Consider the following 144,179-nt stretch of genomic DNA (forward strand, 5'->3'; position numbering starts at 1 on the left):
TGTTTCTTACCCACTAACCATCTCAGTTGTACAGTTTACCACCTTATTTCCCATTTAACTCATTCATTAGTTCCCCAAATAGAAGGCTGCCCAAAACCTGGATAACAATCAGATGTATTATATAAAATTTAATAAAACTCATCTTATAATCACTGTCTGGGCATAGGGCCTAGGGACTACGAAAAGATTAAACGAACTATCCCTGGACTGCTATTTCATTCTTGTAATAGTCCATCTTGATAATGTCACACATGTTTCTGATTTAGCTCTTTGGTCACCTTGAAAAAATAAAAAAAAATAAGAATTAGACAAAAAGGCATCTGTTTAGCAGTTACTTTCCTGCTTTGCAGTTAACTTCTTGCAACTTTTAAATAATGGATTTTTGACAGCTTTTTACAGTAAAGTGCACCTCTTGAACTTCTATCTGTGCGGTTATTTTCAAGTTTATTTCATTATAGGTCAGGGTAAATTAATACAAATTTAGTATACCAACAAGGTGACAAGGTACATGCATACAGACTAGTTGCTATATGATTTTGTAACATTTGCTTAGCATGTATATAATTAAGATTATCAACCTAGTGTTTCTGCTTTCTCTTCTACACTTATCAATCTTAGATCAGCCAGAAAAGTTATGAGTGCATCAGTGTGTTAATTTCACATTGAAAAACATGCTGCATGCCTGTCTGTATGCACATATAAATAAATGGGTCTACTTTAGATGATCGAAGTTTTAAAGCATCGAACATCATATGGTCAAAGACCAAATGTTCGAAGTTTTAAAACAGTGAATGTTCTGAATGGAGATCACAGTATATCGTGGAATGGGAAATTTACCAGTTTCCTTGCTGTAGTGCCACCTCGGAGTTGGTATTTAAGTAGCAGGGGGTGTGGAGTGTGCAGGGGGGCTTGCTTCCTGCAAAAATGTAAAAGAAGACTTTTTTTTATTTTTAGATTTTTTTTTAATTTGATGTTCAATGTTTTAAAACTTTGATCATCTCATCTTTGACCATATAATGTCCAATGTTTTAAAACTTCGATCATCTGGTCTTCGACCATATAATATTCTATGTTTTAAAACTTCGATCATCTGGTCTTCAACCATATAATGCTCAATGTTTTAAAACTTCGATCATCTTAAGTAGACCCAAATAAATAATGAGTAAATAAACGCTGCCCCTTTTTCCTCTAGCTAAAGTGGATAGGTTAATAAAAAGGGCATTAGAAATCACTTGAACCACAAACTCTAAAAGATCTATGGCAGATGCAAAGCCCCTGTCACCTCTTTGTTTATTTGGGTATGAAAAGACTTTTTTGGAGGAGCACTAGCCATTTTAATACAAGGGATTTTTGTGCATCTGAGGTTAAGAAATAAAAGGAAGATGGACCTTAAAAATGTGATAGCAAATTTGTTTATGTTACATGACATGATGACAACCACTCAAAAGCAGACACTATCAATAAATTCTATGCACATAAAAGTCAATAATGTGGCTCCTGAATTTGTACTGAAGACGCCAGAAAAAATGATACAATAAGGAAGGATGTTAAGGACTAAGTCTACATACGTGTGACTTAATGACTTGAGATTAGATAAGTGGTGTGGGGGTGGAGAGTAAAGATTTGGGTCAATGGTATTTCTTCAGGCTAACATTTGATCTATTACCCAGTTTAAACGGATCTACCTTAGTAGATCGACATGTTAAAAGAGCGAACACGAATTAACCGATGCCAGAAGATCGCAAGTCACTTCACCGACACCAGAAGATCGACAAGGCAGAAGACCGACGGATGAAGACACCGACGCGGAGAACACTGCGATGGGGAAAGGATGTGTAAGTATGCGGTAGTGACGGACAATAGGGTGCGAGTAAGGTAAGTGTGCGATGTTGGTGGTCTGTAGGGGTAGGGGTGGGATAAGTGAGTTAGGGTTAGGGCGCGGGTTAGGTAAGGGTGCGAGTAAGGTAAGTGTGCGATGTTGGTGGTCTGTAGGGGTAGGGGTGGGATAAGTGAGTTAGGGTTAGGGCGCGGGTTAGGTAAGGGTGCGAGTAAGGTAAGTGTGCGATGTTGGTGGTCTGTAGGGGTAGGGGTGGGATAAGTGAGTTAGGGTTAGGGCGCGGGTTAGGTGAGTGTGCGATAGTGATGGACCTTAGGGTAAGGGTTTGGGTTAGGGTTGTAGATAGTTGTGTATGTATGGGTTAGTGTTCATTTGTAAGGATTTTGGTGTGCTTGTGTTGTGTGTGTGGGTTTTGGATAGGGGATTTGTTTTGTTTGTTGGTATGATGTGTCGGGTGTGTGCGATGTCGTGTTTGTGCACTGTCGATCTTCTGGCGTCGGTGAAGTGACTTGCGATCTTCTGGCGTCGGTTAATTCATGTTCGCTCTTTTAACATGTCGATCTACTAAGGTAGATCCGTTTAAACACAACCTAAACAAGAGGATGGGGGATAGGAAATTTACACTGGCCTGGCACCCACGTCCTTTATGGACAGAGGTAACTTATAAATGCCTGGCCCTCAATGTCCTGTTTGGATGCATGACATCATTATTCTTTCTGTAAACTTGGCTAGGCTTAGAAAGTCCCCCCCCGGTTGTTAGCCTAGTAACAGTCTATGGATTTAGGAATCTGGACCTGATTCATTACATGTAAACAATCACCCCAATCCATCGAAAGATCAACAAAATGACAAAAAAAGTAATGCTCATGCCTCCCCCTCCCCCACATCCCTACGTAAACAGTCTCCAAGATTGCACACTGGTGGGGAAATGAAGACATCTCAGCATGATTATCAAGATGTTTCACAATCTCAATTCACTGAAGTGTATCAAATTAAACAGAAAAAAACAAGTGAGTTCTTTTGCAAGAGGTAAGCCCCCTGTAGCCTTACATCATCACATTTCCAAATATACTAATTATAAGATTACATGAAATTGGACAAAGGAAGAAAATTATAACCCATACTATACTGCATTCTTTGTCTGTTAAAAGGCATATTTCAATGAAACAGTGATCCATTGAAATAAGCCATCTTATCACCACTTCAGTGAAACAAACAATCAACCCAAGGCAGGAAATTCAGAGACTTACATATACAGAATTAGAATGTTCAAGGAAATTTGGTGTAGGGACGGAGACCAGAGATAATAAACTAACAACAATGGAGAGTAGGTCTTGAAAAGATTTATAAAGAAAAAAGATCTGTGAATGATCACCTCACCTAAAACAGTAATTTACAATGCAGTATTACCAGGCTATGTTGAAGACAACAGGAAATGTGAGTGCTTTTTATTTATTATGATGCACTATATTACAGCTTATTATATCAAGCCCAGCACATCACAATATATAAAAGAACAGACACACACACACACACACACACACACACACACACACACACACACACACACACACACACACACACACACACACACACACACACCATATTCAAGTACCTCCATAGAGTACTGTGTTGCATAGTGCAGAACTGGAGGGAAGCCAATGCAATTGTTACAATGTACATCATTGGAAAGGCTAAAGCTGAAAGTGGTTCACATTTCTCCAAAACTTGTAGATACAACATTAACCAAGATGGTTATGTAGTGCACAGAGAAACTATGAAAACATTCAGGGCTATAAGAGTATGGCAGAAGGCCGAAGACATTGCATGTGTACAGTGTAAACTTTGGAAAGAAGAAGGCAGTGTATAGGATGTGCTGTATACTCCGTGTATTTTCAGAAGTCAGATAGGATGGATTTAAGAAGGGATACTAAAAGGAGAATGAAAGCAAGTATATTGCAGCTGAAATATAAACTATTGGTCTGAATTAATTATTTTATAGTAAGAAAACGAGACCATGGAATGACATATTGGAGGGAAATGGTGGTGGGATGCAGTTCTACAGAGGAATTCAGGGTGAGCTTGGGCTGAGTGAAATACGGGGAAGGGAAAGGGGAATGCTACAAAAATTAGATAATTCTGATAGACAGCTAGCCTTCTTTCTTCAGCTTATTTGCTGTTTATAAGTAAGATTTTGAAAAGAATATACAAATAAATTGTAAAAATATACATAAAACATTGAACCTGCCATATTTTCAATTTACTGCACTATGCAGTTAAGACAACATACCTGAATATTAACATGATTTCAGTTAATCTGGATGATTATATTTTGCTCTGGACTTCATAGAAGTCAGTGTGACTTCTGAAAATTTCACATCAGGTGATTATTAGAGTCACTTAGTGCACTGTCAAGCAAGGCTCAGAAGCAACCATCAGAAATGGCCATTTGGGAGGCATTGTAAATGCTATGTTCCATCAGGGAAGGGGATTGTGTATTTTAGAATCACAGGGACCCCAAATGATGAGCCATCATTTGTAGTGTAGCTATGCATTATTATTTAATTAGAATAATTCTGGTGCAGTAAGGTGGACAGTGGACAGATGTTAGCATGCACAGTACTACTATAGCATGTCACCTACACTGTTGGCTATGTCCAGTGGCAGTTAGACAATAATGTGCTGGTCAGAATGATCAGTTAATGTAATATATAGACCATTAGATGTGAAAAGGCCCCTGGGTTCAGCAAGAAACCTGAACTAATGAAAGATGAGTAAAAGGATGGGGACCCTCGTCCTCCATAAAGGATGATGGATGACAGCCATACACCTGCATGGTGCAGGTACACTGCTGAGGATGTTAACTCTATGGGAGACATCTGCAATTTGGGAAAGGATGAGAACTACAACAGAAAAAAACAACCAGATTAAAGACAAATGTGAAATATGTATAACAGTTAAAATAATGAACTGCTAGGAAAAAGCCTGAAAATCCACACAGACTGATAATACTCAAAATGTATGCAGGCTAATGATGCCTTAATGTAATTTAGAATTTCACAGCTCTGGCAACATTCCAGAGGAATAAGGCAATGTGTACACCACATTACTATGAGTAAAGCGTTTGTTTATTTATCTTTAGTAGCTGACTCACCTCTGTTCACAAATGGGTGCAGAAATAAAAGGTAGATCTGAGAACGCAGCAGACATTATAATTGAGCATTTGGCTGGTATACACAGATTAATTACATTAAATTACAGTGAAGGTTACACACATACACATAAAAGAATGCAGACATCCTCACACCTTGCACTTAAATCACTACCTGTAACTGTGGGAGGCAACATTCTGTAAAGAACAAATCCTGCCACATAAAACTTGTCATACACCAGCTATGCCACACACTAACAGCAATCTTTATTGATTACATTGAAAAAGAGAAAGAAAGTAGTCTCATATAAACATTTGTAATTAAAATCTAATGCTGTTACTCTAATGCTCATCCAAACGTGTTCACTCAGACACTTCCAAGCATGTACTTACACAGATTATTACAGATAAATCAACAATTTTAGTCTAGTTGATTAAGTGATGTATATTAGTACTATCTTATACCATCTAGATATGTTTTTATCTGAGATTAAAATGTGTAATTCTAACAGGTGTGGTGGGTTTCAGGTCTTCAAAAATCCGACAGCTTATGCCTTGGTATGAAGAAGCATTCCTGATGCATCTGGTCTGCCCCAGGATGATCCAATCAGGATATGCCTTCTGTAGTCCTTATCCTATGTGCATGCCAGACAGCACTAATCACTAGCCATGTTTCTGAAGATGACAGAGGCGTTCCAAACATCTTCCTCCCAACATATGTCACACAAATACTGTCTGATTCTTCTTCAAGAATTACTCTAGAAGGGACATTTGGGGAAAGCAATATGCAAGCATCCCTCAGGACAGGAAGTCACATTGTTCATCCACATGACATTTCAGGCAAGCTAAATCATGCCACACATTGGTGTCTCTTTCTTCTCAAAGAACTTAGATGTCAACTGAACTTACCTCTTCTCGTTTTTAGAAATATGACAATAAAGTTCCCTGCCAGTTAATGTGTTAGAGTAGAGTAGGACCATACCTCTCAACCTCTTAGTGCAAGAAATCTGGACAAAGCCTGACAAAATGGGAGTACAAAGGCCCAAAAATAGGGACACATTTTAAATATTGTTCTTATAAACTTAGGAAGTTGCTAGAGTAACAAGAGTTTGTTTTACCATACATTTTCTGAAGGACTGGAAGTCTGAAACTCAAATGTATATGCATTATTTAGTGACTTCAATCTTCAGATGATTCCAGTGATTTGCAAGTAAATCACCAATTTTATTAGGAACAGACCAAAATTATGATAACAAAATCTGGACATTCTGCAAAAATCTGGACAGTTGAGAGGTATGAGTAGAACATACAATGTGGCAGGAATGCTCTGGGCAGGCAGAACAATATCAAGGAACATTAAAAAAGAGGTAAAAAATCCAAAGTAAATTTGCAAAATATAAAGTGTTTCAAATGGGTTGCACTTAATCCTTGAACAGTGGTTACACACTGTCAAACAGTAGTTACACACTGTCGAACAGTAGTTACACACTGTTGTAATTTCAGAAGAATTTATGTCACATTTAGTGACTACATTCTGTTCCCTTGGTGACCAGAAGTTTTAAGTATGAACAGGGCATTAGAGCAAAGACACCCATTTGTCACTTTGTGTACTACTAATTGTACAGGTGTGGACATTTCCTCAGAATATACCAGCAGTTTATTATAACATGGACATCATTTGATCACAGGTATCCTAGCACTTAAAGTGTGTTTTCAAAGCTTACATACTGACCTGTAGCATAATGTCACAGTATTTAATAAAATACTATGAAAAAAAGATAGTCTAACTGGCAGTATTAATGAAAGCATTAAAATGATGGTTCTTAAGTACTCTTCTTTGTCAATTCCTTCCTCATAATATGCTTTATCTTTGTGGTTTCCATGATTTCTGTCACCCCCATCTGTCCAGGCCATTGAAGAAGGTTGCCATACTGACCACAGCAGCTATGGACTGCTGCTCCCTAATTCAGGGATAATTTCAGTATTCCACAGCCTTGTCATACCTCACAGCCAGCATTCTGAAGGTAAGTGGAGAAAAAAAAATCTTTTTGACCTGCCCAAAGTCTTCCACAAATAGATACAGTATACAAAATGAAGTTAATGTTACTCAGACACATCACACAGAATATAGGCCACTGAGATAGCACTGAATGAATGAATGTTGTGGGGAATACAGTGGTAACTCAACCACTGTGGTAAAGTTTAACAGAAGGAATATATACATCACCCCACCTCAACTTGTACATTTGTCTGTCTGTCTGCATTTTAATTGCACATAGGTGCAAGCTGTTCTCAAGTTTCTGATAGCTGATGTGTCAGTGATGCTCATTATGTAACTTTGGATGCCTTGTATGTATACAGTATGGGCCACTGTCTTCAGGAAGTCCAGGGTGACATATTGTTCTCTGTTCCAAGAACCGTCTGCCTATAATCTTGCTACAGGTGACTACTTTTCATTTTGGGTAAGAATTTCAGGCCTTGTAGAATGTTTTCTCTAAGATTGTTGACCCTGTACCATCCAGGCTGTGGTCAGTGTTTTTTTACACCCTTCTTTGTCACACATTTCTGGAATGGCTACATAGGTAGCTGTGCTTGAAGAACATCAGGAAAGTTTTGTCACACCCTGGAAACTACTTTCTGTACCCCATAGATGGATGTAGCACCAAAGAAGGGCAGAATGTTTAGTGCAGACAGCAGCATTACAAGGTTCTGCATCCTACAGGGAGGAGCTGTACAGACTATCCAGGTGTGTAACCTCACCATGATATAATTTGCCCAAAGTGAAGATACACCCTTTGGCATCAGGATCTGAAAATAGGACCTATTGGAATATCTCAAGTCCTTTTAAAGTTAGAAAGAAAGTATACAGGTTTGAACCATCACCAAAGTCAGTCAATCAGTCATCTGTTCAGTCACTTAGTCAATCAGTCATCTCCATGGCACACAGCATGATCTCTTTGGCTTTCTGTTCATTAGCATGTTGACTGGGGCAGATACTGAGCCATCTCAGTAGGACCATTGCTGTTATACAAGGTTCACACGTTGTGGTACACAAAAGCATTGGTGTTAGAAGTGCCCTGTGTTAGACTTGGCAGTTAGCATGAGAAATACCCCATCATCCTCAGCATTACTGACTAAAACAATGACAAGCACACCAGTAATCTGCTTATATAGGTCTCCTTTCTCCAGCACCTGGGGTGCGTCTAGCCACCCATTGTATCAAGGGGCCTAGGGAACAGCAGCACCCCCACTATCTCACTAGATATTGTAGCAAGTTGTTCCTGGATGAGCTGGCAATGCTTCCTGCTGAAATATTTGGCCCTGTAATCCATGCATTCAGACTGTACACTTCTGCAGTGTTAGACTTGGGGGGGGGGGCAGTGATACATGCTTTCTCTACATCAGCTGCTCACCATCATTTTGTAAGAGTGATAGCGCTGACTTTCCAGTTGTTTTTATCCTTAAGCACACAGACCCTTATTGTATTTTTATTCTATATGGCATACATGTCCATCACTGTTAGAACTCTTCTTGCCAAACTAGGATGCTATATCTTGAAACATATTTATTACCCCACAGGGAACACATTCGAAACTTGCTATTGGCAGATAGCAACCATGACAGCAGCTCAAAACCTAACATTTCTTTGAGATTACACCATAATCTGCAGCACCCTGTATGTGGTGCCATAGCTCACTGAAACTGGGTGACTAAATTCCATGGCCTGCTGGGAACTCAGCTAGCTACATATGTTTGAGGTTTTATGTTTAGCACAATTTGCATGTAAGAAAGTGCAGTTTCATTAAACTGGCACAGATAAAAGTTTACAACTGGCAGCTAATGTCAGGGCCAATGAATTATGTGTCCTAGATATCATCAGGTTCTTCATCTCTACATCTGGGGAGCAGTACCACAAGGCTGAGTACGGGATCCTCTGCTGGTTTATTAACTTGCAGCTTCTTTTCAATAACTTGGACATGAATATGGCTTTCTACATGAAAGATTTTGTCTTCTTAAAAAATAGCTGTACCCTCCAGGATGGCTAAGCACACTTCAGACTTAATTTCATCCCTGTGATATCACTTAGCTGTAATTTAGTGGCCAAAACCCTTCATTACATTTAAAAGCAGTAATTTTCTAAGTTTTGTGTCACAGATAATAAAGGTTCTAATATATTTTCCCTTGTTCAGATCTACTGTTATTTCCAAAAGGAAATTATCCTAGCATGTATGTCATAAAGGAAACTACAAAATCTTTCTATAATTTTCACTATGCATTACTACCCAGAATTTTACATCCAAAGTGTGATTCTTACTGAAGTATGTCTTCCAAAGAGTTAGTTATTACAGGAATCTAAAGACTAGGGGTCAGCTACTTGATGACATAACAAATATATTATAACTACCATATTTGGCTGGTGAAGTGTTGCTGATAGCCATATGATTCTAGAAGATTAAGGATTGTATGGAATACTAGAAGGCTGAAGTTATCCATGACAGTGCAGAGAATGAGCTGTGAATGAATTGTTTATGGGCATAGGGTTTGATTCCTTCCCCATCTACTTGTCTACTCTATGAATCTGAGCAAGTTAATTAACTAAATAGTGCTCCCTTTTTCACCCAGTTGGTTTACCCAAAGAAAAAAGTAATAATGAAAAAGTTGCTTGAAGCTGCCTTACCAGGTCTATGAAGTGTCAAATGTCAGTCACAAATAATTAAGACAATGTTTGGAATGGTGTGCAGAAATACAGTTTTGCATCCCTAGCAAAAGTCAGAATTTCAACTATTTTTCTTAGAATATGATCTAAATGCACTTTGGAATTTTTTTCAGCTTATAGTTAGCACAAATCACAGTAAGTCAGTATAAAAGAAACACGGTCACTGTTTACAGAGAAACTCCAATAAATCATTAAGTCACAACACTGTTATTATACCCGAATGTAGAAAAAAAAAACACTTGATTTATTGTGTCTAGGCTGTGCAATATCATGGAAACCCAAAGTGATTTGTGGCAGTAAGACAGTCATACAAAACTCACATTGGCATAGTAGCCCTCATCAAACCAGTTGAGAGTAAAGCAACTTACAAAATAATTCTAAATACTCTGTTATGCTGAAACATTGGCACTACATAAAATATTAATATATAATGAAAAAATATATATATTTTATCAGTTTCTGAGTAGAGTTCTCCTCTAACTACAGTTAATATTGATCAGTGCTCTATCTATGCGGTAAGTGAAATTTAAATAAATAAAATAAAATAGTTTCTGACATTAATTAAGGTCACTGTTGATAAGGATGCCATATAGATTTGTTTTGGTTTATATCTTAATAAGCTCACTAGTCTTGTATGTGGTTCAGTAAAGTATCTCCTAAAAAGATAGAGTACCTGAGAGATTATAGGTTCCACCCTGAAATTACCTTTACATATCATTTCTTTTCCTTTATTACTTAAATCCACTAGGAACTAAAATTATCTTAAACAACTCAGTTCTAGCAATACCATTGCTCAGGTTCTGCTTCTGCCCATGACAGACTGGTATACCTTGGTGATGCTACATAAAAAATTAACACAACAGATGTTCACATACCACAGCCCTTTTTAATTATAAGCACCAATTCAGAAGATTATATTTTGAGCAGACAACTATTTAACTACCAACAAGTGGACTGAATGCCACAAATGGCATCCAAAAATTAAAATTTCCATGCTACTTTCAGCTCATTTGCCTCATCAAAGTATCATCTTCCAAACTACTGTCAGTTTTTTCACCCCTATCAGTTACATCTTCCTTGCTACTTTCAGTTCTTTGACCCCTTCACACTCCCAAACATGAAGTACGAAGGCCTAAAGTCACACCAAAATGAACAGTAGGCAGCCTCAGAAGGAATGAATGAATTATTTGTTGACAAAACTCCATGACAGACAATCAACACACACCCATTTCAGTATATCCCACTGTACTTCACACCACTGGCAGCTGTGCCTGATTGGCTAGTTAGTTAGTTAGTTAGTTAGTTAGTTAGTTAGTTAGTTAGTTAGTTAGTTAGTTAGTTAGTTAGTTTTTAACTTCTTGAGCAACTTCTGTGCAAGCATGTGCAAGATGCCACATTCACAAGAAAAGCATGGCTGAAGGAATTATGCAGATCTCTTACATCCTGAAGAATCTTCCTAAAAATCTCCACAGTGCAGTCTTAAATATTGCAGTGTATTTTTGTTGGTGGCTGCCTGAGTGAGGTGTGGGACATAAAATCCACTTCTTTCATGCATGCCAATCTTGCAGCCATCCTTGGTAATTGGGAAAGTGTCACCGTCCTCCTAATTTTACTGTTCATGCAACTTCCTTTGTGGTCATTAGTGTTACATGTTTTAGAATGACCTGTACTTGTTTTTTATCACCACAAGTGTCTCTACATCAGCCTCTTAGGGCAAAGATCCACTCACAGGAGTTGCAGGAAAGAATATGCTGAGGGATATTCTGAGATTTTTACAAGTGTTTTATATTGTTAATGATTTTTTTGTTAATGCAAACTACTCTTGATAATGATTTTTTTGTTTATGCAAAGCACTGTAGATAATGATTTTTTGTTTGTGCAAAGTACTTCAGATGTGTTTATTACCTGCTGCTTTTGCTAGCTCTGTGGTCTAGAGTAAAGCATTTTATATATGTGTGCATTTGGCTACACTGCTACTGACTTTAACTACAATACTCTGATATGCTATGATTACATTGTATTGCATCTGTGTTATTTTGATTGTCACAATTGTTACAACTGGAGAGTTAAGAAATACAGAAACTCACGTATCAAGTATGAACATTGCATAATGGAAATGAATGTCTGGGACAATTAATGTGTTTATCTGTTTCTTAGATACACTGACATTTTTATTGATAAATAACACAGATGTGGGTATAATTTTGCAACAGATCACTCCTATACTAAAGTTGCAGGCATAGAAGCTATTGCTTACTTACACATTTAAGCATTTCATTTCCAGTACCAGTACAAAATAATAAAGAAAATCATTCTGTTATTCGTAATATTCAGTGTTGCAGTCCTTACTTTTAGAAAATTCCAGTCTGCGTGTACCAAAACTGACTGGCCTGACTTCCAGGGCTTTACCTTTCTCCAGTGCCTCAGCCAATGCCTTCCCACCACTATGAAAGGATGTCATTGATGCAAAAGGTAGAATGGCAGATGAGACCTTATTTTCTGCCATGGAATATCACATACCACATGCTTCATAGTGCTGTTAATCCACTGGTCAGCTTGCTTCCAAGAGCCAAATAAGCACTCCTATGGAGACTTGTCGTATCTTCATTGCTGTATATCATTGCTATAGCTGATGTTTGATTCTGATACTGAACCTGAAACTGAAATATTAATAAGCCAACAATCGCATTGTTTGTGGGAAGTAAATTCTCTAAAATGACTTCCATAATTTGGGTTTGTTTTGCCTCAGCTCAGAGCACAATGTGGATTCCTGTCCACATTATGCCATTTTCACCACAAGGGCAACTCAAAAAAGGGACAATCTCTCAAGGGGTTTGCAGCCAACAAAGGGGAGCATACCTGGTTCCAAGCCACAATGATATCAGTCTAGGCCTCAAGAGACCTCCTACCAAAAAAACAGACAATTAGTCAAAAAATATGGAGAGAAGCATTGTGAGATCGATGATGTCCCAATGGATGATGGCAGTCTTTCTGACTCTGGCCATTCCAGGTGCAGAGGGGCACTTTCACAGCCCCCTTCTTCAGAGTCAGTTTAAGCTGGGATGTATTGCATGACCTCTTTGCAGGCTACCACACATTTGGTGTCCTGCATGTCCTGTGTCTAACATCTCAGCCGCATCTCCTAAGGCTGAGGGTCCATCAACTCATATACTCATTACTGAAGAGGAAGGCGGAATCTCCAGGGTATTTATCCACAACAACATTCTTGGAGTCTGGGTTGAGGTCTCAGCCTCCTGATTGTGACCGAAGGCCTCCAAGGTGGTAGTATCTGATGCTGTGACACACAAGATAATAAAGGCTAAACTGGTTCCAGACAGTTGCCTTGGCTAGGTTGTGCAGTGCCTCAGTTTCCTCTACTTCTCAGACTTCTACTGATCAGTTATTTTCAACTAGTTTTCATGTTCCTTTTCCACATCAAAAGACCAAAATTAAAAATTCCTGAGGTGACTTGGGTTCCTTCTAAAAAGAGAAGGGTGGAACCTCAAGCTGAGGATTTTGACCTTCATGTTTCAGAATGAGATTGGCTGGCTTATGTTGGACAAAACCCCTCTCCTGAAGCGTACAAATCAGATACCAATGACAGTTTAACTTCTGCTTCCTCACTACAGGATTTCTCCTTTGAGGACACCCTTCATAAAATGAAAAATAGGTTCTAATGTGAAGTCAATCAATATTCAGGGATCCAGCTCAGATAAAAGAGCTTTCACAGGCCTACAGTGCTGGCAGTTACTCCAGTCTTGGATGTCCTGGAGGATATGTTTTACAATGTATCTACAGAGCTGTAATCCATCCACACTGCACAAAGAAACTTGTAAACATCTGTATGGTCAAGGATTCCTACATGTCCTTTTATAAGAATTATTTGGCTGATCAACTGTGGTGCTCCTGGATTCGAGAACGGAAGCAGCCCCAGCTCCATCCAGAATCCCTGTGCTCAGTGACAGGCAGAATAAAATATTCTTTTGTTAGCCTGTCTTCAGATCCTTAAACAATAGCTGCTGCAGAAGATGAGGGTTAAGGCAGAGGGGATGCAGGATAAGGATATGAAGCAGGAAATGCTTCAACTTTATGACTTTTTAGCTCAAGTTTCCAGACACTCCAAGAACTGTGGTTATCATCTGTGGGTGCATCATGAAGGCAGCAGCCATTCAGCAGCAGTCACAGGGTCTCTGCCCCTTCCAGATCATGTAAAGACAGAGCTCCTTAATTCCAACTGGACAAGGATCTTCTTATTGTATCCCCCTCTGAAGGGGTTTTCAAAAGACTGGAGGAAAAGGGCAAGACTATGCAGTCAGTAAAACAACTTTTTCAGGCCTAAACTCCTAAATTTAGTAGACACCACTCAGCTAAGTCTTGGCCCTTAAACACAACAAAACCAGGTCTGATAAAGGGGAAAAGGGGAAAGTTCAAAAAAGAATGGCAAGCAAGATCAAAGGAGAAGGTTTGACTCCCATGGGGATCAGCCATGGCCTCCCATAAAATCTGATATCAAGGAATTATGGCTGCACACATTTGGTGATGATTGCAAATTGGGACTGGTTATCAGATCTTATACTGATACTCAAATTCTCCAGCAAGAGTTGGACCACACAACCCTCAATACCAAGAAATACAGCATAGTTTCCTTTGTTAAATCTAATATCACTACCCGTTTACCATAAAGATAACAGTCCACTGATATATGACATAGTCATCAGGGACTTGGTTACTTACTTTGATAATAAGACTCTGTTTTGATTAACATGTCTCTGTGGTAGATAGAAAATCCTTCTGCCTTGTGCAACTTATCCATAAAGTTATCTCTTCAAGGTCATAAGAAGTCTCCACTTAATTCATCCCTTATTAGAACAGTCATTGAATATAATGCACACTTTAGCATGTAACTTGCCAAGCACCTAACCCAGCTTGAGTGGCCTCAACATTTCTTCACGAAAAAAGATTTCAGGATCCTTAGCTACTCAGCTATACTCAAAGCTCTGTCCCTCTGCAAAGCATCATACTGAGGAGTGGTCTGTGCTTAGCTTTCCATGATATGAATGATGGAGCAGCTTTTAAACTCATTCACCCAAATTGAACCAGTGACGGAAACAGCAATTCTAGAGATTTCAATCCATACTAGCACATCAATAACAACATATGGTGTGACAGGCAGCTAATCCATCATATCTTCATGTATGTAATATGCTGCCATTGCCTGTTAAGCAGAGTACAGACTGAGAACAGTCTGGATGACTTGGTGTATAATCAAAAATTTTCACTAGGGAAATATGGAGGAAATCTTCTTAATGGGGCACAGTGTTAGTCCAACAATTAGAGGGTGATGAAGTTGCACTTCTTAATGGTCTCCTTTGCCCTTAAGTTTAGTAAGAACCTATGAAGATGTCATTGGATGGCACCATCTTTAACTACCAACATCCTTGACTTGTGGTCAGAGAACTTCCCCCATTGGCCATGGAATAAGGTAAAGCTTTGGAAGTCATGACAGCCAGTCAGCTACATGCAGGCAGAAATTTCCCAAAAGTAAGGACTATAATAGTGAATATGTTTATACTATCAAATGGGAATTTCCTAAGAGTACTGTAACAGTGAATCTAATTAACATCTACATTTTTAAGAAGTTCCAAATATAACTGTACTTTCTCATGTAACATAAGAAGAGGAACTCATCTCCTTGCTACGCACTTCTATCACTGGTTGTTTCTGATGCCACTACTTTTTTTGGATCTGTGCCCCCCCTTTTCATCTGTACTGATTTTACACTGCTTGTATCACTTGGATATTATTCCTAAGATGCAATGCATTTATTATATTTGTTCTTTTCTGTCTAGCCTACTTCATATCTGAAGAGATTCCACAATGTGTGCAATTACATAATTCTACCACCCTCCCATTTCTTCTCCTGGTCACACATGTGCACCAGTGTTTGGAAATGCTCACCCACTTTAAACAACCCCTTAGGATTTAAACTGTATATATGATGCACATTAGGCACAAATAGTTTCTCCTAACTGGTAACAGTATCTCTTTTCCTCTCATTACTCTCCTAAGGACAATTACTCATTTCCTTCCCTACGTTTATTGTTTCAGACTGAATAAGCTTTATATGTCTACTGATTCTTTATTACTTTCTTGTAACACTGTATGCTCTAACACAGTTTTGTATTTTTTTACTTTATTGTATTTTCTATTTTAAGTACCAAGGCTGATTCTGTAACTGGTCCAAAGAGGCCAGTATTCTCCCTTGGCTAACAAATTTAAATCTATAACAAATATCCTAACCTGCTGTCAAACAAACAAACAAATCAATAAATAAATAAGCACATGTGAAGGTTAGAAATATGTCAGTCAGCAGGTCATGTGAGAATTTGACTTCACCTGTAAAGGTGCACTCATATAGGTTCATAGGTTCATAGGTTGGTACTAGGCTATCGGCCCTAGGGCCTGTACAAGCCTAGCCATAACAATTCCCTGGATATTTCTTCCCACAATATTTACTTCCCTGGACCCCTGTCTAGCAGGGCGACTGACGTGATCTCCAGGGTGAATTTCATATCTCCCATCCAATCGTCAAGGTTCCTTTTAAAGAGGACCAAGGCGCTCTGCTTGACATGTATGGGCAGTCTATTCCAGCGTATGGGGAGTCTCTGGGTCATGAACCTATCCCCCCAGCATGTTTTGTTTATTGTGATGACAAGGTTTAGATCCCTGGAGCATGTGGCTCTGAGGGATTGGGATTTCTTTAAGTGGAGCATGTCCAACAGCTCAGGGTTTGACATAGCCTTGTATGTTAAGCAGAGATCATCTCTGAGTAGACAATATACGTATATTATTCTGTCTTTGAGTGACAAGATACACAACTACTTCAAGAAAACAACACTTGACTGATGCACACCTTTGTAGATATTGCAAAAAATTGTTTCTGTAAAAATGATACTTTAGCCTGAGCTTTTTAAGCTGTGAAATCCATTTTATCCATGCTAATTTTGGCCTGTGTGCAAGACATCATTGATACAGTCAGTTACAACAGCTACACTGAGATTCTAATCAGTGTACCTGACCTTGTCTGAAGTTTCAGATTTATGATTTTGAATTATGCACACGCTTCATTCTCTGTGGAAACTCAATTCTTTGGAGAATATGCTTCAGTTTTGTGCAGCTCAAATATATTGGCACATCATGACACAGTGTATGCACTATATATAATTCACAAAGGGGATGCACTTGGCATGTCCTGTTGTATAAAAACACCACAAAAATCAAAGTGGGAGAAAGGCATTGAGAAGAAATGTGAATTTTGACCATCACTATTTATAAAAAAAAAAAATCCCAGCTATGATACCTTGCTAATACCAAACACTGCCTTATCACATATCACCTATTACAGATCTGACTTCTTTCATTTAAATAACTGTATCTCTAGAATGATGTCATAGCTAGAGTTACCTGTTACTGGTCTAGACACCCACCCTATCTCCTGACATTTGACATACATGAGGAGAACGTGGTATGTTGTTGTAGTATTCCCGAAACAAGACACTCCCAAGAATCAACAAAAGCAGCTGCCTTTATTTTTCAACTGAAACTCGAATAGTATTAGCTATAAGATGTTTGCTTGTCATTTTTTTTCTTTACACTGTACTGTTTACTCATCTGTCTCTTGCATCTGTGTTGCAAATGTTGCATGTTTTGTGTTTTGAACTAGGTTTACTTTTTTAAATTAGCAAATGCTTAATTCCTTAAAAGTTCTACTTGAGTACCTTTTTTTTGTAATTATTTTTACTACGAATATCATAGTCAGAAAATATAGTATTTTAACTAAGTCAGGACTAAAGACTTTGAACCAGGTAAGGTACCTACTTGGCTAACTATTACATGCATGAAGAAGATGTGAAATTTAATTTGCCGTTTCAGCATTATAATAAGCAAGAATGTATATGTAATCCAAATGTTGGAGATCAGACAAAATGATTATTCTGTCACATTTCATGTACTGCACTTTGAGGATAGACAATATGATGTTAGTGAGCCCGTGTTTATCCACAGAGTGTATTTGTGATACCCCCTGCTAAATAAGAGATGTGCAACCTGTCTGGAAGTATATATGTCTTTGAAATATACAGCTATGGCAAGATGACTGGAGGAATGACATGAACATGGTATAGAAAATGTTTTAACCAGCATAATGGAAGTAACACAGGGACACGGCTTTGACTTGTGCAGCAAATATTCCATTAGATTTTACCCTGGAAAAAAGAAAGCAGGTTATAAAGCCTTACTGACAATATTCTAGAGTTCCACTTAGCTAAATGAAAGAAGTCAGTCAAAGAAAAAACTTACAAAACAGCATTTATACAACTAACAATGATTGTATGGAGTAGCACAATGAACATTAAGGCCATTCCCATACAGATTTATGCTATTGCTGTGTGCGCAAGTAAGTGCTGGCAGAACTACCACTTCAGACTACATTTCTGTTAAATTGCACTTGAACAAATATATTACATCTCTGAAGAAAAAGGTCTTTTTCTACTTTGTAACGTAGACATTAAACCAAGGCTCCATCTGCTTGAGCTGATGGTAGCTCAGGCAGATGTAAAAGATCCCACAGCACCTGTCGAAAACAGTAAGGGAAGTTCCCTGACGCCCTAGAGAGATTTCACCAAAGTAGAAGAAATACCACCTCGGGTTTCACCAAAAAAGGGGCCACTAGCCTAGTGGGACTAACCTAGCCAACAAAGGACAAATAAATAAATAAAACTGTCTCTCTCTTCCAAGTCCAATTTATTTTTAATTAAAAACTAAGGTGCTATACATTTAAACAACACAGGAACACACATTTCTACAAGATGTAATATGTAAGACATTTGAAATAATGTACTTAACAAATTTCACAATCCAAAGTGCCAAGATAGACTTCATAGATCATCTCTTACATTTTAAAATAAATAAATAATGTCTTGAAGTCTGAGACAAAACTAATAGCCTTAACAATCTTTGGAGAGGTGTTGGACCAGTCTTGAAAATAAACTTTTATCTCTGGAGTCCAATTTTAAGTGATATAATATTTTATATAATATTTTATCAGTAGAGTCAGAACTGCTGCCATCACTTCTTTTCTTGCACTGAGGTAGTTAATGTATATGGTTACAATAAAATGGTGACAAACTATATGATTTTTTAGCAAACTAAGGTTTTTACTTGCAAGTCTACTATGTTGAAGACAGCTGGGACTCGTGTCTTGTAGCTCACACGGTTGCTGTTCATGCTTGAAATCATATACCTGTTCACATGAGGTGAGTGAAGCTGCCACACCTTGCCCAAACACAGTAGATGAGTTCAAGCAAGTTAAGAGCTGTGACTGTGGGAGGAAGTGGGAGCATAGATTAGGGTTTCAGATAGCAGTTGGGACTGAGATTTAGGTTTAAGGAGACACCGTTTTAGTGTTATGGAGAAGTAGGGGGGATTTGGGTAAGGACATGATCAGGGACTTTATCTTTAGGGAGCCAGAAAGATGTTTTAGGTTTAGGGGAAGGAGAGGAGGTCAGGTTTAAAGAGCGGGAGTCGATTTTTAGTGTTTTGGAGTGACTGAGGACTTTAGATTAAGGGAACAGGAAGGACTTTTAGGTTAAGGAAGTGGGATGGGAGTTTTGATTTAGGGGGCAGGAGTAGAGTTTTAGGGATAGGAAGCAATCAGGAACTAGAGGTGTAGGGAGGGGAGTTTTAAGGTTAAGGATTGATTAGGGAATTTAGACTTGGGGAGAGGCACTGACTGGTGGACTTTGCATGTTTGCCATTTGTCTGGATTGGCATTCTTTGGGTACTCCACCTCCCAAAATGCTGGTTTACTGACTGCTGTAAATTGCCCCTAAATATTGTCTTTACCGTTGCCCTTGTGCATGGTACATGGCTGAAAAGGGCCAACAAATTATTATATTTTGGAGTCGTTGAAGAGTTATCTTCCAAATGTCCACCCTCAGCCACTTGCACTTTCCCTCCAAAACTATAGAGTTGCACATTTTTAGCTGATTAAATACAACAACCAACCCTGCAAAAGCTGATAGACATAACATATTAATTCAGTATAGTCATCAACTTCACCACCCCAAGACTACAGTTGCAATTTTTTAGCTGAATAAGTACAACAACCAGCCTTGCAAAAAGCTGAAAGATCTAACATAATTAATTTTGTGGACTGCACACCCCATGACTACAGACTTGCAGTTTATAGCTAAGTAACTACAGCAACTGGCCCTGCAAAAGCTGACAGACCTAACATATTAATTCAGTGTTAGAGGAATTTACTTAAATGTACTTGTTAGTCATGCTCTGTTTAAAATGGTACCAATTAAAGTGTAATGTCTCATCTCTGTTAGCCTGTGCTTAGTAATCTATTATTGTCTGTTTTATAGCACTAGAGTCAAAGATAACCACCACAACACTCTCCATCTTAAGCCCCCCTTCCCTCTGTAATTATTGAGTTAAACCCCACTCTACCTGGCAGCCTGCACTTTCTTAACTGTATTTCTAAATCTCCCTCTTTTCTGCATAGGCAATTCTACATTGGTTTGCGTCTTCCCTTCTTTTTCATGTCCTAAAGATTTATTGATAACTACTTACTTCATTATTATGTTCTTTCACCGCTTATTGTGTTTTTTATTAAACAACTTTAAATACTACATACTCTAAAAAAAATTACTCTTTGCATTTACAGTAGTGAGCACCCTTAGTTACTTACAAGCAAGCTCTAGCAGCGCCACATTTGTTTTTGGCTACCCACTGGTTCTAATGGACTGGAACCTGCTCCTGCTAACAGACTGGGCTTTTTTTCTTGTTTTTTGTTTTTATTTGTACCATTACCCCCACTCCACTTGCCCACCCCACTTCAGCTACATTTATATCTCATCTAACTCCACCAATATAAAACTAATATTCAATAATTTTCAACTTCTCCTTTCAATTAAAGTACTCAAAACTGCAACCCCCCCTCCTCAGTCTCACATCTCTTTCATCCATGACACCCTCCTCCCCTTCTATTAAACTTTTACTTCACAATCTCCTCCCCTTCCCCTAACCCCTCCCACCTACCATTCCTACTACTATTCTTGACCTCTTTTGAAGTTTTAATATCGTATTATATGAACTGGTACATTGTTTCTTTGAGGCAGTACTGATGTGATCATCACTGAAGTTTTTTTAACATTGTATCATATTAACTGTTACGTTGTTTCTTTAAGGCAGTACTGATGCGATTATGTCCTCACTGAGCCTCTTTATAAAAGCTGATTTAATGAATGTTTTATTATCTGGTGAAGTCTTAACAACAGAAATACGAAAGTTCTTATCTTTTATCAATAAAGCTGTTACAGGATTTTGCTGTGTTTTTGTTCTATTAGTTGGTGTATTTTGGTTTGTACTATTCTTGACCTTAACAGTCACGTCTCCTAACGTAACCACTTACCCCTGTCTTGCTATCCTTCATATCTTACCCCACTTCATCATGTTACCAGCCCTCTTGCTTACCATCTCCCTTCTTCTTCTAGAAAATATCACAGCACTTCACAACATGCCAATTCCACTTTCTGTTACCAGGAACCAAAAAACAATAATTTTACGGTCTCTCCATGTCTGTATAATTTTGAATCTGTCTCCATTTTAAATATAAAGTAGCTGTTTACTTTAAGCCCATCGACAAAGTAAAACTTACCCTTATAAGAACAAAATTATATACCAAGTCAAAATATTATGCTTCTCTAAAATCTCACAGTGTGGTGACACCCACCCTAACCCAGGCCCATGTAAAATATCCAATATTATAAATGCCAGAGCATCATCCTTAATGCCTCACTCATCAGACAGATAATATCAAGCTAAACAAAATCCTATCTCAACCCACCCACACATGTCAGACTTAACCTTTTTTTTTACTCAACCAAATGCACTTGCTTATTTCAGTCTCTCTTTAGTACACACAGCAGCCTCTCATTCCTACATTCCCACATTTAAAGATCGACCAAAAAACTTAAATGCCATTACTTTAAAACTACTGTACATAGCATATGTGAATAAACTCACTGAACTATATACCTGGATTTCTGTCTTCATACTCCAGACATATTGGCAATCACTGAAACCTAGCTTAAACCCAATGTTAAAGATACAGAACTCCTTCCACCTTAATATTATATAATTACACCCAATCAAGCCAAAAAGAAGGGTGGTGGAATAGTTCTACTTTATCCCATCACCTACTCCATTACCTGATACTCAGAACCTATCCCAGTATTGCATAATGCAGAAATACTCATCACCTTTCTTAACTTGAATAAGAGAAAAGTATATGCATTATTGTGCTCTATGTATATCCTCAGGTAATAATATCCCTATGCTGGAAGATATTCTCTTCTGGGTATGTAACACCATTTCAAATTAAACCATCCTACTGTGTGACATCACTACAGACTGTCAGAACGTACCCACTAACTGCCCAGACTCCAGTATAAATTTGTTTGGGTTTATACAGCTCATTCAGAGTCCCACTGGATATAAGTCATATGAAAAAGCTACCATTCTTGACTGGATATTGGTTTCTGACCCTGGTAAATATTTGACTGCTGGCCCACTTCCCAAAGTGACCATCTCACAGTATGTGCCCTTAGAAGTATAACCCAGCTGGCTAAATCATATCAATATAAAACTACACCCAGTCTGTCAAAATTCAACCCACAGACATTTATTGACACTTTAAAAGCCATTAACTGGACTATACCAAAACCCCACCCTTTAAATGATGCTGTCATACACTTCAATGCCTTATTCCTAAACACTCTAAGTAGCTTCACTTATCTACATAACAGAATAATGAACACTAACTCCTTTGGCTTTCAGGACAGACTAAAAACACCATGTACAGCAGAGAGAGAGAGCATGGAAAACTGGCAAAATAACAAAACAACTAATAACCCTCAAACCTGTAGGCAACTTCATAACTAGGTAAAAAAACAAGTTAACCTGGACAAGAAATAATACTATACATGCCTCCAAACCAACCACAAATATAATCCAAAATAATCTAGTATTTAGTTAATTCCCTACTGAACACAGGTAAAAAAAGACAACCCAGCCCACCCCAGCCCAATTGCCTAGTAATACCTCACTGCAAACTACAACAGATCATTGAAAGCATTCCCTCCATAACCAAAAACACATCTACCCTACCAACCCTTTGCTTCAAATACCTATAAATTCCATAACAGCTCCTAATGTTCCCTTACATTCAGATCTAAACCAGTCTAACAGTACTAGTCACCCACCCTTCACTCTAATTCCAGTGCCCACCAACATAATAAAAAAGTCTTCTTAAACTGAAACCATGCTCTGCCTTTGTTGACAGCCTACCAGCAGAAAACCTAAAGCTAGCCTCTGACACAGTAGCATACCAAGCAAGCACCCTAATCAAATGATCTATGCAGGATGAACATGTTCTCTCCATCTGAAAAATATTCTCTGTCATTCCCCAATACAAAGAGAGAAAATCAAATGAAGTATCAAATTCCTGTCCCATTGCAATATTGTCCCCTCTTTCTAAACTCTTAGAAAAATGTATCCATAAACAACTTCTCCAATATCTCCTTCAAAACTAACTCTTTACTTTTACTCAGCACCTCTTTAAAGCCTTTGATACAGTCTCTCACTCTAAACTCCTGCTACAATTATACCTTCCCTTGGGCTATCACCCCCCCCCCCATCATCAATTGGTTCAATAGCTACCTGTCTAATAGACAACAATGTATACAACAACAAGGTTTTCTCTCTCTCTCTCTCTCTCTCTCTCTCTCTCTGTCTACCCAATCTTACAGGTGTACCCCAAGGTTCCATTCTCAGCCCCACCTTTTCAATATTTTCATCAATAACCTGCACACTACCTCTTGTCAAGCCTCACCAATCCAGTACACTGATGACTCTATGTTCATATGCATATCTAATAATCTGTCACATTGCCAACAAATAAAGCAAGAAGCATTCTCTTACACTGAGACATGGCTCACTACAACCAGCCTTTTATTCCCCCAAACCACACAGTCAAAATATTACCCAGTTTAAAATATTTTCCTTTAATAACACAGACATTGAAGTAGTCTCCCTCCTCTCCCTTACAAAAACACTAGACATGATAATAGATGACAAACTCAAATTCAATCTCCACAATTACAAAAATAGCAAAAAAGAACACACCAAACACTAGGCATGCTTTACAGGCAGCAACACTTCCTAAACACAGTTACTAGAACTAACCTTGCTAGCACTCTGCCCCTACCTTCTCTGGCTTATGAATCCCAAGTTCTCACCAACATACAAACTTCACTAAAGACAAAAATTGAAATATGCTATAACAAAACTGAAAAATTCACAACAAATGTCTTGCACCTCACACATCACTACTTACCACGTAAAATTCTACAGTGGCCTGAACTTCCTAATCGCCTAATCTATGCACAGCTACTTACAATACATAAAATTGTAAACAATCAGCCTGTCCTGCCCTGAAATCATTTCTCTATAGCTGCCACCCAAACAGATTTCTCTGGCCACTGGCCAGAAGACAAACAAATCCTCTATTTCATACACCAAATAAACATGCAGGGCAAAGCCTCCATTCCTGCTCCATAGTCAAAACTTTGAGCTCACAACCATGAGAACAAACTCTTAACTTTTATGCTTTTAAACATGCTGTAAAAGACTTCCCTTTTAACTCCTGGTTCTGCTCTTACTCCAGCGCAGGTTGAACCCTTCCTACCGTAAAGTTTCTCTTTCCCTGTCATACATACCCCGTCTCATCTCTATCTCTACTCTGTCATTCTTATCTGACTTCCTTATAACAACTATTTTGCCATATAATCTAATTCTTCTCAAAGCTTAACCATTTTCTTATCTTTCCTATATCAATGTAATAAAACCTCTGAAGTTCTACTACATTTCTGATACCTACTTTTACTCTACTGCTCATCCAGAGTTTTTAAGTGGGGACAGACAGACATCCTTCTTAACATATCCTATCCACCTCCTTTATTTCAGACTCACTGTTCATATGGAAAATGTTTTTCCTGCTGTAAAATATTTGTAAACAAAAATATTTTATTACTGTGCTATGTTTAATGCAATATGTCTGTAGAGTTTATAATGTAAAATTTGTTTTACAATAATTTTTTAATGTATAATATTTGTAGTATACTTTTGTGATGTAACTTGGAGCTTTTCTCCTCAGGTCTCCACTGAAATAGGTACCTTGTGGGTTCAGTCGGACTTTCCTGGTAAACAAACAACAATAAATAAATAAATAGTTTACTTACCTGATTATTAAATAACTAAATGAGCAGGACTCAGTTTAGGTATGCTGGAAATTTTTCACAGTTTAAATTACCAGAGCTTAGCTGCCTAGAGATTTCAAGTTAAGATTGTGTTGTATAGTATGCTAGACCTTAGAAAGTATCCAGTTCAAAAGTGCATATAAGCAGATAAGCAAACTTTATTCATTTAAACAGATATTTTATCCATAAGTGAGGAATTTGGTGTAGCGGCACAAAGTGATCTAATGAAATTGCAAAGAATAATAATAATAATAATAATAGCAATAAATGCAAGCAATGATACAAGACTAATATCACAATCATTATTTCGTGATTCCCCTGTAGCAGAAAGGTTATTTATTCTGAGGGGTAATTACAAGAATCTATTCAACTGCTCTGCCTAGACATCTCATGTACTATTACATGGGAAATGGGGCATATTTTTTACAATACTAAGTTAGCTACTGATGAAGTCTAAGCTGCAAAATGGATTCTGCCAGCAGGCAGACAGAACACTGCTACAAACATTATTAAAAATTAAACATTTTGAAACTCCCAGACATTCAATGAAATGCAATGTACAGTATGTAAAATATCTAATGTCCTACCCAGATACTAAATATGCAAAAACTGTATATAACATGATGTAACAGTGATATATATATATATATATATATATATATATATATATATATATATATATATATATATATATTCATTTGGATGTAGGATACCGTATTGAATGTACAATGTCCCAACATCCTATAGATCGATGTCTGAACATTGAATACACTCAGAATGACATGTACTATGCAAACGGAAACTGTCATTTCTAGCTGTACGGCTCTGACCTCCGGTGATTTGGAAAACAATTGTGGAAGACTACTTTACCCATAAGTGAAGTTCTTTTTACAATGCCAGTTTGCTGCCAAACAACTTCTCTTCCTTAATAAAACGGCAACTGAATATTACGGCTACCTGCATCTTTCAATGGACACTGATTTTATAAGTGAAGTCCATTTTACAGTGCCAGTTTTCTGCCATACTCACAGATCGACCTCTCTTCCTTAACAAAATGGCAACTGAATACTGCGGCTACCTGCATCTTTCAACAGACACTGATTTTATGTATGTTAAGTACAGCTGTCAATTCCAGTGCTGGAACAGTCTTCAGCAACTAGTTTTTCCCCACATCATCGGCCACACTCCTATTTCTCTTCTGACTGCTCCCTTACTACTTCCTATTTCTATTACCTTTCTCCCAACTGAACCTCTGTGCTCCTGGTCTATCATATTAGTCTATTTTAGCTCCAGTATGAACTCTAAATACATTCCCTTATAATTAGCTGGTTTTAGCTCCAGTACGAACTCTAACTACATTGCCTTTTATTTCAACCTTAGATATACATCAGATCTTGCTCACCCACTAATTGGACAAACCTAGACCTGGAAAAAATAGAAAATTACACAGCAAATAACAAGAGAAAACAGAACTGTAATTACGAATTAACTACTGCACTTTAATACATTTCTAAGACACCGACTTACGGATTGTTTATTTCAACTCTGCGTGAATAGTCACAACCTGGGTCATCCCACCCCGTTCACCCTCGCTTCGCTCAGACTCACTCCACTCCACTACCCTACCCCCTTTCCCACACACCCACCCTGCTCATTACATATATACCTATCCACTAAATCCCCATCACCTCATCACCCTTTCACCTTCAACCCACCCACACTCTATCTCAACCAACTAATCCAAACACCACCTCTTATTTCATCTCTAATAAAAGTCATCTCTGTCCCCTCCCTCCAACCTCACTTCATCTGCAAACTAATCTTTCACCTCACCACTACCCTAATTCCACAAGTCAGTAACCCATTTCCCCCTAATTATTCACCCAGGCATTCTCCCCTTCTTCTACAACATTCTTACATCTTTTCCTTCAAAACTTTACCCAGGCATTTTCACCCTTCTTCTACCACTGTCTCCAAGTCTTCAACCTGTCAATTCCCTTCTTTTTTTATGTCTCACCTACTTTTAAGTTAAACACCCTCACTCTACCCCTTCCTTCTAAAATCATGCTGTATTGCATCCTAACAACCTCTTTACTTCTCCTACTCTCCTACTTAACCTCCTATCATAACGACCTTCTTCTTCTTCTTTCGGCTTTTCCCAGTTAGGGGTTGCCACAGCGGATCATCTGTCCGCTCATGATTGGCAGTGGAGTTTTACGGTGTCGAGTTCCCAGCGTGGCTCCCAACCTTCCACAGAAGGCACACACACACACACACACACACACACACACACACACACACACACACACACACACACACACTCACCTAGGGCCAATTTAGAGTGTCCAATCCACCTACTGCATGTCTTTGGGATGTGGGAGGAAACCGGAGCACCCGGAGGAAACCCACGCAACCACAGGGAGGACATGCAGACTCCGCACAGAAGGCACCCCAGCCGAGAATCGAACCAGAGAACCTCTTGCTGTGAGGTGGCAATGCTAACCGCTGCACCACCGTGGCCACCCTCTATCATAATGGCCTCCATTATCTAAAACCTGCACCAACTCACTACCATCTTGACAACAAACAAAACACCTCCCTATGTTATCATATTTCTCCCTCCTTATTCAACGTCTCTTTCTCCCACTTCTTCAAAAAAAACTTAAACTTCTCTACCTCTAATTCACCAAGACTCAAAGACAAATATCATATACATAACTTTTATACTTCCAAGCTCTCCCTAACTTCTACACTGCTCCTACTATCAGGTGACATACACCCAACCCAGGTCCCTCTACATCACTTTATACTACTAACCAAACAACAAATCTCTCTACCTTCCCCATCTCCACACACCCCTCCTTCACCCTTCGTCCATCCTCCCCTAAAACCCTGCCCTTACTTTCCATAAATACTCAAAGCCTGTTAAACAAAGTAACAGGAATTCATTCTTTCATCTCCCATTATTCCCCACATATCTTAACAATATCTGAAACTTGGCTAAAACCTCATATCTCAAACAAAGAAATCCTACCACCAGACTATAACATCTTCCGTCATGATAGAATCTCTAAAAAAGGAGGTGGAGTTGCTATATTCTATTCTGAAGAACTTAACCTCTCCCCCTGTCACCCCAACCACCTGACTTCCACCCAGCTGAACTTTTATTTCTGAACTGTCACATAAACATTCACAAAAAAAAAATTGCAATATATATATATATATATATATATATATATATATATATATATATCCCTCCTGGCAATAATATCCCAATACTAAAAAGCATACTATCCTGAGCTTCCTAAAACATACCGTATGAACTGTATTACTAGGCGATTTGAATATTGACTGGAAAATACTAAATACAGACTCCCCTGTTCATAGCATCAATCTCTTTGGATTCATCCAGCTCATAACAAACCCCACTCACTTGAACAAACACTCCAATACTGGGACTATCCTTGACTAGATATTGACTACAGGCCCTCACCATTATCACAACCCCACCACACTACCAGATACCATAAGTGACCTCCTACCTATCTATACCCAACAGCACTCTGCCCAACTTTACACACCCCACCTATTTAAAGACTGTTGTAAACTCTCTACTTTCAACCCTACAATTTTTAATGAAAGACACTCTTCTATAAATCAGTCATGTCTACATACACTTCCCCTTAATGATGCAGTACAAAATTTAATAACATCTTCTTAGATATTTTCAATTCACTGGCACCATCTCATAAAATCAGAATAAAATCTAATTTTGCCCCATGGTTTCCTAAAGACACCCATTCCCTTATGCACCAGAAGGATTCTGCTTGGAAAACATGGCTTAAAAACCAAATGTCCTACTCACCATCTAATTTTGAAAGAACTTAGGAACAAAACAAAAAAACACATTTATAATAGTAAGAAAAAATGTTATTATATAGCCCAAACTACTCATCACTCAAATCCCAAAAACTTCTGGAGAACTATCAACTCTATCCTTCACCCCAGATGCCCTCATACTCCAAATCATTTTCCAAACAACTCAGCACAAGACACTGCCTCCCTCATGAGCCACTATGTTATTGATGCAATCAATAAACTGACCAATACTGACCTAAACTCTAACACCACAATCCACCCAATACCCCCAAATCCTAACCTTTTTACTTTTACACCATTTCCCACCTCATATATTAAATCCCCCCTCCTAAAATTAAAACCTGGTTCTCCATCAGCTGACAATTTATCCCCCCCCTTTCTCAAACTTGCAGCTAACTCAATAGCCTATCCTGTTTCAGTACTTATTAGTATATCTATTCACGAAGCCATCATACCTGATATCTGGAAATCCTTCTATGTAATACCACTACACAAAGAAGGCAACTCCACCGACCCATCTAAATTTAGACCAATAGCTATACTCTCCCCTCTCTCAAAAATCCTGAAAAAATGCATTCACTCACAGCTCCTCAAATTCCTCATCCAACAAAACCTATTAATACCCACTCAACATGGTTTCTGGCCAAACCATAGTACAACTACAACTCTCTTACCTTTCACTCATATAACACATATAATAGCAGATGTTCATGATAATAACAATCTTGTTTCATGCCTATTCTTAGACCTGTCAAAAGCCTTTGACACAGTATCCCATTCAAAACTTCTTACCAAACTAGCCAGCCTAAGAGCCTCCACTCTAAAATGGCTCTCCAGCTACAGGCCATCAGATGGTAATCCTCCTACTGTCCTTTCCTTCCCATACATACAGGTGTTCCCCAAGGTCCATACTGGGACCCCTTCTATTCAACATCTTCACCAATGACCTTTGTACCTCTTGCAACATTCTTCTCTTATTCAGTACGCTGATGATTTGACTCTCATTTCCTCTTCTAAAACCATGTCTCAGCTTCACTCTATTACCCAAAACTCTTTCCTATCCATTGAACAGTGTCTCACAGAAAATCAGCTCACATTAAATCCTAAAAAGACTACACTATTACTCTTTCATCCCAAAATCACTCTCACATCTCAAAACTACCTTCACTATCTCATCCTTAAATAAAACTATTACCAATGTAGAATCTCACACAAAACTACTTGGAGTAATAATAGATGATCAACTCAAATTCGACCTCAATGTCCAACAATCCATTAAAAAACTAATCAAAAACTGGGTCTTCTTTATAGGAACAAAAAATTCCTAACCCCTGATTCTAGACTTCCATTAGCTCCAGTCTACTTACTATCTTGCCTTCTTTATGCTGCCCCAAATCTCACAAGCCTTCAGTCCTCACTAATATCTAAAATGGAACAGTCCTATAATAAAATCACAAAATTCGCTGCAAAACCTACCTCATTCATCTCACCACTGCATAGCTCTAAAGAACCTACAATGGCTAGAATTCCCCCATCAATTGCAACTGTCACAACTTCATATAACTCACTTCTTACTCAACAAATCCTCTGCATGCCCGTCCCTATCTAATCTTACATCTCACTCTACCCCCTCTCGTCCTCCACGCAGTACAAAGTAACATCTTCTTCAAATGTACAACACAGTAAAACTATTGGACGTGTATTATAGAAATACTCAGTTGCCCACATTTGGAACAGATGTCCCCTCAACATAAGAAGCATTACACATGCTATTAATTTCAAAAAATTCCAAAAAACAACTAAAGAACTATCTAGCCAAATCATGGCTATGCCTCTGTCATGACCCCACATAAACCTCTACCCTCTCTGTCTACTGCCCGTTTCTTTCCTCTTTTTAACCATACCTTTAAGTGTTTAAATGCGTAATTTGCTTTATCTCTTATTTCCTTGTATAACTTAAACTTGTGTAAAGTATATCTCCCTACAGACAGAAATGACTTTATTCTTCCCCTACTACTCATTCCTTATTAACACTATCAAATGTCTGAACTCCTCTGCCCCTACTAAATATACTTATTACCACTATAAATCGAGTTAATGCTAAATATTAGCTTATCAGCACCTATTTTCTAATACAATAAGTGGGTGCTTAAAACTACTTCTCCCACATGCTGCTACATTTTATATAATTTAACTTCTATGAATTCACCTGTTTTGTCTCTACCACACTTGAAAACTGTTATATATTTAGTCATTAGAATTTTATTATTCCTGTTGAAAATATATATTTTCCTGTAAAACAGTTTTGTTTTTCTGTGGGAGCTCTTTCTGCTGTTTGCCTTCTTTTTTTAATAGAATTGTACATGTATTACTGCAGCTTTTCTCCTCGGGTCTCCACTGAAAATGGGCTTGTGCTCAGGTGGACCAACCCAATTAACAAATTGTCAAATAAATAAATAAACAGAGTAAACCAATGGCAAGTGTTTTGTAGGGGGGCAAGTCCCCCTGCACCTCCACACCCCACACTAGTTATATGTACTGATTGTGAGATCACACAGTCCCTGGAGAAAGGAAATATTCCCCTAACCCCTGTCTGTGTCGACTATTTAGCATTGAATACAGTGTTCGACATACATTCATATATGGTTGCATCTCAAAATATCAAATGCACATTTGACTGAAAATTTTAGTGGTTGTAAAAATTGCATCAATTACTGAATTGTCAAATGACCAAAAACAATTAACTGAATGCTCATTTCTGTAGTTTAAGTAAGTAGAAGTTTGCAGGATAATACGTGTTTGCCTGAAAATGTTATAGCAGTTAGTGTATATGTGCAAGTGTTCACAGGTTAGGGTTACAGTAAGAGTTAGGTAAGGGGATGCATTTACTGTTCCGTATATTTGGTGCTATGTATGCTGTGCATGTTCTATGTCCTTTTGTCTTGAGTAGTGGTACTGTTAGGGAAAGGATTTTAGTAAAATAATGCATAGGGTTAGGGACAGGGTTAGGGTTATGGTTAGCACACATGAGTAAGGTGATGCAGGGGGGTGCCCATCCTCCAAGCCACAAATGTGGTAACCTTTATTGTCTGAGCATGTAGTGACATAGAGAGGTCATAGTATATCCTGTAATGATGCAAGTTGTGTGGCCCCCACCCAGTGGAGGCAGTTAGGCCATACTAAATATTCCCTCATACCAGGATGCAAGCAAGAGCACAAACCACCACTGAGGCTGCCTGTATGATGGCCTTCCCTGGCCAGCTTTTGCTCTCACTGGAGAATACGCAGGAGAGGGGAATGAATCAGTCTGTCTAACAGGAGGCTTGATGTTTAGCAGGTGCACCAGCAAAAAGTTTATAGAAAATAATTTCATGTCAATACTGATCACTATTATAGGTCTTCACTTTAATCCTGCTATGGATAAGTTTCATTACCTTGTGCCTGCTGAGTATAAAGGTAGGCTGTAGCTCTCCCCACATCCCTGAACTGGATCGAGTGTAGCTGGAGAATGAATAAATGAATGTTTAAACTGCTTCTTCTTCTTCTTTCGGCTTTTTCCCAGTAAGGGGTCACCACAACGGATCACCTGTCCGCTCATGATTGGCAGTGGAGTTTTACAGTGTCGAGTTGCCAGTCCGGCGCCCAACCTTCCACAGAAGGCACACACATGCATGCACTCACACCTAGGGCCAATTTAGAGTGTCCAATCCATCTACAACATGTCCTTGGGATGTGGGAGGAAACCGGAGCACCAGGAGGAAACCCACGCAATCACAGGAAGGACATGCAGACTCCACACAGAAGGCACCCCAGCCAAGAATCAAACTGGAGAACCTCTTGCTGTGAGGCAGCAATGCTAACTGTTGCACCACCGTGGCCTAAAAGTCATAAAATATATGGGTGAGAAATCACAAACCATCTAAAATAAGTGTGTCTCCCATGCCATACTAAAAGCAACTTTCAATTTGTTTAGGGAAATATGAGCAAATAAACACAAATAAGTGGATTTTATCACACCTTTGGTGGGATGTAATATCTTTCATTTAACCACACTTAAAGGATAATGTCACCTTAAACACAACACTTCCACTTCTTAAATTAGGGAGTCTTCCCAATGAAATCACCTCTGCACTACTATATATACAAAACTACTACTTAATTATTCCTTCCATTCTGTGACATTTCTATTCCAGTAAAAAGAAAAACAGAATCTGAAATGCAATCATGTCATCTTGAGCAGCATTTAATAATTAACTGAGCACTTTCATCACTTTTATCCTTTTGAGATATAATGTGCATGTGAAGGCTGTGAAGGCAGTTCCATACCAATACACAGCTACAACATTAATCATAGGATCATAGGAGGTTACTAGGTTAATGGCCCTGGGGCCCTTACAAGCCTAGCTAAGATTTCTCCCCAAAAAAGAACACTCATTCAGCACCTGTTGCCCCTGTCAATGAGGGACAAAGGTGGAAGCCCTCGGACAAAATTCTGGTTTTCCAACCACTCATCAAGGTTGTGCTTGAAGAGGGTCAGTGAGGTACTCTGTTTGACATGTATGGGAAGCCTATTCCAGAGACAGAGCAGCCTTTGGGAGACAAACCCGTCTCTCCAGCAACTTTTGTTGATGTTGCATATTGGAGTTAGGCCTATCAAGTGGGTAATGCGTGAGGAGTTAGACTTACAGATATGGAGCATCTCTAGTAGGGCAGGGTCCGATATTGCCTTGTAGCTACACAATTCACCTCTGAGCAATCTGTATGATACCACGTAGAGTGATAGTGATTTGAGCCTGTCCGCCTAGGACAGATGTTGGAGGCCATGGATTCTCTTTGTGAGGTATTTCTGTGGCCTTTCCAGTTGGTGCAGGTGTTTGGAGGGTCTATATCACTTCGCTGAAATGGCAGAAGTTCGAACACCATATGTTCGAACTTCTAACCTCGCAGTGCAAATCCATCAAAGGCTTAGAACAGCAATTATTTTCCCAGGGAAAAAAATCGCTGTTCCAAGAAACACACACACAACACAAGCACACCAAAAAAACAGCACTCCACACACATAGACTTAAAATCCTATATCTAACCCTACACTAAACTGTACATACACTACTATCTATCCACTTACCTTAACCCAAACCCTAACCCTAAGGTCCGTCACTATCACACACTCACCTGATCCGCGCCCTAACCCTAACTCACCTATCTCACCCTAACCCTAAAGTCTGTCACTATCGTACACCCACCTTACCCGCGCCCTAACTCACCTAACCCGTGCCCAAACCCTAACGTCCACACAATTGCACACTTACCTGAACCCAACCCGTAACTTTCCCCCACAGTGCTGAAAATCATGAAGCCACAGAAACGGCCCACCAAATTTTTTCCATGGGAAAGAATTCGGTGTTCCACGGCTTTGCAATAATCAGTTTTCGAACTTCACAGTTTGAACATATGGTGTTCGAACTGCTGAAAGTTTCGACGAACTGATAGGAACCCATTTTTGGAGAGGTACATACCAAATGAGGCATTATACTAATTTTAGGCCTAATTACGGAGGAGTACAGAAAGGTAATAACCTCATTTTTTCTGGATGCAATCCCTTTACTTATGAGATGAACCAGCTAAAAGGCTTTTCTGACTACTGCACCACATGATGGTCGAATGCAAGATTGTTGTCAACCTGAGTACCCAGGTCTCTCACCACAGGTTGTGTGCTTAGGGGATTGCCATTGCCAAATGGTAGGGTTCCCAGGACAGATCACTGGGGAACACCACTAGTGACAGGTATGCTGTCGGAGGTGGTGGCACCAATTTTGACCGAGTGGGTCCTATCCTATCGGTGAGCCAGCTGGCAAACCACCTGACCCGATAGAGATTTACACCAAGTTGTGTTAGCTTTTTGATGATGCCCGAGTGGGGACTGTGTCAAAGGCCTTGGCCAAGTCAAGATAAGCTGTATGTACTGACTTTCCCTCATCCAGGGCCTTGGTGACAGTTTCAAATAAGTCAACCAGGTTCAAGAGGCAAGATCTCCCCCTGACAAATCTGAATTGGGTGCGGTCAAGTGCCTGGAGATTGCCTTGTTTATGGGATCCATAATAATATGCTCCATGGTTTTACAAATCAGACTTGTCAAGCTAATGGGCGATAATTTCCCAGGTCAGTAGTGGCACCACCTTTGTGCAAGGGGATGACAGTAGTAGCTCCCACTCTGCTGGAATGAAGCCTGTAATTAGACTGTGGTTGAATAAGGTGCTCAATGATAAAGTTAGTTCTTACAGGAGATGTTGCAGAATACAGCCTGGAATACTATCAGGTCCCATGGAAGCTGTGTTCTTTGCCTTGGATAGGGCCTTTAACACTTGATCTACAGAGATGTGAGGTGTGGGACAAGTACTGGGATGTCGAATGGGCCTTTGGGGTGATAGGGGGTGAAGTTTGACTGAACCTATCAGCTGGCAGGTTGAGTAAGTCAATAGGATCAGTGTAAGGGGTACCATTAAGTACTAATTTAAAACAAACCTGGACTTTGCCATGGACGTTCCTGACATAACTGAAGAAGGACTTGTGGTTTCCCTTTGTTTCAAAGGCTAGTTTCAACTCATAATTGGCTTTGGAGGTTTTCACTAGTGATCTAATCTGCTTGTTGAGGCTGAGGAAGGAGTTTATCCAGTTTGGAATTTGTTCCTTTTTACCCCTGGACAACAGTTTCTTTCTTTTGTTGTAAAGCCTGTTGATAGAGGATGTCCACCAGATAGGTTTGTGTTTCCTTGAGGAGCAGGTTTTAGTTCTGTTGGATATGGCTGAGTCCATGCAGTTGCATCCTCTGAGTGGGGCGGTGGTGTGAAGCTACTGATACCCTCCCTTAGGAGGCTGTAGGCAGCTTTTGATAAGTTTTTTAGCCTGGTCATGGCTGGGGAGGGGTTGAGTGGAATAGAAACTTTGAATGAAACAGACCGGTGATCTGTTCTCACCAGGGAACAACATACTATGAGAGTGGTGCAGCGGTCATCCATGCTGGTGAGAACCAAGTCCAGAATGTTATCTCCCCTTGTGGGGGATGAGACAAGCTGGTCTAGTGTGTTAGAACTGATGAAGTCAAGGAATTGTTGGGTGAGTACATTAGTAAAGGAATAGTTCACCCAGTCTATGGTGGGGTAGTTGACGTCACCAAGGATCAGGGTGTTAGGGGGTACCTTGATGGAGTTATGTAGATTCAGGTAGGAGGAGTTGGTGTCCTGAGTCATGGAGGGGGGGTACTATAGCTGGTTATAACTTGGATGGGTGTTTTGCCAACTGTCAGTTGCATCTGGAGTAATTCAAGTGCATTGTGCTGGCAAACAAGTCTGGAGGTGTGCCTGTCCCTAATGAAGATAGAGGCTCCACCACCCTTAGTCTTTCTGACCTCATTATGGGGACTGAAAGTGTGAAATGAGGTATAGCCTGGTAAGGTAGGGGTGCTCTCAGCACCACTGAACCAAGTTTCTGTGACCACACAGACATCGGCATCTTCCAGTGTGATGAGAGCCTCCAATGAGTGCATTTTCAGGTTAAGGCTCCTAGCATTAAGCAGCATGACCTTCAGTTTCTTTTTTGACAGATCTTTTTATGCTAGAAGATTTGTCTTTTGGACATAGCCTAAAAAAGGCACAATGGGGGAGGCAACAGCTTTGGCCAAATCCAGAACCCCAGGTGTGACAGGTGGAGGCCATCTCTGGCAGAGAATTGAGGCCTGTCAAACATGTCATCCCAGGCAGACAAATACTGGATCCTCTTGGAAAGACACCAGAAATTAAGCCAGTTGTTGAAGTCTATTATTTTTTGTTGGTATTGTGGTATCATTCTTGGTAAAGCTAGGATGCTGCTTAGGGCTAGGATCATACCTGCCTGGGACACACACTCTAAGACCTCAATCATGTCTCTCTTCATATAGTCCAGGGAGGTACATCTCAAATCATTCACACCAACATGGACAATGACAGAGTCATGCTTGTACCTGTTGTGGAGAGACTTAAATGCGTGCGTGATGTGGCGGATTCTGGCACCTGACAGACAGCTGACCATGACCTTCTCCTTGTTGAGCCTAGTGAGGGGGCATCAAGTATTGAGTCACCAGTGATTAGTATGTTCGGTTTATTGTTATGCTTTATGGGCTGCTTTGGTTTATTGTTATGCCTAATGGGCTGTGTTTGTGAGACACTGGTGTGTTGTCTACTGTGTGTGATGTGATTAGTGTTGTACGTGGAATGTTTGTGAGTATGTTTTGGGGGTCTCTGTTGTTTAGGTAAGTTTTTATTGAGGACCCCTGCATAGGTGGGTGTGTCAAAGAAGAGTTATAAATTTCACACATCTAATAAAATATTCAACTCTTGTAATTGACAGATGAATTATAAAATGTAGCATCTAGCCAAATACATAACCCTTTGCACAAGGTATTTTTGACTCTGTTCCTTCCCACTGATTGGGGTCATAACATACTACGTATGAAAGAATTCACAGCTCTTTTATTGTGTACCGTCATTTACATATACATTTCTTTCCTCTCTTTGGGTCACAACCCTAATGAGCCTTTAGGATATTATAGTTCTTTTAATATGTAGCATCATAGTGAAGAAATCTGATATTAATTGCAGAAATTACTAAACTTTGAAACAATGTGATTCATATTGAGAAAAAAAAATTAAGCACTATTTGTACAAAAAGAAGAAACTATTTATTGTAGTGTTTAAAGAGTGGCACTAGAAGAAATGTTCAGCCACTCAGTCCAAAGATTTTCATAGCTGGCCATAAGTTTGAGTCCCAGTAAATGCAAAAAACAAAAAAGATCCAGTGTCAGAGTAGGACGTGATAATATTGTCTTCAAAAGTCAAGATCAACAATAAAACAAAACTGCGTTGCTATGCCCACCCAATCAGGACATTCTGACATAGAGCAAAATAAAAATGAGTATTGTTTGCTTAGAGTGTCACAGAGTCATTAGAATAACACTGAACATCAAGGTAAGATATCTATCTATCTATCTATCTATCTATCTATCTGTCTGTCTGTCTGTCTGTCTATCTGTCTGTCTATCTATCTATCTATCTATCTATCTATCTATCTATCTATCTGTCTGTCTGTCTGTCTATCTATCTAGCTGTCTGTCTATCTATATATCTGTCTATCTATCTATCTATCTATCTATCTGTCTGTCTCTATCTATCTATCTATCTGTCTATCTATCTATCTATCTATCTATCTATCTATCTATCTATCTATCTATCTGTCTGTCTATCTGTCTGTCAATCTATCTATCTATCTATCTATCTATCTATCTATCTATCTATCTATCTATCTGTCTGTCTGTCTGTCTATCTATCTGTCTATCTATCTATCTATATATCTATTTATTTATATGTGTATATATATTTCCCAGTTTCTGGCCATGGTAGTCCTTTAAAGAGCATAGCCACTCTCTGAGTAGACTTCCCATATGACAGGACTGCATATGAACTTTCTGTGTAAGTCCATAGCACTAACAACTGCTACAGGCAGGCTGCCATTTGGGAAATTTTTAAAAAGTCTAACTTGGTGATCTAAAATCTTTAAAAATTTCAGATATTTTTGATTCCTTTTTAATTTTGTATTTTTTTATTTTATCATTATTCTTTTTTTTTTTGCATTATTAAGTTCAAGTTTAAAAATTCAGAAAGTGATCCTGTTTAACTCTGCAGGAATATCTTTAATAAAGGATGAACTTACTGATAAATATGATACATTTTCTGAAATGTTCAAGATTATTCCAGAGGACTTTTGTAATATGCATGGCAGCCTCAAAGTGAAAAGGCCTGTTTTTGTTGAAACAATACGTTCAGTTATGTTTAAGTGTTAATGTTCATCTGGGCAGGTTTGAAGAGCCCTGCATTAATGGAATGTAAATCTATCAATGCTGATAAGCATAGACTACATCCCCTTAATGCCAGGAATCATTACTTGTCACTGTGACTATTATAAATATCCTTAAATAGCTTCTGTAAAGAAGCAGAACAAATTCTGCCTTCTGTCTATGGTTGACTTCATTCTCTAAAATTGCTTTCTCTTCTCACTCACCCCCTTCCTCCTGCCTGGTCATCTATTTCTGCATTTACAGTTATATCTCCCCCTGTTCTGTCTATTCTTTGAATGAAAATTAAGGGTAGGGTCAACTATTTAGCTCTCTTGCCCCTTCTACAATTGAAAGCTCTTCCTAGAAAATTAAAAGCATACAAATATACTGCAGTTTAATTCTAAATTTAAGGTGCCTCTCTTTCATATAATCTCCTCTAATATTTCTTTCATGTATTTCACACATTTTCCACTTCCTGGTATTAAAGCTGCTATTTTTCTTTCCTTTTTCTTTCTTCTTATAACCTTACATCTTAATAAATGTTCTCATCCTCTCCTTTTCTTCCTATTTACATTTTTATCTCAGCTCTAGCTTTCAGTTACTCTGCTTTGTGATATTTAATGTATTCTTCCTCTATTCAAGTTACCCTTCCCCTCTCCACTATTTTATATTCTACTTCTACTTCTACTTATAGATTTGTTTACATTGTTGGAAATTTTAGCAATAACCCACGCCTGGATGTGGGTAATGCTGGATTTACCCACGGTTTGTGTGGTTTGGTCACGAGGGTGAAGCCCGAGTGGCCAAACAAAGACAACCGTGGGTAAATCCAGCATTACCCACACCCAGAAGTGGGTTATTGCTATTATACAATGACATTATTTAAGAAAAAAATACTTACATTTCTTAAATAATGGCATTGTATAATGCCTCCATGCTGCCCTTCCGCAGCTGTCTGGTATTCTGCAGCAGGTCTGATGTACTGTGCAGGCGTATGCTTACACAATACATCAGAGCTGTGGGTGGAAGCAACGGAGAAAGCAAGATCTCCGTTGCTTTTTACAAAGTGTCTCGCTATGTTAAAGGAGTTTAACATAGCGAGACAGCTTTAAAAAAAGCAACAAAGAATCTCCGTTGCTTTTTTAAAGCTGTCTCACTATGTTAAACCCATTTAATATAGTGAGACAGCTTTAAAAAAAGCAAAGGAGAAAGGAAGATCTCCGTTACTTTTTTTAAAGCTGTCTCGCTATGTTAAACTCCTTTAACACAGCGAGACAGTTTCTAAAAAGCAACGGAGATCTTGCGTTCTCCGTTGCTATAAAAAAAAAAAAACACTTATACTAATGGAAAAAGTCAGAAGGACCGGACCTTTTTCCGTTAGTATAAGTCTGATTTACAATGTGCACGCTGACCAATCAGCGTGCACGTTTTGGAATATTAATAGGGAGTCGTTGTATAATTGAATATAGCTCTTAACTATTCACGCCTACTAGCTACAGAATGTCACACCTCTAGAAGGCTACTGACACCCACATGTTCCTGAACATTTTGAAAAGCAAGAAATAAATATAAATTAAACAAATATCAAGATTGCCTGAATAATAAAAGGCTGTTTAAAATTTAAGAACAGTAATGTTGTTCAGTAAAAATTGTTCCTTACAGTCATGAAAGTCAGCATATTAAGAAGTTTCACTTTACTACGGTGATATATTATAATGCAAAATTGTCTACATTTATATTTTTCTTGACTTTCAAAAAAAATGTTTCATATCTTAGCATCCATACAACTTAAACATATAGTATCAAAAGCAGTTTTGCTCACCATAAAGAAAAACTTGCATATGATGACAAGAAATCCTTTCTGGGTGCCTGTTTTTTTTTTTTAATTTAGAGAAATATGAAACATTGTTTTTAATATATAATTAACAATGCAAACAAAAGTCAGTATCTCTAAAACTGCACAACTTAAAGTGAAAATGTCAGTGACAAATTTATTCACTGTAATCTAGGTTTTCGGGTAACCTTATATAAGAGATTATAGTCAGCTGGATTTGGCAGTATTATTAAAATGTGACTGCAACGCACATTTTCATAAATACTAACAACTAAAATATCTGCACTTTAATGCACTATGCAATGACAATGGTAGTGCATTTTGCTTCTCCCAGCATGGCATTTCGCACTACGCGGCGCCTCCACAAACATGTAGATCACTTGGTTACGAAAATAGTAATTGTAAATATCAGCATAAACATAAGTGAAAAACAAGGGTTAATATCTCCACTTCAGTCCATCCTTGACAATGTTAACTGCTATTTTGTTCCTCATAATCTGTCTTTTCACATCTTGCCTATCATTAAATTGCAAGTCACTTGATTATAAATGGCAGTTTTGGATAATGTTAAGCTATCATAAGGAGCTATACATTTCAAGAGGAAATGCATGTAGGAGTGACCAGCATAATGGTGATATTTATCCTTCTTATTTCACTTATATCCTGTTTCTTATTATGTTGTATTGCCTTTAAACTCTGTATTTGTGTATATATTGTATTATTTTGGTTAACACTAGAAGCTCCCATGTCCAGTCTTACATACTCAGTACTACAGTCAACACTTGCATAGTTATTAACATCATAATAAATGCTTTCATGAAAAGTTTCATGTCTGAAAAATATAGAGATGTCATAATCACCTGAACATGTCAGCAAAATCAATTAAAGAAGTAAAAGATGTATTTTGCATTTTTGCATAAGGTAGCAAGTACCCAGATGAATCTATCATCATTCAGGCTGAGTTCATGGAGCTAGGGCTATATACTATAAGTCATACCCCATGTGGGTTTTTTTCCAGTGTTTATTGTGATGTTAAAAACTCTGTAAATTAAAGTTAGTCACTGAGAAGTATTGCTACAGACAAAACAACACAACTTAAATTCATTAAGGTTAGACGCTCATGCATACAGCTGTTTCAGAACATGGTAAAATCAATGTGTATATGGCACTATAGCACATCTTTTTAAATAGTGTTTACATGAGGTTGGTAAGCATTTCATCAGCTTTCATACAAGTTTAACATTCCTAGCTGCACCCCCTGCTTTGGGCACCTGAACTAATTCAGACTAAACACCTATTTGCCAAGGATTTGGCAAGCACACTGATCTTTTCATACTGCATAGTTTTATAGTCATCTTTTGTTTCCATTATTTCTTCTTGTAAATTAGTGAAAACAGACCATCCTTCCATTTTATCTCACCTGATACCTCTATACACCTCTCACCCAAAAACCAGACCGCTCTATCTCATATTTCTACCATATATTCCCACAATTGTATCCAAAAAAGAAGTTTATTTATTATTTATTTACATTTGTTGACTGGGAAAATTTGACTGGACACAGGTCCTTTTTCAGTGGATGCCCGGGGAGAAAAGCTCTGCAGTAAAAAAGTACAGTTTTGTACCTACCATAAATGTAGATGTTCAAGTGGTTATGCTGCTGCAGTCACCACACTTGGGTTATCTGCCGTCAGGCGGTCCCGCAGTTGGCTTGAATTCCAAAGCCTTGGTCTGGCGTCGGTTGTCGTCGCTTCTTCCCTGACGTCAGTGCAGCAGGGGTATAAAAGAGGCAGCCGACGCCATTTTCTTCAGTTTTTTTTGCCCCAGATGTCAGGTGCCCCCAAACTAAGAAGGCAAAATAAGAAGCTTGCAAAACATACCTTAGTGCAAAACAATGGTACTAGTTGTAAGCAAATACACCATATAGACATGCATCCCAAAGGTTGAAGTACATGGAGGTATAAGAGAAAGCCTTGTTAGGAAGAGGGGATGGAGGGAGGGTAACCTAGACTGCAGCAGCATAACCACTCGAACATCTACATTTATGGTAGGTACAAAACTGTACTATGTTCATCGTGCTATGCTGCTGCAGTCATCACACTTGGGTAGAGTCCCAAAGCTATGGTTGGGTGGTAAGAGCTAAACTGGGTTAGGTGCAGCTAAGATGCCCTGCAGAACTGCAGTGGCAAACCCAGCTCTGGTTTTTGAGTACAGAGGAAGGTGGTAATGCTTGGTGAAGGTGTGCACTGAACTACAGGTAGCTGCCTCCAGAATGTCCTTTGTTGGGACTCCTCGGAGGAAGGCTGCTGAGGTTGCTGTAGCCCTGTAGAGTGAGACCTAATACTAGCAGGCACTGCTTTCCTGTGGTGTGAGTAGCAAAAGCGGATGCAATGTGCTATCCATTTGGAGATGGTCTGCTTTGAAATAGCCTTTCCTTCCGAGCCTGGTGCATAGGACAAGGAGTTGGTCAGATTTTCTGAAGGCCTTTGCCCTGTCCAAATAGTAACGTAGCTGTCTGTGAATGTCCAGAGTGAAGGAGATTTTCTCCTTTATTCTGTGGGTTTGGATAAAAGGTGAGCAAGTGTATGGTCTGATTGAGAGCCACACTGGATACTACCTTGGGCATGAAGGTAGGGTTAGTTCATAAAGAGACTCTGTCCTGATGAAAAATGATGAAAGGTTCTACTGCCATAAGTGCCTGCAGTTCTGAGACTCTGCATGCTGAGGTGATAGCTAACAGCAGGGCTGTCTTCCATGACAAGTACTGAAGCTCTGCTGAAAAGGCTGGTTCGAAAGGAGGAAGTGTTAACTTTTCCAGAACAAAATTTAGATCCTAAGTTGGAGTAGGTGGTTTTCTGGGGAGGTCTTATATTTTTTGCCCCTCTGAGAAACTGCCTTAGCAAAGGATGAGAGAAAATGGGAGGAACCGTATCATATTGAGCTGAAATGGCTGAAGCATGGATCTTTATGGATGAGGAAGAAAGGTCTTTGTTTAGCAGCTCAGTTAGATATTGGAGTATGTGCAGAATATTTGGGATACCAGGATTTAGGCTACTGGCCTGGTTCCATACACAAAATTTTTTCCATTTGTCTGAGTAAGTTTTTCTGGTGCTGGGCCTCCTGGCCTCCAAAAGGACATTCTGGACGTCCTTTGAGAGAAGTGTTGTTTGATAAGTTAAGGTATTTTCCATGCAGCTAGATTTAAGGTCCTTAGCTGACTGTGAAGTATCTGAGAGTTCTGTTGTGTTAACAGCAGAGGGAATTGAGGTAAGATCCATGGAGGGCTGTGAGACAAGTTTCGTAGTAGTGGGTACCAGTGTTGACGTGGCCAGTCCTGGGCAATGAGGATCATCTGTGGTCTCTCCAATCTGGTTTTCAGTAATACCTGGGAGAGTAGAGGTAGAGGTGGGAAGGCGTAGACTGACAATGCTATCCAACTGAATGATAGGGCATCCACTTTCCAGGCCAGGGGATGGTAAGTCCTTGTGCAAAATTTTTGTAGCTGGCAGTTGGTGGTCGAGGCAAACAGATCTATGTCTGGCGGTCCCCACCTTTGAGTTATCATTGAGAATACTTGTGGGTGTAGTCTCCACTCGTGAGGGTCTGTCAAATTTCTGCTTAATTCGTCTGCCAATATGTTCTCTTTTCCTGGCAGGAACTGTGCTTGCAGTTGTACTTGGTAAGTTAATGCTGTGTTCCACAAGTCCATTGCCTGTCTGCATAGTGGGTAGGAGTGCGTCCCTCCTTGTTTGTTTATGTACCACATAACTGTGGTGTTGTCCATCCTTATTAGAAGTTGTCCTGGATGCAAAAGGTCCTTGAAGGCTGTTAGTGCATTTTTTACAGCTAGCATCTCCTTTTGATTGATGTGTAGCTGCCTTTGGTTTGCAGACCATTTGCCCTGTATGCATTATCCTGCCATGTGTGCACCCCAGGCATAGTCTGATGAATCTGTTGTCAAGGTTTGGTTTGGAAGAGGTGAGACAAAAAGAAGGCCCTTGTTTGCTTGGCATGCTTGAGCCCACCATAGAAACTCTTTTTGAAGGCAGGGAATGAGAGTTATAGTTGCTTCGAGGCTGTGTCTGTGCTGGGACCATACACTTTTTAGGTACCATTGTAGTTTTCTCATATGTAGCCTTGCATATGCAATTAGTCAAATGCAGGATGCCATGTACCCCATTGCCTGTAGGAATTTCCTTGCAGTGAGCTGGGTAGAAGTTGCCATGGTTTTGAAGTACTGAGCCAGTTGTTTTTGCTTGTCTGGCGTGAGGTAAGCCATCTGGGTCATTGTATTCAAGCTGGCACCCAGGAAAATTATTTCTTGTGAGGGTATTAGTTTTGACTTCTTTTTGTTCACTGTGTACCCCAGGCAACTTAGCAACTTTGTCACAAATGCCAGATGCTGTAGTAGGATGTTTTTGCTGTCCGCTTGGATCAGACAGGCGTCCAAATATGGATAAATTTGTATTCCTTGCTGTCTGCAGTATGCAATTACTGATGCCAGGCATTTCGTGAATACTCTGGTCGCAGTAGATAAGCCAAAGGGCAATGCAGAGAATTGATAATGCGTTGTGCCTGCCAAAAATCTGAGGTATCTTCTGCAATCTTGTCTGCTAGGGACATGCAGGTATGCCTCTTGGAGGTCCAACGTTACCAGCCAAGACTCCTTGCCCAGCATGGGAAGAAGCTGCTGTAGTGTGAGCATTTTGAATTTGGGAATGTCCAGGTACATTTTTAGAATTGAAAGGTCTAAGATGGGTCTCCAGGCTTTGTCCTTTCCTGGTACTAGAAATAGTCTTTAGTAAAATCCTTGACCTTGCTCTTTTGCAGGTACCTTTTGAATTGCTTTCATGTTCATGAGAGCTGAAATTTGTTTTTGTGCCTCTGCCCATTGGTTTGTTGGCAGATTTGGCATGCCTCTCATCCGTGGTAAAGTGTGAAAATGAAATCTGTAGCCTCGGGTAATAATATCCAGAACCCATTTGTCCTTTGTTATGATGTGCCAGTTTTGTGGGAAAAGAGCCAGTTTTCCTCCTAGAGGTGCTGCCTGGGCAATTATGCTTGGCAGGCAAAGAGGAAAGTCATTGAGTTTGTTTTCTGAAAGGTTGAGATCTGTCGTCGTCCCCTCTTTGAGTTGTTGTTTGCCATTGTCTAGGCCTGAAGGTACCCTGTGCCTGGCCTCTGCCCCTAGGGCTTCTGTACCTGCCCCTTTGGGGTTTGTCTGAAGCAGAAAAGGACCTGTTTTTTGATGGCCAGTTTCTGCTGAAACGAGGAGGTTGTACCTGTAAAAAATCCTTAACTGTTTGCATTGATTTTGCCTTTTCTTCCATCTTCTTTAAAACTTCCTCTGCTTTTACACCAAATAATGCATCCTTTTGCAGTGGAGCATCCAGTAACTTTGCTTTGACATGTTCTGGTAAAGTCTGCTCTTTTAGCCAAGCATGTCTACGTATTACAGACCCTGTGACTGCTGCTCTACATGAGGCCTCCAAAGAATCAAAACCACACTGCAAGGTATGCTTTCCCACTTGTTCTGCTGCATGCAACAAATCTTGCATCCCTTTGAAATCTAGTTGATCTGTTTGAGGGATCATTTTCTGTCTTAACTGAGTAAGCAAGTACTGCTGGTATTTAATCATCTGGAATTGGCAATTTAATGCCCTCATGGCCAAAGTGGCAGAGGTATACACTTTTGTCCCCCATCTTTCTAATGCCCTGGAATCTCTTTCCGCAGGTAGTGGATTCTTAGCAGTAGAGGCCTTAACCCCTTTGGGACCCTGGGAAATGGTTTCTGGGTCTGCAGAAGGGCTTTTATATAAAAACTTATGAGAGTCAGGGACACGGTAGTATCTGTCAGGTTTAGGTGGTGCCGGAGGTAAGGAATCTGGATTTAGACTGGATTCAGTGTAGACATCATCCAGAATGTCCAAAACAGGTGGAATGGCTAGGGGTCTATGTTGAGGCAAAAGAAGAAACTCACGGAGTCTTTTCTTGGAGTCAGAGTAATCTTGTCCTTCCCAGTGGAAATACTCTCTCATGGTGTGCAGGGTTTCCCCAAAAGAGAAGTCTTCAGGGGGAGAAACAGAGGGAATAGACTCCTCAGCATCTGAGTCTTCATAGAGAGGGAAGGGGTAATCCTGTTCCTCAGAGTCTGCTGAGGAAATGGATTCCTGGTAAGAAGGAGGTAAATCTTCCTCCAGTCTAGGCCTTTTGTCAGGAGGGGGCTGGGAACCTCTGATAAGGGTAATCAGGTCCTCCGCCATTTTGAGCATCTGTTTTTTAGGCATAGGGGCCTGCATGGGAGTCTCTTGACTCGGTTTTTTAACCTTTGGAAGCTTAGCGTATGACTTAACAGAAAGAGTCATTGGTTTAAAAACGCCTTCTGAAACCGAAGGCCTGTCCATAGTCTCCAGGTTGCCGCCAAGGCTGGCGTCCACGAGTAGAGGAAGAACTGGCTCCAGTGGCCCGGTAGATTCCGACTGAGAGGTAGTTGTATTTTCTAAATCTGCAGTAGTCAGGGGCTGCGTAGGTGCCTCACTGAGTACCGAAGATCCGGCGGCAGGCCTAACCGAGACATCGGTTTCTGGTCTAGGTCTAGGCTGCCAGTCTTTGTCCTTGCGTTTTTTAAAAATAGCGGTAGTCGGAGGTTCCGACAACATAATGTAGTTGAATTTTCTGCCAAAATAATGTTGGGCGGTATCAGTCCGGCGCTTAATAATGCTTTTATTGAACCTAGCGCAAAACCGGCAACCAGAAACGTCGTGGTCTGGGCCTAGGCAAGGAATACAATAAGAATGAAAATCCTTATGAGGTATTTGCTTCCCACAAGAAATACAATTATTAACTTTGTCTGACATCGGTCTGAGGCAAGAAAAGTTTCCCCAACAGGGTACTTAGCTTTATAGAAGACTTCGGCTGAAATTCTGTTTGAAAATTTCAGGAGCTGGCCGACCGGCACTTGCGAACTGCTTCTGCTTCGGGCACTGCGCGGCAAGAAAGACTGAAGAAAATGGCGTCGGCTGTCTCTTTTATACCCCTGCCGCACTGACGTCAGGGAAGAAGCGACAACAACCGACGCCAGACCAAGGCTTTGGAATTCAGGCCGACTGCGGGACCGCCTGATGGCAGATAACCCAAGTGTGATGACTGCAGCAGCACAGCACGATGAACATCAACAATTAAAAACAATGATTAATTACAAGTTACAAGAAGTATAGGTAGGTTTTGTTTAACAATAGTAGTAAACAGTTATAGTTCAAAATGAAATTAAGTATTTAGTTAAATGGTACAAAATGGTACAACAACCCGCGGTGGTGGTGCTGCGGTAGCGTTGTCGCCTCACAGTAAGACGCTGTCTGGTTCGATTCTCAGCTAGAGCGTCTTCTGCGTGGAGACATGCGTGAATGGGCGTACCTTCGTTGAAGGTTGTGCGTCAGGCCTGGCAAGCCGGTACGTAAAAATCAACTGTCAATCATTAGCAGACCAGAGTTCCGCTGTGGCGACCCCTAACTGGGAAAAGCCGAAAGACACAAACAAGTTAAATGGTACAACACTTATATCATTGGTGCCATAAAGACTAGCAAGTATTTTAATAGCTGAGCTAGCAGCCATTACCCTTGAATAACAGTGGCTGTATTTCTTTAAGTCTAACAAATGTATTCAGAAAGAACAGGTGACAATCTGATGTTTCAGAGCAAATGTAAAAGTCAGCACTATGAACAGGCCACATAGTAATGTGTTAGTTTTCTTATTTTCCATGCTGTCATAGCACAGAACCATTAATATGGAGTTACACATTTGCAGGCCCACAGCCTCTCCTGTCATGCCACTCAAAGCTGTTTACTGCATTCCTACACCTACACTAAGAGGTAGCTTAGACTTGCAAATTTCCTATTCCAGTGGTTGTATTCTCCCTTCTTCATTAACTTTGGCAACTCAAATTAACTCCCATTTCCTGGACACCTGTGAAAGAAGACTTAAGGTACAGCCCACGTTATTCTTCTGGTTCACTCTGTCAATTTGATTTTTGCAGCTTTAATGGTTGAATCTTTATTTTGTTTTGTCATTAAAAGAACCTGCAGTTAAAAGAAGCATGTTAAGATAAGGATGGATTGTAAGTGTCTGTGATAACTACTGCAGCCCATAGATTATGACTTTCAAAATACAGTCTTGCATCTGAGTAGGAGGGTGCAGAAATATGTTGACATTACCTATCAGTAAAGTGGATTTATGCAACTCTTATGAGTCCAGCAAATTTGGTAATGGCCATATTAATTTTTTAATATAATATTTATTTATTTTATGTACTTCTCTTTGTTTACCAGGAAGTTCCAACTGGAGTTTATCGCATTTTCAGTGGAGGTCTAAGGAGAAAAGCTTCACATATTAGTTAAGTACATTTAAAGACAAAAAAATTACATTTTATAAAATACATTGAGTTTACGTGAAAACATATTATATTACACACAGTAGCCCATAAATTTAAGGAAATATGTTTTTTCTTTAATATGGTACTTGGTTACAGAAAAAAATACATAGAGAGATAGGTGGTGGATGGATTATGTAATGTGCTTATCAGTTAGAAGTAGAGAGAATGGTAGCAAAGGCAACAAGGGATTTAGCAGGAGCTAGAACTTAAGAAAGCAAGCAGTTATATGAAAACTTAGACATATTGAGGTAGAGAACTTGTATAGATCTGCATTAAAGAAAATAGAGACAGTGGTAGTTACCTGGGAAATAGATTTGTAGGAGAGAAAGCAGGTATAGGGTGGAGTGACAGCCTGTAGAAAAATAGTGTAAGTTACAGTTCTGGGAGAATATAGAGTGAGATTTCTTAGGGATAGAGATAGAAAGTTACATATGTAAGATTAGGGTGCAGATAGGTTAAGTAAAGGGTGTGTCATTTTGTTACATGTGTAAGATTAGGGTACAGAAAGGTTGAATAAATGGAGTGTAATTTTGTTATATGTGTAAGGTTAGGGTACAGAAAGGTTAAGTAAAGGGAGTATAACTGTGTTACATGTATAAGGTTAGGGTACAGAAAGGTTAAGTAAAGGGAGTATAGCTGTGTTACATGTATAAGGTTAGGGTACAGAAAGGTTATGTAAAGGGAGTATAACTGTGTTACATGTATAAGGTTAGGGTACAGAAAGGTTAAGTAAAGGGAGTATAGCTGTGTTACATGTATAAGGTTAGGGTACAGAAAGGTTAAGTAAAGGGAGTATAACTGTGTTACATGCATAACGTTAGGGTACAGAAATGTTAAGAAAAGGGTGTGTCATTTTGTTACATGTGTAAGATTAGGGTACAGAAAGGTTAAATAAATGGAGTGTAATTTTGTTACATGTGTAAGGTTAGGGTACAAGGTTAAGTAAAGGGAGTATAACTGTGTTACATGTATAAGGTTAGGGTACAGAAAGGTTAAGTAAAGGGAGTATAACTGTGTTACATGTATAAGGTTAGGGTACAGAAAGGTTAAGTAAAGGGAGTATAACTGTGTTACATGTATAAGGTTAGGGTACAGAAAGGTTAAGTAAAGGGAGTATAACTGTGTTACATGTATAAGGTTAGGGTACAGAAAGGTTAAGTAAAGGGAGTATAACTGTGTTACATGTATAAGGTTAGGGTACAGAAAGGTTAAGTAAAGGGAGTATAACTGTGTTACATGTATAAGGTTAGGGTACAGAAAGGTTAAGTAAAGGGAGTATAACTGTGTTACATGTATAAGGTTAGGGTACAGAAAGGTTAAGTAAAGGGAGTATAACTGTGTTACATGCATAAGGTTAGGGTACAGAAATGTTAAGAAAAGGGTGTCATTTTGTTACATGTGTAAGATTAGGGTACAGAAAGGTTAAATAAATGGAGTGTAATTTTGTTACATGTGTAAGGTTAGGGTACAAGGTTAAGTAAAGGGAGTATAACTGTGTTACATGTATAAGGTTAGGGTACAGAAAGGTTAAGTAAAGGGAGTATAACTGTGTTACATGTATAAGGTTAGGGTACAGAAAGGTTAAGTAAAGGGAGTATAACTGTGTTACATGTATAAGGTTAGGGTACAGAAAGGTTAAGTAAAGGGTGTATAACTGTGTTACATGTATAAGGTTAGGGTACAGAAAGGTTAAGTAAAGGGAGTATAACTGTGTTACATGTATAAGGTTAGGGTACAGAAAGGTTAAGTAAAGGGAGTATAACTGTGTTACATGTATAAGGTTAGGGTACAGAAAGGTTAAGTAAAGGGAGTATAACTGTGTTACATGTATAAGGTTAGGGTACAGAAAGGTTAAGTAAAGGGAGTATAACTGTGTTACATGTATAAGGTTAGGGTACAGAAAGGTTAAGTAAAGGGAGTATAACTGTGTTACATGTATAAGGTTAGGGTACAGAAAGGTTAAGTAAAGGGAGTATAACTGTGTTACATGTATAAGGTTAGGGTACAGAAAGGTTAAGTAAAGGGAGTATAACTGTGTTACATGTATAAGGTTAGGGTACAGAAAGGTTAAGTAAAGGGAGTATAACTGTGTTACATGTATAAGGTTAGGGTACAGAAAGGTTAAGTAAAGGGAGTATAACTGTGTTACATGTATAAGGTTAGGGTACAGAAAGGTTAAGTAAAGGGAGTATAACTGTGTTACATGTATAAGGTTAGGGTACAGAAAGGTTAAGTAAAGGGAGTATAACTGTGTTACATGTATAAGGTTAGGGTACAGAAAGGTTAAGTAAAGGGAGTATAACTGTGTTACATGTATAAGGTTAGGGTACAGAAAGGTTAAGTAAAGGGAGTATAACTGTGTTACATGTATAAGGTTAGGGTACAGAAAGGTTAAGTAAAGGGAGTATAACTGTGTTACATGTATAAGGTTAGGGTACAGAAATGTTAAGAAAAGGGTGTGTTATTTTGTTACATGTGTAAGATTAGGGTACAGAAAGGTTAAATAAATGGAGTGTAATTTTGTTACATGTATAAGGTTAGGGTACAAGGTTAAGTAAAGGGAGTATAACTGTGTTACATGTATAAGGTTAGGGTACAGAAAGGTTAAGTAAAGGGAGTATAACTGTGTTACATGTATAAGGTTAGGGTACAGAAAGGTTAAGTAAAGGGAGTATAACTGTGTTACATGTATAAGGTTAGGGTACAGAAAGGTTAAGTAAAGGGAGTATAACTGTGTTACATGTATAATGTTAGGGTACAGATAGGTTAAGTAAAGGGAGTGTAACTTTGTTACATGTGTAAGGTTAGGGTACAAGGTTAAGTAAAGGGAGTGTAACTTTGTTACATGTGTAAGATTAGGGTACAGAAAAGTTAAGTAAAGGGTGTGTCATTTTGTTACATCTGTATGATTAGGGTACAGAAAGGTTAAATAAATGGAGTGTAATTTTGTTACATGTGTAAGGTTAGGGTACAAGGTTAAGTAAAGGGAGTATAACTGTGTTACATGTATAAGGTTAGGGTACAGAAAGGTTAAGTAAAGGGAGTATAACTGTGTTACATGTATAAGGTTAGGGCACAGAAATGTTAAGAAAAGGGTGTGTCATTTTGTTACATGTGTAAGGTTAGGGTACAGAAAAGTTAAATAAATGGAGTGTAATTTTGGTACATGTGTGAGGTTAGGGTACAAGGTTAAGTAAAGGGAGTATAACTGTGTTACATGTATAAGGTTAGGGTACAGAAAGGTTAAGTAAAGGGAGTATAACTGTGTTACATGTATAAGGTTAGGGTACAGAAAGGTTAAGTAAAGGGAGTATAACTGTGTTACATGTATAAGGTTAGGGTACAGAAAGGTTAAGTAAAGGGAGTATAACTGTGTTACATGTATAAGGTTAGGGTACAGAAAGGTTAAGTAAAGGGAGTATAACTGTGTTACATGTATAAGGTTAGGGTACAGAAAGGTTAAGTAAAGGGAGTATAACTGTGTTACATGTATAAGGTTAGGGTACAGAAAGGTTAAGTAAAGGGAGTATAGCTGTGTTACATGTATAAGGTTAGGGTACAGAAAGGTTAAGTAAAGGGAGTATAACTGTGTTACATGCATAAGGTTAGGGTACAGAAATGTTAAGAAAAGGGTGTGTCATTTTGTTACATGTGTAAGATTAGGGTACAGAAAGGTTAAATAAATGGAGTGTAATTTTGTTACATGTGTAAGGTTAGGGTACAAGGTTAAGTAAAGGGAGTATAACTGTGTTACATGTATAAGGTTAGGGTACAGAAAGGTTAAGTAAAGGGAGTATAACTGTGTTACATGTATAAGGTTAGGGTACAGAAAGGTTAAGTAAAGGGAGTATAACTGTGTTACATGTATAAGGTTAGGGTACAGAAAGGTTAAGTAAAGGGAGTATAACTGTGTTACATGTATAAGGTTAGGGTACAGAAAGGTTAAGTAAAGGGAGTATAACTGTGTTACATGTATAAGGTTAGGGTACAGAAAGGTTAAGTAAAGGGAGTATAACTGTGTTACATGTATAAGGTTAGGGTACAGAAAAGGTTAAGTAAAGGGAGTATAACTGTGTTACATGTATAAGGTTAGGGTACAGAAAGGTTAAGTAAAGGGAGTATAACTGTGTTACATGTATAAGGTTAGGGTACAGAAAGGTTAAGTAAAGGGAGTATAACTGTGTTACATGTATAAGGTTAGGGTACAGAAAGGTTAAGTAAAGGGAGTATAACTGTGTTACATGTATAAGGTTAGGGTACAGAAAGGTTAAGTAAAGGGAGTATAACTGTGTTACATGTATAAGGTTAGGGTACAGAAAGGTTAAGTAAAGGGAGTATAACTGTGTTACATGTATAAGGTTAGGGCACAAAAATGTTAAGAAAAGGGTGTGTCATTTTGTTACATGTGTAAGATTAGGGTACAGAAAGGTTAAATAAATGGAGTGTAATTTTGTTACATGTGTAAGGTCAGGGTAAAGGTTAAGTAAACAGAGTATAACTGTGTTACATGTATAAGGTTAGGGTACAGAAAGGTTAAGTAAAGGGAGTATAACTGTGTTACATGTATAAGGCTAGTGTACAGAAAGGTTAAGTAAAGGGAGTGTAACTTTGTTACATGTGTAAGGTTAAGGTACAGAAAGATTAAGTAAAGGGAGTATAGCTGTGTTACATGTATAAGGTTAGGGTACAGAAAGGTTAAGTAAAGGGAGTATAACTGTGTTACATGCATAAGGTTAGGGTACAGAAATGTTAAGAAAAGGGTGTGTCATTTTGTTACATGTGTAAGATTAGGGTACAGAAAGGTTAAGTAAACAGAGTATAACTGTGTTACATGTATAAGGTTAGGGTACAGAAAGGTTAAGTAAAGGGAGTATAACTGTGTTACATGTATAAGGTTAGGGTACAGAAAGGTTAAGTAAAGGGAGTATAACTGTGTTACATGTATAAGGTTAGGGTACAGAAAGGTTAAGTAAAGGGAGTATAACTGTGTTACATGTATAAGGTTAGGGTACAGAAATGTTAAGAAAAGGGTGTGTCATTTTGTTACATGTGTAAGATTAGGGTACAGAAAGGTTGAATAAATGGAGTGTAATTTTGTTATATGTGTAAGGTTAGGGTACAGAAAGGTTAAGTAAAGGGAGTATAACTGTGTTACATGTATAAGGTTAGGGTACAGAAAGGTTAAGTAAAGGGAGTATAACTGTGTTACATGTATAAGGTTAGGGTACAGAAAGGTTAAGTAAAGGGAGTATAACTGTGTTACATGTATAAGGTTAGGGTACAGAAAGGTTAAGTAAAGGGAGTATAACTGTGTTACATGTATAAGGTTAGGGTACAGAAAGGTTAAGTAAAGGGAGTATAACTGTGTTACATGTATAAGGTTAGGGTACAGAAATGTTAAGAAAAGGGTGTGTCATTTTGTTACATGTGTAAGATTAGGGTACAGAAAGGTTAAATAAATGGAGTATAACTTTGTTATATGTGTAAGGTTAGGGTACAGAAAGGTTAAGTAAAGGGAGTATAACTGTGTTACATGTATAAGGTTAGGGTACAGAAAGGTTAAGTAAAGGGAGTATAACTGTGTTACATGTATAAGGTTAGGGTACAGAAAGGTTAAGTAAAGGGAGTATAACTGTGTTACATGTATAAGGTTAGGGTACAGAAAGGTTAAGTAAAGGGAGTATAACTGTGTTACATGTATAAGGTTAGGGTACAGAAAGGTTAAGTAAAGGGAGTATAACTGTGTTACATGTATAAGGTTAGGGTACAGAAAGGTTAAGTAAAGGGAGTATAACTGTGTTACATGTATAAGGTTAGGGTACAGAAAGGTTAAGTAAAGGGAGTATAACTGTGTTACATGTATAAGGTTAGGGTACAGAAAGGTTAAGTAAAGGGAGTATAACTGTGTTACATGTATAAGGTTAGGGTACAGAAAGGTTAAGTAAAGGGAGTATAACTGTGTTACATGTATAAGGTTAGGGTACAGAAAGGTTAAGTAAAGGGAGTATAACTGTGTTACATGTATAAGGTTAGGGTACAGAAAGGTTAAGTAAAGGGAGTATAACTGTGTTACATGTATAAGGTTAGGGTACAGAAAGGTTAAGTAAAGGGAGTATAACTGTGTTACATGTATAAGGTTAGGGTACAGAAAGGTTAAGTAAAGGGAGTATAACTGTGTTACATGTATAAGGTTAGGGTACAGAAATGTTAAGAAAAGGGTGTGTCATTTTGTTACATGTGTAAGATTAGGGTACAGAAAGGTTAAATAAATGGAGTGTAATTTTGTTACATGTGTAAGGTTAGGGTAAAGGTTAAGTAAACAGAGTATAACTGTGTTACATGTATAAGGTTAGGGTACAGAAAGGTTAAGTAAAGGGAGTATAACTGTGTTACATGTATAATGTTAGGGTACAGAAAGGTTAAGTAAAGGGAGTGTAACTTTGTTACATGTATAAGGTTAGGGTACAGAAAGGTTAAGTAAAGGGAGTATAACTGTGTTACATGCATAAGGTTAGGGTACAGAAAGGTTAAGTAAAGGGAGTATAGCTGTGTTACATGTATAAGGTTAGGGTACAGAAAGGTTAAGTAAAGGGAGTATAACTGTGTTACATGTATAAGGTTAGGGTACAGAAAGGTTAAGTAAAGGGAGTATAACTGTGTTACATGTATAAGGTTAGGGTACAGAAAGGTTAAGTAAAGGGAGTATAACTGTGTTACATGTATAAGGTTAGGGTACAGAAAGGTTAAGTAAAGGGAGTATAACTGTGTTACATGTATAAGGTTAGGGTACAGAAAGGTTAAGTAAAGGGAGTATAACTGTGTTACATGTATAAGGTTAGGGTACAGAAAGGTTAAGTAAAGGGAGTATAACTGTGTTACATGTATAAGGTTAGGGTACAGAAAGGTTAAGTAAAGGGAGTATAACTGTGTTACATGTATAAGGTTAGGGTACAGAAAGGTTAAGTAAAGGGAGTATAACTGTGTTACATGTATAATGTTAGGGTACAGAAAGGTTAAGTAAAGGGAGTGTAACTTTGTTACATGTGTAAGGTTAGGGTACAAGGTTAAGTAAAGGGAGTGTAACTTTGTTACATGTATAAGGTTAGGGTACAGAAAGGTTAAGTAAAGGGAGTATAACTGTGTTACATGTATAAGGTTAGGGTACAGAAAGGTTAAGTAAAGGGAGTATAACTGTGTTACATGTATAAGGTTAGGGTACAGAAAGGTTAAGTAAAGGGAGTATAACTGTGTTACATGTATAAGGTTAGGGTACAGAAAGGTTAAGTAAAGGGAGTATAACTGTGTTACATGTATAAGGTTAGGGTACAGAAAGGTTAAGTAAAGGGAGTATAACTGTGTTACATGTATAAGGTTAGGGTACAGAAAGGTTAAGTAAAGGGAGTATAACTGTGTTACATGTATAAGGTTAGGGTACAGAAAGGTTAAGTAAAGGGAGTATAACTGTGTTACATGTATAAGGTTAGGGTACAGAAAGGTTAAGTAAAGGGAGTATAACTGTGTTACATGTATAAGGTTAGGGTACAGAAAGGTTAAGTAAAGGGAGTATAACTGTGTTACATGTATAAGGTTAGGGTACAGAAAGGTTAAGTAAAGGGAGTATAACTGTGTTACATGTATAAGGTTAGGGTACAGAAAGGTTAAGTAAAGGGAGTATAACTGTGTTACATGTATAAGGTTAGGGTACAGAAAGGTTAAGTAAAGGGAGTATAACTGTGTTACATGTATAAGGTTAGGGTACAGAAAGGTTAAGTAAAGGGAGTATAACTGTGTTACATGTATAAGGTTAGGGTACAGAAAGGTTAAGTAAAGGGAGTATAACTGTGTTACATGTATAAGGTTAGGGTACAGAAAGGTTAAGTAAAGGGAGTATAACTGTGTTACATGTATAAGGTTAGGGTACAGAAAGGTTAAGTAAAGGGAGTATAACTGTGTTACATGTATAAGGTTAGGGTACAGAAAGGTTAAGTAAAGGGAGTATAACTGTGTTACATGTATAAGGTTAGGGTACAGAAAGGTTAAGTAAAGGGAGTATAACTGTGTTACATGTATAAGGTTAGGGTACAGAAAGGTTAAGTAAAGGGAGTATAACTGTGTTACATGTATAAGGTTAGGGTACAGAAAGGTTAAGTAAAGGGAGTATAACTGTGTTACATGTATAAGGTTAGGGTACAGAAAGGTTAAGTAAAGGGAGTATAACTGTGTTACATGTATAAGGTTAGGGTACAGAAAGGTTAAGTAAAGGGAGTATAACTGTGTTACATGTATAAGGTTAGGGTACAGAAAGGTTAAGTAAAGGGAGTATAACTGTGTTACATGTATAAGGTTAGGGTACAGAAAGGTTAAGTAAAGGGAGTATAACTGTGTTACATGTATAAGGTTAGGGTACAGAAAGGTTAAGTAAAGGGAGTATAACTGTGTTACATGTATAAGGTTAGGGTACAGAAAGGTTAAGTAAAGGGAGTATAACTGTGTTACATGTATAAGGTTAGGGTACAGAAAAGGTTAAGTAAAGGGAGTATAACTGTGTTACATGTATAAGGTTAGGGTACAGAAAGGTTAAGTAAAGGGAGTATAACTGTGTTACATGTATAAGGTTAGGGTACAGAAAGGTTAAGTAAAGGGAGTATAACTGTGTTACATGTATAAGGTTAGGGTACAGAAAGGTTAAGTAAAGGGAGTATAACTGTGTTACATGTATAAGGTTAGGGTACAGAAAGGTTAAGTAAAGGGAGTATAACTGTGTTACATGTATAAGGTTAGGGTACAGAAAGGTTAAGTAAAGGGAGTATAACTGTGTTACATGTATAAGGTTAGGGTACAGAAAGGTTAAGTAAAGGGAGTATAACTGTGTTACATGTATAAGGTTAGGGTACAGAAAGGTTAAGTAAAGGGAGTATAACTGTGTTACATGTATAAGGTTAGGGTACAGAAAGGTTAAGTAAAGGGAGTATAACTGTGTTACATGTATAAGGTTAGGGTACAGAAAGGTTAAGTAAAGGGAGTATAACTGTGTTACATGTATAAGGTTAGGGTACAGAAAGGTTAAGTAAAGGGAGTATAACTGTGTTACATGTATAAGGTTAGGGTACAGAAAGGTTAAGTAAAGGGAGTATAACTGTGTTACATGTATAAGGTTAGGGTACAGAAAGGTTAAGTAAAGGGAGTATAACTGTGTTACATGTATAAGGTTAGGGTACAGAAAGGTTAAGTAAAGGGAGTATAACTGTGTTACATGTATAAGGTTAGGGTACAGAAAGGTTAAGTAAAGGGAGTATAACTGTGTTACATGTATAAGGTTAGGGTACAGAAAGGTTAAGTAAAGGGAGTATAACTGTGTTACATGTATAAGGTTAGGGTACAGAAAGGTTAAGTAAAGGGAGTATAACTGTGTTACATGTATAAGGTTAGGGTACAGAAAGGTTAAGTAAAGGGAGTATAACTGTGTTACATGTATAAGGTTAGGGTACAGAAAGGTTAAGTAAAGGGAGTATAACTGTGTTACATGTATAAGGTTAGGGTACAGAAAGGTTAAGTAAAGGGAGTATAACTGTGTTACATGTATAAGGTTAGGGTACAGAAAGGTTAAGTAAAGGGAGTATAACTGTGTTACATGTATAAGGTTAGGGTACAGAAAGGTTAAGTAAAGGGAGTATAACTGTGTTACATGTATAAGGTTAGGGTACAGAAAGGTTAAGTAAAGGGAGTATAACTGTGTTACATGTATAAGGTTAGGGTACAGAAAGGTTAAGTAAAGGGAGTATAACTGTGTTACATGTATAAGGTTAGGGTACAGAAAGGTTAAGTAAAGGGAGTATAACTGTGTTACATGTATAAGGTTAGGGTACAGAAAAGGTTAAGTAAAGGGAGTATAACTGTGTTACATGTATAAGGTTAGGGTACAGAAAGGTTAAGTAAAGGGAGTATAACTGTGTTACATGTATAAGGTTAGGGTACAGAAAGGTTAAGTAAAGGGAGTATAACTGTGTTACATGTATAAGGTTAGGGTACAGAAAGGTTAAGTAAAGGGAGTATAACTGTGTTACATGTATAAGGTTAGGGTACAGAAAGGTTAAGTAAAGGGAGTATAACTGTGTTACATGTATAAGGTTAGGGTACAGAAAGGTTAAGTAAAGGGAGTATAACTGTGTTACATGTATAAGGTTAGGGTACAGAAAGGTTAAGTAAAGGGAGTATAACTGTGTTACATGTATAAGGTTAGGGTACAGAAAGGTTAAGTAAAGGGAGTATAACTGTGTTACATGTATAAGGTTAGGGTACAGAAAGGTTAAGTAAAGGGAGTATAACTGTGTTACATGTATAAGGTTAGGGTACAGAAAGGTTAAGTAAAGGGAGTATAACTGTGTTACATGTATAAGGTTAGGGTACAGAAAGGTTAAGTAAAGGGAGTATAACTGTGTTACATGTATAAGGTTAGGGTACAGAAAGGTTAAGTAAAGGGAGTATAACTGTGTTACATGTATAAGGTTAGGGTACAGAAAGGTTAAGTAAAGGGTGTATAACTGTGTTACATGTATAAGGTTAGGGCACAGAAATGTTAAGAAAAGGGTGTGTCATTTTGTTACATGTGTAAGATTAGGGTACAGAAAGGTTAAATAAATGGAGTGTAATTTTGTTACATGTGTAAGGTTAGGGTAAAGGTTAAGTAAACAGAGTATAACTGTGTTACATGTATAAGGTTAGGGTACAGAAAGGTTAAGTAAAGGGAGTATAACTGTGTTACATGTATAAGGCTAGGGTACAGAAAGGTTAAGTAAAGGGAGTGTAACTTTGTTACATGTGTAAGGTTAGGGTACAAGGTTAAGTAAAGGGAGTGTAACTGTGTTACATGTATAATGTTAGGGTGCAGAAAGGTTAAGTAAAGGGAGTGTAATTTTGTTACATGTATAAGGTTGGGGTGCATAAAGGTTAAGTAAAGGGAGTGTAATTCTGTTATATGTGTAAGGTTAGGGTACAGAAAGGTTAAATAAAGGAGGTGTAACTTTGAAGGTGGAGTTTAAGTTGAGTATGGGCATTGGTTAGCCTGATGTAGTGTGAGCACAGCCAGTTATTTAGCAGGTGTTTCTTTAGTGATGTTTTTAATGCCATGCAGTGTGTCTACCCATCTTACGACAGAAGAGATTTGGTTCCAGATTTTTGCTAACTAGTTAGAGTATAGTCAGTCTCCAGTGCTGTTTAATTTTCTGATGGATAGAAAAGCTTTGTTGGATTGTAGGGCTCAATTAGTGGTATGGGGTTGTAGTATTCCTTTTAGAGCTGGGTATCTTTCTGGGGAGATTATTAGTTTATGGGTTATAATAGTCTGATGGTAGTTGAGGTGGTTTGTAAGTTCTAACCATTTAAGGCCTTTTAGTGCTATTCAGTGGTATGTTTTTGAGGACAATTTATTGCACATTTTGCAATTTTCTTATAGGTTGCCTGTAGTTTATTTTTAATGGTTAAGTTAAAATTTGTAAATATGAGTGAGGCATAGAGTAGGAATAGAAGTAAGTTATGTTTGCACTATGTTTTTTTTTTTTAGTTATTAGTGACAAATTTCCTAGCCTTGTGGAAGGATTCTAATTTCAAGTTTGTTTTTTTATGGCTAGGACTAGGTGTTGGTCATATCTGAGATTATCATCAAGCATCACTCCAAGGAGTTTGCCTGTGTGACACATTATGGTTTTGTTTTGTTACCAGATGGGATATGAAATTATTGTTTTTGGTATGAGTAGTCTTTAGGGGTGAAAACCATCAGGTGTATTTTTTAGCATTTAAGAGTATGTCTGAGTTATCTAGCCATGATTCTATGGCTAGAAAGGCATTTTGGGTATTTTCTTGTAGGAGGATAGTATATGGGCTGAGTATATGAGAGTGGCATCATCTCCATATTGTATCAGAGTAGCTTGTTTAGTATATTACTGATAAAGATATTGAAAAGAAGGGTCCTAAAACTGATCCTTGAGAGACACCAACAGTGACTGTGAGGAAATCAGAATAGTACTGTTACCATTTCATGGCTTGTTTCCTATTGAATAAGTAGCTGAGGAATCAGGTTAGTGATGGGATACTGAGGCCTAGACAGGCTAGGTTCACAAGGGGTTTCTGGTGTGAGACACTATCAAACAGTTTGGATATGTCTATTGAGACTAGGCTACCATTGTTTCAGAGTGGAGCAACTGCATTTGTGAAGTTTAAAAGGTCAGTAGTCGTGTTATGATAAGGTCAAAAGCCTTGCTGAGTCAAGGAGAGTAGCTTATGGTTGGTGAAGTATTTGAGCAACTGGGAGTGGATACATTTTTCAAATATCTTGGATAGGGGTGGGTGGTTATTGGATGATACTTGGTTAGGTCAGTATAATTTCCACCTTTATGTAATGGTATGATGTATGATATTTTCCAAACGTCAGGGATGTGATTTTCTTTTATAGATCTATTGATGAGTATGGAGACTGGGAATGCCATAGCTTCTGCTGCTATTTTGAGGTACTCTGCTGGTAATTTCTTGGCTGTCAAGTGGTTGGTTTCATTTTTAGTAGGTATCTCCTTTTATTGTTGAGCTGAGTACACTATCAAGTTTAAAGAGAACTTTGTTTTTCATAGAGGAATGTGGAATAGTGAGCGGTGAGGTAGAATTCTCTTTGGTTAGTGATAAGACAGAATTTATAAAGTGGGTGTTGAACTGAGTTACTGTATTGCCTGGGTATTTAGAGGTTTTGGTGGGTTGGGGGGGTAAAAGGTTGCCTAGGGTGGAGTAATAGTTTTCAGGACTGACAGAACAGTTTGGAGTTATTTTGGTGGGTATTTTGTAGGTTTGTAAAATATTCTTTCTTGTCAGAAAGCATTTATTTTTGTGAGACTTCTAAGATATCTATAATCCTGTAGGGTTAACTGAGTTTTATTTTTTGTATATGTTTTCCAGGTCCGGTCTCTGTTTAATAGTAGTTGCTTAGTAGTCTTTGTTAGCCAGGGTACTGGAATGTATTTGACTATTTTGTGTCTGAGTGGGGCCTGCTTATTCTGGATGGTTAGGAATGTATGATTAAAATGCATAACTGATTCATCTAGTGGCAATGTTTTTAGGCTGTTCCAGTTATATTGCTTTATAATTGTTATAAAACATTCAGGGTTGCACATATGCAGATTACAAACTTGTTTGTATGTTACTTACACAGATTACAAACTTGTTTGTATGTTACTTCTGAATGTGTAGCCATTGTCTAATAGGGTAGGTGGCTCACTAATACTGTCTGGTAAGGTTCCAGTATCATTGATGTCGTGGGGCATATTTGAAAGAATCCAGTCTAGTTTGGTTTCTTTGCTAAATGTTTTATGGGTCCTTTGTTTCCCAGTCAGTACTTATGTCACCTAAGGTTATGGTCGCTTTTTTATATTGTGATACAGCCAATGAAAACTTCTTCAGTGGTGGCTAGATTGTTTCCAAGGGGAATGTATAGTCTTACTAGGAAAATGGATTTACTGTCATTGAGTTTGAGATGGGTAATGAGAATTTCAGTGTTTTGAAAATTTGTGGTAGTTTGAGGATGTTATATTACTTCTAGCATGTTTTTAAAATATTTCTACTCCACATCTTTTTGTTAGCCTGTCTGACCTGATTATGCTATATCCACGGGCAGCATTTCATTACTAGTTATTTCTGGCTTTAGCCAAGTTTCAGTAGCTATAAGTATGTCAAGGTTATAGTGTGAGAGGGCTGTGTGGAGTTGATGGGTCTTGTTACATATGCTTTGAAATTTTATGTTTAGGATAAATAGGTTGTGAACTGAATTATGGTTTGGGAGAGGAGTTGTGTCATTCTGAATGGGGTGTAGTTGGTTCTGACTGTATATTGGTGCTTGGGGAAGGGGTGGAGTGGATGTCACCACTTTGGACCAGCTTAGTTATGGTATGCAGATGTGTGTAGAAATATCTAGCCTTTTATTTCTATGTAGGTAGGTAGGTTTAAAATGATGATTTACTGATCTATAAGTGTTTAAAGGTGTGTGTGTTTAGTAATGAGTGTGGATATAGTTCAGGAAATATGGTTTACAAATGTGGTGTGTTAGTGTTCTGGTTGTGGATTTGTGGGAGAGAAACTGGGTGGATGAAAGTGGGATTGTAAAATTGTGATGAGTGTGAGATGGGTGAGATGTGTTATGGCAATTGCAAAAGAAAGTTTTTCTCTCGAAAGGAAGGTAAGATATGTCATGTACTTCATGATAGTGGGAATAGTGTTTGTTGTAGTGCAGCATTGCTAAGTTATTGAAAGGTGTATGCTTAGAGTGGTTAGGGTATATTGTTGAAGGATGCAAAAGTATTAGGATAGAGGTCTGGATCCCATTCATTTAATTGAATTACATTTGGTCGAAAATTATTTCAGGCAGCACATTTCACTAAAAGCTCATTTCATTGAAAGCTCATTTGGTCGAATCACATTTGGTCGAAAATGGAATATAGCTCCTGCCCCATTGCAGTGCGACCCTGGAGTGAGAATATTAATTAAGAAGGGTGTGTGGGGCTGTGCAAATAGTTTTTACTAAATATACACACACACACATATATATATATATATATATATATATATATGTGTGTGTGTGTGTGTGTGTGTGTGTGTGTGTGTGTGTATATATATATATATATATATATATATATATATATATATATATATATATATATATATATATATATATATCAATAACTTTTTAATGGATACACCTTCATATAACAGTGAATAGACTACAATTATGTGGGGGGCTATTCCCCCCACACCCCCCATTGTGGGTGGCTGTGCCCTCCACACCCCCTCTTAATTAATATTCTCACTCCAGGGTGACACTGCTGTGAGGCAGGGGCTATATTCCATTTCTGACCAAATGTGATTCGACCAAATGAGCTTTCAGTGAAATGAGCTTTCATTGAAGTGTGCTGCCTGAAATAATTTTCGACCAAATGTGAGTCGACCAAATGAAGTAGACCCAGAGATCTTAATAGTGATGGAGGATGGAGGAGATGTTGCTAGAGGTTGTTATTGGTTAATTGTGCTAGGTAGGTGTGGGTTGGGAAGTATAAATGTAGGTATGGTGGGGGTGGATGGGAATTGGGGTAGGGCAGAGAATCGCAGTGGAGCCTGAGTGGAGCAGGGATGGAATTGATTGGGTCCAACACACAGAGAATTATATTCTCAAGAGACACAATCAGTGGTGCTGCATTTAGAAGAAAGGTGAGCTTATTAAGGCAATATTACAGAGCTTAATTTACCACAAGCAAAATATACCTTGTGCCAATATTTCTGATGGTAAAAAAAATAGCAGCAGGTACTACTATGTCATCCAGTATATTGAGGTAAACAAGCTTATTAAGGTTGATTTAAGTTAGGAACCTGATTGTGTATATTAGAATGTTGGAAACATTTACAGCTTCATCCTCAGACAGCAAATACAGGCTAGCACCAAATCCTACACTCAATTTTTATTCATGTTTTCCACCTAGTATAAGTTGTGACTGTTGGGAATAGGTTGCTTAAGCAATATGTTTTCCTGATGCTCTATTGTTAGCTAAGTAACAATTAGGTACAAGAAAAGTGGAAGAAAAATTATATTAGTGGAAGGGGCTGGAGCCCTCTAGAAGTGTGCACATTGTTAGATAGCTAGATTGATTATGAGTTGAACATTAATCACACTGTAAATGTTTTTTTTTTCCACCGGGGAGTTCTTGATTGTAGATGACTGGTCTCATCGAGTATATTGGCAAAGTTTTCAGGACGGTGGATGGTGATGCACTATATAAATATTTCAGTTTACTGTCTAAAGTTTTAAGTGTGCACACTACTGTAGGACACCATGGGGGGCAGAAAACTGGGCTAGAAAATTAAAATGTTGTAGATGCTAGCTTGATGACATAGAACAATAAAGTCCTAAATATGACCCAGATTACCTAGGTTTGGTCAGAGTCTCAGGGTGCTGAAAGAACTGACCATGGCGGGTGAGGACGTATATAAACCATTCTGCTATAATATGGACACCTGATGAAAAGTAAGTATGAAATAAAGCAGCACATGGACAAAGATGTGTTGTAGTCTGCTACGTAGTGTGCAGTGACATTGCTCGAAACATCCACATATCAGTGGATGAATAATGGAGGTCCACTCTGGCAACCTGTATGCCAGGTCATTGAGGTTGAGGATTAAATCTAAGCTGAAAACCTTAGGACTACACACCATGGTGACCATGATTCGCAATTCTCACTAGCCTATCCCAGTATTCTTAGATGTCAGAAAGGACAGATAAATAATTATTCTAATGGCAAATGTGGGGGGCAGGTGCTGACTGTAGGGATACAGGAGATAAAATATAGAAGACGTAAATAAATAATGTACAAAACAAGGAAAATATCACTGCCTTTGGCTTCCAGAGTGTATGTTTTGGTGCTAGCCTCTATTTGCTGTCTGAGGATAAAGCTGTAAATTTTTCCAACATTCTAATATATACATAAATTCTACCATGGTAGAATGGTTTCCTTCACCTGAAAAAGATATGATAGGTTGGTTGACTCCTCTAAACTGTCTGTAATTTTTCAGTGTGGACATTTTCCCACTTGTTTCTCAATGTAAAGTAGCTTTTACTTCAGATGGATTCTTCACAATTAAAAATGAGAAAAATAATAATAATTAACATAAGCTACACACATCCATACAGCAGCACGTACACACAGTAATATACAACATACTCAAAAATTGTATAATAATTCACTGAAAGGCAATTTGCTACACAAATTTCAACAGCAACTTTGAAGTAAATACTGAGAAACATGTACTTGTTGAAACTTCTGGCTTCTTTAAAAAAATATAATCTTAGATGGAACAAAACTGATGCTCCCCATGAGAAGGAAGGTGGTGCCATCCATACCACCTGTAATTAGATATAATAAATGAGATAGCAGTACCGTGGGGTGAGTTATAATTAGCTCTGGGTATTGGCAATCAGCTTTGATCCTCCATTTATTTCTCATCACCTCTAGGTTGCTTATGCCCCACATCATACCATTGGGAATTTGCAGTCTGTACTGGAAATTTGTCAGTTTAAGTATTGAGGGTGAGAGCTCAGCAGAGTGAAGGGCATCATTCAGGCAGCCCTAGAGGGTTGGGCAATTGTTATCTTTAATGGATGGTCATAACTCAAGTGTACATTCTAACATCACCCATTATTGATAAAAACTATTGCTTTTTCATATAACTAGAAAAATAATCATACTCCACTTGTACTCTGGTAAGATTTCTTGTTCATTTCTTTGTGGGGGCACTGCAGATGGACTGATTTGAAATGGAATGTTACAATAACCGTAATGTTCAAAGAAGTAAATGTAACATTGTTTTAAAGACATGAGATATTAAAAATCTATTACTGCTGTTGCTAACTAGCTGAAAGGAATTTCATTAATTATTTACTGGTAAGCCATATGTGGGTCATTTGGTTAGCATGCAGATGCCTGTCATAATGGCCACAAAAATTAATTAGCACAGTAGTGGCTCACAAGATCGAAAACGGTAAGTTCAACTCAAACTGAAAGATGTTACTCCTTCCAAAGGTGAATGGGATGAATACTGCACCACTGTTTTTTTACTAATCCTCATAGTCACCATACATTACAGAATCTGTATAGTGAGAACAGCTGTGCTAGAAACAAATGAGGAAAATGTAGGTCATCCTGAGCACTATGATTTTACTGAAATAGAAGAGTTAATAGCAAATGCATGTACAGTTATTAATTCCATTAGTATGGATGGCTAACACCCCCTTAGCCACCTTCCATCACCGAAAGTTCCCTTCTTACTAACAGAATTAACAGCAAATGCCACATAGCAAATTTTGTCATGTATCCGATCACATGCCATTCAGAACTTTGCATAATACAGTCATGTAAATTACAGAGTGCGATCAGGCACTTGTACATGCTACACTCACCATGCGCTATCTGGTTTTTATACCCTGGCACATGTGTTGGTCCCTGTGGCAGTGCAATATCTGCATGTGCCATGAATGCCTTTCTGAGGCAAGGGTATGCTTCCTGCTTCCATATACCTGCCTGATACAATTACTGTGCTATGCACATCTAGTAGCATGGATATCTCAGCCTGACTGCTGTTTTCTCAGTCTCCTGCCTCTGCAAGAAGCCAGCCATGCAGCAGATTGAGGCGTCCTCCCTCATCGCCCCCCCCCAAGATGGATGAGCTGATATTAACCACCGATACCCATCATTCCCCAACAACTCCTTCAGCTCCCTGCTCACCAATTGGATCAAGTCATTTGAGTCATAGTCATGACTTTATGTAGTACAGACCCAGCCCGGGACGTAAAACATATTATACTGCAAATAAAAAATATATTCTGTGTGTTCTGAGCAGTACAGTAGCATACTAACAGTATTATTCTACAGCACTGATAGACTATCCAAGTGTATTACAATAAAATGGATGTTTATCAAGGTCAAACTTTACTATGAAACTATTTGCCTTTGTCAATCATCAGGGTACTTTCTTATGGTTATAACAAGAAATGCAGTAAACAGCAGCATCTTTCTAAATCATGGATTAGCAAAAGTCAATAAAGCAATCTGCTAAAGGTACAATTCCTCCCTGAATCACTGGCTGATCTTTTCTATAGTTCAGTGTGTGAGATCTACTGCTTCTACCATGCCTGGTAGTGGAACATTAAGTCAGAGTGTTTGCACAGTGTTAACAATGCGCAGACGTTTGCAACACTTCTTTTAACATTGGAGACAAGCTCTTCAGCATGTTTACAAACAGTTTTCATGTCAGTGGCAGTATTTTGTATGTCAAACACTTTCCTCAACACTTTCTTGTCACCATTTTCTTCTCTTTTTTCCCCTTTTTCTTACATTCATTCCTAGACTTTGGGATCTCGGGGTCTAAGGACAAAGAAATATAAAGCATGCTGAAAGTCCCAGTGTATGAATCCTTCTATGTCTGTCATTCCATTGTTACTTATCCTGAAAAATAGCACAGATCTGTCTCTGCTTAACATTAGGGATTCTGGAAAATCTTTGCTGACCTGCACAGGTATTTAAGTATCCTGTTACTTGTCTGTTATTATTATATATTATATCTGTGAATGGTCAAAGTTGTTTGAAATCGGACGTATTTTTAAATATACAAGTTTTCATCCCAAGCACATGAAGGTGCAGTAGTTTTAGAAATTTTAAATTCTGCATCTCTTGCAATGTAATACCCAGTGTTCAAAGCTTCAAACCCAAATATAATTAAGCAAATTTTCAATTCTATGTAAATGTTTTGCTATTGGGATATAGTGAATGATATTAATGTGGTCTAATTCTAATCTGCTTGTTGTAATAATCTTGTCCTTGGCAAATAAGGCAGCAACTGCAGTGTACAAATAACCCAGCAAAGAAGGCAGCCTTGAAGATAAAGCAGGTATGCAGTGCAAATCTCTAAGGCACACCTGTGCACATAAACAATATAAGAGATGTGTATAATGTGCATAATGTAGATAGAGTCAAAGCAGTGTTACACAACAGCTGCAAACAGCAGTGTTACACAAATAGCATGCTCCATTCTATAGCATAGCTTTACCTGGACTGGTTTTGCTAACAAACTAGACTGGCATATTTATTTTTTCATTCCTTCTGTCTTGGTATCCCTGTTTAGCTCATTCATTTCGCCAATCATCTCTAAGTCACCAACATGACCTACTGGAGTAGAGTTACAAATGAGACAACACTCATCCATCTACCTACTTAACTGAATAAACTACTTGAAACATCAACAAGGCATCTTTATTCCTCCCACAAGGAGGGTATCAGAGAGAGAGTCTCCTAGATCTGCTAGCTAAAGTGATTTTATCTGGACTGATCTGTTGTACTATGTTCCTTGTCAGTCCTGGTGAAATAAAAATCTGTGTTAATATAGAAAGGAATTATTTGGGAGCCCCATTGTTAGTTACGTTATTACATACAAAGAAGGGATAATTACTTTTGCAAAGTAATTATTAGCAGTAGGAAACAAAATATTCATAATATTATTATTATTACTATTATTCAAAATATTAAATCTAAAGTTAAATTATATATCATAATAGTATTCACTTAGAAATCAAAATGTTTGTCTAGCAGAGGGTCCTTGTTAACAAATAGGTTGCTACCGTTTCTACGCACATTAAATGGAAGAACAGAACATTCTGACCCAGATACGAAGTTCAATGAAAAAGCGGCCGTGGAACTCATAGAACTCAAGTGCACTAACTGATAAATAAACATTGTTCATACTGGTTACATAGTTCATATTCACAGTACCTGTTGCAATTAGGTCTCTTTGCAATTCCATCCTAACTTCCGAAAGAGTTACCTCTTCTTCCTGTTGCTGTTTTTCTGCTGCTGTTGGCCATTTCTCCCTTTCTGGCTCTCATCTCCTATAGACACTTGTTGGTTGGAGCCTTCTTGCAAAAAAACCTGATCCTCATGTTCTGGTTCCATTACTGTGTTAGCAAATTCATCCAATTGGTCTAACTGCTTTCCTGGTTGTACCATCTGTTGGTTCTGAGCGTTGGAATTTTGCCGTCGTTGAGTGTGCTGATGTCAAACTCTACTGGGTTAACCATTCTAGCTCTGAGAGTGAGGGGAAATAGGATATGCTGTTCCACTAGAATATGCTTGGATATCCCGTTGCAATTTTTTAAAATTTAGCAAGTCTTAATTTGTCAGCATGTTTGTCGATGCTTTCAAAGCATCTTTTATAGTCATATTTATACCAAGAAAATTCAATGGATTCACAAATACGTGTGTTAATGACTTGGATTTCATCATTCAGGCAGTTTATCATAATAGCATAATGCTTACTGATAAGTTGCATTAATTCAAAGCCATGCCTATTAAACAAGTCAAGTAAATCCTTGTGGAAGGGGGAGCCTGGGATGAGACCTGTAGGGTATTGCCAGGATCTCTGACCCTTAGGAACAACTCCCTCCTTTAGGCATTAATTGAAATAAGTAGTTTCTAACTGTAATTTTTTTATTTTAAATAATTTAGCATCCAGCAGTTTCAAATCAGATGCTACTAACACAGACACTTCAGGAGACAGTCTCTCATTAAGTCCAGGAAGATTGTTGGTAGTTTTATTCAGCACAGGAATAGTATTTAACCATTTTGACACATCAAACCAGTCAGAGTGTTCACCATCAGGATGCAAAGACTCAGAAATTTGTCCTAGGGGGTATGAGAAGTCTTACCTCTTACTTGGGAAGTGTCAACCCCAAATTCAGGTTGTTAGCAACCATAGCACAGTTAGTTGGAGGAAGTATAGTGTCTAGACGTTCTGACAAAGTATCCAAACATTGCGAAAACATGGCTATAAGCCTAGTGAGGTTCCCAGCTTCATTTTGACTTCCCTGGGTATTGTACAGATCATGGGAATCAGTGCTAATCCCACTAGCCATCAAACGAAGTAGAAAGTCAAACCAACACCACAAACTGATGAAAAAACAAAAATGCAGGACAAAAGCACTTCAAAGACCCAGGAATCTTCAGCTATTCAGCACTTTAATAGGAACAGGAACAAAACACAGTGCCACACTGGAAAGTAAAGTAAAGAGCTTTTTGTCTGGTGTAATGACCATACTTCTTCATACAAGTAACAGCAGGCACAAAAACAATTTATATATATATATATTTACTTTTGTTTTAATAAGCCATATTAAAGCAAAACTAAACAATATAATATGAAATTAAGTGGGGGGCTTCGTCCCCTACACCCCCCATTGTGGGGGGCTGTGCACCCCACACCCCCTAACTATATATTCTAACTCCAGGGTCGCACTACAGTGGGGAAGGGGGCATATCCCATTTTCTTGCCAATAATACTTGTCAGTCAAATGAAGTGTCGGTCAAATGAAATTTTGGTAATTTGGTCTCGGGCAAATGGGTGTCGGTCAATCGGAAGTTAGGGCAAATGAAATAGACCCATATATATATATATATATATATATATATATATATATATATATATATATATATATATATATATATATATATATATATATATATATATATATATACAGGAACACAGTTCCCTCCACTCCCTAATTAATCAATTATCCAATACAAAAACAATTAACCATGTAAATGAATTTCCAACTTGTAAAACTAAGTTAAAATCCATTCCTTAAGACAGCTAGTTCACTACTGGTGCTTAAATCAACAACCACATCTGCTACCATGATATGGCAACTACCCATTTAAAAATATGAAAAATAGAACATCAAACCTAACATAATATATGCTTTAAAAACAGAAATCAAAGAATTAACAATTATCACTGACCTAAAGTGAGTTTTAAATACTTGGGACAACAAACAATACAACCGACAGTACAACCGGGGAAGCAGTTAGACCAATTGGATGAATTTGCTAACACAGTTATGGAATCCGAATATGAGGATCAGGTTTTTTTGCAAGAAGGCTCCAACCAATAAGTGTCTATAGGAGACGAGAGCCGGAAAGGGAGAAACGGCCAACAGCAGCAGAAAAACAGCAACATGAAGAAGAGGTAACCCTTTCGGAAGTTAGGATGGAATTGCAAAGAGACCTAATTGCAACAGGTACTGTGAATATGAACTATGTAACCAGTATGAACAATGTTTATTTACTGGTTAGTGCACTTAAGAGTTCTATGAGTTCCACAGCTGCTTTTTCACTGAACTCTGTATCTAGGTCGGAATGTTCGGTTCTTCCATTTAATGCTGTGCGTAGAAACAGTAGCAACCTATTTGTTAACAAGGAGCCTCTAGCAGATATTTTGCTTACTAGGGATGGTTCCAAGTATGAATCTTCAAATTTGAGTGATTCTGGTTTAATTGCGATCTCGCATAGTTATTCTAGCGAGGTTACAAATGTTACAAACAAAGCTGTTTCATTATTTTCTGATGACTTAAACAATGGGAAAGCTCTAGTAATGGGGGGAAGGGGGACACAAAAGGAGTAATGAATAGTTATGGTAACGCATGCACAAAGAAGTGCTGTAATGTGGAGTTCCCTGGGCCTCCTTCGACAATTGATAAAGAGGGATCAGAGCCATATGATGTTGTGAACAATATTTTATCAAGTATACATGTACCTGATGGGTTAGATCTGATAACAGATGCTTCTTTGTCTAAACCCTTGCAATGTAATGGAGCTGATATGCTTCTAGCTAGTGACATCTGTAATAAAGGAAGATAGGGAGATGAAATTCTATTCAAAACCATATTCAAACAGTGAAAAGGGCAGGTTATTTGTTAATAGTTGCACTTAACAACAGATGTCCACAAACCTGTCTTCATGTGCTAGCACCAGCACAGATGATGATCTGTCCTGATATATTCATCATTTCCCCATATCAGGTGACCAGCACACAGCTCAGTGCATAAACTGCCTTAATCTGTTCCGCTAAGCTTGGCTATAGGCCCCAAGTCTGGAATTAGAATACAGTTGCTGCATACTGTATACAATAAAGGTTCATCACAGTCTGTCCCCCTCCCCAACACACACACACACACACACACACACACACACACACACACACACACACACATACACACACACACACACACACACACACACACCCCTGACAGGGGTGTTGGTTTGCCTTGTATAGCCATCTTTCCCAGTCAGACTATGGTTGTATAATAAAATCACATTGTTTCAGCTTCAGGTTTCAAACATCCAGCTTCATGTACTTGCACTCCCTGAAACATGGCTGAAACCTGTCATAGTCAACTTTAAGATTACTATGCCAGAAATTACCATTTACCAAGATAATCACATAAAAGGGCAGTTGAAGTTGTTTTTATCCACAGCAACAACACCACATCCCATCTTACTAAAAGACATTTTTTATATATATATATATATTAGGAAAGCCCTTCTAGGGCTGGTTCAAGTAGGACAAAGAAAGTACCTCACTCTGGACTGAATCTCTATTAGGCTAGACCTGACTTCTATACTAAAATCTTTGACTGAAACTTATCTTATAGATAACACAAGTAGAATATTTTTACAGTTAGGTGTCTTCATTATCCACTGGTTCCCAATCAGCCATAACGTTGCAATCAGTAGCTGCACACCATTAGTATTAGCGCAGGTTATTACTTACACAGCTCATATAAATGTTAATACTAGAGTTAAACATACACTAGACTGGATCCTAACAAAACAGCGCAAGAATATTATAGTAAATAATATGATTCCTAAGCACATATGCAAACGTTTACCTACATATACAGTTTGGAATTTCAAATGTCATTATCTGCCACAAACATAACCACTATCAGAAATCTCAAAGACTTACCACTTGTGCCAGACTAGAGTCAAGCTCAACAGGGTCTTCTTTCCCCGCTGATTCTGCCAAGCCCATTCCCTTGGCTGTGGTTTTGCTAGATAGTACGTAGGGACACTGGGAATCTCATTCATCCATTCATGCGTGTCATTAATTAGATGACGAGGCATTTGGCTACCTTAAGAGAGTCATAGTTACTCCCGTCATTTACCCGCACTTCATTGAATTTCTTCACTTTGACATACAGAGCAGAGAAGCAAAAACTGAGGGTAATGCTACTCAATGCTAGAAGTCTAAATCTCAAAATGCACTCACTCGAGGCACTCCTTAAAATGGAGAACATCGATATCTGTGCAGTGACTGAGACCTGGTTCAAGGCTCCAGAGAGCATCCCTGCACTACCAGGCTGTAACTCATACCACACTTTATGGCCATGTAACCTGGACCGAAACACCAAAGGCGGAGGTATGTCCATATTCATTAAGGATATCCACACCTCCAGGCTAATTGCTCAGCATAATGCATCCGAGATTATCCAAGTGCAACTAACTCTGGGCAAAACTGCAATCCAAACTGTAGCTTGCTACAGATCCCCCACCATGCCCCAGGATTCCCACTCCTCTTTTCTTGATGTACTGGAAAATATTAGGGTTCAACCAAACACCCCAATAATGGGCGACTTCAACTACCCCACCATTAACTGGGAAAACTACTCATGTACCACCTCCTTAGCTCAATGCTTTCTGGAATTCATAAACTCCAATGCCCTGGATCAACTTATCCACACCCCCACCAGGGGCAACAATATCCTAGACCTAGTCATTACCAACATGAGTGACCGGTGTTCCACACCTAAAGTCAACTCCTCATTGGTCTGATCCAACCATAAGCTAATCACCCTTGATATCCATATCCCGCCCCCACTCCCCATTAAGGAAACCATGGTAAAAACTTTCTCCAAAGCTAACTTCATGCTTCTTAAGACAGAAGTGGTGAACTTCATGACACCCATGCAGATGAACAATACAGTTACAACTGCTGAATCCTACACAAATGCACTCTATAAGCACTTACGCGAGTGCATGGATCGTGCTATCCCAAACAGAACCAAGACGCTATCCTCCAAAAAAAGGAAGCCAATCTGGTGGTCCCCTGCCATAAGCAAACTGTACAACAAAAGGAATAAACTGTTGCAAAAGAGAGTAAATTCCCATGAGTGGAGGAGTTCCCTGGTCAGACTCAGTAAGAAGCTGGGATCCCTTATAAGATCCTCCAAAGCTAGCTACGAAAACAAAATCACCACTAATTCTAAGGACAACCACAAAGCATTCTATAGCTATGTCAAGAATCTCGATGGCAACACCCATATCTGAGTTACAGCACAACGGCACAAAAATTACAGAACCAACTGATATTGCCAACATCCTGGCAGATAGGTTCAGTGCTAACTTTACCCCCCCGACCCCCTAAAAGGTCTATATCTATACAGGAAGAATGCAGAGTCCCTGTAATCACAAGTATGCAGATAAAACTGCACTCTCTAAGGCCAAAAACATAGCATCCATGGGACCTGACAACATCCCAGGCTGCGTTTTACACGAACTTCAGAATGAACTGGCTTCCCACCTAAGCACCATGTTCAATAATAGCCTTGCATCAGGCTTTGTGCCCACTGAATGGCACACAGCAACAGTTATCCCACTCCACAAAGGGGGAGCCACCACTGATCCTGGGAGCTATCACCCTATTAGCCTGACGAGCCTGGTCTGCAAGGCCATGGAACGTATCATTATGGAACTCATAAACAAAGACATTGGTAACCTCCAAACTCTGGATCCCATCCAGTTCAGGTATGTGAAAGGCAGACCATGCCTCCTGAACCTGATCGACTTCTTTGAGGCAATCACCAAAGCCGTAGATGAGGATAAGGTGGTTCACACAGCCTATCTTGACCTCGCCAAGGTTTTTGACACCATCCCCCATTCTGGAATTATAGCTAAACTCACTAAACTAGGTATAAATCCCTACGTCACAAGATGGGTTGCCAACTGGCTCACTGACAGAACCCACACAGTAAAAGTTGCAGACTCCAAATCTGACCTCAAACTAGTGACAAGTGGAGTACCACAGGGTTCAGTCATGGGACCACTCCTGTTTGGTATCTACTTCTCTGAAGTACAGGCTAACACAGAAGGCCTCTTCTAATGAAGTTCGCAGATGACTGCAAACTAGGAGCCATAGTCAAGTCCCCAAATGATGTGGACATCCTACAGAAGGGCCTCGCTGAGACAGATGCCTGGTGTCAGAGCCATGGCCTCAAGCTCAGTGCCAAAAAGTGCAGTGTCATTCCCTTTGGTAAAAACTCTGTACCCATGAACTACCACATAGGCAGCAATCTACTTAACACTGAATGTGTGATAAGAGACCTTGAGACTCAGGTGGACAGTAGTCTCTCCTTTGATAGTTACATCGCCACAGTAGTCAGAAAGTCCTTCTATGTGGCACACCTCATCATAAAAGGGTTCTCATCCAGGAAAAAAGAGGTAATTGTTCCCCTCTACTCGACCCTCATTAGACCCATTATAGAGTACAATGCCCCTTTTGGAATGTACCTCACAAGACATCTGCAGCAGCTGGAAAGGCCACAGAAGTACCTCACAAAGAGGATTACTGGCCTCAAAAAAATGCCCTACACTGACCGTCTCAAAAAACTCCAGCTTTACTCCGTAGCATATCAACTACTCCATGGTGATCTCTGCCTAACATATAAAGCTATGTCAAACCCAGAGCTGTTGGACATGCTACACCTAAAGAAATCCCAATCCCTCCGAGCTACATGCTCTAGGGACCTAAACCTTGTCACCACAATAAACAGGACATGCTGGAGGGATAGATTCCTGTCACAGAGACTTCCCATACTCTGGAACAGGCTACCCATCTATGTCAAGCAAAGCTCTTCATTAGCACTCTTCCAGAAAAATCTTGATGAGTGGATGGGAAATAGGAAATACACCCCGGGGATCACTTCTGTGTCTCTGCCCAACAGTGGCACAGGAAAATAACTTTCTTGGGTGGTGTAAGCCAGGGAACCTTGTTGGCTAGGCTTATGTAGGCCCTAGGGCCGATAGCCTAGTACCTACCTATGAACCTATGAACTTGTCTTAATTGGTCAAACACATTAGGGAATTTTATAAAATGTTTATGTACCTTAAATGGTTAATGAAACATTTAATGAAATCCTGCTGGGAATACTTGAAAGACACACACCTTCCAGAAAAGTCAGGGTAAGGAGCAACAGACCACTGTAAATCAACAAAAGTATTATAACTGCTATATGCAAAAGGGGTAGAGCCTGGAAAGCCTACAACTTGACTGGACATAACAGCTGTAAAAACACATATGGAACAATCAGAAGCAAACATCATATGCCCATTGGGCAAGTAAAATCATAATTCTGCGCCACACTGTAATGTCGCAAGTCCAACAATTTATCTTTTGTCTGGAAGAAAATGTATAATCTCACAGGAAGAACAAAGTCATCCAGAGATACTCCACTGAGCCTGCCATCATACCAAGGAATTGGCTACTGCTTCAAAACTATTCCAATTCTATAATCAGCTCTCTTTCAAATGATATTCCCAGGTATATAGCACCATGCCAGGTGTCCACAAAACTACACAGTGACTTTTTTCATACTACAACCAACAGATATTTTTAGCACATAAAAGCTTCTTAAAGAATCAAATGGCACAGGTCACTTGTTGTTATGTCTTTCGGCTTTCCCCGGTTAGGGGTCACCACAGCGGAACTCCGGTCCGCTAATGATTGGTAGTTAATTTTTACGTGCCAAGTTACCAGCCCTGACGCACAACCTTCAACGAAGGTACGCCCATTCATGCATGTCTCCACGCAGAAGACGCTCTAGCTGAGAATCAAACTGGACAGCATCTTACTGTGAGGTGACAACGCTACCGCAGCACCACCACCGTGACTCAAATGGCATGGCACAGGTCACTATCCACTGATAATCTTCCCTTTACTTCCGAAGGCAGACTAGACAGCATATCACTTTTCTGATCACATTACTAAATCAACAGAAGCATCTGTAAAAGGTTCTGATTTATAGAGACCCAACTGCCTAAACATAATAAAACCCTACTAAGTTTAATTTTGTTGGCTGCCAAAAAAACAATTACTTGTTGTTGTTGTTGTATCTTTCGGCTTTTCCCGGTTAGGGGTCGCCACAGCAGAACTCCGGTCCGCTAATGATTGGCAGTAGACCGAAGGTATGCCCATTCACGTATGTCTCCACACAGAAGACGCTTTAGCTGAGAATCGAACAGAACAACGTTCTACTGTGAGGCGACAACGCTACCGCAGCACCACCACTGCAGCTTTTACTAAGAAATGGAAATCACAAGCAAAACCAACTGCATCTGATTCATTTTTTAATGCTGCAAAGGAGATAAAAGAACTGGAGGTGGGGTCTTTAGAAAAGGAAAGGAGCAAACTATGTGGAAATTAATAGAATCTCCGGGAACATTATAAACAGAATAATGTTCAGGAGGAGGGGGGGTTGAAATTTCAAGAAAGACAAGACTTCAGCAATTAATTAAGTAATTTTAACTTGAATAATAATTGTCAAAAAATAAACCAGTGTGTGTGTGTGTGTGTGTGTGTGTGTGTGTTTGTGTGTGTGTGTGTGTGTGTGTGTGTGGGATGATAACCCTGGCATAAATTTGTGTCTATCCAATCATTAAGACTAACCTTAACGCAGACAAAGCATCACTTTGTTTGACCTTTAGTGGCCCCTTTTTCCTTAGACTGGGAATACATTGTTAGGAACTTATCCCTCAGGTAAGTCTTGTTTATTTTTTGTTGTTGTAAATTTAGGTCCTAGTATGAGTGTTTGTAAATCCACTGATTTTGCAGAAAAAAAGAGGTCAAATAGGACCAGGTTTTTCATAACTTGAAAAGCGAGACATACCTTAGAGCATCTATTAGGCTACTGAGTGTAAGGATAATTATGCTAGGGGGGCATTGTATTTGATTATGGATCTAAGGATATAGCACAGTAATAAAATAACTTCATTGGAAATTGAAACCATCCCCTTGAAAATTAACTTGGCTAGATAGAAGGACTTCCCAACTATGGTGGACAAATGATGATCAAATGAGAGAGAGAACTATTGATGTAAGAACTCAGAAGGTCTCTTATGACTGTATCTGTATGCAGAGGAGTACCATTTGTAACATATGAGGTAGGAGCAGTTTTTTTGTTGAATACTAGTATGCTACACTATGAGATCTTCTTTATATTTAACCTACATCATCCTCTTTTCACTGTGTTCCTCTTTACATACCTACTATTGTCACTTAACTGCGTACTCAAAACAATTGTTAATTAAATTTGTTTATGTGAAACTTTATATGTAATTATATCTAGAAGTGTCACATAAATTAAGCTTGCTTTCCCCAGGTCTCTTATGTAAATGGGATCCAACCTGTAGAGCTAAGACAGTCAAAAAAATAGAGAAATAAATAAAATAAAGAGAATGACCTAAACATTAATTTGCTTAGAGGATGTCTGTAGTACATATAAACACCGAGCAAAAAATAACAAAGGTTTATGCATAAAATCATATATATATATATATATATATATAAATATATATATATGGGATCCGGACACATGCTCAACTAGCATATGTCCGAATCACAAAACACCAAACACACATACATGAAAGTGCTTAACGTCGACAAGCGCTTCCATGTATGTGTGTCTGTCGGACTACAGAGCGGGTAAGGGAAAATTCCCTTTTCCCCACTGTAGTGCGATCTCGGAGTGAGAATATTAAAGTAGGGGGGTGTGGGGGGCACAGCCCCCCCTGCAGAAACGTAGATATTTTTTTTTGAACTACACATACATGGAAGCACTTTTCGATGTTAAGCGCTTTCGGGTATGTGTGTTCGGTGTTTTGTGATTCGGACACATGCTAGTCGTGCATGTGTCCTAGACCCATATTTATATATATATATATATATATATATATATATATATATATATATATATATGGGGGTCTACCTGATAATGCCGAAAGCTTGAAACACCAACGACGAGAAGACTGACACCAGAAGATCGACAATGAAGCTGACCAACAGTTGAGAATCCCAACACTGAGAACACCGACATTTCAAACGAGCGCTAGTGGCTAAGTATCCCATACATGGAAGCACTTTTCGATGTTAAGCGCTTTCGGGTATGTGTGTTCGGTGTTTTGTGATTCGGACACATGCTAGTCGTGCATGTGTCCTAGACCCATATTTATATATATATATATATATATATATATATATATATATATATATGGGGGTCTACCTGATAATGCCGAAAGCTTGAAACACCAACGACGAGAAGACTGACACCAGAAGATCGACAATGAAGCTGACCAACAGTTGAGAATCCCAACACTGAGAACACCGACATTTCAAACGAGCGCTAGTGGCTAAGTATGCGGTAGTGACGGACATGAGGGTTAGGTTGCAGGTAAGGTAAGTGTGCGATAGCGACGGTCTGTAGGGTTAGGGTGCGAGTCAGGTGAGTGTGGATAGTGACAGACCTTAGGGTTAGGGTTTGGGTTAAGGTTAGTGCATAGATAGTTGTGTATGTAAAGTTCAGTGTATGTTTGTAAGGTTTTTGGTGTGCTTGTGTTGTGTGTGTGCATTTTGGACAGGGGATTTGTTTTGTTTGTTGAGTGTCAGGATTGTGTTTTGTCGGGTATGTGACGTTTCGTGTTTCTGAACTTTCGGTTTTGTGGTGTTGGTGATTTCGTTGTCTGTGTTTTAGCACGTCGGTGTTGTCAGGTAGACCCATATATATATATATATATATATATATATATATATATATATATATATATATATATATATTAAGATTACAATAAGACACACATCTTAAAACTGACCTTAAATGGTCAAAAGCTGACCACATGTGATGATATTAAAAGCTAACCTACTGGTACTGAGTTAGTGCTTCCACAGTGACATCCAGAAGGTCATTTATGGATAGATTGTGAAAAAGGAAGACATTTGGATTTCAATAAGAATGAAGATCAAAAAAATAATCAAGAAGAAATTATATTTGAGGAGTTACAGATAAAAGGAAATTTAAGAAGAGAGAAAATGGAGAAGTAAAAGAAAAAAGTAAAGAAGGAATGGCTGAAGAATATTCTGAAGCAAGTGAAGAAAATATAAATAGAAGATAGTAAAAACCAAACAAAATCTATTGGAAAAAGAGTAAAAGATAGTAAAAGAAATTGTAAAGGATAAAAAAAAAGAAATGGGTGTCTCTAAAGTAGGTATTTTGAAAATGTTATGGTAAGGAGAGGTGTAAAAATGAAACAAGAAAAATGTAGGTGGGAAAGAGTTAAAAATTGTTTAAATAAAAATTATTCTAATTTAAAAGAAGGAAAAGTAATAATTTTAGAGTACTTTCAGTAACTGTGAATAGTGTTATTAATTTGGTAAGAAGGCTAGAGATATTGGAATGATGTGTTAAATGTGATGTGAATGTTATTGCATTAAAATATGTAAGTTTTTCACAAATGAAAGATTGCAAACAGAAAAGTTGTGAGATGAAAATATAATATGGGACTTAAGAAATGAATGTTGTTCTGGACTGGTTGTGTTGTGCAAAAAGACATTTAAGATTTTAGATGTAACATTGGTAGGATGGGAACGTTAAATGTTGCAGATGTGAGATGTAAAGAAAATGTGTATAGAATTATATCATTAAATGCTAATGTTACCAGAAAGAAAAAGTCTGTTTCATCAAATACAAGATTATGTGGTGGTTAATATGACCATCATAAAAGCAGGAGATTTTAATTAATATAAGGAATAATATAAGGAAATACAAGAAATATTAAAATGTGGTGAGTTAATTGTATGAAATAAAAGTCAATAGCCCTATAGAAGGGGTGCACTTGAATCTGAAATTGATTAATTTGTATTACCAGATGGCTGGAGGATAGTAGAAGGTGATGCAGTAGTAATATTTTTTTCAGACCATTTACCAATATGGATGGAAGTGATGGAAGAGAAAGAATATATTAGAAAAGGAAAGGGGATAAAAAGGATACACGAGAAATTATGGAATGAAAGTGGGGAACAGAAAGTATTACAGTTATGGAAGGATCATATAACTATGAGGGACCTTTATAAAAATTGGTCTGAATGGAGGATTGAGTTTAAAAAAAATATATAGAAAATGTTTTTGTTTTTGTTTTTCCCCCACTGGCAGAATGATCTAAGAAAGGAAGAAAACGTACAATCTAGGAAAATATGTAGATGTGTATTAGAATTTAGAGAATAATACAAGAAAATATTATGATATGGAAAAATAAATATATAAAAGAAATCAATAAACATAAGGCATTATTATATAAGCAAATATATTATTTGCAAGGCAGAAGGGATGAGGAGTCTGCATATTTGGGCAAAATAGTAAAAGAAGATGTTATTATAATGAGGGAAATGAAAAATATGAAAGGAGAGATAAAAAGAACACAAAAGCAAATTACGTGTATTGTAATACAGCATGTGGAAGATATGTATAAGAGTAAGAAGAAAAATAAGGGGAGTTTGAAAAGTAAAACAATTTTCAGAACAAGTTAAGGAAGAATTTGAAAAGATAATTACGATTTGTGAAGGGGGAAAAGGTACTTAGGGAAGTAAATGTAGATTCACTTTCAGGTCCTGCTGGGATAGGATATTGACTGTATAAGAATTCGATGCATTGAAAGGAGTATGAAGGGTTAAAAGAAGGGTTTGTTTATCCCCAGAGCTTGCAACTGATCGTTACCATATGCTTTTCTGTCTGTGAGGTATATAATGGATGATTCCAGAACCTCCTTTTCTTTTTTTTTTTTTTTTTTTTTTTTTTGTTAACAATGAGGTAACATTTTTATTTTGGTTTGTATTACATAATAGAAACGATTGCACTATTGAGGCAATAGTTAAACTTATTGCGCTGTCTGGAAGAATGTTTTGACAAAGCAAAAAAATTAATTAAAATGACTCATAACTTTATGTTTCAGAACATTTGTCCTTGTGCTGACATTGATAGCTCCTTAATTACTCAGTCTTGTGTTCAGAATTACATTATTAAAGCGCACAAACTACAGCAGAGTGTTCCATATCTAACCAAATCAAGAAGTAAGGAATGAACAAAAGGCTGATGTAGAGCTTCCTTCCAAGAAAATCATAGCAGCTTATTCTACTGTTTATGCAAGTTTCTCCCAATTGTTTTTTTAAACTGTTGATGTCTCATTGAACTTTACTGAGTACATAAAAGAGTTCAGTAAAATAATGTCCTACCTGAATACATTGTAGTTGATCTGCTGTTTCAACTTTGTGCCTTCTTAATCATAAACAAACTCTATTTTTGTGGCAATTACATCCAAGGTAGTCCAGCTCAAAGTAGTCTCAGCTAATTCTTACATAAATCAAGGAAAACAATGTTAGCAACTATAGTCTCTGCTCAAAGGTAAGATCAGTCATACTATCATGTCTCCTAGTTGTCAAGCTTACAACCTACTGGCCTTCAAGAAGCCTGACTACCATAACTCCATGTTGTTATTTCTATGTCCTTTGTGTGTGTGTGTGTGTGTGTGTGTGTGTGTGTGTGTGTGTGTGTGTGTGTGTGTGTGTGTGTGTGGTTACAGTTCACTTGGTTAACAAAGTGAACAGCTTTTTGGTAGAGCTGGGAATTTCTGTGTGAGAGTGTATGTCTGTTAGGGTTAGAGTAGGGGATGGGTAACAGGATAGGTTTAGTGTTTGTGTGAGTGTATGTATGTTAGGGTTAGAACTGAGGTCAAAGGTGGTGCTTTCACTAACCCTGGGAACTACAGAACTATTAGCTTGACTAGCTTTATCTGCAAGGCCATGGAGTGAATCATCATGGACCTTATCAACAAAGATATAGGTAATCTCCAACCACTTGACCCTACTTAGTTTGGATTTGTCAAAGAGATATCATGCCTGTTAAACCTAGTGGACCTCTTCGAGACAGTTACCAAGGCCCTGGACAAGGGGAAATCTGTGCATACAGCCTACCTGGACTTAGCCAAGGCATTTGACACTATCCCCCACTCAGGCATCATTGACAAACTCACCCAACTAGGCCTCATCCCTTATATCATGAGATGGGTTGCTAAATGGCTCACTGATAGAACTCATATAGTCAAAATAGGGGAATCCACCTCCAACGGCAGACCTGTAACCAGTGGTGTTCCTCAGGGATCAATCCTGGGACCTCCACTGTTTGGAATCTATTTCTCCAAAGTACTAGCAAAACTAAAGGTCTGTGCCTGACAAATTTTGCTGACGACTGCAAACTGAGAGCAGTCATAGAATCTCCAAATGATGTCAACATCCTACAAGAGGGTCTTACACAAACAAATGACTGGTACCAAAGTTATGGCCTTAAACTCAATGCAAAAAAAATATTATCATTCCTTTCGGTAAAAGCAATGTTCCTGCTAACTACCACATCAGCAGCAATACCTTAAGTACGTACTCAGTGATGAGAGACCTGGGCACACAGATTGATGGCAACCTTACCTTTGACTACCATGCCTCTACGGTGGTAAGAAGGGCATTCTATATTGCTTATCTAATAAGGGCATTGCCTCCAGAAAAAAAAGAAGTTATTACCTCCGTGTACCCTTCCTTCATCAGACCAATAATTGAATACAATGTCCCTTTTGGTATGTACCTTTCTAAGCACCTGCAGCAATTGGAGAAACCAAAAAAGTTCCTCACAAGGAAAATTCAAGGTTTTCAAAATCTGTCCTAAGAGGATCATCTGAAATCACTGTCACTTTATTCTGTTTAATACAGACTTCTCAGAGGTGATTTCTGTCTTGCATATAAGGCAATCTCTGACCCTGGAAATGCTTCATGTCCGAAAGTCAAATGGCACATGGGTTGCTCACTTTAAAGACCTTAACCTGGTATGTGACATTAATAAAACCTGCTGGAGGGACACGCTTGTCTCCCAGAAGTTACCACACCTTTGGAACAGACTTCCACTTTATGTCAAACAGAGCACCTCATTGACCCTCTTCAAACACAATCTGAACAATTGGATGTGTGACTGTAAATTCACCCTAGGGGTTCCACCTGTGTCTTTCTTGGACAGGTACAATAGGTGGTGATCGCAAAAAAAGGGTAAGAACTTGGCTAGGGTTGTAAGGGACCTAGGGTCATTAGTCTAGTCATGTCCTATGATCCTATGAAATAATAACTGCCATTATGACTAAGTAAACTAATGTACCATTAGAAAGTATATACCAAAGGGTCGTGGCCAAGGATGGCAAGCAGGTAATAGCACTAATTTACTGCTCTGCCTTAAAAGATTTTTTCTGACAGGATTTTAGTACTTTTCCATAAAAAACTTTGAAGAATTTTATCTCTCATATCCATCTTAATACTCTGGGAAAGTTACTGAGAAGAATTTTCATTTTTAAGTCTTTTTTTTTTTCTTGAGAAAGTTCCTGTCAGAAGTTTTACAGCTTGTTACAGACTGGAACAGATATAAGTCACTCAAAGACTTCTCTCCAAGACAACTCTATGAAGAAGGAATTACAAACAATTATTACTAACATTCAGAACCTTTCCTTAAAAATGGATAACTTGGAGAAAATTATGGAAAATATGAAAAAAGAAAGTAAGAAGCAGATTGATGTATTGAAGGAAATGATCACAAAACATTCTGACCAAATAGCAGCAATAGAAGACTCTGTCAATGAAATAGGTGGAAGACAAACAGAAAATTAAAATCAGAAAGTATATACCAAAAGAAAACTGATTACTAACTTAATTTCATTATGTGTTGATTTCTATTTGATCTCTCTCTCAAGTAAACTGTGCATAAACTTGCACTCTGTGTTGTTACAATCATTTATTAATGCACCACTTTAAACACATACTGTAACATGTATATATTGTCTAGTTTGTCTTAGTATCAATATCAGTTAATCAAAAAAGCTTTGTAAGTAAGATGTGTTTATGTAAAACAGGTAATGTGCTTTATTTTGTGCTCCTAACTTGTAAAAGACCTTCTAATCAAATGAAATGTATACACTTTTTAATTTATTTAAATGTTATTACCATTTAACCTACCTGTCAGTCACAAAATTACATACATAATATTAATAAACTGAACAGATGTTACAGATACTGCACCAGGAACTTGTAGACTACAAAGCATTCATTGGGTAAAAGGTACTTACTTTTTAACATAGTTTAAATGATTTTATATCTACTGTAACCAAACCTTGTATTAGATATTATCAATATTAAGTTGTACGAATCTTAAGAATGCAGTCCTTCAAAATTGCATGCATACTGTGAACCTAAAAAGTGTATGCGATTAAAACATGCAAGGAACTGAACTGTTTTAGCTTAAACATAATCAAATCTCACATTCCTCATTCAACGCATGTGGGTTTTATTGTTATATTCATAAACTAAAGGTTGCTTTGTTTACAAAAGCTCTTACTCTTTTTCTAATAAATTAATAGAATTTTATATATTCATTTTATTTACTTCTTAGGCTGAGCTTGACATTGATCTGTATTGATCAGTGCACTATCCTGATAAACAAATATAAATAAGTATACCAGTCTTATTGCGTTTAGCCCATAGGACTGCTACTTATTAGTATCTTTACTAGTAGCATTGGCATGTATGTTATGAAAATGAATGCCTGGATTGGTGTTTGAAACATCTTTATTAATACAATGAGTGGCTTCATATGTTTGTAAAAGGCATCTTGTGGTCATCCCTAAATATTCAATGTAAGTAGGCACCAGAGCACATATTCCAGATGTCTAGTGGAACAGTGATAAATGCAGAATGTCATGTTTTGACCTGGGGTCCTATATCATTAGGCTGCATGGCATACTTAGGGGTAGCTGAACACTTCCTATTCCTGAAAGTTCTGTACTAGACTTTAGGATAACTATATCCTGCAATAAAATTATGCTTTATAACCTATCAACTAACAACATGTCTTCTTATAAGCTGGCTTTTAAAGCTTTGCATCAGTTTTTGAAATGTCCTCTTGCTTTTTAGATATGTGCCCCCATTAAGCAAAGGAGTGTCTTACAATTTAAGCTAAACTTTTCACCTGTATTTTTATTTCCACTGTCCTTTTTTTTCTAGAAGCTCTAAACTTGGAGTAGTGTTTACCTTCTTTTGCTTCTACCACTCAGGGTAAAAACTGCTTTAATGCAAGCTGCTTCATTAGAAATGTGCATTTTTTATAAACCTTTCAATTTGAACAATTTCACTTAATTGTAGGATCCACAGATATAGTTTGGATAGTTTGGTGTAAATCCTTTTAGGATTTCTGTAATGGAAACTTCATCTAGTTTCATTAAAATCCCTCTCTGGATTTCTTGTTTGCTAATTCGTATGTAATCGTGTTTGATAAATGGGTTAGGGGACTCCATGACATTCATCTCCTTCATCCCTGTTTTCTGTAGGAAATCTCTGCTAGTGCATTTTCTTAGTGTATGTCACCAATGCTTCCTTTTGTTTTTGTAATTTCTTTCTTCAGTGTTTGTTCAAGCCATGGAGTTGGTATATACAAGTTCAGAGGTATAGGGGATTGAGTTCTTAAAGATTTCAACTCAGAAAGTTGAGATCTCATTGAAATAAATGTCTGGGATCCATAGATGACATTTCTGCTCACCTTCTTGTAGTAAAATTAGCATAACTTGGTACCAAAGCTGTTCCAATGGCCATTTCTCTAACTGAAGGAAATATTCTGGCCTCAAAATATTTTCTAATACAAATAGGAATGACCTTAGCAGAAAAATCTCTTGAAATAGCCAGCACTGTTGAATATTCACACAGATATTTCACTAACATATAACCAGGGAAGGTTATCATATTCCTGTTGAAAACAGAATAATAAATAACATAGTCAACAGCCAGTTAAATCAGCAACCCTTTTGATAAAAGGCAAATCAATCAAAAATGTACAAAATACCCAAATGTATAATTATTTACAAAATGTCTTAAAGCAGGCAAACCCTATGGTCCACCATATACAGGGCAAAGTGTACCACAGAGCTCCAAAGCTTAACCCTAACAATAAACCTAACTTTAGCCCTAAAATCTAACCCAATACCCCCAATTCTATTCCTAAGGTAAGTGAGTTCTAGAAATGAAAGAGAAGGTCATTTAACCAACTGGTTATTTCTTTTGATCTGAAATTCATCCAAACCAAAACCAACTAGCTAGCCTTTGTTCATTATGAAAACCAACCACTCTGAATTTGGCCAAGTTGCTACATGAAACACCTCTTCATTAAACAGTCTTTTAGCAAAGGACTATGTATTGTAACTAGTCTCACTTGAACTAATTCTTAATAAGTGGACTGGCGATGTTATAGTATAGCTGACAAGCATTCATAGTAACTCTTTAAAAGTTGAGTTCCACTTAAGTGTTGCATTGTGCTTTGCATATATTTTAAGCCATGGGAACCTGAAAGCTGCAGATCTACATTTTTGTTAAATGCACAGGCTTCCAATAGAAAGCTGTATTTACCATATCCAAAATACAGTTTCTTATATAAAAAAAAGCATTAGGACAGATATAATCTAATTAATATTTTGGGGCTTTCCAAGATGGCTGCACACTGAGCAACAGCTTAACTTTACTCTCCCAAAGTGAAAAAAAATAAACTGATAGATAAGTGCCAGTAATTTGCCTGTTTTAGCAAAATGAAGTTACTAGTTAGTAAGTACACTGTCTACATCCCAGCAAAGAAGAACTTTAGAGAGCCTGAAAGAATATCAGCTAGAAAAGGTGAAGAGAAAATACCAAGCAAAAAGCAGTTGAAGCTCCAGTGTGGTACAGTTGATAGCTTCCGGTAATTTAGATGAAAATATACTATACAGATGAATTGATAAAACTACAAAAATCAGATGTCAAAAATGAAGAAAATGTTGGCTGAGCATGAGACTTGCTCAGGAAGAGCTGTTTCAAAAATGGTACAGGTTGAGGACATGGCACACAGAGAAAACCTGATATTTTCTGCTGTACCAAAGGAACAGCCTGTATTAATTTTATGAAAGCATAAATAAGTAATTACACCAGTATTCCACAGCATGATTTGTTAACTGAAAGGGCACATGGTGTGTATGCTCCAAATCTGGCCACAAGAAAGCAGCCAAGACCTGTATTAGTAAAGATGCAATCATACCAGCAGAAAAAGCTGATCCTGACAAAACTTTGGCAAAAGGGCAATGTATTAACAATTGGAAACAGAAGAGTGTTCATGGAAAATGATTATCCACTGTACACCAGACAGAAGAGAAGCAAAGTTATCCCAACAATCAGGGAATGTCAAGAGGCAGGTGTGAGATTCACACTGCTTATCCAGCTGTCTTCAGAATATTTTTTCCTGGAAGATCAAAGTCATTTTTTGAAACAGAACAGGACAAGGAGGAAATAAAAATTACGCCCAACAAAATGTGTACCATTAAACAGAAGAAGGCTATCCTTTTCATTCTTCTGATAATAAAGGTCAAAGAAGACCTTGCCAGTAAAACCTTTTCCAATATTCCAAAGAAAAATGCTTGAGAGACATAAAAAAAGCACAGGAGTTCACTAAAAAAAATAGGAGTACCTTGGACTTGAATTGGATTCTGGCATTGGGAGATGGAGATGAACAGGAAGAAGACCAGCAACACTGAAATTAGTGCATAAATATGAGACTAAAATATTGATCATATTTGTGAAATATTTGAAATATGGTTTCTAGAAAAAGTGTCTGAGAAAGACTGGATTTTTTTTTTACTTTGTTAAACATGTTGGGGGACTGACAGCCATATACCCCACTTCATGTCATTAATGTTTGGAAGATTACTAAAAAGACAAATGAAAAAGAGAGGGGGGGAAGAAAAGTAACTGCAAGTAAAATATTTTTTGTTCTTAGTATTTATATAAACATTTCATGGTATAAATTGAATGTTATATAGTAAAGCATTTTCAGTGAATGTTGTATATGATAGATACTAAAGTAAACAAGTACTTTTTTTCTTTTTTTAGTTTAAGAAATGTAGGTATTACAATTTAAAAAAGAGAAGAAAGGCTGGACAAAAGCACATTTAAGTTAATATGCTGTAACCTTGGGTTGTTGGTGGGGGGTTGGGTTGTAAAAGTGCACTGATTATAATATCTGTAGAGCTGAAATGTTTTCTTGTACTTTTGCATAGATTAATGCCCTTGGCTTAATCTAATGACATTTTTTGTAAGCAAACATGCTTTAAAATGAGAGACCACAATGTAATGAATAGTTTTCCTTTAGCGAATGAATTTATTTATTTTATTTTATTTCTTTGCAGTTGGTTTACCAGGATGGTCTATTGTGCCAAGAAGACCCCATTTTCAATGGAGTTCTGAGGAGAAAAGCTCCATACAGATAATATTCATGAACAACAGATTGTAAGTTACATAGTAGAACAGTAATACACATAAAAACATGGCATTTAGAGATACAGTTAATGAAAATCCACAATTAAGTATAAAAAATCAACAAAGTAAGTATAAAATGTATTTTATTATTTTATTTTATTTAAGTTTGATGACCTGGGAAGTCCACTGGACCAGAAGAGCCCGTTTTCAGTGGAGACCCGGGGAGAAAAGCTCCAAAACAAATTACACTTACATTTGAATTTACAACTTGCAGGTTACAAAGAAAGGGCAAAAATGTATACATTTCAATTACATATTGCAAGTAAATATGTACAAATATTTACAAATATATCTGTTCAGTGTGAGTTGAGAAGTATATTCTGTTTTTATATTCCCATGGAAACAAACTGACTAAAGGTAAAGGCAATAAACTGAGAGGTCTAGGCATTGTTTACTGAGAGAAATATAAAATTAAAAAGTACAAGGGTGAGCAGCTCAGTAAAAAAATTACTGCAAAAAGTTTGAAATTACAGGAAGTGAATACGACATAGCAGCTTTTCTGGTAACTAAATGTTTTAATGCATTTACCAGAACAGTGTATAGTTTAGTTTTATTTAAAGATAGCCAGTGCAGTTTTTCTTAAATGTACATTTAAAAGTTAATGTTTTCTGAAAGCATATAAGCTGTATTTCACATATCGGAGGAGAATAAAGATAAGACAAGAACAGACAGGAATTGCTGTAAATAGGAGCATAGGCTGTAACATACACTTTAGCATGGATAACCTTCATTTTAGGTCTTAGTTTTAGTCCTTATGTAACACAAAAGCTGTACATATACATTTAAAAAAACTGTCATGTATAATAGGTAGGAATAATAACTGCTTATCATAATGGCTACAATGTCCATATTATTTTGGAATGTGAATGGCCTCACAAGTATAAACAAAAAGGTAAGTTTATTGACCTGTATTAAGACAAGCATAGTAGAAATAGTTATGTTGCAGGGGACAATTTTGGAAATAAGCATGTGTATTTGATAAAGAATGAATTTCAGGATAAAAACAGAATTATTTCAGGATGAATATTCAGCAGAATATAAGGGACAAAGGAAAGGGTAGTACTTATTTTAATTGCTAGAGGAACTCTAGCAGTGATAGAATAGAGAAAAAATATAGTAATGGTAGATTTGTGGTAGTAAGGAGCTTCTGGCATGGGAGGAGGATCATCCTGGCATGCACTTATATTCCACCTAAAACTGCTATTATGGAGTGTAAGTTTTTTTTTTGAGAGATAATCAGCATTCAGCAGGGAATATTACTTAAGGTGAGAAATTGAACTTGATTTCTAACAGTGAGGATGTATCTGGGGGACCAAATAGGGAAAACAAAAGAGGGTAGATTTCTACAGAAATTTATGAAAATATTTGGTATGGAAGACATGAATTCAGTAATAGGGACTCTGAGAGAATTTGCATATTATTCCCCAAGGTACAATAACTGGGCTAGACTAGACAGAAATTATATTTCACAGGGACATGTGCATTTAATTGAAAGTTTCAACATATATTCAATAACTATTTCAGAATATGTGCCAACAACAACTAAGATAAAAATCCAGGGTAAAAAAGTAAAATGAGACACTGATGCTTCCCCACCTACCTGTTAAAAAAGAGGAATTTAAGGAATGGGTAGTGGAAATGATTCAAGGGTTATTAGGGAAAATAGAAATTTCTTCAGAAGTTAAAGCTAGTGAGTGGAATAAAAGAGCACTAAAGAGAAAATAAGGGAGTATCTGGATAATATACATAAGTTTAGAAAGACTGCTGTTAAGCAACTGCTTTTTGATAATAACCCCAGAGCACAAAACTTTTAGCATGTTAACTTATGTAAAATAAAGTAGAAAGGATTGTTTCAAAATGTAGGAAGCCTATAACAAGAAAAAAACTAGTGATCTTGTAGAGTTATTAGAGATATTTTGGACATTTTATGAAACTCTCTATAAAGCAGTGGAATGTGGAAATCAAGAAAAAGCACAAATGGAAATATTGATGGAAGACTTACGTATGCCAAGGTTACAGGCAGATGAGGCTCAACAGTTAAGATAGGAGGAGATGAGAATAAAACGGTGAAGTATAATCAATCTGCAGACAATTCTGCAGGAGTAGATGGTTTTCCTGTAGAGATTTGGAAGCTTGCAGGGAAGAAAGTGATAAAGATCTGTAAGGTTTTGTTTAGTAGTATTTTAAAAGGAGGGGAAGCACCAACATCCTGGAAGAAAGTTGTAGTGACTGAAGTACCTAAATATGTTAAAGATCGATCAGACCCAGCTTCATGTAGGCCCATTTCAATTTTAAACCATGAGTAGAAGATGTTTTTGTCCACATTAGCTAAAAGAATGACAAAGGTGTTGCTAAAATTGATAAATATAGATCAATGTGTTTTTTGGAGGGGAGGCAAACTTGTGACAACATTAATATAACAATCATGATCCAGAAAGAAGCAGAATGTACGAAAAGATACCACTGTTGCTGGCAGATCTTGATGCAGAGAAAGCACCTGAAAGATTAAGCTGTGATTTTTTTGAAGGGCAATAGAAGCATTTGCATTCCTTGATACAATGATAAGGTTAAATAGGAGGATATATGAAGGATCAGAGGTAAAAATTAAAGTGGGAGGGTTCCTCTCTGATAAGATATGTCTGAACAGAGGAACCCAGCAGAGATGTCCTCTTTCCCCTTTGCTATTTGCATTATATTTAGAACACTTGGCAAAGAAAATAAGGGATTCAGAAATTCAAGGATATAATAGGTATATTAATTGAGAAATGTTGGTTTTATTTGGAGACAATTTTATTTTGTACCTGATAAAACCAAAAAAGATCATTTCAGGGTTGTGGAACATTCTGAGATAGTTTCAAGTCTTTTTGGTATATAAAATTAACAAAGACAAAACAAAGGCTACAGCTGTAAACTATGTACCCACACATTAATTGGTTGAGCAATACCCGTGTTTATGGGGACACGATAAAATGAAATATTCAGGAGTATGGGTTAAAAATGATTCTGTTATGGCAGCTAAGGCTATTAGAAGAGATGCTACTCAAAAGATAATACAAAAACTGAGAAACTTGAAACTCTTGTAGATGGATATGGATAGTAAGATTCAAGCAGTAAAATGTTTTAGTCCCTTTAGTTTTATATACAGGCCAGGCATATTTTTATCAACCTGAGGAGACATAGATTTGAAGGGGATATTTCAGAGCTATACAGTTAAGACTCCTATACATAGCACACGTAGAAACCTATAATTCAAAGTGCAAAGGGATGATGACGAATCAAGGGGGAAGCTCAAGAAACAAGGAGAGACTGGAATTTTGGATGCAGATCCTTAAGGAGAATAACAATAACAATGCAGAATATTATATTTATAAAGTAGCAGAAAGTATTCTAAGAACTAAGCCAACATGGGAATGGAGAAAGGACTGCAATTAGGAATACAAACAATAGGCAAGAGGAGGCTGGAATTTATTGGAGAAAACTGGTAAAAGAACCAAGGTATTGGGAAAAAATAATTAGAGAGGGAAAGTAATAGAATGGGAAGAGGCCAAGAATTTATTTGGACTGCAGGATAGAGATTTTCTTTTCTATCAAGGATTGATATCAGAGTATAGGTAAATATAAAGAAATAGGGGGATCCTAAGCAAAAGACCAGTACTGGTGGAGTTTTTAACAGAATATAGAACAGAAGTCGCTGTTAAAAAAGGAATAATTAGTAGAGCATACATAATATTGCATGATAACTATAAGAATTAATCAGTGGAGGTTAGAAAGGATTGGGAAGAGAGATTGGATAAGCAGTTCACTAAGAACCAATGGGGGATATATGTATGTGTCCTAAATATGCAACAAAGTCTAGAGGATTTAGGATCTCTGCTTGGAAGTCTTTACATAGGTATTTTTATACCTCAAGTAGACTCCAAAGACTTTTTTCCTCAGGTAGACATTAAATGTTGGAGGTGTAATGGGGAAGAAAGAGGTAACTTGGAACATATTGTCTGTGAATGTAATGAGTTGGCAAACTTTAAAGATTCCCACAGATTTCTCTGTCAAAGATACTGGGTCAGCAAATTGGTGCAACTAAGGAAATTATTTTTTTGAGCTATGATACAGAATCAGAATTGCCTAAACATAGTAATGCCTTGCTGAGTCTAATTATGGTGGTTGTCAAAAAAACAATTACTAGTAAATGGAAATCAAAGTGTAAGCCAACTTTACTAGAAGTAGTGAATATAGTAACAGAGATAAAACAACTGGAATTGCAATCCTTAGAAAAGAACAGGGAAAATTACATAGGAAAAAATGGGAATTGTGGAAACAATACATGCAGAAGAGGGATAAGATTTAAAAGAAGGCAAGATATGAATGAGCTATGTAATGTTTGACTGACAATGACTGGATAGATTATAAGCAATGTATAATGTTTGCAACTACAATTATGTCAACATGGTTTGTGATGTATGTTTGCAACAAAATTATCTTAATATGGTTTGTTTTCATTTATAAAAAATTGTCTATAATTTAATAAAGATGTTTCCTGTTTAAAAAAAAAACCTGAGTAGAAGTTGTAGAAAATAATTAACAAAGAGTTGAAGGATTTTTTTCTGGGAGGGGAAGAGAGCAAAGGTCCAGTATGATAAGTTGATCCTTCCAACAGAGCAAGCTGGTTTAGGGTTACCTAATTTGAATGTATATTTTAGGGCTACACTGTTAAGGTTCATAAACATAACACAAGCAGAAAGCTATAATTCAAAGTGGAAAGGGATGATAATGAAACGGGGAATTCAAAAATTAGGAGAGACTGGGATTTTGAATGGAGATCCTTAAGGAGAATAACAACAGCCATAGAGAATATTATATTCATAAAGTAGCAGAAAGTATTATAAGAACTAAGCCAACATGAGAATGAAAAAAGGAAATTCTGTTGATAGGGATGACTGTAATTAGGGGTACAGAGAATAGGTTCATAGGTTCATAGATCCCCGGGGTGAATTTCCTTTCTCCCATCCAATCGTTGAGGTTCCTTTTGAAGAGGGCCAAAGAGGCACTCTGCTTGACATGTATGGGCAATCTATTCCAGAGTCTGGGGAGTCTCTGGGTCAGGAACCTATCCTTCCAGCATGTTTTGTTTATTGTGATGACAAGGTTTAGATCCCTGGAGTGTGTGGCTCTGAGGGATTGGGATTTTTTTAAGTGTAGCATGTCCAACAGCTCTGGGTTTGACATGGCCTTGTATGTTAAGCAGAGATTGCCTCGGAGTAGGCGATATGTGACAGAGTATAGCTGGAGTATTTTAAGGCGGTCAGTGTGGGGCATCTGCTTTAGGCCTGTGATTCTTTTAGTAAGGTATTTCTGCGGCCTTTCCAGTTGTTGCAGATGTCTTGAGAGGTACATACCAAACAGGGCGTTGTATTCTATAATGGGTCTAATGAGGGATGAGTACAGTGAGACAATGACTTCCTTTTTTCTGGATGAAAAGCCCTTAGTGATGAGGTGTGCCACATAGAAGGATTTTCTGACTGTTGTGGTGATGTGATTATCGAAGGTGAGACCACTGTCCACCTGTGTCCCTAAGTCTCTTATCACACTTTCGGTGTTTAGTGCACTGCCACCTATATAGTAATTCACGGGTACATGTTTTTTCCCAAAGGGGATAACTATACATTTCTTGGCATTGAGCTTGAGCCCAATAGCCAAGAGGTGTTTGCAATTTACTGGAGAAAACCTACAAGGGAACCAAGGCATTAGCAGCAAATAACTACAGAGGAAAAGGTAACAGAATGGGGAGAGGCCAAGAAGACAGTTGGACTACAGGTTAGGGACTGCCTTCCCCATCAGGGATTGATATCAGAGTATAAGCAAAGAAAAAAGGATAAGAAAATCCTAACAAAAGATCTGCTCTGGTAGAGTTTTTAGTTGATTCCAGAACAGAAGCTGCTGTTAAAAAAAGGATAATTAGTAGGGCATATAAAATACTGTATGATAACTATAGGAATCGATGAATTGTCTAAATATAGTAAGGCCTTATTTGGTTTAATTCTACTGGCTACCAAAAAAACAATTACTAGAAAATGGAAATCAAAGTTTAAGCCAATTGTATTTGAAGCAGTGAATATTTGTAGCAAAGATAAAAGTTCAGAAACTGGGATCTTTAGAAAAGGGTAGAAGTGAATTAAATAGAAAAAAATGGAAATTGTGGAAACAATATATGCAAAATAATGTTTTGGAGAAGGAATGAAATTTAAGGGAAGGCAGGATTTATACAATGTATGTAATGCTGGATTGATGATAATTGTATAAAAGAATATGTGTGGTATATAATGTTTGTAACAGTGAAGATGTTAACATGGTTGGTTATCTTTCATATAAATGTTTTCCTATGTCTTAAATGATAATTCAATAAAGATTATAAAATGTTCTGGAAAGGAGGATGTACTAAAATCTTCTTCAGTGAAAAACGTCCGGCTACCACAAAATCAAACAATGCAGTAAGAGTTGCTCTGTGTTCCAGTTATATTACCACTTCCACTGAAATAAAAAGACAAATTAAAAGGATTCAAACACAAATTAAAACACCTGACTGACTCCTAGCTGTGCTCATGTACCTCACTTCAAGCCACTAATATGTCTCTAAGACACCTGGCCACCTCTTCACACTCCCCTATTATTTCCTTCTCTTTTCTCTAGTTTACCCCCTTTTTTCCATTTTGCAACAAAATGTTATACTACTTTAATGTTGGATAAACTGAATACTACTCTCAAATATCTGTATATTCATTTTGTGTTCCCTTAGAATTTTACACATTAGACTATTACTCTATGGTGTTTATTTTCTTAATGTAATGTTTCATTAGAAGCCTACATATTCTACCATTATAGCATGCTGTCTCTATTTTTATTGTAGTGTTTCCTTAAAACTCTGTGCTTTAGCATAATTACTGCATGTATTTTATTCTCATTGTTTGGAGCTTTTCTCCCAGGATGCTGCTGAAAGGAAGGCTTTTCTTGACTATAGCCAGGTTAAAAAAAATAAATAAATATGTGAGTTCCAAATATCATCAGTAATTTATACACTGATTTAACAGGTCTACAACATTGAAGTCATCCTAGTTTTAGTACAGTTTAAAACAATATGGAGCATTTTCATGTTATAACGAAAAAGGCCCTTGCACTAAAACCATGCAACTTATGGAATTCACCTAAAGCAAATCAAGTTCTTTCTATGTTTAAGTACCTTGAGTGTAGTTCACTTCATCAATGGTAACACAAAAAGGATACTCTCAAAAACTGCATTTGATTAGGACAGAAAAGGTTATGATTTTTGTGCAGGGGGCAAAGCCCCCTCTGCATTCACAAACTGTTCAGTTCCAAGGTTGTTGCAACTTGGAAGGGAGAAGAAATTTCTCCCTTTCACCAACTCAGAGTTTTGCTGAATTTTTCATTTAAATGACCCTTGTGACTGTATATTAGATGGACAAAGGAAAACATTCAAATTACATTGTTAAGATTTGAATTCACATTTTTGCCACAAAAGAATTATTGCTGGATTCTAATATGACAGCTAGTCATATTCTCTTAACTATAATAAACAAGTCAGGACTTCTTATTAAATTTATATCAAACTGCAAGTTGTCTTTTCCAAGAGTACTTCAATTTACTGTGCCTTTTTCCCTATATAAATAATTTATCTTCCTCTAATCCACAACTTGTGACACTGAAGACAGAAACAAATTGTGTCCGTAAACCATAAATCCATAACATTTTCCAACACTTAAGTTGTGATGTATATTGTTAATTAATACAGCATGGCTTCCAAATATAATAAACATTAAATTGGGGCAACTTGTAGATCTATCTGAGCCCTTTAAAGATTTTAAAACTACCATATAAACTTCAATAATTGGTTACTCTGTCCTTATGCCACATGTCTAAGTATAAGGAGTCTACAATAAAGAGGCAGTAGTAGAAAACTTGAATCCCACCTCTGTCACCAAAAAAATATGTGACAGTATAAGCTTTAAATCCAAACTGCTGGTACTGAATACATGATAGGAGCAGAAGTATAGTCTCTCAATGCACACCACTGCAAGTCACAGAGTATGTGAAGTATGATTGGCCTTAAGAGCATATGGTAAGTGCACTTGCACTGCTGACTTGGGTAATACACAACACTTGTGACACTCAAATAACATTTACATTGTACAGCTACAGATCAGAGTTAGACGCACTGGCTACCCAGTCCAGGCCCTACTGTACAGAGGGAAAATGTCCTGTGTCCCAGATGATCTGAGTTTAATTAGAGGGTTAGACACCAACAGAACTAGCAGATGAGGTGGGTCTATGTTAAATGTTCGAACATCCAAAATGTCGAACATTACATGGTCGAGACCAAATGTTCAACATTTGGATGTTTGAACATAAAAAAAAAAGAAAAAAAGAAAAGAAAACACAGAAAAAAACACTTTAACAGTGTAGGCAGGGGGGGGCAAGCCCCCCTGCACCCCCCACACCCCCTACTTAAATATGCCAACTCCGAGACCGCGCTTCAGTGCAGAAAAGGGAAATTCTCCCTATCTGCACCATACGGTGCCATTGAAAGTCTACCTTCAAGCACTCAAAATTTCAAATGCTTGGTCTTCACCATGTAACGTTCGAAATTTTGAGCGTTCGAAGATTTGACAGGTACCTGATGAGGATGGGTGCATCTGTTTTGGGAGGAAGGTGAGGAAGAGCCTATTGTGCACTCTTGCAATCCCTTAGAGGAAATCTGGAAATACAAATGCACAGTCTGGTGACAGGTATTAGCCTCACCAAGCCACCACCTGGTCATAGCCTTCAACATTGATGTGCAGAAGTATGTATTCATATGGGGTGGGTATTGTGGGCCTCTGCAGTAAGACAGATTGCATATATTCCCCCACCCAAGGATGAGGGCAGCCATTATAAATGTCCTCATTGCTGGGATGCCATCAAGGGCATAAACCACCCTCAAGGCTGCCTGAATGATGGTCCCTATCCTGCCAACTCGCTCCTTATACTGAGTAACGTTCCCAGCTAAGGGACTGAGTGGACCATACCTAATTAAGTAGGCATGGGGGAAAACACGTTATAAAAATAATTCCTGGCTCACCAGACTTGTATCCACTTCAGATAAAGCCCTTCTAGTGCAGTCTTACCAAGTATCGGTGGAACTTGTCTAGAATAATTTTACGCTCATCTTCTCCTAGCTTACAATGTGATGTTAATAGTTTTGAGTAGTGTCACTTTGAAGGACAGATACACACATTTATAGACAAGTTCAAGAAACATAACCTTAAGCTAGTACACAAAATAAATCACCTGCTACAGACATTTAAAATTTGATAATAAAATTATTTATTTCAGATAAAGAAAACAGAGAATTCAACTTGAAAATTAAATATGCAATCAGAAATATTGTGGTACAAAGAATGTAAAATACAATTCTGAACAGATGGCATACAACAAATACTATCAGCTAAACTAGATTTCAAGTACTATTAACTGAAGATGTACTCTTCTTTGACTGTTTCCAGATTTCCAAATCAAAATAGTATATGCATGATATTTACAGGCAATAGCTCAGTTTCCACATGTATCTGCCAATAGGCATGTCCAGCAACTGATTATCTAGCAGGCAAAGCAGTAACTGGCTTGAATTAACACTCTTTCTCTTTCTCTCCCTGTCTCCCTTCTCTTTTCTTTATGAGTACCAGGCAGAATTTAATGTGGTTTCAATTTGAATTTTAGAAGATGTTTTCTTATTTCTAATGTTACATAATTCTGGGAAGGGTAGTCCCAACAAGCCATTGTCCAAATAAGGTATCATCTTGTCGCCTAGTGCTATATCTTCCAATGAGCATTAGATTTTAAGCACTGCAAAGGTTTGAACAATCAGGAAATAGAGAAAGTTTCATTATAAGCTGCTAAACATGCACAGTAGCAAATGAACAATTCCCTTTTACATACAACTTCACAGATGTATTTCAAATACTACACACTAACCAGAAAGGCAACTACAGTGCAACTTCTTTTACTTTTAGTTTTTAGAGAGTTATTTACATGTTTTTTTCTTAATTCAGTACAGCTTTACTTCAGCTTAGTTTACTTCCCCTGCATTTCCCTACTGAAAAAAAAGTTGTATTTTCTAAGCTTTTTACATTTTTTTTGTTACTGAGAGTAAATGTTACCAAATGGCTGCCAGTAGTTGTATGCAATATCATCTGCGACAACAGATGGCCACTAGAGGCAAATGCAGGCTTAAGCTCTGTAAATTATGCATACAAAGTGCCTTCTTAAGAAATGTGTTTTTTTTTTTCCAAAACACGCGGTTGTGCAGCGGTTAGCATTGTCGCCTCACAGTAAGAGGTTCTCCCATTCGACTCTCGGCTGGAGCACCTTCTGTGTGGAGTCTGCATGTCCTCCCCATGGTCGAGTGACATAGAAAGACATGCAGGTAGGTGCGTGCATAAATGGGTGTGCCTTCTTTCAAGGTTGGGCGTCGGGCAGACCATTGTTCCACTGTGGCGACCCCTAAATGGGAAAAGACGAGACAGATACATATATATATATATATATATATATATATATATATATATATATATATAATGAAAATTAAAGGCATATACTCCTTACAACTAATATGATGTTCGGATAAAGATCCAGTTATAATTAGCTCATCTTTAAGCTTTTCCAGGATTATACCTGTGAGGAAATTCTAGCTTGTATAAAACAAGTGGCCTATACTTTATAATACAATGTATACCTCCCTTCTGAATCAAGGCAGTTTAAATGTCATGTTCTATGGCTCTGAGTAAATCAGATCACTGTTAAGACAGTTGTGCAGATTTGCAAGAAACCTGGTAGTGTACTCACACAGAAGCAGTACCTGTACCATTATCAGAGTTTGAGCAGTACTGTAGCAGTCCATGTACTGTATTAAACAGTAGGGTGGCTTGTTAGTGTCCAGTCCCATAAGAAGTTGGTTAAAGAGAAAGGAAATGTTAGCAAAGCACAGCAAGTCATAAGGATCGTAATAATGCTGCTGAGAGAATACATTGCTTCTTGCATTCTCGCGGAATAAACAAGTGTGTGTTGTGTTTGTAACACAAAATCAGGAAAGAAAATAATGCATATTCTGTGTCGGATCACACAACCACTGGAATATAGGAGAATTAATATTCACTGCAGAAGTATCAATGCTACCCTCTATAAAAACACAATTGAAGATGTCATCTAAAGGGACTCATGACACTGTTTTTAAAGCAGGATATAAACCCTAGGAGTACCTTAATTCTGTTTGCCAGAATGCAATGTATAGTTCCTAAATTTAAAGTGAGTAGGTCGTATGTGTTTATAGATATGTTCACATTGCAAGAGCAGCTAAGAGGTTTTGCCTCCTTCCAAATGGAGCAATAGATGTGTGCACAAAGAAGCAGCTCTGCTTGAATGTTCACTATATACAGCTTGAACTTTCTGACACTACAGAAATGTGGGAGTTTTTTTTTTTTTGATGAAACAACTGACTGCACAAGCCAAGTTATTGCTGAGCTGTCCTTCAGGTGACTAATATAATCATAGCATATTAGAATCATGGAATATACAAAGCAGCTGGGCTCAGTGGCCATTTACTCCTTGTCAGGAACCACCCTCAGACTTTACCTCTTTTTCAGTGAGGAACAGGCCAGTCATACAAGGGGTGCTTTTATAGATAGCCATTCAGTTGTCTAACTCCATTTTGAAGGGAGAAAGTACATTACATTGTTTAATTTGGAGTGGAAGTTTGTTCCACAGAAGGGGTAAACTCTGAATGACAAATCTGTCTCTCCACCATTTTTTAACTAACTAAAGTAAGTTTATATCCCTGGTTTTAATGTTAGTAGGACTGCTTGATTGTGAAGATATAAGAGGTCTTGGACTATTGAATCCCTAATGGCCTGAAAGGTTAGTCAAAGATCACCTCTAAGGAGTCTGTAGGGCAATGAATAAAGGAACAGTGCTTACAGTCTCTCCTGATAGCTCTTGTCCTTTAAGGCTGTAATCTTTTTAATTAGAAATCTCTGGGCTATTTCCAGTTATTTGATATGTCGAGTAAGATACATTCTAAAAGGGGTATCACAATCAATAATAGGGCTGATCATGCAGAATGTTGAGAGGTAAGAACTTCCTTGGATGTAGATACTTTTTGCAATCAGCTGCACCAGCTAAAAAGGTTTACTAACCACTGTTGCACCATGATGGTCAATGGCAAGATAATTATCTATGTTCCAATAACTCTCATCACATTTTCATTTCAATGTCTGATGACATTTTCATTTCATTGTCTGATGAAGCGTTGGGTAACAACGCGAAAGCGCTTACAACTTGCTATTTCCTGCAGTTTTATCTTTTGTAATAAACGAGGATTTTATACATAAAGAAGACCTTCTGGATTTACTTGATATTTTACTTTTGACTTCAGCTCATGGTGCACTCACTGCCTTTTTTCTGCTGATTCAATGTATGATATTGTCTATATTATAAAATGGATGAAGGGATCAATTAATAAATGTGATGATATTGTACTTTTTAGTATTTAGTTTTAACCTGTTTTTGAGCACCATTTGTGGACATGTGTGAGCTCCATTTGGAGATTGTGTGTATGAAAGGGGGAACTTCAGGATGACACCAAATTTGCAGTCATCTGTAATTTGGTGAACTGTGAAGTAGGTTCCGAATAGCAGAGATCCCAGCACATAGTCCTTAGGAACACCATTGACCACCTTTTTGTTTTACTGAGGATGCACCTGCTACCCTCACTACATGGGTTCTATCCTTCAAACAATTTGCTTTCCGTCCAAGTATTTATGGGTCAATTTAGAGCGCATTTGGCTTTTTCTTTATTATGTTAGCATGTGGCATTGTGTCAAAAGCCTTAGCTAAGTTGAGGTATGCTGTATGGGCAGCACGTCAGCTGTCCATGACTTGTGTTCTCTCTCAAAGAAGATTACCAGATACATTAGACAGGAGATACCCTTAGCAAACCCAAACTGCTGGGGATGGGAGGCCAAGCCTTATAAGCTCTGCAATATCATATTTAATTAAATCAGTTATAATACATTCCATGGCTTTGCAGATGAGACTAGTCAGGCTAATGGAACTGTAGTTTCTGGGGTCAGTGGTGAGTTCACTTTTGTGAAGTGGCATCAAAACAGCTGTATGCCAAAGTTCAGGGATAAAACCAGTGGCTGGGCTCAGGTTGAATGACTATAGGAGCAGGTCCACTAGAGTGTGTTTGCAATGCTTATTAGGGTGTATTATCAGTCCCCACAGATGATGTATTTTTGCTTTTGGAGAGTTCCTTTAACAAGTGTTCTTTGGTTATGATAGGGGGAGTTGAAATTATGTGGGATATGTTGTGTTTTGTGCAGTTTTTTCGGGAGTGAAATTTGCACTGAATTTGTTTGCTAGTAAGTTGGCTGCATCTACTGGATCCATGTAGGTAGTGCCATTTTGGATAAGTTCTGGGCAATGCTGGGTGTTATTCCTTAATTTCTTAACATAACTAAAGAAGGATTTGTAAATGTCGTTAACCTCTGCAGTCTACGTTCATGGAATGCCTTAATTTTCCTGATGTTGTGTTTTAGTTTATATTAACCTTAGTTCCTTAGTTTGAATTTTTTTTTTTTTGCTTTATAATTTTAAAATTATACGTGGTGCTGCAGTAGCATTGTCGCCTCACAGTAAGATGCTGTCCGGTTCGATTCTCAGCTAGAGCGTCTTCTGTGTGGAGACATGTGTGAATGGGCGTACCTTCATTGAAGGTTGTGTGCCAGGGCTGGTAACTTGGTATGTAAAAATCAACTACCAATCATTAGCAGACCGGAGTTCCGCTGTGGTGACCCCTAACTAAGCCAAAAGACTCAACAACAATTTTAAAATTATTTGGATTTAGTAGGCATTACCAGGTCAATGTATTTATCCAGGTGTGCATAGACTTTGCATAACTAACTACTTGCTGTTCCAGTATTTTGGGTAATACTGTCTAAGGTTCACATGTGGGAAATCTCTGGACCTTGTTATATTTGCATATAACTGTTTGGAGATTTTGAAAGTAAAGATTACCAGTTTATGATTATATTTAAGTGGAGAAGGAAGTAACAGGGGGATAGTTGATATCGATGCCATACTGGTAAGGACCAAGTTGAGACTATTTAAGTGGGTTCCCTGGCAATTTGGTCCAAGGAGTTTTTTTTTTTATTTATGAAATCAAGGAATTTTAGGGTGTAAACTACAGTTGAAGTATATGTATCCCAGTTTATCACTGAGGCAATTAAAATTTCTTAAGATAATGGAATTCCTGTTAATTTAAAGTTCATCCAGTGTATTCAGGAACCTAAATTGTTTCGGAGAGCATAGAGGGGGTCCTGTAACATGTTATGATCTGATAGTATTATTTAGTGAAATCTGGATATCAGTTTTTGGGTCTCTAGAGATCTACCCAGAAGTGATGTGGACATTGTGCGGTATTTAACAAATATGAATACTCCACTGAAGTTACCATTGTACTGAAAACCATGGGTGGTACAAAACCCTGATATATAGGGAGTGCTTTCTATACTTTTAAACCAGGTTTCTGTAATAAAACACAAATGTATGCATTTCAAATGCAATGGGGCCTCATGATCAGGCAATTTGTTATTTAGACTCCTGGTGCTGTGAAAAGACACCTAGATGTGGTCTGGAAACTGACATATTTCTATTGTTAGATTGTGAGATCCATTAGATGGATTCTGCCTAAAAAAAGTCACATTTGGGTAGCAAAGACTTTAGCCAGTATGCAGAAGCCCTGGAACGAGAGGTCCAAGCCATTCTTTGCAAAATAATAGTGACTTTCTAACATCTCCTCACATGCTGACACATACTGTTTGTGTGGAATATCTGTTGGTATGCATTAAACTATGTATTGTGAGACTTCTGTGGATAAGACACTGACCTGCTGCAGGCTGTGGAAGTTGCATATTCTATAGCAGAGATACTAAGAAGCTTGTGGGAGAACAATCAGAAACTAAAGTTGCAGATCTGTATGCTGTGGGATACCTGAAATAGCAGACAGTGTGCTTGCCATGGAATATACGCCCCCTGCATATATGGCATGCAAACATCAAAGAACAGTGCTCTTGCAGTGATACTACAGACTGAACTTCCCCATTCCTTTCTTACTCCATGTGGTTACTAAATAAGCTCTAACAGCTTTGTAGAAACTCCATCTCTGTTGTGTTTCCCACAAAACTTTCTAAGTTTCAAAACTTTTTTTTCTCTAAAACTTCCGCCATGGAAATACTAAGGATATTACTATCATAGGTTTTATATTATAAGAAATAATATAAGGCGAAGGATCAGATGAGAAGGCAAGAAATGTGGAAAGGGCATAAATAAAGTTACAAGTACAGAAAACTCCTGGAACAGCCTCATATTGATCAGTATCTGACAAAAGAATACTTAAGGAGAGGTAAATTTAAACCAGAAGACAAAAGGTTAATATTGGCAGCCGAGGACAGTGGACTACATACGTACATGTTGGTTTACAAGGTCCATTGAATATGTGGGAGAAACAGACAAATGCAGGTTTTGTAAAACAGAATTGGAAACAGTCACATACCTTGTTGCTGGGTGTGATACTGAAACACATAATGATGTGGCAAGACTGTTGCATTAGAGATTATGCAAACATTACAATACTGAAATAGCTGAGAAGCATTGAAAACATGAGCCACAAACCATTATACAAAATGATGACATGGGATAGATGCTAGAAAACCAGATATAGTAATCCATGAAAAGAAGACAAAAATAGCATTGATCATTGACATTGTTACAACCAGTGATTACAGTGTCTTACGTAGAGAGATACACAAACTCATAAAATACCAGGATTTACAGGCAGAAATGTGGGCAATGTGGAAGAAGGATACCCAGACAGTTCCAATAGTAGTAGGAGCAATGGGTCTCATAAAAAATAATTTTCAGTCATACTTAGATATGTTAACGATACATATAACTCTGTATGAACTGCAGGAGTCATTTCTGGGCACATTGCGGGTGCTGAGAAGAGCACTTTTAGCTAAAATTAGAGATTGACACAATACTAATTTCATGAACTTTAATCATACTTTCACTTAGGAATGAGGTCCATTCCCATCATGGTATTAGAAACCCAAAAGACTTGGCGAAATTAAAACAGGTAAACCAAGGCTTCTGTATATTTGCTGTTTTATTACTACACACACCTGAAGACCATAAAGGCAACTGAATTGTAGCTGATTGTACATCTTGATACAGACAGACAGCAATGTTTACATTTGAATTGTACATGCACTCAAAACATTGATTATTCTGGAAGGTATATATATCTGACTGTTTATGCTATGTGGATTCAGGCCTTGCCTGCAAAGAGGCTTCAGATGAGTACACTTACCTGGTTAATAATTGTAAAAATAAAAAATAAAATACAGATAAAAAAGTCACTACTCAAACTTGAAGAACTTCTCATTAAATAATCACAGTATGGAAAGGGCTACAGGAACAAAATACTTGCTAATTACAGCGAAGAATTCAATGTCTAATGACTCACTTAGAAGGAGGTATGTAAAAAATGTGCATTAGCCAAATGGCTGTTTACTACGTTTCATCATATCACAACACCCTGAGTCTATTCTTGTTCTCCTTAATAGGCAGAACCTGGTTAGATTGTGACTGTAAATTATAGTCTCCCTACAAAAAGAGCAGAGTTTTGCAAGACAAGTTTCAGCAGAATTTAGTAACAAGAAAACCAAAAACATCTCAGGGTTGCCTTATTCTGAGCAACTTAAATACAGGTCTCTATTCCTCAAGTTACAAATGATCACATGGTAACTTAATTAATGTTTAAAGGGTACAGCATTACTAATTACTATTTTTATCACAGATTAAATAAGATTGCAAGATCAGAAGTCTTAACACTAAGGGATACATTAATTACAAAATAACAGAAGCATTGTTTGCTTTAATGAAAAAGGTCTTAGAAAGACTGCATTCCCTCCCAGAAAAGGTCAGGTGTTGCATTAGCATCAATGTCTTTTAAAAGTCAGTTTTGATGGGGACAAAGTTTGTAATGGCAGCAGACTCTTAGGCATAAAGCCTTGTGTGATACTGATCTGGTCTGATATACAATGGGCCAGAGTTCTGTAAGAGTATTAAACAGATTCCACTGTTGTAGTATTGCAGAACCCGAGTGTTGATCTGTATCCTTGTACTGATGATGTTGTGTGTGTGTGTGTGTGTGTGTGTGTGTGTGTGTGTGTGTGTGTGTGTGTGTGTGTGTGTGTGTGTGTGCAGCGTGTGTGTGTGTGTGTGTGTGTGTGTGTGTGTGTGTGTGTGTGTGTGTGTGTGTGTGTGTGTGTTTGTGTGTGTGTGTGCGTGTGTGTGTGTGTGTGTGTGTGTGTGTGTGTGAGAGCGCTACCAGCCATACCAGTAAGAGATGAAAGTACTGAGCACCTACTCTGCCCTGGAGAGGACAAAGACCTGGCTGAGAACAGCAGAAACTTTGGCCCTTGCAAAGACAGAAGATAGTCAGGTTGACTATGTAGTTAGATTGCTTTCTGTAATTTAAAACTTTGTTCAGTACCTGCATTGAAAAGCCTTTCCCACAGCATGTGATCTGTTTTTTTATTTGAAGTAAAGGGATTACTGGGTTAATATTTATGCCTGATTTGCTCTACAGATGAAGCTATATCTGTTGGTTCGCCATTCCCGGTCCTATGGCTGCCAGATTTCTGTATGCTCTTTATATACATTTGTGGCCTCCACATATATATTTTCTTTATGCAAGAAAACAGTATACTTATATGGCTTTTCAACCTGGGCCAAAGCCATATTTACCTTCCTTATAGGGGAACTTAATTTCCTTTGCTTCATGCAGCCACAATGTCAGTTGTTTGCCTACTTTTCAATGACTGAGCCATAGACACCTGTGCAAACACTACTGAATGCTTATGTTTGGGTTTACATATTTCTTTGTGTATTTTTGAATGTTTAGTCTATAATGACAGCTATAATTTGTAATTGCATATTTGGGACATAATGTCAGTACTGAATGCTTAGTCCATAATGTCAGTCATAAAGTTGGTCCTTAAATGTTTGGGCTATAACGGTAATTTTACAGCTACATTAGGCAACATAAATCATTTGGTTTGTTCTTTGAATGTTCTCACCATGATAGCATTTGTAAGGTTTGCTTTTGAATGTTTGGGCCATAACAGCAACTGTTCATCCACCATTGTTACATGCAGTTAGGTAACAAAGATAATTTGATTTGCTTCTGGATGCTTGGTTTATAGTGATAGCTATAAGATTTGTTTTTAAATTTAATACTAAATATGCTTTATGAGTCATGGAGATGGTTAAGTTTGTTTTCTGCTATATGTTATTCTGTTCTAATGATCTGTGTGATGTGCAGCTCTGTGGTGGGTATGACGTTCAAGCTTCTGGAAGACAGCAGAAGTACAATTCCATATAGCAGAGTCCCACTGTGTCAATCTGTACGGTACAGGATGGGTAAATGTTATCTTTTTGTCTAAACAAAGACAGATATGTAGCGTCATGCAGACCATGCCTCTGGATCTCTGCTGGTTAGTGCAGAGGACAAAGGCTATGAGATGCTTCCTGTTGTTTAGGATTTGATTCCCTCAGCTTCCATTTGCCTACTGTATGACTCTGAGCAAGTCACATGACGAGACAGCGTTCTTGCATTGCCACAGAAAGGGGACATTGGTATCCAGTGGGCTTACCTGGTTAACAAATACAATATAAAACAGAGCAGTTGGTATTGTGTTATGATTCCGCCATGATTTTGGTGTGGTTACTCAGAGGCCTGAGTTGTGGGGTAATTTGAGACTGCACCTCTTCACAGCATGGCCTTTAAACTGTATTTCCCTGTGTTGTACTGTGTATTATAACTGTAGGAATGGCTTCTGACTTTCTGGTATTGAAAAGAAAATCGGAACAGTACTCCAGACTCAGTTTTCTTTAGCAGTTATGAAACTTAAGCCAGCTTTGAGCTGTGAATTGGTTGCCATTGTGTTATGATTGTGATATTGCATTTTCTGTCACTTGAGTGATTGGTTTTAATGGTTACTTCAAAGCATGCATTCTGTGCTAATGTGCTAGTGAACTCTATTACAGCATGGTCCCTGAGCTGTCTCTCCCATTCTAAGAACTACAGCAGGAAATCTGAACAGTACCATGATGATATCACTTATGGTTCATAAAATGTATGCCTGTCTTGTTCTGTGTGCAGCTGGGAGCTGTGAATGGGGTTATCATGGCTAATGGAACTGACAACTGTTTCGCACCCATGTTGTAAATCAGAGTACTGCTTTATGCCCCAGTGTAGCATAGCATGGCCAAAGGAAATTATTTGCTATTTATGCTATACCACTTTGTCACATGAATGATTTTAGACAGCACTGAAAAGGAATGCAGTACACTTGGCTAGGACCAGAAGGAAATGCATGACTCAGAAACCATGCAGTACTTGTTCCGTAAATAACTGTGTATTGTGAAAGGCTTGTAAGAATCTTGTAATGTAATTACCCAGTCCTACAGAGGAGAAAACAACTGATCTACAAGTGCTTTTTCCGTCTGGTACTACACTGCATTTTTCTAAGGACTGTTATGCAAGTTGCTTCCTTAGAACTACCTGAATTGTTTATTTTCTTGTATTTTGTGAGAGGATGGAAAAGTATCTTCATTCTGGAAGACAGCTTGAGAGGGGTGGCTTCCACTAGAATATACACTGATTAGCTAGCTCCCCTTTCATCAAGATCACCTGAATTTTCAAATCTGGATCACTGCACATGCAGCAGTCCATAGGCCAGTTGAAAAACACCCAGATCCCCCTACTCTTCCTGTAGAAATGCTATTCTACTCTATCTGCTTAGCTATCAATAACTACTTCCCCAGTACCAGCAGATTCCCCTCTCCTCCCATGTGAGCTCCTTAGCTCCCAGTTCAAACTTTATGTACAAATCTGCCCAATACGTTTAGGTCAGGAGTGACTTACAGAATAAAATCCTGTAAGACTACTAATCCTAAGACTCCAGAAGCCACTGACCACATCCAGCTGACCAGGTCATTTTTTTCCTACTCCAATTAGTACCACATTGCACAAATTCTAGTCCTAAAGTAAGTATATTTTGATTCTGTTCTCCTGTTTTGACCTTTTTAGGATGTCTTACTATCCTATTTGTATACCTTTTACTATCAGTGGTCACACTATATTTATTCTTATACTTGATCCTTTAGCTGTTAACTTCCCTTACTGTTTTATACTATCAGTATTGTTACTCATGTAGCTGTTAGTTGTTTTCTCTTCCAACCATCCCCATTCATATGCTGATTCATCTTTGCCTGCTTTCCACCATTGTATTTATTACTAGTGCTGTTAATTACCTAGCTAATTGTTTCTTTCTCCTTCAAGCATAAGCTAGTTCACCTTTTTTATCCCTCTACTACCTCCTTACCAAAATACTGCACTTTAAGTATTATACTTCAAAGTAACTCTCCAAATATTGCACTTTAACCTAAAGCCTGTACAAAATTTTCCTTTCTAAAGGAATATAGACCAATATAGACCAACATCCAATCTATACCACATTACCAACATTTTCACAAAAATTATCAAAAAGCACATAATAGGGTCATAGCTACTTACTAGGGTATTGATCTCTGAGGCTTTCAAGAAGTCTAGCCTTGTATTCCCATAGTAATTATTATCCCTTACATTTTATAATACGAATAGCCAAACAAGGCGAGCAAGTATATATCGAGGTAATTACATGTTTCCCCTACCCAAGATTGCCAGTGGTGCTAAACTAGGAGCAAATTTGTAGTTACCCATCCATTCATTCAAATTATGTTTGAAAAGGTAAGAGAAGTACTCTGCTTTATGTGGAGTGGAAGACAGTTCGTAAGAGTGGTATTCTCTGTGATACAAACCTATACCTGCAGCATGTTCAATTAATTTTGCAAAAATGATTTAGGTCCCTTGACTGGGTGTTTATAACACCACTTGCTTTGTAAATGTGTAATACATTTTATTTATTTATTTAACATTTGTTTACTGGGAAAGTCCGACTTGGAACAAAGCTAATTTTCAGAGGAGGCCCAGGGAAAAACACTCCAGATGCATGTCTTTGTAATGTGGGAGGAAACCAGACTACCCGGAAGAAACCCACATGACCCAGGGAGGACATGCAGACTCCATACAGAAGGCACCCCAGGCAGGAATCAAACCAGAGAACCCCTTGCTGTGAGGCGACAATGCTACTACTGCACCACTGCACAGTACATTTGACAGAATAGGATCTACTGAGGCTCCGTATGCAAGTCAAAGGTCACCTCTCAATAGCCTGTATGATTCCAAGAAGACAGATAACATCTGAGATAATCTGCATAGTTTTTAGAATTTAGGGCCTTGATTTTTTTAGTGAGAAAGCATTGTGGTCATTCCTGTTGTGACAACTGTTTAGATACATACATACCAAAAGGGTACATATATTAGCCTAATGAGTGCTGACTCCAGTGGAACGATTACATTCCTGGATCTAGATACCATACTTTTAGATATAAACTGTGCAATGGAAAAGGATTTCCTTAAACTAGTGGGTATGTGCTGATTGAATGACAAGTCATTGTCAACAAAGGTTCCCACATCTCGAACTATGGGATCAATTTTCAGACTATTGTCAATCTGATAGTTACAAAGGCAGCCGTGCTTGCTGAAGGATACAGTTATTCATTTCTTGGTATTAAGTTTTAGTCAATGATTTTGACACCATCTATGTGTTTCTATTTGTATGGGACAATACCTCTTGTAGAATCTTGGTGTCCTCTGGGGAGTTTATGACAGCAGCAGGCTTACAGTCATCTGCAAACCTGGTCAGTCACAAACACTTAACAGCTTTGACCTCTGAGAAGTAAATACCAAAGAGAAGTGGCCCAAGGACTGAACCCTGCGGTGCACCTCTAATGATAGTTCTTTTGAATGAAGTATAGCCACACACCTTACTTCCTTGGTTCTATTTGTGAGCCAGTTTGCTATCCAATGTGTTACATATGGGTTAACATTTAGCTGAAGAGTTTATCTATGATGCCTTAGCATGGAATAGTGTCAAATGTCTTTGTGAGGTCCAGATATGCAGTGTGCACTGATTTGCTTTCATCCGTTGCCTTTATCAGATTTCTGAAGAAACTGACCAGGTTAGGTAGGCAGAATCTGCCCTTGATGAAGCTGAACTGGGTTGGTTTGAGAGTCTGTAGGTTCCTATATCTCTAAGTCTATTGAAGTCCCACTTTTGTGCAAGGAAATCACTGTTGATGTCCTCCATTCATCTAGCACAAAGCCTGATTAAACAGGCTCTGCAGAGGGTCTGACAAGTCATGCTTCAGACTAATTAGCAGGCAGCCTGGTATGTTGTCTGGTATGTTACCTGCCCCCATAAATGTAGTGTTCTTGGCCTTAGATAACGCCTCGAGACATTCTTGGAGGATATTGGGGTGTGTAGATGTGGGTATTTGAACTGAGAATATTGGAGGGGAGAAGGTGTGAAATTTTAGCTGAATTTGTTGGCCAGTAAATCGCCTATGTCTTCTGGATCAGACTATGTGATATAATTTTACCAACACAACCAACAAAAGAAAAAAGAAAAAAGAAGAAGAACTCCTGGAAGGCCTGTGTGCTGAGGTGCTAGAGCAGCTTTGCATTTTTGTGTTAGTATTAAAGAATTTAGTATTGGATCTCTAGATTTATGGTGGATTTTTATGTGATATAATTTGCTATTAGCTCGGCACAGTGCTGGGCTTTGAGTCTGAGGTCTGAAACAGTTAAAAAGTCTTTGGGGTTATCTTTCATCTGGGTTTCTAATTTTACATCGTCTCCGGATTTGATTGATTTGATCAGGATCCAGTGTTTAGCAAGAGTATTTTTAGCTTCTTGAGTGTTAAGACATTTTTGCATGCAATGATTTTTTTTTTCTTTTTTTATTGTAGAGACTTTTTATATTATGGTTCCACCAAAGTAGTTTTTTAATTTGGAATTGTATTTATTTTTGATGGGGACAGATGTGTCCCTGCAGCTATTTACACATACACAGAATTTGACAATAACAGATTCTGGATAAGTAATGGGGTCATTGAGATGGAAGGGGCTTCTGAATTTAGGCAAGTCATCACTCACTTTTAGTAAATTAGCCTTTGCATAGTCTGTGAATAAAAAGGTATTAGAGGATGCTTTGTCTTCATTCTTACAGTGAATGTGACTGATATGCCATTCAATTTGACCGGGGTAGAGGTTATGAATGGGTGGGAACAAGGCTGACCCATACTAGTAAGAACCAAGTCCAGGATTTCATCATCCCTGGTTGGAGTGTGGATTAACTAGTCAAAAGAGTTTATATTGATGAAGTCCAAAAATCTCTTGGTATGTATGTTTGAGGATGTACAAATCTTCCAGTTTATTGAGGGATAATTAAAGTTTCCTAGGAGAAAGGTGTTTGGCTTAATACATAGAGACTACATATTGGTTTAGGTAGGATGTATGGGCCAATGGGAACATGGAGGGGGGGTTCTTATAATTAGCCATGATATGATAAGGGGGTTGTTCATATTAAGGTGGACATGGAAGAGTTTTGTGTCATTATCTTGTCTAACAAGTCTGGAGGTAAGTTTTTTTTAAGACTATAGAGAAACCTTCACCTTTAGTGTATCCTCTAATGTGGTGGGCCTGTACAAGTGATGGACATTGAAGTCCCCACTAATGCAATAGTTTCACTGCTCTTAAATCAGATCCCTGTGACAATGCATATATTGACATTTTCCAGGGCAAGTAGTGCCTGCAGTGTGTGGAGTTTTTTTGTTTAAGCTCCTAGCATTGAATAGCAACACCTGAATGCTGTCTGGATTCAGTTTATTTGTGTCGGAATTTTTAGAAAAATGACATTGCCTAAACAAACACTGTCAGGGTGGACATGATTTTGATCAGTATGCAGAAGCCTTGAGGGGAAGGTACAAGCCATTCCTGGCAAAACAGTTAGGACTGTTTAAATCTCTTTACAGGTTGATAAATATATTGCACCCATTTTGAATGATACCAGAAGCTAAACTAATTGTTGAAATCAATTATCTTTTGTTCATATGGTGGCATCATTCTAGGTGATGGTAGAATACTGCTCAATGTTAGGTTCATACCTGCCTTAGAAACATATTTCAAGAGCTCCATCATGTCTCTCTTCATAGGGTCCATGGGGGTACATCTCAAGTCATTTAAGGCACATGTACATTGACTATATAATAAGTGCAAATCTACGGTTCCAGATGATTAACTAATGTGGGCTTAAAAAAAGGAGGGGGTAGCACCTAGAACGTTTGTATTTGACTTACTGGACTGCTATCTGTCTGAAGGAAAAATCTAAGCCTCCATATGAGGAGCAGCGTGCCTCTTAGTGCAAAACCAGAGCCCCTTCATGCAGCTGTTGAGAGAGAGCATTTTGACTTGGGTCTATATCGGTTCATCGAAGATTCACTTGAGCAAACCTGACTTTATCGACCCCAAACCACTGAACTTCACTTCTGAAAACATTCACATCTGTGAACGATTTAAGTAGGGAAAGGAAGCAGCTGACCAACAGCACAACTTTGCCCTTTTCCCCATTGTAGTGCAACCTCAAAGTTGGTATATATATTTAGTGGGGATGTGGGGGGTGCAGCCCCCCCACTTGGGTGGGTTTGAGATACTGCGGTGTGTGTTCCAGTGTGGTGTTGGCCTAGTGCTTTCTTTCCCTGGTGAAATCTTTTTTTGATGTGAGCGTTTGCGAAGTGAAGTTCAGTGGTTTGGGGTCGATGAAGTCAGGTTCACTGAAGTGATTCTTCGATAAACTGATATAGAGCCTTTTGGAGTGTAGGTACAGTATTGATTTGGAGTACACTATTAAGAGGGGATAGAGAAAAATTTTGTTAGTGCACTAAAGCCAGGTAGATAGCAAAATAATTTTTCTAAACTGCCTATGAGATCACCTTTGACCTGCAGTGATATACCACCACTTAATTCTGCATTTTATGCAGCTATAACTGGGAGAAGTATTTCCTTAAAGTTCCTTAGAAAGATGTGAAAGTGAAAGCCTCTGCTTTTGTCAAATACAGTGCTGCACAGAAATTCATGGAGTATCACCATGCATTGTTTAAACCGAGTGGAAGAAGTGAAATAACCAACAAGAAAGTAGTTAAAGCTCCAGTCAAAAATGTCTACCCTTCAGACAGCAGCAAATTACCCCACCACCAAATAACCTCTACTGCCCTCAGCAGGTTTACATTTAGACTAGAAAATCAACTGAAAATGTATTTTAATGTAAAAAAAGTGGTAATAGTAGGAGAGACAGTGGAAAGTCACAAGGAAAAAAAAACACTTTTATTAAAACATTTGGATTAACAAGGAAGGGATGCAATCAGATAGTTTAGACAGTCAGGCAACTGATCATACACAAAGCCAGCAAGTTTAACTGAACAAACTGTAACAACATTGTAAACTTATATGAAATAATCAATGAAGTACTAAGAATACCAAAACTGTGCTAAGATAAGTAATTTAGTCTAATTCCCTAATCATTTTGTGGATATTAAATATGAAAAACACCAGCCAAATCTCAGTCAGTAGATTTGCTTCAGCTCTCTCTCCTTGATGCCTTTGTAAAACACAGGAAATGGCTAACAGCAGTGTTTAAATTAAGTGAAAGCAGTGAAAGAACCGAAGAGAAAGCAGCTAAGGGGAAGACATGAAATAATATAGCAATAACCCACGCCTGGGTGTGGGTAATGCGGGATTTACCCACAGTTGGCGTGGTTTGGTACCAAACAAAGACAACCGTGGGTAAATCCCGCATTACCCACACCCAGAAGTGGGTTATTGCTATTATACTATGACATTATTTAAGAAAAGAAATAATTACTTTTCTTAAATAATGGCATTGTATAATGCCTCTTTGCTGCCCTTCCGCAGCTGTCTGGTATCCGCAGCAGTTCTGATGTACTGCGCATGCCTACGCAGTACATCAGAGCTGTGGCCAAAAGCAACAGAGAAAGCAATCTCCGTTGCATTTTACTGTTTCGCTATGTTAAATGGGTTTAACATAGCGAGACAGCTTTAAAATAAGCAACGGAGATGTCCGTTGCTTATTTTAAAGCTGTCTCGCTATGTTAAACCCATTTAACATAGCTAGACAGGTTTAAAAAAAAGCAACGAAGAAAGCAAGATCTCCGTTGCTTTTTACACACTGTGTCGCTATGTTAAAAGAGTTTAACATAGCGAGACAGCTTTAAAAAAAGCAACGGAGATCTCCATTGCTTTTTTTAAACCTGTCTCGCTATGTTAAAACACCTTTGCTTTTTACACACTGTGTCGCTATGTTAAAAGAGTTTAACATAGCGAGACAGCTTTAAAAAAAGCAACGGAGATCTCCGTTGCTTTTTTTAAACCTGTGTCGCTATGTTAAAACTCCTTTAACATAGCGAGACAGTGTTTTAAAAAAGACTTATACTAATGGAAAAATTCCGGGCGACCGGACCTTTTTCCATTAGTATAAGTCGATTTACAACGTGCACGTTGGCCAATCAGCATGCACGTTTTGGAATATTAATGGGGGGGTCATGGTATAATTGATAAGAAAGTAGCCAGAGCTCTAGTCAATAATGTGTACCCCTCAGACAGCAGCAAACTACTCCCTGCCATTGCATATGCACTACTGCCTTCAGTAGGTTTACACTCAGACTAGAAAAAAATAACCAAAAATGTACTTCAATGTAAGAAAAGTTAAATGTTTCATTAACTATATGGAACTGTTATCTACTGAATTTACACAGAACACTCAGTATAACAAAATCAAAGATTTATCAGCTACACAAACAACCAGACAACAAAAAAAAAATAGAATTAGTTCCATTTGAACTCCTAACACTATTTACTGGTCATTTTCTTTGAATTCCTCAAAAAAAGAAGACATACTTGACAGTCTGTGTGTCTTACAGAAACTCCTATTTCTGTGTAGCCCATCATTCACTAACCTGCCATCTGGGCCAGCTTCCTGCTGCCAATAATAACTTAAGGAAACTCTGTACAGTTGAGACTGGTACAGTACTTTACCACATTTTCTTGCCTTCTGGTTCACACAAGTAAATAATCCAGAACCAGACAACAGCTTGTTAAATACAATTCGGGTTGCAAATGAAATAAGGTAGCAAGGCTTGTTAAGGTCCTACTGAAACAAACATGTACTTTTTACTACCCACCACTCTGGCTATTGTAGAATACTTGTGCACTGCAGTAGTGGATTTAGGATCTGACATGTGGATGTGCCCCATATGTACTGCACAGCACTTCACTTATTCACAGGCATCCTTCCTACTCCTGATGTTTTGAGATGTCAGTTTAGACATCATCACCTACTACTGCATCAATCAATGTGACTGACAAAAGGTAAACATAAAATAGACTGGTATGCTACAGTGGAAAATTAAAAAGTAAAAATATGTGTTTTTCAGCAGCAGTAGCAGCGGTGGAAAATGAAGTTGTGATGAGACTTAAGACTGGACTGATTGACTGCCATGTCAGAAAATTAGAGGAAACCCTGTGAAAGCAGCAGCAGTGGGACTCTGAGTACGTATATCCAGTGGCATCATAAGGAAGGGAACTCTGTAGACAGTTTGCAGCTCAGGGCAGTGCACACTTGCAGGTTTTTTATAGCCCTGGCAAACAACCAGATAATAGCTGTGCATTCTTCCACAGAGAAATTTAAATAGTTACCCATAGTGACATTCTTGTTATGTTTTCATTTATTTAATTGCTACATTGATCACAGGGTTGGGGTTGTGGGTGGACGATAGACAAAAAGCTGAATTTTCAAACCTGAGTGGTGTACACAAAGATGACAATCTCTTAGAGATAGGATTGAGGAGGTGAGTTGTATGTGAAAGTGCATATCAGTGATGAATAATTTGATATGAGCTTGTCAGTGATGCAGTATAAACTGAGTATCAAGTTGAAATACATAACTAATGTTATTATTTTTTTTGATTACATCACAATTTAACTTCAGAGCAGGTGTACTCAAAAGCTAACTATATTTTGGGGGTGGAAGTCAAGAGATATGCCATTATGTGTGTGACAACTGTTTAATTATCTGATATGGCTTGTTAGGGAAGGGCCAGTTTGTGTGTCTATGAAACATGCTGAAGAATATCACTGTAGTAATTATTTATTTCACTTTCCTCACAAATCAAACACGGGAAGTATACACAAAAGGTAGCAGTCTTTTGAAGATGATCTTGAGGAGGTGGGTTGTCCGTGAAAGCTCACATCAGTGGTGAGTGATTTGATATGGTTTGGGGGCAATACAGACTGAGCAGTAAGTTGAAATATATTACTCCTGTTATTATTTCCTTTGCATACATCACAATCTAACCTCAGAGTGGCTGTACTCAGAAAGTGGCTATCTTATAGGGTGGGAGTTATAAGATTTGCTGTTATGTAACAATTGTTTAAAGATCTGATATAACTTGTTAGAGGACCAGTTTATGTGTATGTGAGCCATTGCAATGTTTTGCTTTGAGCATACAGTTACAGTCATAACATTCCAGTAAAACAGAAGCTAATACTTTTTATTGTTTCATGTCAGGAAGGGAGACTTACTCTCATTTGATGCCACAAGTAGAACTATATCGCTGTTATTATTTATTTCACTTTCCTTACAATCAGACCTCAGAGGTGTAAATAGAAGGTGGCTATCTTTTTAGGGCAGAAGTGAAGATGCCTGCTGTCTGTGAAAGCACAGGTCCATTACATGTTCACTGTTAAAGGATTTGAAATAGCTTGTTAAAGGCTACATATGTGTATACAAGCTGAAATATTAGAACAAGTTCAAGTACAAGAAAACAAAATCACTGATCTTGTGGAACAGTCCAAAACTTACATCCATCCCCAGTAATTGGGACATACCGAACAACAGTATTGAAACTACTGAAACTATCTACTTTTCAAGTGTCTAAGAATATGACTGGTCCAAAACCTTAACTTTTAGAGTCATAGACAAAAACAAAATCAAAAATTAAACTTGCTCCTCTTTTGATTGAAGAAAATTTCCCATTTCCTTTCCCCTCAAAGAGCAATAATCATTGGTAAAATTATTCTCATTGCACAACTTGAATATAACTTACCACTCCTAGTAAATGCTCTAAAAACATTCACTATCTACAAAGTACCACCAACAGTATCTGCAAATTTCTAATCCAAACATGTTGCAACAAACACAAACTAAAGAAGTTAACACAAAAGCCTTAAGATCCACTGAGCTCTCACCACCACTTTAATTCCAAATAAAAAATTAGAACAATCCTTTAAAACAAAACACATGTTCAAAAACAATATTGTTTTAAAACATAATCCAAGCACTTTCATTCCTCTAAATGCAGAAACCAATTACCCAAACTAGCCAAAGGTTATCCGGTATAACACAGAACTGATAAAAAACAAACCAGGTAACCACCAAAGCTGAAAGCATACAAATTGCTTAAGTGATTATCCTGTGTTGTCTGTGGAATAAACAATTTGTATGCTTTCAGCTTTGATGGTTACCTGGTTTGTTTATTATCATTCCTCTAAATCAGTGACTTCTTCAGAGACAATTTAAAACAGCTAATTTCCCTGTTTTTAAATATAATCCTAGGTGATCATGTGATTCCACAGAAGACAGCCCCATTTAAAAAGAAATTATTCATTTATCCACTCTTATTTTATCAGTAAAAACTTTTAAAATACTCTATAACAGTTGTTTATGCCCAAATATAGTATAAGAAGTGTAAATTAATATCAAAAGAACATAGAACTATAACTCTCTCTCTATATATATATATATATATATATATATATATATATATATATATATATATATATATATATATATATATATATAGGTTCATAGGTTCATAGGTAAGTACTAGGCTATCTGCCCATGGGCATTTATAAGCCTAGCCACAGAGTGATGGCTTTCGCCTCCCCATTAGATTAGTAACCTGGGCCTCTGTCAGTAGGGCTCCTGAAGTGATCCCAGGTTAGAACTTACGATTACCCATCCACTCATCAAGATTTCTCTTGAAGAGGGTCAGAGAGGAGCTCTGTCGAATATGTATTGGGATTCTATTCTAGAGTGGGGGTAGTCACTGGGACAGGAATCTATCCTTCCAGTATGTCCTGTTTATTGTTGTACATAGGTTCAAGTCGCTAGAATGAGTGATTCTGAGGGATCTCGTTTTTTTGAGGTGAAGCATGTCCATTAGTTCAGGGTTTGACATGGCCCTATAGGTCAGGCATAGGTCACCTCTGAGCAGACGGTAAGCGACTGAGAAGAGCTGGAGCTTTTTTAGTCGTGCTTCATAGGGGAATTGTTTAAGGCCCTTAATCCTCTTAGTGAGGTACTTCTGTGGTCTTTCTAGTTGTTGCAGGTGTCTAGTGAGGTACATCCCAAATGGGGCATTGTACTCTATTATGGGCCTAATGAGTGAGGAGTAAAGGGGCACAATCACATCCTTGGATCTGGATGAGAAACCCTTTGTGATCAGGTGTGCCACATAGAAGGATTTCCTGACAGTTTTGGCTATGTGGTTATCAAAGGAGAGCATGCTATCTACTTGGGTACCCAGGTCCCTAATTACTTTTTCTGTACTTAGTGGATTCCCATCTATGTGGTAGTTTGTAGGTACTTTGTTTTTCCCAAATGGGATTACTATGCATTTTTTGGCATTTAGCTTGAGGCCGTGACTTTGACACCAGGTGTTTGTCTCTGTGAGACCCTTTTGCAGGATGTCTGTGTCAGCTGGAGAGTCAATTATTGCACCCAATTTACAGTCATCTGCAAACTTGGTTAGCCACAGTCCCTCCGCCTTTGCCTGTACTTCGGAAAAATATATATTGAACAGGAGGGGTCCCAGGACTGAGCCCTGTGGGACTCCGCTTGTGACTGGTTTAGAGTCAGACATGGCGCCTGCCACTCTTACCGTGTGGGTTCTGTCTGAGAGCCAATTGGCAACCCATCTCGTGACATAGGGGTTAATATTTAGGCTGGTGAGTTTGTCTATGATTCCTGAGTGTGGGATGGTATTGAACGCCTTAGCGAGGTCCAGATATGCTGTGTGGACCACCTTCCCTTCATCTATGGCCTTGGTGACTGTTTTGAAGAAGTCGACCAAGTTCAGGAGGCAAGATCTGCCTTTAACAAAGCCGAACTGGGTGGGGTCCAGTGTCTGGAGGTTCCCAATGTCCCTGTTAATGAGCTCCATGATAATGTGTTCCATGGCTTTGCAGACCAAGCTAGTCAAGCTTATAGGGCAATAGTTCCCAGGGTCAGTTGTGGCACCACCTTTGTGGAGTGGTACAACTGTTGCTGTACGCCATTCTTTGGGTACATAGCCTGTAGAGAGGCTTAGTTTGAATAGTGATTTGAAGCTCGTGTAAGACACAACCTGGGATAGCATCTGGTCCCATTGATGCTGTGTTTTTGGCCTTTGCAAGGGCTGTCTTTACTTGTGTGTCTGAGATATCTGGAGCGTCACATTCTTCTGGGATGGGTGCTAGCCCCTTTGGTGGAGGGGGGGTGAAGTTTGCACTGAACTTGTCAGCCAGGATGTTGGCAATGTTGGTTGGTTCAGTGTATTTATGGCCATTATGCACTAGCTCGGAGCATATCTGAGAGTTTGCCCCTAGACTTTTGACATAGTTAAAGAAGGCCTTGTGGTTATCCTTAGAGTCATTGGCTATTTTTCTTTCGAAGTTGGCCTTGGATGATTTAATGAGGGAGCGCAGTTTCTTACGGATGTTAATCAGAGATGCCTTCTTATTTTGGGATTTTGTTCTATCTTGCAGGAGTTTCCTCCTTCTGTTGTAAAGTTTATTTATGGCCGGGGTCCACCAGACTGGCTTCCTCTTTTTTGAGGAGTTGGTCTTGATTTTACTTGGGATGGCTCGGTCCAAGCATTCTTGAAGGTGTTCATAGAATGTGCTTGTAAAGGATTCTGCCGATGGGTCATTTTCCATTTGATTGGGAGCTTTGAAACTTCCTACCTCGGTCTTGAGGAGTGTGAAGTTGGCTTTAGAGAAGTTTTTTACCTTGATTTCCTTGACTGGGGGGGTCGGGATGTGGATGTCCAGTGTGATTAGTTTGTGATCTGATCTTACCAATGACGAGTTTACCTCAGGTGTGGAACATAGGTTCCCATGTTGGTGATGACCAGGTCCAGTATGTTGTCACCTCTTGTGGGAGTGGTGACCAGCTGTTCAAGGGCGTTTGAGTTTATAGACTCAAGGAAGCATTGGGCTAGGGTGTTTGAGCTTGAGTAGTTTTCCCAGTCAATGTTTGGATAGTTGAAGTCACCCAGTAGCATGGTGTTGGGTAGAATCTTCATACTTTCTAATGTTCTCAGGAATGCTGCGTGAGGGTCCTGAGACAAGGTGGGAGATCTGTAGCAAGCTATAAATTGAACAGTCAATTTACCTGCTGTCAATTGCACTTGGATGGTGTCAGATTCCGCGTGCTGTGCTACTAACCTGGAGGTACCATGTGGGTGTTCTTGATGAATATGGACACACCCCCTCCTTTTGTGTTTCGGTCCTGGTTTTGGGACCTAAAGGTATGGTAGGAGTTATAGCCTGGTAGTGCTGGGGTGCTCTCTGGAGCCTTGAACCAGGTTTCTGTCACTGCACATACGTCGATTTCTTCCATACTAAGGAGAGTCTTGAGTGCGTGCATTTTGAGGTTTAGACTTCTGGCGTTGAGCAGTATTACCCTCAGTTTTTGTTTATTATTGTTGTTTATGGAGGCGGGTTTGTCTTTTGAGCCTTGCCTAAAAAAGGCAGTATTTGGGCGGCAAGAGTCTTGGCCAGTATTCGAAAGCCCAGGGGTGACAGGTGCAAGCCGTCTCTGGTGAAGCAACGTGGCTTGTCAAGCATGTCGTCCCAGGCTGACAAGTACTGGATCCCCTTTGAATGACACCAGTAGTTTAACCAATTGTTGAAACTGATCATTTTTTCTTCGTATGTTGGCATCATTTTGGGTGAGGGCAGGATGCTACTCAGAGTCAGAGTCATACCAGCCTGGGCTACATGGTCAGAGAGCTCCTCCATGTCTCTTTTTATGTAGTCCAGGGAGGTACGTCTCAGGTCATTTACACCAACATGTACAATGACAGAGTCATATTTGTACTTGTTGTGGAGTGACCTGAGTGCATGTGTTATGTGGCGGATTCTGGCACCAGACAGGCAGCTTACAGTAACCTTCTCCTTGTTCAGTCTAGTGAGTGGGACGTCTGTATGCCTGATGATAGAATCACAGATTACTAGTGCGTTATTTAGCCTTAGGGGCTGTTTTTGCTTGGCACACTGACGTTGTGACGTATGTGTTACCTGGTTTCTGTTGTGGGGTGGGGGTTGCTTGGGTGTATACATAGGAGGTCTCTGTTGTTTAGGCAGGTTCTTATTTAGAGCCTCCGCGTATGTTTTTGCGTGTTTCTGAGAGTTGTTTTCTGGTGCAGCTATGGCTGGTCTATGTGAGTCTGGTAATGTGGTGCTAGTGTTGCCCTTCTCCTTGTGACTGGTTGATCCAGTCATGGGTTGAGAGAGCTTAGCCTCCAGTTTGGCTGTGTAGCTGCATCTCTCACATATGTTTGTGTTGGTTGGGAGGAGGAGGGGGTTGTCTGTGTACATGAGGCAATTGTAACATTGCCTCAGGATGCCCAGATTCACTAGCTGGACCGAAGAGCACACCTGAAGCTGTCCCTTGAACATGCCTGAATAGATGGTTGGGACTGTATTGCTGACTGGATGAGCAAAGAGCCTTATACTTCCTGAGTATAGGGCTGAAGTGCAAGCTGTAAGCTAGTGCTAGTTTTAGTGAGTTTTAGTAAGTGCCGGTCTTAAATTGCCTTATTTCTAGTGCTGGGTTGAAGTGTTTCAAGTTTCAAGGGAAAAACTGAAGTGCAGACTTTGTGGAGCCTGGAATAGTTTAACCGCAGCTAAACAGCGCTGCACAAAACCGCACTAAGCGGTTTTTATACCAGTGAGATCAAAAAGGATAGAAATTAGCCCAAAATGGCCAATGAGCTACAAGTTGCTGGGCTGGGACCACTCCTACAGGGACAGATAGGCTCCTCAGAGTTCCCTCTCTCACAGTGAAGAAGGAGGCCACCTAACTATCCAAGTATGATATGGGCAACACAGGAACCTTTACCACAGTCCTGGATTCAGCAGAGCCTGAAAACTGGACTAGACTAGTTCAGAAAGGCAGGAAAACAAGGAATTTTTTTTTCAGAAACAACAGAAATGCAGAGCTTAAATTACTTTAAATACACAGAGGAGGCTAGCGCACTTGAGTGTGTAGCCTGCGACTGTGTTACAGGTAACTTAAATGCAAAAGCAACAAACAGTAACTTTTTTTCAAGTGAAACAAGGAAATAAGTACAGTAAGCAATGCAGATATCACTAGGGATCCACAGAAGCGCTGAAAAGCCGCGTTTTAGGTGGAATTGGTGTTTCAGGGAAATAACAAGGAAACAAACAACAAGCATGCAAACAAAGCTAGATTCAGCAGGCCTGGATCTAGTCTATGCTACAGCAAACAAGGTGTATCAATTTCAGTAAGAAACAGTTCAAATATGCAGGCACTATAAGCCTTTAACCAGAAATTCCCAGCTCAGAAGGGCAGAGTCCAGCCTCTCCTCCCACAAGAGTGCAGACCATGAACCTTCTTAATGTAAAATAACTGTCCTGAAGCCCAAGTGCTTAAACCAGAACTAATACACTTTTAGAATAACAGACACATATATAAACTATAAAAATACATATAAAAATATAAATATAAAGGTGTACTCATACATTTTTACACATCTGTTTTTACTGTTATCAAAAGCCATACAAGTGGAATACCCAATTAAAACAAATACTATAGTTTCTTCCTTTAAATGCACTTCCCTTACCTCTCCAAGGCTTTTAGTCTTAGAACACACATTACTGAGCAAAGTTCATTTAAACCAGGCCAGCTGCCAGCGTTCAAGGATAATTGCCACTGGAGTTCCATTCTTTCCAATCTAAGACTCCAGGGGCCCCCTCAACCTGTTGGTTGACCTTCTACAACACCATAAACTTAAATGTGTGATCCAGGTACCCTTGAATATGTTTGTACAGAGCATTTGTTGTTTTTTCTTTTCTGATGTCATATAAATGCTCATATATTCTTTCTTTCAAGGTACGCTCAGTCTTCCCAATGTAAAATGCTGAGCAATCTTGGCATATAGCCACATATACCACCCCCTTACTGAAACAGTCATACCTACCCCTCATAGTATCTGCAAATTTATCAGTTTAACATCCAAGAGAACACTATTGCAATGTCCTCTCCAAAGCTAAATTGCTTTATATTCAGCAAAGAAGCACTCTACTCCTAGGCTGTCTTACATATAAACATTTAAATATGGAAAACGTTCTCCTCTTTATTATTATGCTAACAAAATTAAATGCCACCTATGACCTTAAATCTCAAAATAATGATGCCCCAGACTAATCAATTCCTAGAAATACTTGCACAGCAAAAACTGCAGTTTCTCTACACTAGAGCCCGAAGACCTGGAACTCTAGTCCACTATTGGCCATTTTGGGTCAATTCCAAACTCCTTGTTCCCCCTCTCTTAAAACCCTCTTTTGCGTGTTTTTGCGTATAGCGCAGCATCAGGCAGCGCCACTTAATCAGGTTTAAATTATTCCCAGCTCCACAAAGTCTGCTCTTCACTTTTTCCCTTAGAACTGTTCCAAATCTCAAAGTAAGCACTCTATTTTCCTTCTAAAACCCAGCAGTAGCTAGGATAAGTGTCTTATAAGTAAGCACTAATAAACTAAAGCACTACACCCTCTTATACTCCCTTTATGTACTTGGCTCCCTATTGGTCCTTTTTGATCAAGTCAAAAAGTGATTCCTTATACTATTCTGGCATGTCCAAAAGTCAGTTTCAGGTTTACTCTCCAGTCCAGCTGGTGAATATGGGAATCTTGAGGCAATGTTACAACTGCCTTATGTACACAGACCACCCTCTCCTCTTCCCAACAAGCTCAAATATATGTGAGAGATGCAACTATATAGCCAAACTGGAGGCTGAGCTCTCTCAACATAGTACTGGCATGGTCAGTCTGGAGGAGAAGGTAATCACACACACCACAAATCCAGTCTCACATAGACCTATCGCAACAGCAAACCAAACACATAAACACACAAAAACATACTCGGAGGCTCTAAATAAAAATCTGCCCAAGCAACAGAGACCTCCAAAGCAGACATCCAAGCAACTGCTACCCCACAACAATACCCACGTATCACATAGTTCACAAAGTCAGTGTGCCACACAGTCACAGCCCTTAAGGCTAAACAACACACCTAATACACTTGTAATAGGTGACTCTATTGCCAGACACACTGACGTCCCTCTCACCAGGCTGAACAAGGAGAAGGTCACTGTAAGCTGCTGTCGGGTGCCAGGATCAGCCACACAACACAACCACTCAGGTCACTCCAAAGCAAGTACAAATATGACTCCGTCATTGTCCATGCTGGTATGAATGACCTGAGATGTACCTCCCTGGATTACATGAAAAGAGACATAGAGGAGCTCTCTGATCATGTAGCCCAGGCCGGTATGACCCTGACCTTGAGTAGCATCTTACCCTCACCAAGAATGATACCACAGTATAAAGACAAAATTATCAATTTCAACAACTGGCTAAAGTATTGGTGTCACTCAAAGGGGATCCAGTGTCTGTCAGCCTGGGATGACATGCTTGACAAGCCATGTTGCTTCACTAGGGATGGCTTGCACCTGTCACCCCTGGGTTTTTGAATACTGGCCAAGGCTCTTGCCACCCCCACAGTGCCTTTTTTAGGCAAGGCTCAAAAGACAAACCCACCTCCTTAGACAACACAAGGAAAAAGAAACTAAGGGTAATGCTGCTCAACGCCAGAAGTCTAAACCTCAAGATGCACACACTCGAGGCTCTCTTCAGTATGGAGAATATCGATATCTGTGCAGTAACAGAAACCTGGTTCAAGGCTCCCGAGAGCACCCCAGCACTACCAGGCTATACCTCATACCATGCTTTTTGCCCCCAAAACTCGGACAGAACCACAAGAGGAGGGGGAGTATCCATATTCATCAAAGATACCCATACCTCCAGGCTAGTGGCACTGCACGAAGCATCTGAGACCATCCACGTGCAACTAACAGTGGGCAAAACTGCCTTCCAGTTTGTAGCCTGCTACAGACCACCCTCCCAAACTCAGGAACCCCACTCGGCTTTCCTGAAGACACTGGAGAATATGAAGGTCTCTCCAAACACCATTATATTGGGTGACTTTAACTACCCAAACATAGACTGGGAGCACTACTCAAGCCCCAACACCCTAGCCCAACGGTTCCTAGAATTTATAAACTCAAATGCTATGGAACAACTGGTCACCACTCCCACAAGAGGGGAAAACATATTGGACCTGATCAACACCAACATGGGGACTCTATGTTCCATACCAGAGGTATACCCCTCATTGGTAAGATCTGACCATAAATTAATCACTATGGACATCCATATCCCGTCCCCTCCCCCAGCAAAGGAAACTATGGTCAAAAACTTCTCAAAAGCAAACTTCCCACTTCTCAAAACCGAGGTGGAATCCTTCAAAGCCCCAGGGCCAGTGGAAAATATGGCCCAAACCACAGAATCCTTTACAAACGCATTCTATGGATACCTACAGGAATGCATGGATCGTGTTATCCCAAATAAAACCAAGACACACTCCTCCAAAGGCAGGAGACCTGTCTGGTGGACCCCAGCCATAAATAAGCTGTACAACAGAAGGAGGAAGCTACTACATGATAGAGCAAAATCTCTGAAAGGGAAGGCAACTCTGATCAGTACTAGCAAGAAACTATGATCCCTCATAAAATCATCTAAGGCTAACTTCGAAAGAAAAATTGCACAAGACGCTAAAGATAATCACAAGGCTTTCTTTAGTTATGTCAGAAACCTGCGTGGAAACTCCCAGATATGCTCTTAGTTAGTGCAAAATGACAAAAAATACACTGAACCCACAGACATTGCCAACATCCTGGCAGACAGGTTCAGTGCAAACTTCTCCCCCCTCCCCCCCAAATGAGCAAATGACTATTCCAACAGAGTGTAGCCTCTGTGACATCACAGATGCAAAGGTGAGAGCTGCCCGCTCCAAAGCAAAAAACACAGCATCAATGGGACGGGACGGTGTCCTGGGCTGCGTTTTACATGAGCTCCAAGAAGAACTGAACCCTCACTTAAAATCACTGTTCAGTCTCAGCCTTATAACAGGATATGTACCCAAAGAATGGCGTACTGCAACAGTGGTCCCACTCCATAAAGGTGGTGCCACAATGGACCCCGGAAACTATCGCCCTATAAGCCTAACTAGCCTGGTCTGCAAAGCTATGGAGCATATCATCATGGAACTCATAAACAGGGACATTGGAAGCCTCCAGGCACTGGATCCTGCTCAGTTTGGCTTTGTTAAGGGCAGATCTTGCCTCTTGAACCTGGTCAATTTCTTTGAAACAGTCACCAAGGCCATAGACGAAGGGAAGGTAGTCCACACAGCCTACCTTGACCTTGCAAAAGCCTTTGACACAATACCCCACTCGGGCATCATAAATAAGCTCACCAGCTTAAATATCAACCCCTATGTCACAAGATGGGTTGCAAACTGGCTTAGGGATAGAACCCACATGGTCAGAATTGCAGGTGCCATGTCAGACTCTAAACCAGTTACAAGTGGCGTCCCACAAGGCTCAGTCCTGGGACCTCTCTTGTTCGGTATATATTTCTCTGAGGTACAGGCTACCACAGGAGGACTATGGCTGACAAAGTTTGCAGATGACTGCAAAGTGGGGGCCATAATCGACTCGCCGACTGACACAAGCATCCTCCAAAAAGGTCTCACAGAGACGGATAACTGGTGCCAGAGCCATGGTCTAAAGCTAAATGCCAAAAAGTGCATAGTCATCCCCTTTGGGAAAAACAAAGTGCCCACAAATTACCACATAGGTGGTAATCCATTAAGTACGGAAGAAGTAATTAGGGATTTGGGGACCCAAGTAGATTGCAATCTCTCCTTTGACAATCACATTGCCAAAGTGGTTAGAAAGACATTCTATATAGCCCACCTTATCATAAAGGGGTGCACAATTAGATCAAGAGAGGTCATTGTGCCCCTCTACTCATCACTCATCAGGCCCATAATTGAATACAATGCCCCATTTGGGATGTACCTTACCCGACACCTGCTACAACTAGAAAGACCCCAAAAGTACCTCACCAAGAGGATCAAGGGACTCAAACAGATGCCCTAAGCAGTTAGGCTAAAGAAACTCCAGCTCTACTCAGTTGCTTACCACCTACTCAGAGGCGATCTGTGCCTGACGTATAAAGCCATGTCCAACCCAGAATTAATGGACATGCTCCACCTCAAGAAATCCAAATCCATGAGAACTACATGCTCCAGTGATTTAAACCTCAGCACAGAAATAAATAGAACATGCTGGAGGGACAGATTCATATCCCAGAGGCTCCCCTCTCTCTGGAACAAAATCCCAATCCATGTCAGACAGAGCCCCTCAATGACCCTCTTCAAGAAGAATCTTGACGTTTGGATGGGAGATCGTAAATTTACCCCTGGGATCTCTTCTGTGTCACTGCTAGACAGAGGCATGGTAAACTAACCTTAAATGGGCTATCTTCTGTGACCTACTATACAGAGGCACAGTCAACTAATCTAAGAAGGGTGGCAAAAGCCAAACACACTCTGGCTAGGCTTGTAAATGCCCTAGGGCAGATAGCCTAGTATCAACCTATGAACCTATGAACCTATAAATATCACTCCCCACCTGTCTTGATTTCTGTAAACAGATAGAAGTTTACCTGCAATAAGAAGCAACTTGTAAATGCTACAAGAAAGGGCTTCATTACTTAATGACAGTTACGTCACCTAACTTCACTATTCATTTATTCTCAAACCCTGAATTAATTGCTCACAGGCACATCAACAGCAGTGTTCTTTTCCTTTCCACAGTCTCTGCCCCTGCCCTTCCTAATCAGTTCCTCATTTTCTGTCTGTCCTCTGTTGTTCCCACTCATCTTATCACTCTCTCCTGACCTCTCCCAACTCCCTAACTTCTATTACTACTCTAATACCGTAATTATTCTATAGACCACTATTAACCAATAACTATTTCATGTCAATTTTCTCCAAAAGTGATACTGATGTTATGTCTAGGGTCTGCTATTTCTTTTCACAAGACTAGTTATACCACCTCAGACTCATTGTTGACTACCTTATTTTAATGGGTCTACTATACATGATCAAAATTTCAGAAATCTGAAACCCATATGGCCGAGACAATATGTTCAACTTTTGAAATTTCGAACATGCAAAAAAAAAGAAACAAAAACTTACCTACATGTTGCTAGCAGGGGGGGCAAACCTCCCTGCACCCCCCACACCCCCTGCAATTTAAATATACCAACTCCGAGATCGCACTACAGTGCAGAAGATGGGAGTCTTCCCATTCCGCACTATACGGAGATGCCTGTTCTGCATGATCGAAATTTCAAAAGTCGGTCATATGGTCTCGGCCATATGGGCTTCGGCTTTCTGAAATTTCGATCATGTATAGCGGACCCTATTTTAACATGTGTAAATTTGTTTAAGCTGTCTGATTATTATTTAATTATGTATTCTCTTACTTTTATATTTGGATTGCATCTTTAATACCCTAGAAAAAAACATGAACATGTTTTATCTGGACCAATAGTCTACTACCTCAGTTAACAAATGGAAATTGTGATCATTACTGATGTCTCTTTCTTCATAATCAAACCTGATAGGTGCATACAAAAGGTGATAATCATTTGGGTGTAGGATTGAGGAAGCATGGTGTTTGCGAAAGCACAGGGTAGTACATGATAAGTGAGTGATCATTGTTAAATTATTTGATATGGTTTGTTGGAAGGACAGTATATGTGTTTATGACCAAACAGTTTTAACACAGTACTAGTCATTATTTCTGTCACTTTCCTCATAATCAAAATTCAGGCATACTCAGAAGATGGCTATCATTTTTGGGTAGATGTGAGGGGTGTGCTAGATTTCTAGATTTTTACAGTGCATATACAAGTAAAATAAATGAGGACTTTCACTGGCACATGTGGCCAAATGTGTGTTCTTGGCATAGTGTAACAACAGGCACTATCTGTACAGCTACAGTGTACTGGACAACGTAGTAGTTATCAAAATTCACAACAGCTGCATCCCAATTCCATACAAATTAATAGATTGTTATCACACCTACTTCCCAGACTCCTCAAGTGGCCTACTTTACAGACTGCCCTGACCATCACTTGCCTGCTTTACAGATTGTACCCCTCTTCTGCAAAATCCTAGACCTGACACTGCATTGTACAGACACATACATCTCATGCTGCGTTACTTTTTAGATAAAAAAATGGGCTGAGAAGAAGTTTATCAGTGTTCCTTGCCTGGATGGTGATCAGTTCTGCAGTAACATGGTTCATTGTTACAGTATGCAACACCATGGGTGGGCCTGCTTGTCTCTGTAGTTCCCTTCCTTTACCAGTCAAGTCCACATTCACCAACTTCAATGTTGCAGAATCTTACTTTTGCTAAATTGCCAACAACAGCAGCACAGCATTTGTCAAGGCAGTTGCCAAGCAAAAACTGAAATTGTATAGCTTTGCTCTCCCTAGAGGTATTACTGTCTCTGGAAAATATTGATAGCTGTGCCATCATCGAAACACAGTCCCCATGCAGTGAAAGCACACACTCCCTGTCAAGTTTACTGTATATGCTTGTTCATTCCCTCTACTGATGGTGTGCCTGCTATTGGTAGGGGTTTGCCAATTCTGCTGTGTAACTCAATCACATCAACAATTATATAGTAAGATAACAACCATGAACTCTTCCTTGTTTTAATAACCTTAAAAAACCTTTATAATATTATAGAAAATTAAAGGCATATCCAAACAAACTACAGTCCTTCACCATTGAGCCAAACACTAGTATACTTTAGGATTTCAAGTGCCTATCTATAAATCATAAGCACTACAATACTATAAAATATAGTCACAATGCCTCTTAGATTTCATCAGGGCTACCTCTCTAGAGCACATAATTCACTCTGCCACCAGCAGGCCAAATTTACTGGGCTTTGTCATTACAAATAAAGCACCATCATGCTCTAAACCTACAGTTACCCCATCACTGGTCAGGCCAGACCTCTGCTTTCACCATCAGGACCCAACCCCAAATGCCAACAAACTCAGCTATCTTTAGAGAGTTTTCTAAGGCAAATTTAATGCAATTGGTTGATGAACTAGAGAGGTTTTAAAGCTCCCTTCTTCTCAAGGACTCAGAAGCAAACATTACTGCATTTGCTAGAGACTTTCTATTCTCACCTCAGATCCTGCTTTAAGAGAACAGTCCCAATGCATCACAAATACAGCATCAAATTAAGGAACAATCCCTTCTGGTAGAACCCTGTTATAAACAAGCTGTACCCTGGTATAAACAAGAAGTATAACAAAATAAAAAAACTCACCCTTAGAAGTAAATTAAAAACACCAACCAAATTCAAGAAGTTAAATAAAGAACTTAGAAACAAAATCAAGTCGACCATTGCTAGGAATTAACTGAAAAAAATCACCATTTCTATCAAGAGCAACCATAAATCCATCTTTGACCGAGTTATAAACCTTAGGAAAACATCCAGATTTGCATCAAGTTAATACATAATAATAAGACCTGCTCTGCCCTAAGAACATAGCCAACATATTAGTAGATACATTTAGCTCAAACTAACCTCACCCTAACTGACATTAGGTCCACACATGCCTATTGATCATATATTGGGATATGCTCAATTTACAACAGGCACTCTGACTGGGGAGCCCAATCGGCGTGCTCATTTTTAAATAACAATGAACCATTATTCTATAATTTGATTTTATATAACAGCTGCTCATTGTTATTCAAAAATGAGCAGGCTGATTGGACAGCCCCCAACAGTGTGTCTGTTGTAAATCGAGCATCTGCATATACCAGCAGATAAAAGTCCAACCGCTGAAGTAACATTGAACAGCCAGGCTTTCTATTGGCACATGCTGGGGGATAGCAAAATACAAAAAAAATCAGGTGTGTTCTGCAAAACTAGAAAAACAGAAAAATACCTGATCTCACTTGGATTTCTCTGCTGTCCCTTGTAAAATCCCGACTTTTTAAACATTAAAAAAATAGCAATGGAGATTCTCTTTTTCCATTGCTTCTCCTGCACAGCACTGATGTATTGTGCAAGCATGGGGACACAAGTCCCACATGTATACGCAGTGCATCAGTAAACAAGAAAGAATGTTGAAGAAGACTGAAATGTTGTTATACAAAGACATTATTTAAGAAAGGTAAGCAATTTCTTTCTTAAATAATGTCATTATATATAAGCAATAATCTGCTCCTGTTTGTGGTTATATCAGGATTTACAGACGATTGGTTTTGTTTAATCACTTGACTTTGCCTTCATGATCAAACTACACCAACCATTGGTAAATCTTTGATATGCTCACGCTCAGTCATGGATTATTGCTTAATTGAGTCCTGTTGGCAATTTGTCAAATATCATAACATTCCAAACACAACTAGTTTGTTTTTGCTTAAAAAAATTTGTCGTCTCAAAATAGTTCTTTCAATTTCATTTCTGTGAAGAACAATGCAAATCAGTGGTAGGACAGTCTTCCCACTTAGACTACTCCTTATCTTTAATTTTAAGTAGCTGATGCAGTTCCATGGTCATCCACCTTTTTCTGTCATTGTTCTCTTTCTAGAAAATACTCATTTTGAATGTTTAGCAAAGTGCCTGTTAGTGAAATATTTGCAATTATCTGTTGAAGCACAGAATGTAAGAAGGAAACCCAGGCAGTAGCCTCAAGTTTGGAGATTAGACAATAATTATTGGAAGTAGATGGCATCCTTAGGTTGACATAAAATACAGAAGTATTGTCACCTGGCTACTTTAATATGACAGATATTAATGGGAGTGCCTTAAAAACCACCACATCAAACAGTAGGACCATTCCTAATATCTTAAGCCTCAGACAGTTAGGACAAGATTCTTTTCATGACAGAACAGTCTTGAATATTGTGTTTGTAAATGGTGAGTAAGAAAGGACCTCACATCTGGAAAATAAGAGGCCACTCTAAAACAAGTAATCGCCAGGTATTATACTTCACCATCATATTGCATGCTGCGAAGTTTAATTAGTAATCAGCGAGTGTTCTGCATGTCAGGACGGCAGACTAGTAAAATACGACAGCACTTCAGAAAATCCTAAGAGACACAAGTAAACAGGCATGACAGTGCTGGGGGGGAGACCCAAGTAAACAGGCATGACAGTGCTGGGGAAACAATTGTGGTGAGGCAAGGGAAGAAAAGAAAAAAGCATGCCATACAGCGAGGGCAAGTACATTTCTTTAGTGTTGTCTAAAACAGACTTAGTTTACACACAAGAATAAAGCCAGGTAAAATGTTATTCTTAACATTAACTGATGTTATGATTTACAAAACTATGACACACGTCCTAGTTTCATGATAAACAATAATAACAATTCCATTAAATAAAATATTATAACCCAACTGAGTATATCAGTCAGTAAATAAATAAACCAATTAACAGCAAAAGAAAACATGAACTATTTAAAAACGGACATATTAAACAAAAATGTGTAAAAAGTATTTGTAACCCCCACCACCACCATGCTATGGTCACAGAATTTGACAAGCCAGTGACTTTAGTCACTGGAGCAGTAATCAAAAACTACTTGTTTCCCAACATCATGAGGCAGATTCACATATAAATTTACAGCTAACAAATTCAAGGGCTAATGGGGAAAAGAGGTAGTAGGCAATGCTAGTGGTATATTTACACATCATAATAATAAGTTAGTTCATAAACCTGCTTTCTGATAAATATAGCTTTTCGATTACACAAAAAGTTCTCAGACCGAGTCTTTTGCTCAGTAGTGCACAGTAGTTAAAAAAAGCATTTTACAAAACAGCAGCTAAAAGTAAGATAACTAATCTCAAAAAGTAAAGATTCGAATAAATGCGTAAAAGAAAAAACATACCAAAAAAAAAAAAACATCAGTATGTGGAAGACCAGTATGCCACACATACTTCAACACCTTCCATTCACTGGTTCACCTGTGGTACTCTGGGCCAGATGGAGATAGTGGAACAAACCTTTAGGTTAAAACAAAACAGCCAATATATTATGACTGGCAAAGTGAGTTCAGCTTCAGCTGAACTTTTAAGAATGACATTAAAAGGGGTAAAATATTCCTTCCTCTACCTGGTACTTGCTACAGACGAAAATATTAGCTATATTAACTTCCTAGCCTCCCTGCAGTCTTAACCTTTAAAGTTTACAAGTCAACAAAAATTGAAAAAATTACAATAAATAAATAAATAAATGCAACAACCCAATGGTGGTCCAAGACCAATCTTAAGGAACTGTGCGCTGGAAAGTAAAGCAGACAGCACTGGAGTTCCAAATAAGGGCAGTTTGTCATGGAGTGTTCAAGAATGGCGTACTGCAACAGTGGTCCCACTCCATAAAGGTGGTGCCACAATGGACCCCGGAAACTATCGCCCTATAAGCCTAACTAGCCTGGTCTGCAAAGCTATGGAGCATATCATCATGGAACTCATAAACAGGGACATTGGAAGCCTCCAGGCACTGGATCCTGCTCAGTTCGGCTTTGTTAAGGGCAGATCTTGCCTCTTGAACCTGGTCAATTTCTTTGAAACAGTCACCAAGGCCATAGACGAAGGGAAGGTAGTCCACACAGCCTACCTTGACCTTGCAAAAGCCTTTGACACAATACCCCACTCGGGCATCATAAATAAGCTCACCAGCTTAAATATCAACCCCTATGTCACAAGATGGGTTGCAAACTGGCTTAGGGATAGAACCCACATGGTCAGAATTGCAGTTGCCATGTCAGACTCTAAACCAGTTACAAGTGGCGTCCCACAAGGCTCAGTCCTGGGACCTCTCTTGTTCGGTATATATTTCTCTGAGGTACAGGCTACCACAGGAGGACTATGGCTGACAAAGTTTGCAGATGACTGCAAACTGGGGGCCATAATCGACTCGCCGACTGACACAAGCATCCTCCAAAAAGGTCTCACAGAGACGGATAACTGGTGCCAGAGCCATGGTCTAAAGCTAAATGCCAAAAAGTGCATAGTCATCCCCTTTGGGAAAAACAAAGTGCCCACAAATTACCACATAGGTGGTAATCCATTAAGTACGGAAGAAATAATTAGGGATTTGGGGACCCAAGTAGATTGCAATCTCTCCTTTGACAATCACATTGCCAAAGTGGTTAGAAAGACATTCTATATAGCCCACCTTATCATGAAGGGGTGCACATCTAGATCAAGAGAGGTCATTGTGCCCCTCTACTCATCACTCATCAGGCCCATAATTGAATACAATGCCCCATTTGGGATGTACCTTACCCGACACCTGCTACAACTAGAAAGACCCCAAAAGTACCTCACCAAGAGGATCAAGGGACTCAAACAGATGCCCTAAGCAGTTAGGCTAAAGAAACTCCAGCTCTACTCAGTTGCTTACCGCCTACTCAGAGGCGATCTGTGCCTGACGTATAAAGCCATGTCCAACCCAGAATTAATGGACATGCTCCACCTCAAGAAATCCAGATCCATAAGAACTACATGCTCCAGTGATTTAAACCTCAGCACAGAAATAAATAGAACATGCTGGAGGGACAGATTCATATCCCAGAGGCTCCCCTCTCTCTGGAACAAAATCCCAATCCATGTCAGACAGAGCCCCTCAATGACCCTCTTCAAGAAGAATCTTGACGTTTGGATGGGAGATCGTAAATTTACCCTGGGATCTCTTCTGTGTCACTGCTAGACAGAGGCATGGTAAACTAACCTTAAATGGGCTATCTTCTGTGACCTACTATACAGAGGCACAGTCAACTAATCTAAGAAGGGTGGCGAAAGCCAAACACAATCTGGCTAGGCTTGTAAATGCCCTAGGGCAGATAGCCTAGTATCAACCTATGAACCTATGAACCTATAAATATCACTCCCCACCTGTCTTGATTTCTGTAAACAGATAGAAGTTTACCTGCAATAAGAAGCAACTTGTAAATGCTACAAGAAAGGGCTTCATTACTTAATGACAGTCACGTCACCTAACTTCACTATTCATTTATTCTCAAACCCTGAATTAATTGCTCACAGGCACATCAACAGCAGTGTTCTTTTCCTTTCCACAGTCTCTGCCCCTGCCCTTCCTAATCAGTTCCTCATTTTCTGTCTGTCCTCTGTTGTTCCCACTCATCTTATCACTCTCTCCTGACCTCTCCCAACTCCCTAACTTCTATTACTACTCTAATACCGTAATTATTCTATAGACCACTATTAACCAATAACTATTTCATGTCAATTTTCTCCAAAAGTGATACTGATGTTATGTCTAGGGTCTGCTATTTCTTTTCACAAGACTAGTTATACCACCTCAGACTCATTGTTGACTACCTTATTTTAATGGGTCTACTATACATGATCAAAATTTCAGAAATCTGAAACCCATATGGCCGAGACAATATGTTCAACTTTTGAAATTTCGAACATGTAAAAAAAAAGAAACAAAAACTTACCTACATGTTGCTAGCAGGGGGGGGCAAGCCTCCCTGCACCCCCCACACCCCCTGCAATTTAAATATACCAACTCCGAGATCGCACTACAGTGCAGAAGATGGGAGTCTTCCCATTCCACACTATACGGAGATGCCTGTTCTGCATGATCGAAATTTCAAAAGTCGGTCATATGGTCTCGGCCATATGGGCTTCGGCTTTCTGAAATTTCGATCATGTATAGCGGACCCTATTTTAACATGTGTAAATTTGTTTAAGCTGTCTGATTATTATTTAATTATGTATTCTCTTACTTTTATATTTGGATTGCATCTTTAATACCCTAGAAAAAAACATGAACATGTTTTATCTGGACCAATAGTCTACTACCTCAGTTAACAAATGGAAATTGTGATCATTACTGATGTCTCTTTCTTCATAATCAAACCTGATAGGTGCATACAAAAGGTGATAATCATTTGGGTGTAGGATTGAGGAAGCATGGTGTTTGCGAAAGCACAGGGTAGTACATGATAAGTGAGTGATCATTGTTAAATTATTTGATATGGTTTGTTGGAAGGACAGTATATGTGTTTATGACCAAACAGTTTTAACACAGTACTAGTCATTATTTCTGTCACTTTCCTCATAATCAAAATTCAGGCATACTCAGAAGATGGCTATCATTTTTGGGTAGATGTGAGGGGTGTGCTAGATTTCTAGATTTTTACAGTGCATATACAAGTAAAATAAATGAGGACTTTCACTGGCACAGGTGGCCAAATGTGTGTTCTTGGCATAGTGTAACAACAGGCACTATCTGTACAGCTACAGTGTACTGGACAATGTAGTAGTTATCAAAATTCACAACAGCTGCATCCCAATTCCATACAAATTAATAGATTGTAATCACACCTACTTCCCAGACTCCTCAAGTGGCCTACTTTACAGACTGCCCTGACCATCACTTGCCTGCTTTACAGATTGTACCCCTCTTCTGCAAAATCCTAGACCTGACACTGCATTGTACAGACACATACATCTCATGCTGCGTTACTTTTTAGATAAAAAAATGGGCTGAGAAGAAGTTTATCAGTGTTCCTTGCCTGGATGGTGATCAGTTCTGCAGTAACACGGTTCATTGTTACAGTATGCAACACCATGGGTGGGCCTGCTTGTCTCTGTAGTTCCCTTCCTTTACCAGTCAAGTCCACATTCACCAACTTCAATGTTGCAGAATCTTACTTTTGCTAAATTGCCAACAACAGCAGCACAGCATTTGTCAAGGCAGTTGCCAAGCAAAAACTGAAATTGTATAGCTTTGCTCTCCCTAGAGGTATTACTGTCTCTGGAAAATATTGATAGCTGTGCCATCATCGAAACACAGTCCCCATGCAGTGAAAGCACACACTTCCTGTCAAGTTTACTGTATATGCTTGTTCATTCCCTCTACTGATGGTGTGCCTGCTATTGGTAGGGGTTTGCCAATTCTGCTGTGTAACTCAATCACATCAACAATTATATAGTAAGATAACAACCATGAACTCTTCCTTGTTTTAATAACCTTAAAAAACCTTTATAATATTATAGAAAATTAAAGGCATATCCAAACAAACTACAGTCCTTCACCATTGAGCCAAACACTAGTATACGTTAGGATTTCAAGTGCCTATCTATAAATCATAAGCACTACAATACTATAAAATATAGTCACAATGCCTCTTAGATTTCATCAGGGCTAACTCTCTAGAGCACATAATTCACTCTGCCACCAGCAGGCCATATTTACTGGGCTTTGTCATTACAAATAAAGCACCATCATGCTCTAAACCTACAGTTACCCCATCACTGGTCAGGCCAGACCTCTGCTTTCACCATCAGGACCCAACCCCAAATGCCAACAAACTCAGCTATCTTTAGAGAGTTTTCTAAGGCAAATTTAATGCAATTGGTTGATGAACTAGAGAGGTTTTAAAGCTCCCTTCTTCTCAAGGACTCAGAAGCAAACATTACTGCATTTGCTAGAGACTTTCTATTCTCACCTCGGATCCTGCTTTAAGAGAACAGTCCCAATGCATCACAAATACAGCATCAAATTAAGGAACAATCCCTTCTGGTAGAACCCTGTTATAAACAAGCTGTACCCTGGTATAAACAAGAAGTATAACAAAATAAAAAAACTCACCCTTAGAAGTAAATTAAAAACACCAACCAAATTCAAGAAGTTATATAAAGAACTTAGAAACAAAATCAAGTCGACCATTGCTAGGAATTAACTGAAAAAAATCACCATTTCTATCAAGAGCAACCATAAATCCATCTTTGACCGAGTTATAAACCTTAGGAAAACATCCAGATTTGCATCAAGTTAATACATAATAATAAGACCTGCTCTGCCCTGAGAACATAGCCAACATATTAGTAGATACATTTAGCTCAAACTAACCTCACCCTAACTGACATTAGGTCCACACATGCCTATTGATCATATATTGGGATATGCTCAATTTACAACAGGCACTCTGACTGGGGAGCCCAATCGGCGTGCTCATTTTTAAATAACAATGAACCATTATTCTATAATTTGATTTTATATAACAGCTGCTCATTGTTATTCAAAAATGAGCAGGCTGATTGGACAGCCCCCAACAGTGTGTCTGTTGTAAATCGAGCATCTGCATATACCAGCCGATAAAAGTCCAACCGCTGAAGTAACATTGAAAAGCCAGGCTTTCTATTGGCACATGCTGGGGGATAGCAAAATACAAAAAAAATCAGGTGTGTTCTGCAAAACTAGAAAAACAGAAAAATACCTGATCTCACTTGGATTTCTCTGCTGTCCCTTGTAAAATCCCGACTTTTTAAACATTAAAAAAATAGCAATGGAGATTCTCTTTTTCCATTGCTTCTCCTGCACAGCACTGATGTATTGTGCAAGCATGGGGACACAAGTCCCACATGTATACGCAGTGCATCAGTAAACAAGAAAGAATGTTGAAGAAGACTGAAATGTTGTTATACAAAGGCATTATTTAAGAAAGGAAAGCAATTTGTTTCTTAAATAATGCCATTATATAAAAGCAATAATCTACTCCTGTTTGTGGTTATATCAGGATTTACAGACGATTGGTTTTGTTTAATCACTTGACTTTGCCTTCATGATCAAACTACACCAACCATTGGTAAATCTTTGATATGCTCACGCTCAGTCATGGATTATTGCTTAATTGAGTCCTGTTGGCAATTTGTCAAATATCATAACATTCCAAACACAACTAGTTTGTTTTTGCTTAAAAAATTTTGTCCTCTCAAAATAGTTCTTTCAGTTTCATTTCTGTGAAGAACAATGCAAATCAGTGGTAGGACAGTCTTCCCACTTAGACTACTTCTTATCTTTAATTTTAAGTAGCTGATGCAGTTCCATGGTCATCCACCTTTTTCTGTCATTGTTCTCTTTCTAGAAAATACTCATTTTGAATGTTTAGCAACGTGCCTGTTAGTGAAATATTTGCAATTATCTGTTGAAGCACAGAATGTAAGAAGGAAACCCAGGCAGTAGCCTCAAGTTTGGAGATTAGACAATAATTATTGGAAGTAGATGGCATCCTTAGGTTGACATAAAATACAGAAGTATTGTCACCTGGCTACTTTAATATGACAGATATTAATGGGAGTGCCTTAAAAACCACCACATCAAACAGTAGGACCATTCCTAATATCTTAAGCCTCAGACAGTTAGGACAAGATTCTTTTCATGACAGAACAGTCTTGAATATTGTGTTTGTAAATGGTGAGTAAGAAAGGACCTCACATCTGGAAAATAAGAGGCCACTCTAAAACAAGTAATCGCCAGGTATTATACTTCACCATCATATTGCATGCTGCGAAGTTTAATTAGTAATCAGCAAGTGTTCTGCATGTCAGGACGGCAGACTAGTAAAATACGACAGCACTTCAGAAAATCCTAAGAGACACAAGTAAACAGGCATGACAGTGCTGGGGGGGAGACCCAAGTAAACAGGCATGACAGTGCTGGGGTAGAGCAATTGTGGTGAGGCAAGGGAAGAAAAGAAAAAAGCATGCCATACAGCGAGGGCAAGTACATTTCTTTAGTGTTGTCTAAAACAGACTTAGTTTACACACAAGAATAAAGCCAGGTAAAATGTTATTCTTAACATTAACTGATGTTATGATTTACAAAACTATGACACACGTCCTAGTTTCATGATAAACAATAATAACAATTCCATTAAATAAAATATTATAACCCAACTGAGTATATCAGTCAGTAAATAAATAAACCAATTAACAGCAAAAAGAAAACATGAACTATTTAAAAACGGACATATTAAACAAAAATGTGTAAAAAGTATTTGTAACCCCCACCACCACCATGCTATGGTCACAGAATTTGACAAGCCAGTGACTTTAGTCACTGGAGCAGTAATCAAAAACTACTTGTTTCCCAACATCATGAGGCAGATTCACATATAAATTTACAGCTAACAAATTCAAGGGCTAATGGGGAAAAGAGGTAGTAGGCAATGCTAGTGGTATATTTACACATCATAATAATAAGTTAGTTCATAAACCTGCTTTCTGATAAATATAGCTTTTCGATTACACAAAAAGTTCTCAGACCGAGTCTTTTGCTCAGTAGTACACAGTAGTTAAAAAAAGCATTTTACAAAACAGCAGCTAAAAGTAAGATAACTAATCTCAAAAAGTAAAGATTCGAATAAATGCGTAAAAGAAAAAAACATACCAAAAAAAAAAAAACATCAGTATGTGGAAGACCAGTATGCCACACATACTTCAACACCTTCCATTCACTGGTTCACCTGTGGTACTCTGGGCCAGATGGAGATAGTGGAACAAACCTTTAGGTTAAAACAAAACAGCCAATATATTATGACTGGCAAAGTGAGTTCAGCTTCAGCTGAACTTTTAAGAATGACATTAAAAGGGGTAAAATATTCCTTCCTCTACCTGGTACTTGCTACAGACGAAAATATTAGCTATATTAACTTCCTAGCCTCCCTGCAGTCTTAACCTTTAAAGTTTACAAGTCAACAAAAATTGAAAAAATTACAATAAATAAATAAATAAATGCAACAACCCAATGGTGGTCCAAGACCAATCTTAAGGAACTGTGCGCTGGAAAGTAAAGCAGACAGCACTGGAGTTCCAAATAAGGGCAGTTTGTCATGGTGTGTTCAAGGGAGCTGGGAAATGCCAGGAGGGCAGTCTGGCAGAAGAACACCTGCAACATAACATAAGGAGCCAGAAGGTCAGAGATAGGCGATTCATCACTATTAAAATGCAAGTGATGTTTTTTTTTTCTTTTATCTTTGGCCATTTACCTGTTATGTTGCTCATTAATTAATGACTCACCAGACAGTGACTTAGAAGGTGTACTGGTACAGAATGTACTCATCCCTGATGTACTTCTTGCTTGTTTAGAGAGAACTCCAACAAACTGCTTTCAAGGTATGCAGTCAGTGATGTATGATGTCATATTAATACAAGCTATTGCATGCAGTGGACCAATAGCCCCAGGTGATAATCATTAATTCTTTCGTGTCTAGTCTACTAAATTATTATCATCCCAACATGCAAACTGTTTTTTTTTTCTTACACTAAGACTGTACTAGCATTTCTTCTTTTACATTTCAAAGGCATGGGCTTGTACCTCATACTAATTCTACAAAACTGATATACCGTATACCACATACCATATACTGACTGATATTTCCATATACCTCTTAATGACAGGACTTGAAGAAAAAAAAGGCCTTATTTTCTTTTCACAAAAGTACAGCTGGGTCTAGTAAGGAGCTGTTTATGGCATAGTCTGGTTTCATTCAGTCTCTTAGAGTAACTACAAATGCATAGTAATATTCGAGAAAAAAATGTTTCACAACCTCAAATAAATACAAATCTAACCTGGTCAAATAATGTATTAGAGACCAACTTGTAACTGCAGCTTTACCAATAGGAACCATTTGATTCATTATGAATAATTTTACAGTCTGTCAAATGAAAATTAAAACAAGTACCTCCAGTCTGTATATTTGTTTGTGTCAGACTTTCTAGGGCATAAGTAGCCCCCCACCACCACTTTTTCTCTGATGTTTAACTTCTCACATTACTTCATTTTCTGATTCTTCCAGTCCTAGAGTTAACCTGAAGTACTTTAACTTATTACATTTCCCCCTCTTTTTGCTTTGTTTAAACTGT

The sequence above is a fragment of the Protopterus annectens genome, chromosome 8.part0, assembly GCF_019279795.1.
Source record: "Protopterus annectens isolate FY-2018-M chromosome 8.part0, PAN1.0, whole genome shotgun sequence".
In the NCBI taxonomy this organism is placed as follows: Eukaryota; Metazoa; Chordata; order Ceratodontiformes; family Protopteridae; genus Protopterus; species Protopterus annectens.